The sequence below is a fragment of the Fundulus heteroclitus genome, chromosome 3 (genome assembly GCF_011125445.2).
Source record: "Fundulus heteroclitus isolate FHET01 chromosome 3, MU-UCD_Fhet_4.1, whole genome shotgun sequence".
In the NCBI taxonomy this organism is placed as follows: Eukaryota; Metazoa; Chordata; class Actinopteri; order Cyprinodontiformes; family Fundulidae; genus Fundulus; species Fundulus heteroclitus.
Genome location: NC_046363.1, coordinates 16915326 through 17059504, shown reverse-complemented (window position 1 = coordinate 17059504; position 144179 = coordinate 16915326). Strand labels below are relative to the sequence as shown.

The following is a 144179-nucleotide window of genomic DNA, read 5'->3' as shown; positions in this document are numbered from 1 at the left end:
CTTCATTTAGATTTTGGTTGTAGTTCTTTAGCCTTGCGCTTTGAGTAGTGTTTCCATATTTTTGCCTTAAGGTTTGTTCCTTAAATGATGAAAATGGCTGAGGTCCTTTTTTGACAAGTTTTAAGTCACAGTCCATTTTAAAATCAAGGTTCATAAATGTGGGCTAAACATTCATTGCCAGGGGGTCTAAATCAACAGGATCAACAATTCTTTGAGTGTTTTAACTGGTATATTTGACAATTCAAGATTTGCAAAGACAACGTGATTGAAGTTTTGATGTTCTCCTCGTCCTTCAACTTTATCTGTTTCTATAGATCTCTTTCTCATTCACCGATTGTTTCAGCAGCTGTCCGAGTGGCTGGTCTCAGACGATCTTGGAGGGGAACACGCTGGATGTGGAGGTCCTGGGCTGGTGTGGTTATATGTGGTCTGCGTTTGTGAGGCTGGTTGGATGTACTGCCAAATTCTTTGAGACGGCTTATGGTACAGAAAAGAACATTCAATACATGAGCAACAGCCATGGTTGACATTCCTGCTGTCAGCATGCCAATTGCACGCTCCCTCAAATCTTGTGACATCTGTGGCATCGTGCTGTGTGATAAAACTGTACCTTTCAGAATAGCCTTTTATTGTGGGCAGTCTAAGGTACACTTGTGCACTAATCATGATGTCTAATCAGCATCTTGATATGGCACACCTGTCAGGTGGGATGGATTATCTCAGCAAAGGAGAAGTGCACACTATCACAGATTTGGTTTGTGAACAATATTTGAGGGAAATGGTGATATTGTGTATGTGGAAAAAGTTTTAGATCTTTGAGTTCATCTCATAAAAAATGGGAGCAAAACCAAAAGTGTTGCGTTAATATTGTTGAGTGTAGATTGTTGTTCTGTAGCGTAAACCCCTGAGGTAAAACAACTAGTTTTTCTGCTCTACGTTAAAACTGAGTTCCATCTTGTTGTTCAACAGACAAATGGCCTAAAGTTTTTTGTGCCTGTTGTGTTTTCTGCATTTTATCTTGGAAGAACAAAAGCTTCAACCTTACACCAACTTACAAACATTATTATATGTTGTATTCTTGCTTATATAAATATCTGATTAATAAACAGCCATTTTGTTGTCACGATTAAACACCTATCCTGTTGGACCTGTGACATTGTCGATGTTCCCACTTAGTCACCTTCTGTAATTTAATTTGGCTTCACTGCAGTTCTGATACAGGTTTCTCAACAAAGACATTACCAGTCATTTGTTTTAATGCTGCACTGTGTTGCTTTGGACTAGCTTTTACTTCTTGGCTATTTATAGAAGAAATTAATGAAACTAGGAGGAGCAGCTGAACCATTTGCAGAGAAGTGAAAGTGAACATTGCAAAATGCAAATATGCTTAAAGCTGCTGTACACAAGTCAATTATTCTCTGACGCACAGAAACTCATCTTTACACACCCAGGAAGGTAAGGGTGAACTTTTCTCTTATGAAGGCGAATTTGAGTCTTTATGATTAATAAAACTAATGTTGGATATTTCATGAAACAACCTTTGCTGGAGTCAATTAAAAGTTCTTATCGCTACAGCTAAATGTTTTCATCGCAAATTAAACAGTGTGCCAAGAACAAGTTGTTCTACTTTTACATAATCTTTACATCTCCTGTAAAAACCATGCCAAAACAAGTTTATTTGTCTCTTGTGATGACCTTGAGGTAAAAAAAAAAAAGAGTTTAAAACAATATGTCAGTCTTTTTTGCTGACATATTTGTGGCAGATTTGAAAAGTGTTGGCTGTGACCTGGGATAAAATCTAGGCTAATAAAGAAAGCAAAATTCTGTCAACCGTAGTCAAGAGTTAGTCGGGATCTTGTGAGTCCAGCAACTTGTTTGTTTTAGTTGTACTGAAGGAATTTCTGTTTTGTTTTCTTAAAAATTATTTTGTAGCTATTATTATTGCACAGAAAAGCATTTATCTGGCAAAGACAGCTTTGACAACTCAGTAGATGGTCACAATTGATTATCTAACCTCCAACCGTCTCTCTGGTACATAAGCTTAACACATTGCTTCTACAACTTGGATGAAATTTAGCAATTTTCACATTATTATTTTTATTTTAATGTTAAGGATGACTTTAAGCACTGGTCAGAATAATGAAACAGCACATTATGATCATCTGCAAATAGAGAAATCAAATAGTAGGCAAATTGTCATGAACTGTGGATGTTGTGTGTTTTTTTTCTCACTTATTTCTGTATTTTGTTCCTTTAGGTGTTGTTTTTGTTACTATTTTTCTGTATTCACTCCTTCACTTGTTTTGAGTTTTTTTTAAGCTATTTCCTGAGGTTCTCTGATTTAATTATTGGGCTCCATACAAATACGCTTAATAATAGCTTCTAGTTCCTGTACCTTGTCCTTTCACAGGGTCAATGATAACTTTAACTTTGACGTTGTTACGTGACAGAAACACACATGGATGATACGAGTCAAATTCAGGCCTACAGCCTTCTGAAAATGAACTACTAAGTGCTCAATTTCTTTTCTCTGGACATTTTGGTTGATGTCCAGGGGCTGTGCTCATACGTTATGTCATGCAAAGGATTGTGGGATACCTAAAGACTTCTTAGCGCCGGTAAGGGACGTTGCGGGGTTCCTAGGCAAAACTAGTCATGGGAGGGAGCATACAGGCTGCTTTTCTTACCTCCTTCTTTAATGACTGCACTATTCGGACAGCACTTATCATGGCGACCGCTGATGCAGTTCTGATTTGGCTAAAGAGTTCTGACTCTGTAAAGGTATTTGGATTGAGCCCTGGTCTTTTCCCCTTTGGTATGAAGTTTCTTTTGTGATTTGGTCTTCCTATCCAGTACCTTTCACTTTGCTCTCTACTCTCCTTCAGCTGTTCAACATTTCTCTGATTTGACTTACCTGTTCTCTACATCCTCCCCCACTCCTTCTCAGAAATTAGGCTTCTTGGTTCTCATCGTTCTCTGCTGGTTTATTATTGATTCTGTCCTCTGCATTTCCACGTTCCCTTAGGTTCCTCCTTTTTGTAACTAATAATCCTTTCATTGCAATATTCTGCCGCCTGTCAGTCTACCTTTGGTTCCTCTGCTGACACCAATCATGACATATAGTATATATTTTTTGCATAAGGATTCAAGCCCAAAACATATTGTCATCTCATGCATGTCATATTCTAAGTTTATTTCTTTATTTAATATTTGGGTTTCTCACTTTTCAGGTAAACAAGACTTTGTGTGATTTGGATGCAACGTCAATGTACCCGTCTTAGTAAAAAGGCTTGATGTTATTTTAAAACCTTTAGAAATTTATTTATAATTTAAGATGTGTAAAGTGGCTTCACCCCAGGAGCTACAGAGCTTGTGTATTAACAGATGGTAAATTATTTAAAAAATCTTTCATTTAGGTATGGCCACATGCAGTTGTAGCCTGTCTGAGGATCAGTTCTGCTGCTCCATTTGTCGGGAAATCTTCACCAAGCCTGTCTCAGTGCCATGTGGACACACTTTCTGCATGGCCTGTCTGAAGGAGTTGGAACACAAGCAAGAGTATCAGTGTCCGTTGTGCAGAGAAAAGTTAAACAAAGAGCACAAACTACATGTTAACATCACAATCAGAGAGATTGTAGATCATTTTAAGAAACATCATGTGAGAGCAGAGATCGGATGCTCAATGAAATCTCAGAGGAAGCCAGGTGGTCTATGTACAGCGAACATATACAGAGCTGCAAACGGCTGGTTGGCAGGCCTAAGTCGGTCAAAGCCTTTTAGCTGGGTCCAGATGTTAAAAAGAGGACTTCAGGGTCTATCAGACCTTTTATGCTGTTTTTTTAATGGCATAAACCCAACTTACTATTGGATCTTTATTTATCCTTTGTTTGTTATGCCATAATTAAAACAAAGGCTTCATAGAGCCTTCTATGAGGCAATTTTCTGTATACTTAGTTGAACTAAAGTGGAACTGGGAATCTGTGAGAGTATATGGGCTCTTGTCTGTATGCAGAAGGTTCTGTGGTTTAGGAAACATGTTTATGTTCGTACCTTATGTAACAAGGTTTAAAGGCTTTTAAGATGCCGATGCATTGCTGCTTAAAACTGTAAGTGAATTCATATCAGGGGTGGTGTGTTTCATGTTTTATTTCTACATTAAATTAAGCTGTACAAGGGATTATCTGCCAGAGTGTATCACATTTTGAGATTGTTACTCCCCTTCCTTCATGAGATTTGTGACCTCTTATTTAAAGCTGGATGATACTTTTGCATGCTCCATGAAAAGCGCAGGCTGAGAATCATACCACTAGAGGGCGCCATGTGTCAGCGCTCCTTATTGTGATTGTGGAGCCTCTGCTGTAGTAGCACAGGGACTCTGGAACCACCTTTCTTTTTTAATTAAGTTCCCCCCTTTATTGAGGTATTTAAATTATTACTTACGACACTTTCCCCTTGTTTTTATTCAGATTATGTATTTCCTTTTAATGTAATTTAACTTTTAGTAGCATGCCTCTGTGTATTTCTTGATTCTATTTGCTTTCTTGCTTGATATCGTTACTGTACTTCACTTTGGCAAACTCTGGTTGCTATACAAGTGAGCTTTATAAGTAAAGTCGATTGATTGATATACCCTACGGTGATTGACAAAAGTAGGCAGAGAAACCTAATTAGTTTCCATGATCGATTTCAGTGTCTGGAAGGAATGATCAGTTAAAATCAGGATAAACCCAAAGCAATTACATGCAATAACTCAGTAGCTGTTTGCCTCACAAATCCAAATGTTTGTTTGACTGTTACTGAGGTCGGGTCGGTTCAAGTCACATACTTGCAGACTTCAGTTTTAATCTCCACTCACACTAACAGGTTTTTGTGGGCAAGCCCTCCCTGCCGACTCACTGCAATTAGTGCAGACTGACATAGACTTTTCCCCAAATGGGAGTAAAATCAGGCAGAAAAATGTTATGGTGTTTCCACCAGCTTTTAGAAATCAAAACCATAGAGGATTATTACATTTTTTTCTCAATATACCATGGTACAGAAATAGAATCTACAGTCATGGCCAAAAGTATTGAGAATGACACAAATATTATATTTTCACATGATCTGCTGCCCTCTGGTTTTCATGTGTGTATGTCAGAAGTCATCACATACGTACAGAAATACAATTGCAATCATATGAGTAACAAAAGCTTTTAATGACAGAATGAGTTAATGCAGCAAGTCAATATTTGCAGTGTTGACCCCTCTTCTTCAGGACCTCTGCAATTCTCCCTGGCATGCTCTCAATCAACTTCTGCATTAGACTTTGCAAATATTAACATTTGAATCATTCTCAATACTTTTGGCCATGACTGTAGTCTGATGTGTTTGTAAGTTCACAACAATGTCATAAACACAGAGCAACATGGCATTGTTTAAAAACTATTACAATCACAGAGAGATAATAAAGAAGTAAAAGCAACCTAACACACAAAAATAAATTAAAACTTTTAAACAGTATACATATAGGCGATAATGCTTTTATTTGGAGCTTTAGTTAAATAACTGACATGTCTGAATAAAATATTTTCCAATTAGAGTCTAGTTATCTATCAGAAATACTACAGTTCTGTTCATAAAATCCAGTTAAACATAATATTTTTACGAGCCACTAATGTTTAGGGTTCTGGTATTTATTTGTCATTGTTTTCTCATTATTTCAGTTTGTCATAATCAATTCATCTGTCTATGTTTAGTTTCTTATTTCTGCTGCATTTTGGTTTCTCCCTTATATTATTCTTAGCCTTTTCTCCTTTTTTGGTAGTTCCAGCCTAGTATCCTGCCCTGCCTGTAAGTTTGTGTTTTGTTATCAACAAATCTTTCAGCACCGTGCTGTTCGTGAAGTTCTCTCGGCAACTTGATCCTTCCACAATAAAATGTCATCTGTTCAAGATAGAAACACACACACACACACATATATATATATATATAGATAGATAGATAGATAGATAGATAGATAGATAGAATCTGTAGTCTGATCACTATAGCAGGTCCAAATAAACTTGTTTCAGTGTCCAAACATAAATCTACTGAAAGCAGTCTGTTAGAGTGAACTCCTTGTCTTTTTAAGGACCTCCCGGGCAGGTTAACTAGTGTTCAAAAACTAGGGTTTTTGAGGCTGATGAAAACTAATTTCCTGAAGGTTATTGACCGAATAGGCAAGGTCCAGGATTCAGCATCTTACAATAAGTAACTAAATCTGTGCAAACCGCTAAATCCTGAAATCTCACCTCTGCGCAACAAGACAAGTGTTCATAGTTTCAAGAAAGGAAAATGTCAGCATCATTAAATAAACGGTGGTTAAATGTCTAGCCACAGTGCTAACTTTCTCTGATGTCTTATTTCTTGAAGTCTCCTAATGTATTGTGTTTTTGTTTTCTGATTCTTAGATCTGATTTACAGCTTTGCTTTTATGTGGTGACGTTGAGTACCCTAAAACACACCTACAAATAAAATAAGTGTATTATTATTATTATTATTATTATTTTTATTATAAAGTTCTTCTTTCATAGTTTATGTACAAATGTGGGCAAGCATGAATATGCAAATAGGTATGTGCATGTCTGCGAGGGGTATTCTATATTTGTAATGGAACAAGGAAAAATAAAAGTGGGTAACCAATGGTTTTAATTTTTGTTTTCCTCTCATGTCTCAAATCTTTTCATCTACCAATATTAAATAAATACATTTCTCAAAAGTTTGACTATATCTTACAAATTTGATATTTATTTCAATTACATGATCATGTATGAAAAAAACAACAAGAGCAAGTATGATCAACAGCAGCAAATATAAAAAATATAGCATACATTCATAACATTGTGTATTTAATACACAATCAGTCAAACAAGCTATCACAAAAATATATGTTATGTACACATTAATAAAAATAATGAACCAGACCAAAAGGGAAAAAAAAATAAAACAAAATAAAGAAATAATCTTCTATGTTTCTGAAAAGACTATTTACTCTATGAGGGTAATATTTCAGAGAGATGTTAAAAGTGACACTAAGACGCCACAGCGACCTCTTTCATAAGACAACCCCGATCGTGGTCCATGTCAAGGTACACATTTGAGTTATTCCAAATATGTGACCTGTATATAACTTTTTTCGAAAGAAATTTCAGTAGGAAAATCATACTTCTTTTATAAGCTTTTACTTCTGAAGGTCTTTGTTATTAGTGTGAATAACAGTGTAGAACATAGACCTCCATGATCGTGTTGTCCAGGATAAACAAATAAATAATTTTACTCTTTAATGGAGATTGCTTTAAATTAATGTCTATTTACAAACATTGGAAAACTCTCTGCAGCACTTTTGAGAGCACATTTCAAGTGCTTTCATAAGAGTCAGTAATAGTTCAGAACAACTAATTTGTCCACAGGATGCAACCAGCAGTAAAAGCGCTGCGAAGGCCTGTTGAAATTCAAATTCTTCTTCATATTCTCCAGTCAAATGAATTGTCTTTTTGGAGGCCTAAACATATACGAAAACTCACTCAAGTTTGCTGGTGAATAACATTTTTTTTTAAAGTTTTAAGTGCTTTGCTTGTCCCTCAAAAATCACTTTATATACTGTTGAGACAATACTATGCCTCTCACTTACTCATTTGATTTGGCAGTATCCCAAGGACAGTGGGTAATTATTAACCCATTGGAGCTGAGAAGGAGGGCCAATTTTATTGCTTGTGCTTACAATAATACATGGAAAATTGTCTTTTACCAACTGATTAATTTCTGTAACATTGTGCATGAAATGAAAAAAGAAATATAACCAAAATTCTGGATTAAATATATAATTTAGTTATTTATAATTAATTATAACTCAATAAAACAATTAATTAGATTTATAATTTAATTCATAATTTAAAATGACAGTCATCAGTTAATTTACATCCATTCAAATTTTAAAGAATTTTGAATTCTATTAAGTTGGCCTATTATAAACCTTACGATGTGAAAGGTAGGAATATTAGGTTGAGGTTTTGATGTCGGTGGTCTGTGTCGAGCACTCTTTGGGGGCTTCTGTTGGTCTAACAGTCCCAAGTTCAATGTCTGCCATAGATTGGCTGCTTTGTTCCTTATTGGTAGCTTTAAATATTGTTCTCTACATTAGTGTCCTACTCAATGAAACTCATATTGTGGAAAAAAAGGCCCGTCTTTAATAATTTGGCGTATGCAGCTACAAGCTGGGCTTGTCATACTCTCATGCCACCGTATGAGAGCTGTGATGGCTCCCAAACAGCATCGTCTCGGGGGCAATGCGTGTGACAAACACAGGTCAGCACCGCCATGACTGGCTTTCGGCTCGTGTTTCCATTGGAACACTGGAACTCCACCAGAGTGGTCTTGGTTCTGTGGGGGGTGCAGCAGTGGCCGTCTGTGCAGGTGCCGCAGTAGCGAGGCTTGTAGGCCAGGACGCTGGTGCAGTTCTTATAGGATAGGTGAACAGCTTTGTCACTCCTTACAACTCTCTGGCATCTGCTGCCTCTCTGCTGGGGGGAGGATGACATAATGATATATTTTAACTAAAAAAATTACTTTTGTTAGAAAAATGCTCACATTGCCATGTTGGTATTCATAGCAAACATTATCTATTAAGCCAAGGTTAGTTATAATGATGAAATTAGCTAGAATGCCAGTTTTAGGTAATGAGCTACCAAAAGCATGTTGCTTTACAGTAGATTATACGCTAATTAGGGGTGTCCCGATACCAGTTTTTTCCAGACCAAGTATAAGTATGAGTAATTTAGTTTAGATACTTGCTGATTCCAAGTACCATACTGAGAACTTAATAAATTAACACTTATAGATCACGAATAACTTAAGAATATAATTGACCACTTAAAACGACTGACCATCAAGGTGGTTACAATCTGTAACCAAATGAATTTGGTTACAGATTCAGTTCTCCTTCTTTTTCTTTTGGAGGGTCAGCAAACAAGCTCTTGGTGTATAGCACCACCACCTGGTATAGAGTGGTATCGAGCCTTTGAGTTGTAGCATTGTCCAGCCCAGGAGGAAAATTGGTATCAGTTCATAGTATCAGATTGCTTTTACAAGTACGAGTACGAATACTTGACGCTGGTATCGACTAATATTGACTAAACACCACTAATGCTAATATTAGCTAAAATGTTAACATAAATACATTCGCTATTAAACGGGAACATTATCCAATTAGATAATATACCAGCATTTGCTATTATGTTAACATTAGCTGAATCTGTACTTATGTATGTTAGCTAATAATAGGCAACACTATCCAAGTATATCCAGCTGCAGTCATGGACACTGCAAAACACACCCCTGACTTCAGGGATTAGTGTTAGGCATCTTTAGCTGCTGAAGCTGCAGCTACACCCTAGTCAGACTATCTGTTGGGGTAACAGAGCACCTCATCAATAGCTAATGTTGGCTAACAAACTAACACTATCAATGTTGGCCAACTCTAGCAGGTTAGCTAACAAAATCTATAGCGGCGTCTCAATTCGAAGGACGCATTTTAAGGCCGGTTATGTCACAACGATGCGCGGAGGCTGTCCCATCTGGCAAAAATTCTGAGGATGCTTAAAATGCAGCCTTCGAATGAATAGGACCCAGCCTACACAGCCTTAGGAGGACCCAGCCTTCGGAGGATGCTCTGGAGGATCCTCAGCCATTGGTAAATGGGACAGTCTAGCCTTTGGAGCACTTCCTGGTTGCGACACGACGTCATCACGTCTACCCCAAGACCGGGAAAAACAGCGCCAGACAACAAAAAAATGGATATGGAAATTTTTATTTAATTTTTTTTATTTACTTGTTATTGGAGGAGGACAGTCGCCTTAGACGGCTTCGGCGGCAGCAAAACCGGTGACAAATTTTTCTCAGGCCTGGAAAGCACAGTAGAGAGGTAACATTTACCTGCTATTATTTTCACCCAGGGGCCTGCTAATGATCATAATATACCAGTTATTAAACAAACGCTCGTCAGCAGATTGACGAATATGTTTAAATATAAAATTTTATATTTACTTGTAAGACTTGATATAAGCTTGTGTTTGTAACTTTAGTAATTTGAATTGAATAGTTAAATGTGTACAAACCCTGTAAATAACTGACTTAAATCACTACTTTCACTATCACTAAAAAAGCGCATAAAGCACCTCTGGAAATCTTATGGCAGGCGAGGCCACTAAGGATGGTATCGGTGCATCCTCAGAATTCGGGGAAAAGGAGGACGCATTCGAAGGCTGCATTTTAAGCATCCTCAGAATTTTTGGGACAGCCTCCAAATGGGGTCTTTCAAAGGACGCAGCCTGCAAATTGAGACGCAGCTAATTTCTCTGGAACACAGGGAATCACATGCCGGCCTAATGAATTACCGGATGAAGCTTACCCGTAGTGCAACCTGAGTCATCTGTCCCTGCAGGTCCTCACAGGGTCTGATCATACACAGCCGGCTCTGCTTCACCATCTCACAGCGATCGTTCTTGTTTGTGACCCTGGTGGACACTCCCATGCCACACGTTTTAGAACAGGCCCCCCACTCGGTGGTCTGCTCTATGCAGTTCAGCCTCGGGTCCCAGCCGCCAAAGCTCACGGCTTCTTCTTGACGAAAGGCTGGATGAGCGCACAAGAATACAGGGTTAGATTGTGTTGAACAGTCCTGCTGTTGGGGAGAAGATATCCTAAAATTGAGTTTCTCAATGTTATTCTTCCATCACACTGTTGATACATATTACAAACATGATTAAACACTCATTCCTTTCCCTATTTCTTTCTTCTTTTTTTACTGTTTCCTCTACTATTATTTGATTCCTGCTTATACCTTAACCCTGGAATAAAGGAACTATGCATAACTTCTCATTGTGTGCAAAGCTGGGGTTCCAGCCCGTCATCCACTCACTCACCCGCCATGGCAAAGCCACCCAGTGCACTGGCTTCACTCTTTGGCTCACACACCCACTTCTCGCAGCATTCTCCAGGCACCTGGACCTTGCGTGGCATTGGACAGTCGGGCCCAGGGAGCATGACATCCAGATTGCAGCGAGGAATGCAGGCTATCTGACCATTCTGGCACAAACACTGGTATTTACAGCTGGGGAAGAAGAACTGTCCATGCTGATAGACTAATCCATCCAACACACACACATTACCCACGCTGACTGGAGGAAAGAGACAAAACAGCGAGTGTCATGGTTTTTTAATAAGCAAACAGCAACCGCCAGGATCGGCATGTGTGATGAACATTGCGTGGAGCCCACTCACCTGCACAGACCCCACTCCTCTTGTGAACATCCACTGAGTAATCACACTGCAGCCCTTTACGCGTGTCGCAGGGTTTCATCTCAGAGCAGACGTGGCCAATTTGACCTGCGCACACCAAACAGCAGGCACAGTCATCCAGGACCAGGGGCACCCCGGGGAGACACACGGGGACCTCCTCAGGACAGAGGCATCTGCGAGGACATATCTGAGCCCAGGCCAGGGTGAAAATCTGCGTGGGAGGTAGAATGGCTTTAGTTTAGGCTTCCAGAATCAGTCGAGAGTGATGGGGAGGTAAATAATTAAACTCCAGATAAATCTCTGAACTGTTACATCTAACTCTTAGATTTTTCCCTTGTAAAAAACATAAAACTGAAAAATAAGACGTCTTCTAAACACAAACTTACATTAGACTTGCATAGTGTTAACTTCAGAAGTAATATTAGTTCTCACCTGTGCAGTCACAATGAAAACCAAAGCAGCTTCAGCTGAAAGATTCGCCATCTTCCCTTGATGCAGAGCAAAATAAAGAAACACCTGCAGGATAAAAGGTTTAACAAGTCCCGTAGTTTTAAGGGGTTTAAGTTCCCTTCCTCGTTGCAGTAAAGCAGAGGTCTGATGTCTCCTTGTCGCCTTGGCTCAGGACTCGGGAGAGGAGGACCTTTTATAGCAGAGCTGTCCTGCCGCTAACATGACGACAGAAAGGAAGGAATGCTGAAGGGATTGCGCCGATTCGGATCAAGTTGAAAGTCACATTTTGTTGTGAGATTCTTTAAAAGGGGAGATGATCAACACAGGAGGTTTCTAACATCCTGATGTTTCAGTTTACACGTGACGTGGTCATTGTCACACAAAGTTGGAGCTACGCTGGATTATCAGCTAATTTACACATTCTTACCTAAATCCTACAGTGTGGAGACAAAGTATTAACCCCTAAATTTTCTCTCTTTTTTTTTAGTTTTCTCCAAGTTTTTAGATCATCTAAGGAATTTTAAAATCACACAAAGATAACCTGAATCAGTATGAAAAAAGCAGTTTTCAAATGAAGGCTTCAGTCATTAAGTGCTTACAATCTTTCCAGATCAAACTGGTCCTATGTGATGTTTTTTTATTAAGACAGATTTGAGCATTTCCAAGCATGAACTGCCTATGTTTAGTCACAACACAGCATCTCAAACATATTCATGTCAGAGCTATTAACCTGAGCTACTTCAAAAACTTAATTTCTGGCTACACAACCTAAATAGGCTTGAGCTTAATGACATTCTGGACATTCCGCTTTAGGATTTTCTCCTAGAGAGCCAAACTCATGGTTCAGGTAAACCCTTTCCACACTGATAGATGTGTTAAGGTTTGATAATGAGTTTGTTTCTGATTTCTTCCTCTTTTTTTCCAGATTGGGATGGATTGGGATGCATTGATTTCTGATATCTTTTATTCTTGCTTCATATTCTCAGGAGGATTCAGTTTTAAGTTATAGGGTATGGCTGTGGCTAATGAAACAGAACCAAAAAAATGTAGCTAATCACAGGTAATTCATGATTAACAACATGGGACAATTATAATCTAACCATTGTGTCAGGTGGATTTGGATAGCTTTCTTTGACCTCATAGTTGAAATTATTTGTTTAAAACTTATTTAACCACTTCATCTTTGCCTGATTTGTTTAAAGTCCAAAACATCAGTATGTGACAAAAGGGAAAATAAAAATAAAACCTTTTCACAGGTTTGCTCTGTGTTCAAGATTCACTCTCTTTGAACCAGTGCTTTATTATTATTACATGCATCCTGGCAGTTTCCTCATTTCAGAAACCTTGACCTCTACCACCTGGGAGGTCACTGTGGAAAATTATCTCATTCCCTGCAGAATTGTTTCTGCTTCTTTAAATAGCTCTACAGGGGAAATGTCTGCCAGGGGTGAATCTGGGGCTGGGAATAACATCTCTGTCGGCACATCTGGTTAAAGGAGTGTCAGGGTGCTCTCTGAGCAAACGTTTATGTGCAGGTTATGGAGTTAAAATGAGCGGAAGACTGGACTGAACTAAAAAACAGGAAAGTTGGATTAAAGTAGCTAAGTGTAGCTTTTCATCATTTTTATCCACTTTATATTCCATCGATGCAAAATCATGTTTCATAGCATGTTGTAGCTATCTTCTCTACTTCTGTCTTTATTTTTTAGATAAAGATGGAATTACAGCAAATTTGACAAGTAGTAAGTGCTTATAAAGAGCTATATTATTTGATGCTGTGCAATCGGCATCTCGTTCCCACAGTCATAAATAAATGTCCGTCTCATTCAGTATCATGTCTACTGTACAGACAAATCAGCATCAGACCTTTGCACATGTAGATAAGCTCTTAAGTCATGTGTGGAACAGCTTTGGCATTACTAAATCAAAGCATGTACTTTACAGATTTTTGGAGGAATCTAATAGTACGTACATAAACAACAACCACATTTTTCTCCATGCAGCTACAAATCGGAAAAGTGTGGCCTGCATTGTTTGTGTGTAAGACCAAGGAACCAGCAGAGACATTCAAACGCTCATGTCTTTAAATTAAATAACTTACAAAGACAAGGTGCACCTGTTCTTTTCATGAGTTGTGTGCTCACTTAATTGATAATTATTAATATCCACTACAATGGTTCAGTCAAAGACCAAACCACTGCAAAGTGCTTTCCTCTGTATTTTTTCTTGTTTAAAATTCTGTTCATGTACAGCACTTTGAATTGTCTTGTTACTGAAACGTGCTTTGGTCTCCAGACATGTAAAGCTGGTAGGACATTCCCAACATATTTGCAGCTGTAATTTCAGTGGAAGGTTTTACACAAACAGGCTGCATTCAAATGCATGCTCTAATGTTCAGACTTTAATTTGTAAGAAAGTTTAAAAGGTACGTGTCATTTTCCTCCCACTGCATAATAATGGACTACTTTGTGTTGGTGTATCAAATAAGATACAGATAAAATTCATTAATTTATCATTAAAGTTTAGGGATATTACTGGGAAAAATGTATATATATATATATATATATATATATATATATATATATATATATATATATATATATATATATATATATATATTAGTACACTGGGTATGTGAATGCCTGGGGTTAATGTTTTTATATGTCTGCTTTTATTGGATCATATTTGTTGTTTTATTGGTACCAGACTAAAGTCACATACTTTTCTTTAGTCTGACAGAGTCAAATATCTATATGTGACAAATCACCCAACTCTTGGTGCGCTATGTAACATTCACGCGTGATTCCTTTACCTTCTTCCTCAGAAAGACTTTGACTCCATGTACATCAACAAATTTGCCGTGGGCTTGCTGCCCATTCATGCACAGCGGGTTTTCTCTCGCAGTTAAAGCGAAAGGAAGTAAGCTTTCTGTAAATAATCCTGTGAACGTGAAATGGCTGCTAGCTTTGCCAGAAATCTTGATTCAGTGCTCTTTAAACAGTGGAAGTTGAAGAATGTCAAACTTCACAAGATGGCTTTGTTTGTCTAGTCTGTGTAGATTTCTGCTTCCCTACACCATCTAAGTCGCCGTTCTCCATAATATCCAGCTGTTGAAGAGTGGAACAAGTGGCCATTTGTACTAAAACAGCTGATCATATATCTTTAGAGGCTCACATATAGGTTGGAGTTGCATATGACATACATTAAAACCATTCAAACTATGTTTTTGGGAGTATCCAGCATTCCTCTCTATATTGTCTCTTTCCCTTCGCAGCTTTTCATAACTGGCACAACAGGCTGAGCGAAGTTATAATTTCCATGACCTTCAACTTCTCTGTTAGATAAGCCAGGTCACATGTTGCTTTGGGTATCTGCTTATCTTTCTGTAAACATGGCAATGGTTGACTTCAGACATTCTTCTCAAACAGCATCAAACATGTTTCTGCCACTTTCGGTAGCAAATGTGTGACCGTCATAACATTATACTCAGGCTGAAATTTAGATACATCTTGAAAAACAGGCTTCATACCGCTGCAGTATTCTGGCACAGTATGTCCAAGTGTGATATCTCGCCGGAATGTCTACATTCACCGCATATTTCACTGCATCTGTGAAATATTTGGATCCGACATAGATGAAATTGAATATGGGAGAAGGGATATAATTGAACATAGATGAGATGAAAGGAGGATAGAAAAAGTTACAAAGTATATTAAAATTTGTTGACAAGGAAGCCAAATAAAAAAAAAAAGATGCAACGAACACAATGGCAGCATTGTTCGATGGCACCCCCAGCAGACATGCCCGTGGGTTTTTCTCTGTGGTGACGTGGGCAGGAAGCCGCACCAATCCCAAACATGACCCACAAGGAGCTTGTGTAGAGATATAACAATTTTCACATAGAAACTACAGTAAGTAGCATAAAAAAGCACTTTTTGAACAATATTTGGTAATAAAAGAATAATTGCAGTATAACTGCAAAGCAGTATTTGCTGAAGTAACATGCAAATGTGGGGATACTGCAGGAAATATAAACTTGGCCCAAGCTTTGCTGCCATTGTTTAATGATCTAGTAAATTTTGATAGCATAGAAACTAAAAGGAGAAAATGCAATGGGATGAAGCTGGAGGCATTTGGGACAAAACAGGATCTGCTTTGGGACCGTAGTGGGTGGTTTACTGTGCCGGGCTCTGCAATGTGAGGTCTAGAGTATAGGGCCCAAGCTCATTTATATAGGCCTAGGTACCAGAAGAAAATGTGAGTAGCATGGGTCTGCTCAGTACGGTGGGTCCTGGTACCATCTGAGAAATATGGAGCAGAGAGGGACCCATATTGTCAGGGTTCATATCAGGTCTGGAAGAGCCTATTATGGGCAGAATCTGTTTTAACTCTGGGCCCAAATGTGTTGTTAGCACTAGCACCACACGGGGCCCATCACAGACATGTTTACTGGGTCATGCAACAGAAGCTGCTGAGACTTTCTGCTTGACATCATCTGATTATGTCCTAAGTGTATTTGATCATCCAATAGTTGGAAACATTTTTTGTCACAGTCCAAATCAAGGGCTCAAACAGCTGTTATTGGATTTAGACGACAACAGATCACATGGTCCAAATCTTTTACTATTCATGGCCTACAGGCTGTTGAAGCCTTCCCCATGTGGTCGGGCCACACAGGGGATTCCTCTGGGAAGTTTACATGGCAATATTGTGTGTAAAGTAATATGTTGATGTTTGTGGTCAACAAGGTGTGTGGCACAGTGTGGTGAGGATTCACCCCTTTGTTCCTTTTAAGTTGGATATACTTTTCACAGTTTTGCTTTATGATTTAATGTTTTGCCCCTTTGTTTTCTTTACAGGCTAGTTTTATGAGTTTTAAGTCAGAGCCTAAATTAGTTCACTCTTTAAAAGCATGTTTTGGCTTAATGGTTGGCTAGCTTGGCAAAAACCTGCGATGAACTCTATCAGGACATCACTGGATGTTGACCTGGAACAGTGTCCACCAGCTCGACAGCTGAAAGCCATATGCAACAAGTCACATGGATCCAAACATCTGGGAGGAGACCTGACGAAGGGTGCAAGGTTTGGATTCTCTGTCCCAGAATGATATAATAATAGGCGCCGTCTGTAAAACTGTGAGCTTTAGAATCACAACATGGGATGATGTGTTTCTGAATGCTGCCATAATTTGATCCAGCTTCCAGTGCATGATAAAGTAACTCTAAACACTTGCAATTTTACATATTTTTGCAACATTAGCAACACAAAATATGTTATAGGCCAACACACATTAACATGATTGTGTATGGAAAGGAAAAATACATGTTATTCTCAGATGACAATCTGAAAAGTGTGGCATGCATGTATTCAGGCCATCTTGGGTCAACATTTTGTAGAACCATCCTTTTCCACAGGGTCACAATTTAATTCAGGTCTGGACTTTGACTAGGCCATTCTAACCCATAAACAGGCTTCGATACAAACTTTTCCATTGCCCTGATCCCAAGTCTTCCATAGCCTCTAACAGTTTTTTTTTTCCCCTGGATGGTTCTGTGTTTAGCTCCGTCAGTCTTCTTATTGAGGCTGATCAACTTCCCTGTCCCTGTGGTAGAAGAGCATCCCCACATCATAATGTGGAAATATCTAAGAGTTGGGAATAGTACATTCAGGGGATCATCAGTTGTCAATTTAGGTGGACACCCATGTCTTCGTAGGTTTGAAGTTGGGTCATAGCTTTTCTTTTTTAAATGACGAGTTAAGCAGTGCTCTCTGAAATGTTCAAAGCTAAGGGTATTGTTTTACTAACTAGCTTTGTTTTAGACATCTCCCCAATGTTCTCCAGGATCTGTCTGCTGTGTTCCTTGGTCTTCCTCATGCTGTTTGTTGACTAATGTTAACAAACCCCTGAAGCCTTCACAGAACAGCTTGATTTACACTGAGATTAGATAAAACACAGATGGAGCCTCTATCCTGAAAAGGTTACCTTTGAAGGCAATCGGTGGTAATGGATTTTATTTAGGGGTGTCAGATTGAAATTAGCTTAATATACATAAATGCCACTTTTATTTCTACATTAAATTGGAAAAATTAATTGAAAATTGAATTTTCCTTTTCCTCCCTCTTCAGAATGTAATCTACTCTGTGTTGGTTTAAAATGCCAGTGAACACTATTGAAGTTTGTGGTCGTAAAAATATGATAGAGGGATTTAAGCGAGCAAGCAAAGTTCAGATTTGCTATATATATAAAAAAATCTTCCTGCAACGAGTTAGTTTACATTTTATTTAATTTTTAATTTGTGATGTAAAAAGGAGTTTGAAGTGTTTGGAAGAGGTATACCTTACAGTCCAACAGGGTTTTGCCTTTGCTTTGACCCGTCTCTTATGTCTTCCATGTCCTAAAGTGTTTGTGGTGTGTTCCCAGACATTCGTGTGTCGTGTCCTCAGAGGTCATCTATCTTTTTTTTTTCAACAAATGGCAGCCAGTCAGTGGAAATAACAGCTTGGGGGGTCCCCACAAATCTCTCACGCAGAGTTTATTTGCGCCATGCCACTGTATATGAACTGAATCACGAGAGTGAGGCGACTGTCTTTTATGGTGGGTGGCTTTGCACTAGCAAAACATATTTCATGGAAAAACCTCAGGGTGCATTTCATGGGATGGGAAAAAGGTGGCATGCTTTCTCAAAGTTATAGTCAGCACCTTCCTTCCTGGAAGGGAGAGTCTACAAAACCTTATATGACTAAAATATATATTTAATTGTGAAGTTTCTTTTGTAGTGCTGAACATTATGATATGGACGCATATGGACTTGATAACCATTTGAAATCATATCAGAAAATGTATTAATCATGATCATAACATTAACTCCTTTCATTCTTCTCAGTATGAAAGTAATTTATAACTCCTGATATGCATTTTTAAAGTGAAATATTTTAAAGTGAAATATTTTTCTGCATGACAACCTTTTCTCTTATCAGACTCTAGAGCACGCGTCAAACTCAAGGCTCGCGGGCCGAATCTGACCCATCAAGGCAACTTCTCCTGCCCTCAAGAGCCGACAAAGGCATATCATGTCATAAAGCAGAGGCAAGTGTCCTTTTAAATTGTATAAAGTGGCTAAAACTGTGCCTCCTGTGGCAAATGTTGATTTTTTTTAACTGTGTAGTAACAGCAACTTGTCACTATATGTCAGTTTTCCCACAACACATTAAAACAACCCAGAAATGTCCAAAAAGAGAAATAGTGATGCAGAATGATGAGTTTAAAGTGTAACTCTTCCCAATATCAACTTTTTTTTGGAGTTAAAATGTTTTAATTGGGCCTAAAGGTGCTACTTTTATGTTACTGTGAATCACATTTTAACATTTTTATGTGAATTGGAATGAAATTATGAAATCAAAAGGATCATCTATACAGGTTCAACCAGCCCTTTTAACAATTTCATGATGTCAAAGGAGCCCAATATAGAAATGAGTTTGACACCCCTGCTCTAGAGCATGGGTCTTCAGCCCCGATCCTAAGGACCTACTGTCCTGCCTTATGTTTTAGGTGTTTCCCTGCCTGCACACACCTAACTTAAATAAATGGGTGATTAACAGGCCTGTGCAGCCTTTGATGGCTGCTGAGGAGGTCATGCAATCATTTGATTCAGGCGTGGTGGAGTAGAGACACATCTAAAAGATGCAGGACAGTGTGTCCTCAGGACCAGGGTTGAAGACCCCTGCTGTAGAGGCATGCAGAGCAAAATGGTAGGCTTTCTATTTCCTTTGTTAGTGTCCATCTACAATAAGCAGCACATTTTTTTAACAGTACAGCAAATGGCACGTGTTGATGTTGTCATCAAGCTCGCTGGGCATAATAAATAAGGAGAAAAAAGCAGATGCAGCAAAAGGTTCTGCAGTGCAAAGGTTTTGGGATGGATAAAGGAAACAAAACACATGCAGTGTAAACTAAGAGCAGCTGTAGCATATGTTCTCCTGGAAACTCCAGCTGACAGCCCTGGAAATCAAATGATTGATTATTGAAGAAAACATACATTTCAGTCCATTTACCAAAGCTGAACCTGACTAATACACCAAGAATCTTCCCAGGAACCATATGTTTCATCTCTGCTACAGGACCAACATATAGTGCAGCCACCTTTACACGTTTCAGTACTTCTTTCCCATTTATTGTTTATGCAGATGATGGATACTGATCTAAAGCAGTGGTGAAGGTCGGGCCAGACAGAACTTCACAAAAGTAATGCACAGGGTCTGTAACACTTTCATGGAGGAGACAATCGACTGAGCAATTGCTGTCGATAACTTAATGTTATTCTTCTATAGATGATATTCCACTCTGTCTTTGTGTGTTTAAGTTTTTTGTGAGGAGGCTGGGGTCTTTTGGCATATAAGTGGAGCTCCAGGAGAGCTTTAACTCTGTGGTAGCATCATCTATCTTCTATGGTGTGGTTTGTTGAAGCAGCAGCTTATCTGTAGCTGAGAAGAAGCTAATGGGTAAGCTCATTAGGACAGCCAGCTCTGTCCTGGGATGCCCTCTGGATCCACTGCAGGTGGTGGGAGACAGAAGGACTGTAAAAAAAAGTAACACCATTGTTGGACACCCCATGCATGGAGACATTGCAGAACTGAAGAGCTCTTTCAGTGGCAGACTGCTGCTTCCCAGATGGTCTAATGAGCGCTTCCACAGATTGTCCCCTACAGCTGATGCTAGACCTTATGCATTTGTGGCCAATAGTTTTGAGAATGACACAATAATTACCTTTTCACAGGGTATGCTGCTTCAGAGTGTTTTTGTCAGATGCTTCTATGGTATAATTAAATATAATTACAAGCATTTGTACTCGCTTGACTGAGAAGCAACCCTACACATGAATGGTCTCAGGATACTTTACTGCTGGCATGAGACAGGACTGATGGCATATCAGTCCTGTCCCTGATGGTTTTTTTCTGAAGAGACACCAACAGTCTTTGCCTCACTGTGTGTGCAAATGCACTCACACCTGTCTGCTGCCATTCCTGAGCAAGCTCTGCACTGCTGGTGGCTTGGTCCTGCAGCTAAAACAACTTTAGGAGACTGTCCTGGCGCTTGCTGGACTTTTTTAAGCACCCTGGAGCCTGTTTGGCAACAACTGATCATCTCTCCTTGAAGTTCTTGATAATCCAACAGAGGTGCAACCTTACTAGTTGCTATAAACTTCCCTATTAGGCCGTTTTTGTGCCGTGCAATGATGACTGCATATGTTTCCTTGCAGGTAACCACGATTAACAGAAGGGAAACATTGATGTCAAGCAACATCCTCCTTTTGATGTGTCCCGACTATTATTTTTAACTCAATCATGGCAGATTGAGCTCCAGCCTTGTCCTCATCAACACCCACACCTGTGTTAACGGAGGAATCCTTGAAATGATGTTAGCTGGTCAATTTGTGGCTGGGCTGATATGCAGTGGAAATGGGGGGTAATTTTCATCTTCAAGGCAAATAGGGACTTTGCAATTGATTGCAGTTGAGCTGATAACTCCTCGTAACATTCTGGAGAATATGTAAACTGCCATTATAAACACTGAAGCAGCAGATCCTGTGAAAATGTAATATTTGTCAGTCAAAACTTTTGGTCACGACTGTAGTCTCTGCTGCTCACAACAGGATGTGTGTTTACAACATGCAAATCATTTGTATGGTTCTGATCTGAACATAAATCATTTATACTCTCCCTCAGAGGCTAAGGTACACTGTCTGGCACACTCCTTAGCTGCTTCAAAATGCTGTTGTACTATCCTGCATATTATCTCATATTGGCTGTAGTTTTCATATTGGCTGTAGTTTTCTTCCACTGTTTGCCCAGGGCAATAACAGGTTCAGGTCATATAATTACAATATCATGAAAAAGTGGATTTTCTTCAGTAATTCCATTCAAAAGGTGAAACTTGTATATTATAGTCATTCATTACACACAGACTGATTAATTTCAAGTGTTTATTTCTTTTAATTTTGATGATTAGAACTAATGAAAAACCAGAATCTGAGAAAATTTTAATATTGTGAAAAGGTCCAATATTGAACAGACCTGGTGCCACACTCTAATCAGCCAATTAACTCAAAACATCTGCAAAGAGAAATGGTCTCTCAGTTTAGTTCTCATATCATCAGATGGGCTTGGATAGTTTTGAAGTTATTCAGGATATCTTTGTCTGATACTACTATTTGTTTGATCATCCAAGAGAAATTAAGTGTGGGAGAAAAGCAAAAACAGAAAAAAAAATCTCCAAGAAACCTGGACAGCAGATTGACTTCTTGGAATTATTTAACCAGAGCCACTAAAAGGCCTTTTCACATGACAAGTTCTCTCATTACAATGCTTGAAAAGAGTTGAAAACTCTGCATCTATTCGTACCTAAACTCTCAGATCTCTGCATTAATTGCAATGTGAGTTTCCCTCGACCAGGGACAGAAGTTTTACATTTTTTCTCACAGCACAGAACCTGAATAAATACATTTACAACATGTTTTTTGTTTATTTTTTCATTGTTTCTATGTAATTGGTATTAAAAAAAAGTTATTGGACATTAAAATGGGAGGTAAATTTCAAAAGGGCTCACCCCGTGCTCAGCTGAATCCATGGAGATCAGTGACTGAGCATGTCCACACATCATGAATTACATTCACAACTCCATTTATTGGCCTCTTTAGCTGCATTTAGCTCTGGTATTTTAAGAGAGAGCGTCAGGCTTCACTAAGGAGAGAGACAAAAATGCAGCCTGAAGGAGATGACTTACATGGTCAGTTTACAGCATGTTTTTATGTTTGCTGAGACCCAAAGGCAGACAAAAAGAATCAGTCTTTTGTCACCGTGGGGAGCCTGGTGCCAGCCAGCCGTCGTTTTCAGTCAAAAAGCAAATGGTGCCACACAGCAAGGTGTTCTATCTGCAAGCTAGTAATGTACAATGCTGGCAGTTCACAGCCGTCAGACATAATGTGATGATAAGCTTTTCTTTTGTTTCAAGCTAATTGTTCATGCAAACATCAACAAATAATGAATGGTGGTAGCAAGCTTAAAGCTGATCTGAACCTAGTTAGCTTTAATCCATGAGGCATTGTACTTATTCGTTCATTAACATATTTCTTGATTTTCTTCTTTGTTGTACTTTTAACTTTTTTAAAAACCATTTTGTCAAGTTACAGCTGCAATTTTTAACACGTTTTACTTCACTTGGTATTTTTTGGGATGATGTTCTGAGAAAGTAGTGCATAATCATGGAGAGTAAGTGTAAAAAAAGAACATTTTAGAGTTACAAACCGCAGTTAGTTCTCATATCTGTTAATCTCTGAGTTACAGCAGCAGAGAGCAAGGCCCCTAACCTTGCATGCAAGCTAAATCCTCGCGGTATTTGTGCGTTCACAAACACAAAAGAACAAGAACAATGTGCAGCACAGAGAGTGCTACACTTCAATCTGGCTGGCCGGGTTACAAAGCCCCTCCCTAAGAGAAGACCTCTGTGACGCCTTTTCTTCTTTATCTTAATTTGTTTGAAACGTTCACTTCAAATGCTACAAGGCTGCTGTTTTGCCGCTAGGGGGCAGCATTTTACAACATGAAAACAAAAACTTACTCTTTTCCACAGTATGTATGTTTGGAAATGCTCAATACCATTTTTGTTAGATGCTTGGTATTAAAAACACCTGCTGGAAATATAAATATGGGGAATATAGATGTCTTTGCATAGCCTTTTTACTAGTTAGCATATATTGCTGAGCAAGCCCCCAGTACATTGCTGTAAATATTCTGACAGTGTGAGTTAGGTTATGAATGAGTTTAAATTATATACATTTATTCCATTACTAAGAGATATGACATGGCCTTTAATATGGTCATCCCTCCCCTCTTTTTCTGCTTTAACATTTCTGATATTCAGGTTTTTAGGTTAGGTTAAATGCCTCAGATGAAGCTCTGAGGAAGAAAGCTGAACAAATGCACTTTAGTAGATCATTACTTTAGAATGAAGGGCTTTTTTATTGGCCGACGATGCCTTTAGTATCTGAGAGTAACGCCGGTTACCAGCGGTTTCATTTTGACGCCATATTTCTCAAAGCTCCTTTCAAAGACGTGTTCGGTGGAAACTTTTGAAATCAGGCGCGCTGAAAATGAAGGCAAAAGGAAAAAGGTTGAGAAAACAAGTGAAAGCCACGTGAGCAGCACATATTACTGTAACAAATTGATTTAACAAAAAACAAAAGAATCAGACTGCTAAACTGTGTAATTCTCTCAAAAAAAATCCCCACATGTCAAAATCTTTTATTTATATTTTATTTCTAAGTTTTCACTTCAAAAAGCAAGTGAGAAAAAGAAAAAAAGAATTACTCTAGCTCTACTGATTCAGAATCCTTCAATGCTTTAACCTTGATGGTTTGTTTCATTCAAGACTTTACTGTGGCCCGTTGAAAATGTCAACACCCACTGAGTGTTTGCTTTATGGCAGCTGCCTCTATCTCAGCTCCCCCTCCCACACAAAAATAATCACAAACCAACAACAGGCTGGGACACTATACAGTCGCTGTACAGTAACAATACGTTCAAACTATTCATGCTGGTGATGCTCTGTTTATTTGAAACAGATATAAAAGAGACGGAGACCATGTCTACGGACACACACACCATGTTTGTTTTGAATCAAAGTGCACCTCAATCTGGTGGAGAAGGCTGTTAAGTCTGCTCCATTAGGTCCCTTTTAGTCATTGCAAATATATCCACCTACTTGGTTTGAACTCTCTCTAAAATTTTGAAAAGTGCATCTCCTTTAGCTGTGGCTACTTGAAAGTCACCATACATTTAAGTTTTCATGGTGCTGTGAAAAAAACCTTTACCTATTCAATGTAGTTTTTTAGGAGGGAGGGCACATATGTTTCATATCAAACTAATGCCAATATCAAATGTAACACAAATAAATACAAAGGGGAATTTTCAGTGTGAAAAAAGTAATCACACCCTAGTAATCACAAACGACTAGTTGTCCCATTTTTGTTGGAAACAACTCTAATCAAGAGTTTAGTATAACTGGAGTCCTCTACGTCACTGTGGGGTATGTTCGCTCCCTTTTCTTCACACAATTGGTTATAGTCAAAAGCATGATAACAACCATCCAAAAAGTTCCACTTTCTCTCATCAATCCCCATAATAATTTTCCCAAAAGTCGTGGGATTCATCGAGTGTTTAGAGAATGCGAGCTGGGCTTTTTGCCTTCTTTTCTGCCAGCAGTGGTTGCCTCAGAACTCTCCCAATGATACCATATTTTTCCTCCCACAGTCTCTCATTGTTGAATCATGAATGGACTCAGGAAATTTCTCTCATTATCTACTCTTTTTGTGGATAATGTTTTTTCCCCGCAGTTTACTGGAAACCCAAAGCATCAGAAATGGGTTTAAAACCCTTTCCAGATTGATGGATATCAATGAGCGTTTCTCATCTGTTAAGTTTCTGTAGATCAGAGCATTGTCCATTACGTTTTTGGGCCCTTGTAACGCCACATTTACGTAATGTTATGAATTCAAACTCTAAAATGCAATAAAACTTCACCAAAACCACATTTTGCAATATTAGCCATGAAATATAATCAAATGCATGCATTATATTTTGCGGCATTTACAGAATGAACCAGTTCCTCTAAAAAATTATGTAATAAAGTGCAGCAGCATGAAATGATCACCTCTCTTTGTGGTCATCTTTATATATTTAATAAGTCATGCAAGGATCCTAAAAATTTAAATCTTGGAAACTCAGTTCAATAAATTACAAACTTTCGGTTATCTAGGGTCTGATATTCAAAAGGTTTGTGTGTTTAAAAAGAAAAAATGTGCAAACTTGATAGCGTGAGCAAAGGTGATCTACAGACCAAGTGCAGAACATGTGCTGATCAGCAGAGCGGGCAAATTACTGGGAGTTACAGCACAAGTCAACAAAGGCAGGTCGTTATTTCAAATAGGGCCAGATTAGGTTAGCTTCATATATTAATGGGGGCAATTTTGTGATTCACTTAAAATATTAATCTCTTCCTGCAATTAACTCCATCTCAAATGTCTACCACTTTTATATCTGAATACCAGTGGCCATGTGTCTAGCTACTGAACTGGATTTGATTCCATTTCATATTGGATTAGACAATTATATGTTTAGCATAGCTCCACATGGTTACAGGTGGACCTAATAAAATGGCCCCACCAAATGCATGAAATATTTTATTTCTTCAGCATTTCCAGTGTGAAAAACATGTATATATAGATTCAATAAGGACAAAACCATTATGCCATCACATGCCAGTTTATTTTCTTGATATCCCATTAATGTAATATACACTACACAACATACCATTACATTTTATAGAGAAACATGCAAAATTATTTAACTTACATCTCTAGAAATTTTCATTTAGCAAGTTTCCACTTTAAAAGAGACATTCACTTCGTTGACCATCGTGTCAAGTAATTCCTCACAGCAAACATGTTTTATATAAGCAAACATTAACCTTTGACTATTGTCCTTAAAATCATACACAGGAAACCAGTATAAAGTCAAAGGAGACAAGGTCTAATCTGTCATTCAAGGGTTCGGTCCAATTTTGATGCATATGGATAACATTGTGATATTATCAACGGTACATAATACAGTCAGTGTTTAAGAAGAATATGCTTAAGAGTTTTAAGGCTTTGTCTTGACGCCCAGACATAGAGCCAACTCATTTTTCTGGATCTTCCCATCATTGTTGACGTCACAGTGACGCAGCAGAACCGCTCGCAGCTTGTTGAGATCAGGACCCGTTATGTTGGGCTGAAGGGGACAGAATAAAATGCAAGAAGCAGTACATTGATTAGTAAATGTGAGATGAATAGAAGAAACTGAGTGTTTAAAGTCTGCAGCATGCCAAACATTTTTTTATTCTAAAATGATCTGTGGTTGACAAATCCAGCTCCAGTTTTAGCACAAATGGTCCTTCATAGGGACTCATTCCCACAAAGGAACATTTGAGCTTAACCACTAAACACCATTTAAAATACAAATCCTCTTTCTGTTCTAGACACTTTATATACTACTTTCACCAATGCAGCACCTTCCACTTAGGACCAAGGTAATGCAAAGAAACTTGTTTTGGTAATTTTAATTTTCTTTCTTCAACAAGCCACAAGATATACATTTTGTTTCACATGGAATGTTTTCAAACAGTATTATTTCTGAATTTGTTAAACTTTAAAAAAAAATTAAACCAAAAAGTTCACACTGATATTTCTTTGGACCGCCTGATTAATAATAATAATATTTATAATTGAACTTTATTGATCTCACAATGGAGACATTCACTTCTGCTTCTTAACCCATCCCCTTGGGGAGCAGTGGGCTGCCACTGTGTGGCGCCTGAGGATCAATTGGGGGTTAAGGGTCTTGCTCAGGGACCCAGAATGGCAGCTTGTGGGAGTTGAACTCAGAACCTCTGGGACCAAAGCTCTGTGCTCTAACCACTAGGCCACTACTCCCCATGAATGTGTGATTACTGCACAAATTCACTGTGTCATTGTTTTTCGATAAGCTTCTGCAATTTCACAAGATTTATTTCCATCCAGTGTTGCATTAATCTTACACCAAGATCCTGCATTGATGATGGTAAAGTCTGCCCACTGCACAAAGCCGTCTCCAGTACATCCCAAATATTCTCAATGGGGTTAAGGTCTGGACTCTGGTGGCCAATCCATGTGTGAAAATGATGTCTCCTGCTCCCTGAACCACTCTTTCACAATTTGATCCTGGCATTGTCATCTGGAATATGCCCGTGCCATCAGTGAAGAAAACATCCATTGATGGAATAACCTGGTCATTCAGTATGTTCAGGTTGTCAGCTGGCCTCATTCTTGGAGCTCATACTGTTGCTGAACCTAAACCTGACCAACTGCAGCAACACCAGATCATAGCACTGCCCCCACAGACTGGTACAGTACACACTAGGCATGATGGGTAAATCACTTCACCTGCCTCTCTTCTTGCCCTGATGCGTCCATCACTCAGACCTTCTTCCATTGCTCCAGAGTCCAATCTTTATGCTCCCTAGCCAACTGAAGCCTTTTTTCTGATTAACCTCACTGATTAGTGGTTTTCTTAAGGCTACACAGCTGTTCAGTACGAATCCGTTGAGTTCCCTTCACATTGTGAATGTGGAAACGCTCTTACCTTCACTATTAAACTTTGCTTGGAGTTCTGTTTTTCTTTGATTTGATTTCAAACGTTTAAGTGATCGTCGATAACGATCATTCAGGATTTGTTTTTCCAGCCACATTTTTTTCCTCAAAGTGATTGGTTCCCACTATCCTTCCAGTTTTTAAAAATGCGTTGGACAGTTCTTTACCCAGTTTTGGTAGTTTCTGCATTTTCCTTAGACGTTTTCTCGTTTGATGCGTGCCAATGATTTTACCGTTAAACAGACTGACATCTTTTCCACAACCACGGGACGTGTCGTTCCACGTGGTTGTTTAAGAAATGAGGAGCAATTCATTGCACCAGTTGAGGTTAAATAAGTTGTTGCCAACAGAAACATAAATCGGACAAGCAGTAATTACCCAGTGGGAGGCTCGTACCCATTTGCTTAGTTAAAGTTAGACAAGAAGTTTATATCAAAAGGTAAGACCACCAGCAACCAAATCTTTATACAGCAGGTTTAGAAAATAAAAAGCTATATTTTTCCAAAGCTTCAGGTTGGTTTCACAGTTCTGGACAAATTAATCAGAGCAAAAGTGAAAATGGCTCTTTGGATGTTAAAGGCTGATGACCCCAGATGTAGACCACAAATTGCCAAGGAGTGTCACTGAATCACAAGACAAGATGATGTATTCAAATCTAAATCAGGAAACGTCATGTAAACTATGATTCAAATAGCACGTTTATACTAAATGAGTGTAATACTGTTTTGAATAAATTATATTCATACAGTGATACCGAGTTTACAGCTGAAAAAGCATAAATAGGACTCCTACCCTGACAAGCTCCATCATGTCTTTGACAAAGCCGTCCACCTCAGGACCCTCCAGGGCTCCGGTCTTACTCTGGAGATGGATAATCAGAGGGCGGGAGAATAAGTAGAGGAGAAAGACAAAATAAGAAACTTAACATATTACAGAAAAATAATTACATTTTTTCTAAAATCGCAGAGAGCTTCAGAGTCATTTCTGCATACAATTGTTAAAAACAAACAGAAAAAGCAAACATATGTATAACAATAAATCACTGCAATGATAAAAATTGATGGCAAAAGTGAAACCAAAGACTTAAATGTAAATACAGAAAAATCGACCTGTACTTTACATATTGTACACTTTGAAACAACTCAACATGGTACCAGCCTAAATCTTTTAACCCCTCTGAATGGCGACTATTAATGCACACAGCACTCACTAAATAAACGTTACTCTGTAACCCTCCCACTCGTGGTTTTATGAAAAAAGGTTCAAAGGTAGTTTGTCAATTAGACCAAAACCTGTAAAACTATATTTCCATATCACTAAAGTTGTATGCAGTTCTAAAGTTTGTAATTTAATCCCTCACTCATGGATGTCAGAACTAAACTTGAAAAGGGCATCTTTGAATGTTTCATACCAGCAGATTCTTTTAACACTACGCTGGTACTACTATTGTGAAATTTAGCTAAAGCCAGCAGGTTCAGTATTAGAAGTAGTGGCCTTGAAGCTTTTCTTTCACCGATTAGATTGTAAAATCAAATTTGTCTTGAACATTTTCTGCTTGTGCACAGTCAAGGACTACACTTAGAAGCTTGTTCAAGAGTCCTGATTTTACATTGTAATGAACCAGATTGTGACTTGACCACAAATTGGCCGGTTTATCCAATTGCCTTTTATTACTCAAAATTAACTAAGTGGATTCATCTGCTCTGTGCCGAGCTTACTCACACGCCACAGTATGCAAATGTGAAAATCTGACCAATTACACAGTGACAAAGATTAGAGGTGAGGATGTGAAAGGTTATTTCAGTTTGGATGCAAAGAAAGTAACAGATTGCATGTTTGTGGGCAGCAGTTCTACTGCTTCCACTTTTTTTCCTATGGGCAAAACATCATTGTAAGGCTTGAGATATTTTAAATGCAGAATCATATCCAATAGACAAACACCATGTCTTTAGCCACCATCTGACCTGTCAAAACAACACTTGGACTAATAGCAACCCAGGAAGACGTCTGGGGGGGGGGGGGGGTTGGGGGTTATGTTGTGTGAGCCTCACCTCGGACGGCTCCCTTCACCTCCTCTCCCACTTAGACATTGAGGGTTCTGGGCAGTTGCCCGGAGGGGGTGCGCTGGCACCAGCTTCCTTCCGGAGGGGGGTGGGGGGGGGGGGGGGGGGGGCTGTGCCATGCACCCCCTTCGGCGCTCCCAGTTTTTAAACGCACTTGAGAACAACATGCAACAACACAACATCTGAGCGGGCGTAGGGAGGATCGGGGTCTTCTGCACACCCCCGTTCTCCGATGGCGGCAAGGAGTCTGAGGCCTGGAGGAGGTGCGGGCCACTGTGTCCGGGGTCTTGGCGGGGGGCTGCAATGGGTAGTCAGTGGCTTGCCAAGTCTGGGGCTGACGCCTCCGCTCCCCCCAGGAGGGGCGGGGGGCAGGGGTGGCAAGGGTAAGGTGGGGGAGGGAGGGGGTTTATTAGGTATTTAGGGGGTGAGGGGGACTCTGGCTGGGTGGCTCGTACAGGTCGTGTTGGCCCGCCCTCTTTGGGGGGCCCGGTCCGGGGGCGGGGCTGGGGGTCGGGCACAGGCAGTCGTATAGTCGATTTGGGGTGACCCCCCCCCTCTGGTCAGTGTTGGATGCGAGTGTTATGTGGGAATGTGTGTACAGCGTCTTTTTTTTTTTTTTTTTAATCTGTGTGTGGTGAGTGGGGCACAAGGGAGGGATGTTGTGAATGAGTTTTCTTCCCCCCCCCCCCCAGGTATGGGTGTGGTCCGCTCCCCCTCTCCCAAGAACATCTCAAGTCTCCGCTAGGTGCGGAGCCCATCCCCCCACGTCCTGCCCTCCTCCGCTTCGTTGGCAGGCGCCTTGGCCCTCTGGCGCATTGGTTGGCTTCGGGTTTGGGGCGGGTTTCTGGGCGTGCGTCGGCCCACTCCCGGCGGCCTCTTCGCGGGGACTAGTTTTCACCTAAACTAGTGCACTCTCACATACTCCCACAGGTGCTGGGTCCCAGGTATTAAGTGTTCACTTATATACAGTAATCTTATAATTTATTTATTTATGTTCTTTCACTTTCTTTTTTCAAGTATCACATTACACATGTCAGCTTACATAATAATATATATGATTTAGCAATGGCATCTAGGTGTTATTCGATTGTATCTGTTGCTTTATGTCTGTTGGTTGTGCTGTTCTTTTTGCATCTCTCTTTCCAGGTGACGGAGCAGACGGAGAAGGTTTTATCATTCTCTCCCTTTTATCTCTTTCTTTCACCTCTACTCTTTTTTCTCTTTCACTTGTTCTTCCTTTACTCTCCCATTGTAATGTCCATATAATTTGAAATTATCCTTGCAAGAATCACAATAAAGCTATTTATAAGCATAAATCAAGTAGAGCACTATGGCGAAAGCTGTTCGCTCCACTTGTAAAAGCAAAATCTGTCGAGCTCTATCTGGCATTGAGACATCAATTCCTATTGCCACATTGCTAGACAGGACACTGGGGGAAAAAAAATTTAATAAAAAAATAGCAACCCAGAAGGTGCACTGGGTCGTTGTGCAGATGAACAGACACCTTTAACCTTCCCCTCAGACAAGCCTGTCCCCAAATACTTCAAAACGTCCAGAGACCAATAAACAAACGCATCCTCTACAACCCGAACACTGTCAACAGTCCACACTGAGAACGAACATCTCCTGCTCATTTCTCCCTCAACACTGGCTGTGCGTTTGGTCCATTGCTTTTTAGACTAAACTGAATCTGCAAGAGGAAAACAAGACAATTAAATCTGTGGGTAGTGTGGTGACCCACTGGGTCTCATTCCAGCTGCAATATGACAGACAAGGGAGCCCCGAGGGGAGCTTCCCTCAGGCAATCGTTACTGCAACAAATCAGAACCACCAGACTGCTATATAGCTCTAGGTCTCAAACCGTGATGATGATTAGCCGCTGTCATTTTAAAAATAATCTGTTTATAATCGTTTACCTTTTCCCATCATCAATCGGATAATTTTTCCACAGTAACCCATTAGAAATTGTACAGGAACTTGGTATGATTTGCTATCTGCCACAAAAAGGAACAACTTGTGTCTGACAGGAACAATGGCTAAAGACATGCTTTAAAACACGGTCTTCTCCAAACTCTCCAAGTTAACACCAGGAACTGTTGTTCATGGAGGGAGGTGGGGGGACACAATGTTCTTCTGTTTATGTATTCCAATGAGAAACTTAGAGAAACATTGACATTGAAATACCTAATTGACTTGCAGTAAGTTACATGTTGGTCAAAAACAAACAAAGGAAACCTGTGACATCACTAGCTGAAAGGTGAATTGTGAACACATGTAAAGAATAAACTGTGCAAGAAAATTAAATCTTTGGAGTTAGACAAAAAAACTCCAGCTGCAGCCTCTGTCAATTAAAAAAAAAAGGGAGAACTATGCTATAATGCTTTCAGCTCTAATGCGCCCCGACTCACATCGTTCAGCAGATCTGACACCATTGCTGGAGTGCCAGACATTGTTTCATGGGATCCAGGGAAACTCGGGTGAAAAGCTGTAATAGGCACTGATTTTTACTTTTTGTTATTTGCATAGTTGCACACCAAGGCAGACCCTTAAACTATCAAAACAGAACAGAGGGAAAAAAGCCATTTTGTTTTCCTGCATGTTTACAGTAACTTGCCGTGTCAACAGAATCACAGCCGTTTGGTTCCAACCAAGTTTTCCTCATTTTTACTAGATTTTTGTCTCTACCTACACACATTATAATCATACATACATACATACATACATACATACATACATACATACATACATACATACATACATATTATACATATTTCTCTTTAAAAGGCTAACATTGTTGCTTCCATATAATGTTTGTTGTATGGCCTGTACACATTAAAGGGATGATTTTGTAGCAGACATGTTCCTGCCAAGCTTCATGAACTTACAACATCATAATGGGCAAAAATCTTCTCAAAGTCCCGCTTCCTCTCCTCTTTGCTGCCAGCCTTTTAAAAAAAAAAAAAAAAAGGGACATGTGTCTTTTATCAGTGAAATGGTGTTTTTGATCAACACATTAGATAATTTCATTTATTCTTGTTTCACAGCAAAATACTGTACTTACATCCATCTGGAACTGGAGCAGGAAATTCTCTTCCAAAGCCAAGATCCTTCAACATAAACCCAAGTTTAACTGATCATAACCTTGCATTTGTAAGTTTTACATAACTACCAACTTTTAGCACCAAATCTTGATAAAAAAAAAGTACCTTGCTAAATCATTCAGATCCAAACGGCCGTCCTTGTTTTTGTCAAATATTTTCATCTGCAATGAAATCAGATGCATTTGTTAATTTTTTTAAAAAAGTCTGTCACAACAAATTGACCTGTGCTGTTTGGCTACAAACCAATCTGTAAGTCACTTTAGTTCTCAGTTTTTCAACATGTAAATGCATAAAAATCTGAAAAAGATCATGCTGTGGCTTGAAGGTAGAAATTGCCCCAGGACTTTAAAATGTAGACTGTATACAACATTTATATTAATCATTGCAAAAGTATAACAGGAAAGAAGTTTGATGTTTTTAGTACCCTTCTTAATATGTAAAATGCTCCATAACTGGAAAATTAAGATGTTAATCTTACAGGAGGATGTGCATTTAATTTAGGATAACAGCATTTGTGCAAAAGGGTAATTTTTAACAATGATAATCCACTCTATTTGGGGAATAATCAGATTTTGGAATAGTTCAGCAACCAAAATCACCGTTAAAACAGAAAGAAAGAAAAAAGGGGGACCCATGCCTTAAATCTTTTAAAGATAAACTGTATTATCTCATAGCTGTGAATAAAGTGTTTTCCAGACAGATTTTATATAAACATCACATTGTTGTAATATGGAGTGGATGTACCAGCCAAAGTCTTAAAGTGTGTGAGAGAGCACAGGTTGTATACCATTGCATCGGTGTATTCTTCCAGTTTTTCAGGGGATGCTTCTTTGTGGTGCTGCTGAAATAGATCTTTCAAGAAAGCCTAGGAGAAGAAAAAAATACAAAGACAGCAGAAACACATTGATTGCCTGATCACTTGTGGAAGCAATCATTACGGACAGAAAGCATTGGTTTTCCCTCGTAGATCATTGCTGCGTTTTCTCCTCCAAACAAGCAAACCAAGCCTCTGACTAAACGATTGGCAACTCTTGCCTTTTGCCCCCCATGCCGATAAATTAAAACAAATCGTAAAAAAAAAAAAAAAAAAAAAAAAAAAAAAAAAAAAAAAAAAACTTTTAGTACCTTCTAGCATCACTTTATTTTGTCTGGATTAAACCTGCATTAATTACTGCTGGGAGGTTTGGAGTCGTTTTAGACCAAGACTCATTGGAGCAATTGCCCACACAAATTATACACTATAGGGAATCATTTTAAATGAATTTATCAAACATTTAACATTGTTTCCAAAAGTGACTAAGTGTGTTAATTCAACCATTTATCTTCTATGAGGATGTTGAAAGAACTAAAAAGCCAATTCAAAATACTGGTCCAAGCATTTGGGTGAGAATTAGAAGAGATCTGGTCAAAGGTTTTAACCCCACCCCCCAAGCATTTACATTTATTCTAGCTAAACTCCATATGCCAGATTAAAAAAAACAAAAAACTACTGTTTTTGGATAGAGCCTCACCTTCAGCTCCTGGGCCGATATGTAGCCGCTGCAGTCGATGTCATACTTCCTCCATATCTGCAGTGAGACCGAACAAAAATGGGTATTCATTAAATAAATGTTAGCCAATAATGTTATTCTGAGTCTTTAAGTCAATATGTAATGCAAGTAAGTGACTGATATGGAGATGCAAAGCAGGTCATTTAGAACAGGGGTTCCAGACTTGACAAAATGTTTAAATCTAATCTTTAAATGAGGTGAAAGGTCACAAACAAACAGCTAGCAAATTCCTTCTATTGAATGTGCTTACAACCTACTAACATAATGCCCCTTTTTGTCTGCATCTGTTTATTTCTGACCAATAGCCTTAAACACAAGGATAAAGAAAATTAACTAAATTTAAAGTGCAACTAGAGGTTCCGACTTCGAAGCAGCTTTGGCAAAATAACAGCTACCCAGAAACAAGTGTAACATACAGCCTGGAATAAAAAAAAGTCTGGATTCACAAATTCAGTTTTTATCAGTTCTCATTGTTTTCAAAATTCAATGTTTTATGAAGATTCTTTAACCTACAAAACGTTTCATACCATATAAACCTAAAACCAAAATAGAAATAACCTAATAAATAGCTAAATAACCAATAATTGCTTTTAGGATGCCAGGTTTTTTGTACATGGAGACAAATATTTATGCAAATAAATAAATGTAAAAAAAAAAACACACACACACACACACACACACACACACACACACACACACACACACACACACACACACACACCAAAAATGAGGTGAGGGTAAGTCCAAACTGACTTGCCTTTGCGTACGGGTCAAAGAATTGCTCATTAGAAGCTAGATCTTCAAGTAACAGATGACCTACTGACCTCAGGGCTCAGCTTGATGGTGCAACAAATCAGACTGCATTCATACCTACAAAGCGTTTAAGGTGGACTGATGCACGCATACTTTACCTTTCCAATCAACAGGTAAGCAGCAGTATTTTCCACAGGGAAAATATTGCAACATCTGATTTAAGATATGGTACAAAGTTTTTGGACCAGACAAGATGTCAGGAATGCATGGAGGACCTGCGCAAATGTGCTTTTCTGAAGGCATTTACAGCCAAAGGGCAACAGCATGAGTCTACCAGACCAAGAAACATATATCATCAAGCTAATCATTAATGTTTATCACTGCATGTGAAATGAATGAATTTAGTAGTGTTTTTAGTTGACTCATTTCAAAATGTCCACCTTTACCTTCATAAAGTCAACGCTGTTGTCCAGAGGAGTTTCTCTTCGGAAAATCAACAAGAAGTTCTCTTCTTCAGGCAGAATCATGGTGGCTAGCTGGAAAACGGGCAACAAGCAGAGATCTCAGTCCTAAGATGCACCCAGAGTCAAGTTTTACAAAAAGCAAACGAGAGAAGTTTGCTCTATTTCAGTGTTATCTTTTAATCTTGGTAAGACAGAGGTGGGTTTAATAAAAAAAAAAAAAAACATTTGCTGCTGAAAACATCTCAAAAACTCTAGTGACATGTGAAGATATCCTAATTAACTGGTTCATTGTGATGGAAAATACCACTCCAATTAATTTAACTGAGAAAAAAGGCTGAAGCCATGTATAAAATAAATTAAAAGATTGATTTACTGAGCAGGGCACAATTAAAGATTATTCACAAACCCACCACTGCAGGGCCTCTGCGCCAGCTCCTTTGGCTCCCCTCCAGTTCTTATTGAGCCTGTCTGGCATCTCAATGTCCGCCCTACATTAGTAGATTAAACTGTCCATGACGATAACGGTAATAAAAAAGAGAGTGCAACCCATCAGAAGATGACAGATGAAGCCTTAACAAGGACAATGCACCAACAGTGTGGCTCCCTGCAGAGACCCAACTCCCTTTAAGGCCTTACCACTGGGCGTCTGAGACAAGGCTTATGAATATGCCTCAGAGTTAATAATCAAGTCGATTTTCTAAACAACTGACTGCTAAATGCACAAAATACAAACAGACAATGTTGACAGTTTGACTTGGCTTTGTTGAGCTGTTCTTCACCAAGTATGTAAGTCTTTATTCTTCAATAGTGGGGCTATAGCAGTGACATGTGGTTTATTTCAGTTCGTGTTTTAAGTGAACAGACACGGAAAGTGTACCAGCACTGCATGAAGCTTTAACAGGATCTTGTGGCTTGCAGATAAAATTGCTGACTTCCTTTTTGGCTTCTATCTGTGAAGGCATCTCAAAACATGCTTTCAAGACTATAAAACATTTTGAAAGCACGGAATAGCAACAGTAGAGAAGTAACTCACAGGATTAGGCAAAAATAAATGTATTTAAAGAAGCATTTATATATAGATAGTTTAGAAGAAAAATGTTGCACAAACATGGTATGGTAGGAAATATGACTTGCTAATGGTCTAAACATCCTGTTAACATTAACTTTTCCTATTGGGCCAAAAGACATTAATAATCTGAATGTTGTCGTCGGTACTACTTTAAAAAAAAGTTGTGGTAGTTGCTGTTGAACATTATTGGTAATTTTCTGAAGACGTCATTAGTGATACATACTGCTGTTCAAGTGTTATAACACTTTTGCTGTACACAAACAGACAGATCGTCTTACTAAAGCTATAGTGTAGCTGTGAGCCTTATGTTCACATCTGCTACATGCACTCAACACAAATTACAGTCACAGCGTGGTTTGCTTGGTAGCCAAAATGTTTCGAACGCCGCAAATGCGCATTTGCCCAAGTCATAACGGAGTTAGGACTTTTGCAGATGCAATGTGCAATCTGCTTATTAGATTGCAGGTTAAATTTTGTTTGCAGTGCATTTGCCAAGCATCTCTCCAATGGGTTAAGTCATTGTATCTTATCAAATACAAATCACCATTCAGCCATTGGACGTTTCATAACAACCCCACACCAATTTTTAGGACATTTTGGACCCACTTTCACTAATCAGAACTTTATTTATCCCTGAGGGGCAATTAGGAGGGTGACGAGTAGACATGCAAAGCAAAGAAGAAACCACAAGGTATATGGGGCTAAAGCAGCAGATTGTGTGCAAAGGAGGGCCTGCAGCCAGCAACAGTCTGAGCAGCTGCTGTGAAGACAATAACCAAGAAATGTCCCAACTATTGAAATTTATAAATGTAAATAATTTGCAGATTATATACAATCCATATTGAGTACCATTTCAACAAAGTACTTTCTGTAAAAATCAAAGATATTAATATTGACTGCATAATACATTATGGTTACAGGTTTAATGGAGGATTTAACAACTTTCTTTGATACAAAGCTGCTTATAGCCACGCTTTTACCATGTTTTCCAAATGCTTCTCAAAGCATCTTGATTTTGTGTCTTACATAAATGTAGCAGGTCAGGAATCTATTAAAAGCAACAAAAACACCTTAAGTATCTCAATTAACCATACTTCCAGTTAAAACATGTTTAGGTTTGTTGTGATAATTGAGCCTTATTTTTACAGTTACTTAACTTTCAAAAGTCTTTAAACCTAAAAATTTTTATTTATTAAAAAAAAAAAAAAACAACACTTAAAGGCAGAAATACAGAATTTGATACAGGAAGTTTCGGGAAAAACTAATCTTGTTAAAAGCGACCATGACAACAAATTTTGGGGGAGTAATATGATCTGTTGTCCACAGATGAGGCCGTGTTATTGTCTAAATTGAATACCTGCTCAGGGGCGGTCAGCTTTGTTAATTTATATTGTCCAATCAGAGCACACCATCAAGCAAACAACCTTCCCCCTCCCCTCCACCCCCCCAGCTGATGGTCTGACTTGAGAGGAGGAACTAACTTCATAGTGGTCACTAAAAAGGGTTGAGGGTTATCAAAAATGCACGAAGGTTCCACTAACTCCCAAAGGAGGAGAGAGTCACAGAAGAGTGGCTGAAGTTAATTTAGAGGGACTTTGCTGAAGACTGTTTTCTGTGGGTAATTCAAGTCGTAGTTTATGAAAGGATTAAAAAAAAATAAAAAATCTGTACCAACATGAAAGGTGGCGACCACAACGCTGTCATGACCCATAAGTTTATTTAATTTCTAAATGCTGTCAAATGTAAGGAAGGTGTGTTTGTAACTGAAAAATTAGGTTGACTGACTGAGCAGCCAAACTGCTGTCACTGTCTAGAGATTTCACTCTGCACCGCAGTCCTCCACAATCACCGTAAGCTCTCCCTCCACAGAGACTGCGGTGAAGACCTGGATCCCAGCTGCATACTCCTGTGTCGTGGGAATATGCAGCTGGATCTCGCCACCAGGTTAAAGCCTATGGTCAGCTTGGCCTTGCCTGTCTGACATCCTGTAACACAAACTTCATCAGCCGTAAAACCATAATATTGATTTCTGACGGAGTGATGCGCCCAGAAGGGAGGTGTGGATGGAGGGGGGAAGGGGTGTGTGTGTGTGTGTGTGTGTGTGTGTGTGTGTGTGTGTGGTACCAAATGCAGCAATATTAGCCATATGAAATGGTTTATACTGAGATGTCATGGCACCTTTAAGTAGATGTCTCAGAACTATGTACATTAAACACAGCTGTGGGATTAAAGCTTAAAGATGTATTAAATCTGACCCTTAGAGGTATCTAGGTGTATGAACTTTTCACATTTCATTGCAGATGAAGTTTAATATTAGTATGATCAGTGCATGTGGATTTGAAATGGAGCCTGTTCCCTGCTAAACATCTGAAACAAAACAGCACTTGTTGACGCCAATTCTTGGCAGGAGTTATAGATCCGGAATTGGTTTTTATATAAATGTCAAGCGGGTCCACCATGTTGAACTCGCTGCTCCTGCATCAACCACAGTAAATCACTGCCTGCAACAGGCCACTTATGGAAGACACTTATTGATTTCTTCTCTCAGTATTTGAAAGAGTCAAAGCCTTAAGGTCTGTGTGTGTGTGTGTGTGTTTCAAATGAGTGATGGGAATAAATCATTGCTTTCCTGAAGAATAAATTATACACTTAGGCTGCAGTCTTGTTAATCAGGACACAGTTTGATCAAAGATCACCTGCTCTGCTCTAGCCTGAGATCAGTGTGAATAAAAGCAACTTTAATCTGTGGAACTCCGTTGCAGCACATCTAACTATACAGAAAACTCAGTGTTTAAACTATTAAAAGTGCCTTTTGTACATCATAAAAAACTTGAAGGGTCCTTTTCTAGTGCTTGTACTTTAAAGCCATGTTTTTTTGAGAACACATGGTGGTTTGGATGGCGATTCTTTCATATGCCCTTCAATCTGTTAGGTTTTAATGGTTTCAAGTTTGCAGGACCAGTTTGCATGAATGTCTCATAGCAGTTGCATATTTTTTGTCTTACTTTCAGAATAAAAATAAAAAAGACTTATTTTGATGGAGGCAACAAATAAAAGGTGAAGACGCAGCGAGAACGAGGGTCGATACAAAAGGGGAAGTTAAATAAACAGGAAGCAGGCACAAGGCAAGCTATGTTAAAATGTGTCAAAAACAGCAGTAGTGTTGAAAGGAAACTGAAGTTATAGAGAAGAGGGCCAAAAGGAAATAGTGATACATTTTATGCAATGGTAGCTTTAAAATTAAATGCTTGATGAATACCGCTGTATTCTGATTTGTCAAATGCAGTGAGGCCTAAAGAGCTACTGCTTGTCTCATTGAAACAACCCTTTTGTTTCTATGTAGTTCACATGGGATTACTTTTATGGTTTTTATTATTTTAGACAGAAGTCCTCTGTTAGTCCCTGGTTTACCACCGAATTAGCAAATCTTGTGCACAGGGGAATGCAAAGAAATATGGCTTTAGTGTTTATCCGTTACATTTCCATCAGTCACAAAGCTAGTGCACTGCTGCCATTAAGAAAGCAAACACAAGTACATAATTTGTATCAGACTACAAAAAGTTTAAATTACCTAAATACATTTTGTCCAACTGTTAAGACTGTGTTGATTGAATGTCCCCAATCATCAACTAGAAACTCAAACAGTGGTATCTGATATGTCAGAGATGCTCAGTCGTTTAAACAGGCACTTCATATCATCTGAATGATTTTTTGATGAAGCCTTTGATGGGTTAGGGTCTTGATTCTGAGAAATCAGCGAGAACAACATCCTCTCCTTTACTTGTAGCAGCTGATACTATAGCTGAACCAGTCTCATATATAAACCATCATCATTCCAGGTACGTCATATGCCGCTTTTGTTTTCCCCCACAGAACGGTGGCGAGCCTGGCTTGCTAAAGAGGTATTAGCTCAAAACGTTGCATTAGCCAGAGCTTTGAAAACAATGATCAGCTTAAAGAACATTTGTGTGTAACCAACATCTTGTCCGTCTGGTTTCAGGAAACGACACAGTTACAGCCACCATAACAGCTGTAAATGACTGGAGAATCTACAGATTGATGATGGTGATGTTGTGCTTGGGAGACAAATACAGAAGCAATAACACAACATGTCCAAACAGAGTTAGAGAGAAAAAAAAAAAAAAAAAAAAAAAAAAAAAAAAAAAAAAAAAAAAACTCTGCACCTTTAACCTGAAATAATCCAACAGGAACAGGATTTATCTGTGTTTTTATTACTCATTAAAACTATTTTTTTTAAATGTCTTTTTTTGGTCTGGCTCTTAGGTTTTAGTTTCTCAATTGTTTATTTTAAACATTGTGATACTGTATTATAGTAAGTCTTTATTTTTTCTGTAATAGTTTTTAAAGATCTGCCAACAGGTCTCTTGTAAATGGCAACTTCTGTCTCAATGAGGATACCTGCATAAATAAAGATTTACTTGGCCTCCAAATTATCTACATTTCAATCTAATTAAGCATCCCTAGCATCGGATCCATGGAGGCCCCACCCTCAAAACTTAAAGGACTTAAATAATCTTTAGCTTCCACCTTTATGCCAGATACCACAGGAAAACTAGCGGTCTAGTGGAGTCCGTGCCTCAGTGGGTCAGGCAAGTTTTGACGTAGATGGTAGACCAACACTTAAAATCATGCAGGTGGCCATACGGACCATTACACTGCTTTCCTTCTTGTCATGACTGAATATCCATTTCTCCCTTTCCAGACACGAGTCAGAGACGTAACGTATTTGGACGTGAAGCATCATGAACAAACGAACGCTTAATAAGATCTGGAGCTACATGCGGTTAGACTCAATTAAAGTAGAAGTTTGCACCAGTGTTTGTTTTGCCATCGTCTCATTTAAGGCCATCATAGTTCATGTCTGCAGATCAAATCGATGCTTTTAAAGTCCAACAAGCTTTTGCCTCTGAAATGTAGAAATGTTTCTGTGATTACGCTGAATGCAAATTCATCCATCAGATGTAACAAGAAAAAAAAAAAAAAAAACACTAACACCTTTTCTTGTGTGAATGAGGCAGCCTTTTCTTAGGACTATTTTTAACTCGGCCTCTGCCTGAATGACGGCATTAACCTCTGAGAAATAATACCTCTTGAATCTGTAGTTTCCCATCAGCAGTCACATCATAGGCAGACATGAACCGCTGCTTTAGTCTTTGAACCCTGTCCTCAGTGGCTTTCTCCTGTGAACAAAAAGCAAATAAAAAAATCATTAAATTTCAGTTTTCTTTCAATCCAAATCCAAGACAGGACACAGTGTGATGTTGACTAAAGTGCTGCACAAAAACATTTTTTTGAATTAAACACTTTTAAAGCGCATCGCATAAAAAAGAAAAATTGACATCTTTGGCTTAGTCATTCTTATTTTTGGCAACGTCTCCATGGTTACCCTGATAATGCAAGAACATTTCCCTGTGAAGGTCTGCTTTCTGAACTCAAGCAATCTAACAGGGTCTGTGGTTCACTGTGCTGCACTTGACCCAACCATGGCATCCAACACTGAGAGAAGTACTTTGTTATATATCCAATAAAGCAGACATAAATTCTTCATTGAGCATTTAGCTTTCTGTAAGTCAAACTGATGGAAATCAGTCAATTAAATATGTTAATGTATATCAGTACGACCATTATCTGCAAACAAACAATAATCTTAAAAAAAAAGTCAGAGTACCTGAGAAGGGTTTGCAGATGGAAAGGTTGCAGGCTGGTGTCCTGCGACCTATAACTGCGCTGCACACCTGGATCAAATGGCTAAACTACCTCCCTGGCTCTGCTAATGAGCTCATATTGGTGTCAGGTGTGTTGATGCAGAGACGCGTCTAAAAGTTGCAGGACACCGGCCCTCGAGGACTAGAGTTTGAGACCAGATTGAGTCTGTTTCCGTGTGACCCACTGGTCCCTGGTGTTTCCCATCCCACCAATCAAGCAGCAGTGGAGTCCTAATCCCACCACAGAGGCACCAGTAGAGGTCAACACTCTCTGCCTGCACAGTTTTAGCTAAAATAAACAGGAACTAATAACACTTAGATAATTCTATCAGAATTATCTAAGTGTTTTCCTGCATGTTTCTGCTTCTTCTGTAAAACGGAGTCACAATTTAAGGTAAATAGTCTTCCAGCTGCTAAAAGTATGACTTAGCAACCAAGTTTCCTAATTGCCAGCTTCGTGTAACTATGGCAACATGTTGCTCCATGGTGCTTCAACCTGAATCATCACTTTGTGCAGAGCAAAGGACGCTGTCTGCAGACAATAAGGCACCAGAGAGTTACCGTGAATCAAGATCAAGATTCACTGCTGGATGAAAGGCACTCCATAAAAACCCAGACAAGCGTAACATCTGGCCTCTAATGGGTCTCAGATAAATAATATCCGATAAATCAGCTGAACAGCTACTGTGAGGAATTAAATGACAAAAATTATTTTTGAATACCCTGTGATGTTTTTTGTCAATAATTGCTTTGATAAATACCTGAAAGACTTAAACCAGCAACTAAAACTTCTACTTTCAGCGGTGTTTAGACCTGTCTGCAGGAAGTGACGCTCATTTAGACCAACTGCCATTTTGTTTTCTAGGCGTTTTTGTGGAAACGACCAGAGGCTGCTTACCATTAGGTTTCATAAGTTTCATACCAAGCAAGTGCTGACTGGTACTCACTATGGGTTGTTTTGTACCTGCTTTTACAACCAATGATTTTAGGTAATTTCCCATAATCTACTGATAGTCAACTGCAAAGAAATGTGTTAGTTGCTTCACAATTATTTTTGATTGCTTATTTTTCAAATGCTTAACGACAAAGAAAAATAATGTGGTGGTTTAAGTAAGTGGTTACAAAATGGTTGGTTTACAAGGATAAAATGGAAAGTAGTTGGGAGAAAATGTGATTGCTGTGGTGAAAAATGGGGGTACCAGTTGGCAATGGGTTAAACTGACCAAGAATGAATGTAACAATCTTAAAACTAATTTTCAATCCTGCAAAGGATCAAGAGGTGTTTGTTTCCTGATATTCTTCTTGATATTATTTTTTTAATTTTTTTTTACTGAGATGTAGGCTTAATTCTTAATTTTTTTTAAAACATACACAATTTTGGTAAGAAAAAGGTCTAAGTTTGCTAAGGTAAAAACATTATGACTTGAGTTTTTATATTTTAAAATTCCAATATTTTCCAGGTAAAAATAGATTTTATTTGTTTATAATTTGTTTACATCTAAGTCCAACGCTTAGCATTTTGGCTTTATCATCTCTATGTTGCATAAATCACAAACAATTCAGCACCATGATAGAACGAATAAGGAGGAAAGGAAAAAAGAAAGAAAGGCAAAACCAAAAATATTAGAGCAGTAATAAAGCTTTTTCCTGTTTATTTATTTATTAATTAATATATTTTTCATCCAAACCAAGTCCATTTCAAAATTCAGAACACAGACTTGTGAAATCAGGACTTAAGAATTGAGAAGAAGGTTTTTCTTTCCTTTTTCCTTTTAACCATGCACCCTTTTGGATGGAAATATATTGCTCAGGTAAGCATATTGCCCTTTAAGCTGACAGAATGCTAAACCCACCAAATCCAGTTTGGGTTTTACTGATAGAGTAGTATAGCAGAGTGCGCAAAAAACGATGTTGCTGCAGAGGAGGAACCAGCTGACGGACCAACAAATGGCATCAAAATGATGCACTAAAGTAAACAGGGGCAGGAGCAGATGGGATGGCTGTGGAGTGTCTTTGTTGCTTGACAGAAATCCATTGAACACCATTCCTCCTGAGGGCATTAGAGGCGGAAAGCAAACATCAGAAAGGAAAGAGTAATATAAGTGTGGTGATCTGTTTGTTTTAGCACAACCCAATTAGTATCCAAGGGAGTCTGCTCAGAACGCTGAAAAGAGCAGGCAGTAGATGTATGCTCATTGGAGTTTCCATTAAAACTGGTCAGAGAAAGGGCTCGGCCATTACTCAGCCTAACCACATTTAACTTTGCTCTGTGAACATGATGTGCCATTAGCGAACATGCTCAAGACGCTCTTTTCTCCCATCTCGTTTGGAACTGGATCAACCAAAGTCGTTCCTCCATACTTTCCAGATTTTTGTAATTGTATTTTCCAACATCATTACAGAGACTTTGCTCATTTAGAGTGCTGCTAACATCTGCTGCAGCACACACAGCAGAGACTTACATTTCACAATGCTTTAGCGTAATTTCCAAGAAATAAATGTAATCTTTAATTATCTCATACTGTGCCCCATGATATGAACCAAATCATAAAAAAATAAGGAAAAAGATGAATTGACATTATTTCAATAATTACCACTATGAAATAAAGACATAGATAGATAGATAGATAGATAGATAGATAGATAGATAGATAGATAGATAGATAGATAGATAGATAGATAGATACCAATTAATCTGACAGTCATGTGTTTGTACTGTGGGAGGAAGCTTGGGTACTCAGAGAGAAATCACACATGCAGACTCTATGCAGAAAGACCCCAGGCTGGGATTCGAACCCAGGACCTTCTAGCTGCAACAGCACAATACTCCCCAACTGTGTCCAAGTAAAGCTTCCATGTGCAGTTTATGCCACAAACTGTTGCTTGCCTTCTGTGAAAGTGTATTTAACTGCTGTGAGCATAAATTAGGAGTTATATTCCTGCAGATAAAACAATCGCTCACCTGTGGGCCCAGTCTTTTCATCATGTGCCGGAAAAAGTCATCCAGCTCTTTGCCCTCGATGTAGCCGTTATCTACCACAAGAAAAACACAAATACAAGAAGTTGGGACATGTAAATGAAAACTACTTAAATTTCACAACAGGTTTTCCTACAAAAACTGACACAAAAAAACATTTATTTTCCTACTTTTTTGGTAGGCTATATACAGTGTGACATCACAGTTACCTGCTCCACCCATGATAAAAAAAAAAAAAAAAAAAAACTAAGGTCCGACAATATCAGCACAACAAAAATGATCAAAGCTGAGGGTAACACTGCTTTATATTAAAGATTTTTGACATGAAATGTCCTCACCATCTGCATCAAAGTGTTGCCAGATTTCCAAGAAACCTGCAGCATCCAGCTTGTCAAAAGTACTGTCCATCCTGCTGAAGAAAAGGCAGCTTGAAACTTCTGCACGTAGAAACAAGGACGTCTGAAGAGATGAACTGTGCTGCTCTCCTCAGCAGCCTGCTTGGTTGACATATGCTCTTTCTTACCAACCAAAGAAACCACGCCTCTCCCCTTTCTGTGTGTCACCAAGCCTGTGTATGAGGGGGGGGGGGGCGTCTTCACAGCACAAAACACATGGGCCATCTAGTGGATGCCTTGTGCAAAGCAAACTTTAAGCTTTCTCCATGACCGTGACTGGATTTGTGCCAAAAAAAGTCAAAAGAAAAGCATATAAAATGATTTTAATCAGTATTAGAACACAAGCGTTACTAAAAACATGCCGAGCCGCGACACAAAAAGAAAGGGTTTCATTAAATTAAATGAGCAAACATGAGTCTTCTTTCAGAGTTTCTTTTCTAAAAAAAAAAAAAAAAAAAAAAAAATGCGTTCAAAGTGACCAACATTAAAACCAACAACGAACATCAGCCATTAGTTGCTTTATTTTATTTCAAATAAGTTACAAACAGATCCCTAGTGTAGTAGTGTACTTAGTACCAAAACAACAGAGGATTTCATGTTTTTTACACAGGGGTGTGACTATTTTGCATTCTGCTTGTGCTCCACATTTCTAAACACACGGGCCCGTATGTCAGAAAGCACACGATTACATCCAGAAGCCACATCATGCAGTAACACACAGACTCACACGTCTACACTGAATGCTACCGAGCACTGGCGTGTCTGTACACTCAACGTCAACGAAAAGAAACAGACGCCCATGATGCGGAGTTACTTTCAACTTGTTTTTTTCGTCTTTTATAAACAGAAGCTCTGCGGCGTTGTGCTGCTGCTGAACTGAGAAGATGGGAAAGAGTAACTTAACACAGCCACATGAGAGTGTATTTAATTTAAACAACATGCAACGTGGAAGCATCCTGTCATTTTTAGCTCCCCGGTACACTCCGGAGACAAAAAAAAAAAAAGTAAAACAAAAAAAGATGATGATTCTGTAGTCGTATACATCCAGGACAGATTGACTATATACAACAAATACAGTGTTATCTGTAAACCGTGACGAGCGACGAGGAAGGACAGTCCCACCGTAACGCCAGAGAAAGACATCAACAGACTCCACATTGTGGGAAAGGTGCACCAGTCGGAGCTCCGGGCCCCGACTTCAGTCTGGCTCTTTTTAAGGTACAAGCACGCAAAAATCCAACACTTAATGCACAGTTTTTGTTGATGTTGCATCACATAGTTAAAAAAAAAATCATCAAGCTCTCACAAAGGTTTGTAGTATGTACAGGGCCTCTACAAAAGTCTTAAAGTGTCTCAACCGCTTAGCGTCATCTCTTTCTAAATCAAAACAATGGAGACTCGTCAAAATCCAGACCAGAATATTACTGATTAAAAAGGTAATTCAAAGCAAAATTCATGATAACAAATTAGGGTCTAGATCCTGGTTCAAGTCTAGATCTGGTGTGCCATTAGCGAGTTAAATCTCGCTAATGGCACCAGTTAAAAAACCAAAATGGGAGCCAAAAATCGTTTTTTTCTCAGGGTTCTGTCTGTAAAACACAGTAAAACAATCAATGCCTTGAGCTAAAGCTTAAGTTTGTATTTGGTAAATCAAAGGTAAAGAATTGCAGATATGAATAAACCAAAGCTCCTGATGTTTTCTGAAAATTAGCATTTTGTTTTTTAGATTATGGAACAAGAAATAAACCCTGGTTAGTCAAACGTGTTCTTTGCTCAGTTTTCTTTTTTTCCCCTACTTACCCAAATTTGCAAAGATTAAATTTTTTTTTTTAACCCGATTTAAGACTCTGTAGGAGCCCTGCACAAAAGGCCGAGCACAACGGCATCCACACAGTGGCGGGATGTGGAAGTTAACAGCTGCAGATGCCAAAAATACCAGAAATCCCAGGAAATCTGCCATCATAGTTCATCAGCCTATGCTTTCACCCAGCAACACCGATGCATTTTTAGTTCTTTACTATAGTCACAGAAATTACTCCAACATGACACAGATTCTGCAGAAAATAATTAAAATAATCACAAAACAGAAAAAAAACAATCAAATACGTTGTAAACTGTTTACTGTTAATTATCAGTCATTTACATTAGTTGTGTTTTTTTTCATTCGCAAATGAAATTTCAGAATTAGCCCAACTCCGCCAGCAGTGTGAAACGGACATTTTCAGCTCTTGGCGAAGAAAAACAAAAAACAAAAGAATGTTGTCGTCACCTACCCACAGTTCACTTTCACTCCACACAGTGCATCATTATCGCTTTTTCAAACAAGCAGTGTGATTGCCGCCTTTTGCTGTGCATTTATTTCTTATTTCTTAGGCATAAGAATTAGGAAATTTTACAAGTTTCTAACGAACGACGCAAAATGAGGCAGATTAAAAAGAAACTGCTGCGGGAGTCTATGAAGGCTGGAGTTCCTTCAGTGTTTTGCTTTTTCCCCCCAAAGAACCCACTGAAACGGTCTTAAACACGATTTCTTTATACAACAGTCCTGTTTCACATTAAGTTCCTTGCCGTCACCGGACATGTCGGACACTAGCGAAATCCTAATGACCAGATTTAGTGTTTTATTTCTGGAAGCAGACAATCCGTGTCTTTTTAGGAGCGATTCAAAGTCTCAATGTTATTTGTTAGCAAAAATAACAGTAGAACAGTTCAAAACTTGCTTTAAGAAATTACACTAAAGATATGCTCCAGAAATGACCCTACATAATGCTCTATTGCACTTTTCTTTTATTTCCTAAGCTCCCCTCCCAGAGAAAGAGAAACAAATAATCCTGTTGTCCACAGTGTTTGAATATATAGAGGTGCAGTTATTTAACAGTGCTGAAGCCATACTGATTAGCCTTAAAGTCACAGTCCACCCCCAGTCCTCTCAAAGCAACAACACGTCATATGGCCACTCCAGCGTTCACACGCAGAATAACTCAGCGCTGCTCATTGTACGTCGGCCTGTAGCTGTTCCACCTAAAAAAAGGAAACCACACAACCTCTCTGATTTGTGTCTCTGCTTAAGACACTCAGCTGAAACCTGCTTGTTCCCGTAAATCTAAAAAAAAAAAAAAATTGCATAACATTTCCAGTCACATATTAACTTGCACATACTGAAAAGAGATTTGTTTAAAAAATCCATCAAAAATATATCAGAGATCCGAAACGATCCTTGTTTGCTAATGTGATTTGGCTTCAAGTACAGTGATCCTGGTATGGCGGTTATTGTTGCGTTTGGTCCCTGGGTGTCGAGCGACGGCAGCAAGCAGGAAAAAAAAAAACCAGTAGATTGTTAGTTGTAATCAAAGTCTCTCAAAGCACCTTGCTTTATTGATTTATTTATTTTTTAGAAATGTTCAAATCTTGACTTTGCTTCATGATTTATTATTTACGGTCTATGGGAGGTGGACTCATCTTCTCAGACCGTGAAGAGTTAGTAAGAAAGGTGAGGATGAGCAAGGTGGACTAACCATGTGGTGAAATCACTGTCTGGGTCAAGGAAGCTCTCGTCAGATTAAGCACAGTTTTGGTTTTTGCCTTGGAGGCACACTGCAGTCTGTCCCACATTACAAGCTTTAAACTTTCTTCTTCCGGAGCAGAACTCATGCCTGCCAAACCGATTTGTACGTTGTGGTCAAACAGGAACTGCAGGTTTGCATCTTACTGTAAAAAATAAACCATGGGCGATTTGCTTCCTTGGAGTTAGTCTTCTAAAAGGTAGCCTGAGACGTGGTGAATGGCTCATATTAATATAAAGTCCTTGTCCGCCTCTTCCCCTGAGTCTGAGGACTTCTTGCTGGTCGCCTTGCTCTTGTCTGGGTTTGGACATTTGTCCTTGGCTTTAAAGGAGCCTGGGTCGTCGGAGTTGGTGCTGTGAGGGCTGGATTTCTGAGCAGCGTCTGATGCTGACTTCACTGAAAACAACAGAAACAGAGAGACGAGACCTGAGTAGAACAAATGGAACGTAAAACAAGAGGATAGCAAATGAAACAGAAAATATAAATCTATAACATATATTTCTATGATGTATTTTCCATAGTCCTATTGACCATTTAACGTTTTTTTACTCGGTTCTTTAAAAGAAGACTAGCAGATACATGTGTATTCCTCTCCTTAGGATCCAAAGCATCTAAGTATCAAAGTATCAAATATTGTGCAAGCCACTATTTGTTTCAAACATATTTTTCTGTCATGTTTGTCTTAGTTAAAGAATTAAATAAAAAAAATGTAAATTAGTTAAGAGAAAAATCTTGTGTTCATCGGTGCTTATTTTAATAAATATGAACTATTCTGTAGACGAAATACTTCAGGGCCCTAAATAATCCACTTTATGAGGTAATATTCCGGTACTGAATTCATGTTCTACAAAGTAAATGAATTAATTCATATGAAAAGCTTCTATGTTCTTGTAGGTAAATTAAATGACAAAAGGTTCTTTAGAAAAATAGCCACATTTTTATGAGATTAAGTTATTAAATCAATACTTTTGTAAAAGCCCTTCATGATCTACCAGTATTTTTCTAACGAGAAAAGTAGCGGATGTTTACTATGAAAGTAAATGAACAGGCCAAGAACAGCAGCACGAGGACTGGAAACCCTGATAGTTCATCATTATTACAAAACATCAGTTTCAGCCTCATCATCTTTTAGAACAAGTGTCATTCTCAGCGAAACATAGATGCTCAGGCACCGGGGGGTTTAAGCCATCAGTCTGCCAGGATCAAAGTGAATTCTCCACATTTTTTAGGAGTTTTTCTCTCTTTTTTCCACTAAAATGAATGTCAGAAGATTTTTTGGGGTTGGACACGCTGACGGCTGATTGTCAATACTGCTTTATCCAGAGAAAGACACGGGGGGTCTGATTGAAGATGTATAACAGATAAAAAGGCTGTTTCAATAAGCAACGCTGATGGCCTGAATCCATCAGTCACGTCTGTCACCTGCCTGACATACAGCAGTAAAATGAGATCGCAAAGGGAGCCAAAGCGTCAGATCCTCACAGTTAAAGCTGGTCTGACCTTATTTTTTATAGCTGCTTAGATTGCTGTGTGTGTTTGTGACTCACCTTCCTGAGTGGTTTTGTTGGGGGAAACTCCTGTCTGCAGACTGGACTCCTTGTCTTTCTCTGACAACCCCCTCTTTAGGGTGGAGGGGAGGACTTTGGGGGACGCATGGCCACTGCTGGGGGAAGCTGGACTCTCATCTATGCAAAATAGACAAGCATAAAACACAACTTTGTCAAATTCAGGTGTCTTTAAAATGATTTAAATTGAATAAGAAGGATGAAGACAGCCCGCGGACTGTGACGGTAGCACACCTATGCTCCTGCTGCTGCTGCTGGTCCTCGGCTTCTGGGGGATGGTGGGCCGAGCAGCCAGGGCAGGCTTTGCCCCTTGTGGCACTGGTGGTTTAGGGTTTACTGGTCCTGCAGGGGAAGCTGAGGAAGATGTGGCTCTGAGACGAGTGGCCGGCTCAGGCTTAGCCTCTCCACGGGCTGAGGTCTTTTCTGAAGGAGCAGCGTTTGGTTTGTTAAGGGAACACGTGGGAGACTTGCCCTCAGTAGTTGTGGATGGGGACTTGGCTGGCAACACATCCAAAAAAAGGAAGACCGTAAATATTCGGAAAGTGTGGCGCCCATTTGCATTCAGCGCCCTTGAGTCGATACTTTGCACAGCAATTACAGCTGCAAGACATCTGGGAGATGTCTCCCAGCTTTGCAAACCTAGAAACTGATCCTCCCCTCCCCCATTCGTCTTTGCAGTTTTGTAAACTGGATGAAATCTGGGTGGACTCGGCCCTTCTGACAAGTAGAAGCTGTGATCTGTCGTAGCTTTGATTTGCATGTTTAGGGCTGTTATCCCACCTGAGCTACGCTGTGGATCTCTGCTGTCCCTGCAGAGCTATCAGAGGCCTTCCACCCCACAGTTTAGCAGGATGTTGTGTCACACTCATGCCTCTCTGGAACAGTGCTCTGTGGGATGTTATTTTTAACCTATTCCCATTTTAGGATTCACCAAAACCTTTTCCCTGACCCGTCTGCTGTGTTCCCAGGCAGCATATTCACTACTGCTCTCTAACAAGCCTTCATTTGACTGAGATTAAATGCTTAAATTGTTTTTAAAGCGGGATCAAAGTAAATAAAAATGCATGGCACACTTTTTAAAAGCATGTTTGTGGTAAATGTGGTAAAAACCATGCACCCTTTTCCTTCCACATCACAGTTATGCACAACTTTGTGCTGTTGTGTTTGTGTTGATCTGTTACATTAAAACCATATAAAACACATTGAGGTTGTGAAAAAGTTCAAAGTAAGAATATTTCTGCAATGTTTGTAGCTGCTTCAAAAACAGTCACAACATTAAATGTAGGGATAAACTCTTTGTCATCTTTTTAGCAAGTTTTTGATCTTAAATTTCTCCCTATATGTAGCTTACCTGCTGCATTGCTGTCTGGCCTGTCAGGGCTGGAAGACTGCAAGACATGCAAAGACAAAATATGGAATCACTGCATATTGGACATACATGTACATATTTCTCTGAAACAAATCAAATTTATTGCTCACACAGAATAAATTACTTTGATGATTAAGTGCTGTGTACACAAGCACAGAGAAACACAGGGGAGCTGTGACTAAAGATGCAGCTCATGCTCTTAATGACCTGCGTTCAGATAACAGCGTTCCCCCCGTTTTACCTGCACACACACCTGGAAACCTGCCAGAATGAGCAGCTCTACAACTACTTATATACAGTCTAAAACTGATGATGCAGCAAATACGCTGACCCTCTTACAGCACACAGACGCGTGGGAATAACTTGTTGGCAATCGACTATAAATCATGTAAAGGGAAAATGGTGGTGGCCAAATGAAGAGTCGAAATGTGTAATTACTGTAATTCTGACCACAATAAATAAGTTTTATTCAGAGTTTCTGTTTGAAATCAGGGGTGCATAAACATAAAGCAATACTGGGGCACAGTTTTCCAGATCCAGACTTTATTTTTATACTAAAAACAAACATTTAAATACAAACATTTACTCCAGATGTGTAATTTTGCTACGAAGCACATGAAAACTAGACGGCACAGAAAAATACATTGAAGGGGAAACATCACATAATAGAAAAGAGATGTTAGTTACCTACTAGATGAATGCAAAATGTAATGTTTTGGTAAAAATTACTTTCTTATTTAGAGCGCTACTGTAGCATAAAATAAGGAACTGTTACAAAAATGAAAAAAAAAATTAGAACTCAGTTTCTGAAATTGAATCCCTTAAAAAAATGAATAAAGTTGTAAAAATTGAGTGATCTGGAGAATGTGAAGCAGGTGGCAAATTTCCAGCACTATCTCCTGCTGTGAATCATAACAGGACTGACCCAAAACCCTTCCTCATGACTCATGATTGTTCAGGAGAGAACTGGAGTTAAGTCAGGATTTTTTTAAACATCTCGTCAGGCTGCAGTCAGAAAAACGCAGCATCCTTGCCCGCCAGTGTTACTAAACTCTTTATTCACTGAATAAACAAACCAGGTCTGACAGGAAGACTGAACACCTACAGCGTTTTAAACTAAAAACATTTCCTTACGTTTCTTTGCTCAAACAGGCAGCTTTAACATCTATTTAAATATTTTTATAGTCTCTTACACATAAAAAGCAGTAAAACTGAATAAAAAAAATCTATTTAAAGAACAGCGTGGATGGATGAGTGGATACGTGATCATTTCTTTTCTTATTTTCTCGACCATCACATGGTTTTTACTCCAGCTGACGTTACTCACCTTGTATGCTCTCCTCTCATGTTTAGCCTTCATCTCGGCCAGGAGGCCACTTCCCATCATCTGCACCCCAGTGTACCGCTTCCCGCCTTGAGGACTCCCCCTGCCGTCCGAACCCTCCCAGGGTTCATCCATGGAGTCCGGAGTCCTCAGCTCCTCGGACCGGTCCGAGCTGCTGCTGTAGTCTGTGGGCTGTGAGCGGGTGGACGAGTCTCTGGATAGGAGACAGGAACCATTAGAGGAGTTGGAACTGGGGTGCACGTAAGGTGTGATCGTGGTTTAGCTATACCTTGACTTTGGTTCAGGGGGTGGGCTCTTGACTGCCACCTTAGGAGAGGAGGGCTCCTCTGGGATCGCGGATGCTGCAGCAGAGGCTGCAGAGCCTGGGGATGCACCGCAGGATGTTGGAGCGGCTTGACCTTTCTCCAACTTATCTGATTTGTCAGACTTATCTGACTTATCAGATTTGGAAGATCGCTTGATGAGATTCAGAAATCCTCCTTTACTCTTTTTCTTCTCTCCGTCTTGAGATTCTGAGCTCTTTAAGGAACGTCTTACAGCAGGCAGTAGAAGAAGCACAGAATGATAGAACCATAAGACTCATGCAATGTTCAGAAAAATAAACTACTAATCAAATACAATTCAGTGTGGGAGTACATACAGTACATGTAATAAAAAATATATATTTATGTCAAGAATTATTCTCACTTTGAATCCATTTTGGTAACTTTCTTAGAAAAAAATTCATCAACTCCTTCATCCACTCGTCCCATGAGGCCATTCTGTTCGCCGCCATCTTGAGATGGAGTGTTGTTCATTTGCTGAAAGAAAGCAAGGCAAACTGATCTAACATCTTTCCTGAAACACTATACCTAACAGAAAAGCTGCTCTTTCTCTTTCCATTTCAGCACTAGCAATGCCCAACCCCTATAATGACTGACAATGGCTTCCTAATATATTAAACTTTAGATGTAACCCAAATTTAAATGGTAAAATAGGAGCAGTGCTTCACTTACAGCTACTTTACTAGAATGCATCTTTTTGTTCCTTCGAGGTCGTAGTTTGGTGAAGTGCTGCAGCTTCTTCTCTTCCTCAGATGGCAGCTCTGCGATCGCTCCAGACGGACGCTGCTCCGCCCTGTGCCCGCCTGTAGATGGCGTGGGAGGAGTCTGGGATGAAGTGGAGGCGTCTTCCATGTACATGGGAACATCCTCCAGGGCCTTGTCGAGATCAAACTCCATCTCTGCACATTTGCAATATTTGATACGATCTTTAAACACGTAAACATTCACTGTGCCATTTGCTTTAATAGTTTCACACACAAAACTTTGGAACAGTAAAACATGCCGCCACTACCTGTGAAGCAAATCTCAGAAACAGAAATACAAAAGTCTGGTGAGAGGTTTGTGTAAACTCATCAAGGACATCGATCTTTCAATTTGGGCTTTTCTTGATTTATTTAAACTGTTTTTTTCAGGAGGAAATTATCATGCAACAAAGGAATTTTGAAAATGAAATGGATTCAAGAATATAAATGCATTGTGTATCAAATCTAAAATAATTGGTAAACCAGTCTTCTTCGTAGCTGGAAAAGTTCATTTAAATGAGTTCTGCGCTACAGAACCGCAACAGTTAAGGAAAGTCCACAAGTTTCAAATTTGAATTTTTGGTGAGGTCTTGGCCAGTCTTGTAAGGTTAATTTTCTTTTGTTTTACCCAGTCCAGTTTTGTTTTGTGTTTTGGGATCAACGTCCTGTTGAAATATCCAATTGTGCCAAAATTTCAGTCATCTGACCCTAACTGTCCCTCTCCACTGAAAGTAAAAGCAGAACGATCAGGTACGGTCTAGCAACACTGTTAATTATAATTTGGACAACGGGATTCGAGTAAACCCACAATAAATTAAAACGTGTTTTTAAAAACATTAATGTAGTTAGCTATGATATCATTCCACCCTGAAAAATATCAGTCTAAAAGTATCAATGAAAGCATAACAAAATTAATTTGACATTGAAAAGTGTGATGGCTGCAGACTACATCATATTAACTTGGTTTTTTTTTCATGGAAAAGTGTCCTTGTTACATTAGAGTTAAACTTTGAAAGATTAGAAACAACTTACCAAAGGCACGAGACACAGGTCGCAGCATCCTGCTGTGGATGCTTTTCCTTTTGGATTTAGGAGTCATCTGAAGGGATAAGGAACCATTAGGGAAGTATCTCAAACATTTACACATTTCTGAAATGTATTTGTACGGTCCTTAAGTTTTATGTGACAGAATAAAAAAATAAACAGAACAATGCTATTAAAACAAATAAAGAGCGGACCATCTTCCAATAATACGGCCAAATGCTACAGAATCTGACCAGATTAAATTGTTCAAGAGGAGAGATCCAGTTGAGACCAGATGTCGACACATAAACCATATAATAAAACATTACTCTTTTTTCCCCTCACTATGTGTTGATGAATCAGACTAAACTTTCCTGTTTTAGGTCAGTTAGTATTAACATAATACCAAAATAAGAGAGAGGAGCTTCTTAGATTATTTCTTATTATCTTCTTCTAGTTTACGTACAATAATATTTCTAAGTCTTTAAATTTTTTTGGAAAGCCCAGAAAAAGATGTCAAGCTTTAGATAGATTTATTCAAACACAAGTTATTTGGAGGCATCCCTGTGGATGTGTTTTAAGAACAAAACCTCAATTTCTGGTGACATCTTTGAAAAATCCAGACAAATCAGCCAAAATATAAGGAAGAGGATTGTGGACCTCAATTTCACAAAATAGAGGGCATCACAAGGAAATAACATTATGAGCAAATAGCATCTCAGGAAATCAGATTGGTGGTTTAATAGACGGTTCTTTCAAATGAACAATGACCCCGAGTCCAAGTGGACTCCAGGACAAGAAAGGCTATATCTTGGAGTGTCCATCACACATACTTATCTACCTCAAAATGAAAATATGCAGACATAGCTGAAAAGCTGCTTGTGACCAAGGTCTCCTACACACCTGACTTCTTTTCATCAGGTCTGAGGAATGGGCTCAGATTACAGCAAAGTGTTGTCAAAAGCTTGTGGAAGTATTATACCGAAGACATCTGACCTAGGTCAGAGTTTAAAAGCCAGTTCTAACAAATAAAAAAAATCTAAAAATAAAATGACTCTGTCATTATTTTGGTATTTAAAAAAGCAATCAAAGTTTGATAATCCTAGGCGACCTAAACTAGGGGAAAATATCGTCTGATTCAATGTTAGACAGTGATCATCAAAAAAGACACATTGTCATTAAAATTCATGGCCAGCGTAGACTGTGTGGCAATGCGCTATAACATCCTGTCCTCTGTGGTTCTAAAGCTGCTTACAGGGATATTTAGTGGAGCCTAGTATAACTATCTTGTCTGCAATGCTTTCTTCCTAATATGCAAAACCAAAGACAAAGCATTTCATTGAAATACAAGGCAAACATTAAGAACAACTTGAGCAATTTTACAGCGACAAAACATAACTTCAAAAATGCCAACAAAACATAAATTCAGTGTAAATCAGAGAAGACTGTTATGTAATAACTGGGTAATTTGAATATTAAATGACTGAACTGGGATATATTTCTGGGTCATAACATGCACTCATAGTGTTCATAGTGGCTTCTCGATGCATCCCATTCTGATTCTGACCCACATCCATATAGTGACGATGACAAACAGTGCACTTCATGACGAGGAGCAGAGCAGTGTGGGAAAAAAACAACAACAACAAAAAACAAACAAAAAAACAACTAGAGTCAGCTGTAATGAAATTAGTCATTATTACCTAAATGTTAAGAAAATATCACCGTTGGGCCAACTAAAGTGCATTTTCTGTACTGATGTTTAAGCGGATGAAACAGCGCAGTTTAGTAGACACAGGGGGACTGTGCAGCAAGCAAGAACATCAAAGAGAGATAGAAAAATAGTGAGACAAAAAAGCAGATAGAGAGAGAAGAACAGAGGGACAGTCCTGTGTTACTTACGCTGGTGCAGCACAGAGTCTCCAAGGAGCAAAGGTAGAAAGGGCAGGAAGGAACAGAGGAGAGGTTTGAAGAGAAAATAACACACAGTAAGACTTGAGGAGGAAAATGGAAATCATGCAGCAAGAGGGGAGGAAGGAGGGAAAGACAGAGGGTCAAGAGCAGTGGTGAAAATACTTGTAGATACAAGTAATAAAGAGACTAAAAGACGACGGATGACAGGAGACTCTGCTGCTTGTGCAGACTGCCCTAAAACTTCCCTGGAGAATATAAACATCTCAAGCTAAAAGAAAGATGATTACCTAGAAATTACAAAATTTTGGACAAGTTTGCGTTAAAAGTCACACCATAAAATCTGAAATTTTGTCTCCATTTGTCTCATTTCTGTTAAAGCAAAGAATCTTGACATGTTTTTTAAACAGAAACAGAAATCACACAAGTTTTCAGAGTAATTGTGTTGAACCAGTTTTCACGCCTACAGACAGACTGAATAATCTGCACGCAGTTTAAAGGAAATTGCAAATGATAAAAAAACAAAACAACCAAAGGTACCAAATACCATGAACAAAAGTAGTAGATCAGATGGCTAATTTTAAAGGAATCAGAAGGTTACTGAGTCTAAAGCCAATAACGAATCCTTCACCATGTTGAGCGTTTTGTCTTTGGACTGGTTTACCCCCAAAAAACACAACGATCACCCACCATACACGTTTCCAGATCCTCTAGCCTTTCTGCCTCCAGTATCTCAGCCGACGCTCGTTTAGGAATCTTCTCCTCGGGCACGTCCGGATCCACAGACTCCTGCTGCACCAAGCGACGACCTCGCTGCACCAGGTGGTCTGCCTGATGAGATGAGTCATGAGAAATATAAGAGAGAGGCAGCATGAGAGGAGGAAGGGTTCGGCTGTCCTGAACTTAAATAATAGAAGCAAACACCAGGCATTAACTTAAGAATCTCAAGCTCTCGACATCAACTTGGATCGGGATTTGTTTGACTTTCATATGGACAGCTGGCTGAGGAGTGTAGAGGAACCCTGCTCTTATCTTACCAGTGTAAGCTGTGACGTGGAGAGAGCCACCAAGATCTCATCAACAATGCGATCAGACAGAAAGGAAGCCAGACTCAGTTTCACCTCACTGAGTGATTTTCAGAAGGCATGCAAAGATAAAGAGAGAAAGTCAAGAGTTAATAATTGAATAAAAAAGCCTAAATAACATCTCTTTAATTCATCTTTTAAAGCTAGTCAGGTAGAAATAAAGGCACATCTACATATCCGGTGCCCTCAACAGTACAGACCTGATCTTGTTGATGATATCTACCCCAGACTGCTCCAGAAGGGTTTGGGTGACAAAGCTTTTAGGGACAACCATCTTGTCTGAGCTCGCCTTCATCAACTCGGGACGAAGATTTCCCCTCTTCATCACGTGAGGACACAGAGACTCTGCATTATCCATCATGGACTCCAACAGAGTCTGAAGGGTAAACACGAAAATAAGTTCATTAGGCAGGTCCCAGAGGCTTAATGAGCCACAAACTGATGCAAACACATTACAGATATAAGCCACTGGCTACTGCTGTGGTGTTTTTTTTTTCCCCAAACACAAAATGGCCATGCTGATTTTGCTTTAGCATTGTTTATAGCGGTTATAACCTATTTTATCAGCCAAAACGTCCCACCTGCAGTTGCTGGTCCATGACGGTGGTGACCTCCCCAGCCATGGACTCCAGCTTCTCCTGGATGGGACCTGCTGGTGAACTGTTCAGCTCCTCTCTGGAGGCTGATCCAAGGTGGTAAAGGTTACGAAGCAGCTAAGAGGACACAGACAAGACAATATTCACAACGGTAACACAAATATGTTGATTCATTCCAATAACTATTAAGATAAACTATATTAACCTTATTCATTCCTGCAGTAGCAGTAGAACCACTCATTATACTATAAAATTTGATTCATTTCATTCACCCATAATATTATTGCTTGTATGAAATATATTTCATATAAGCTTATATTTTGTAACTAAAACTCAACGTTATAGTGCTTCTCACCGTTTTGGAGTTCCTTGCATCTTTGATGAGATTTTCCGCTGACCTGACATCTTCCAAGACGGCATCAGCCTCCGAGTTCTTCAGAGAGTTCAGGTGGTCTTGGACTTTGACACAAATCCGGTCTATCATCTGGAAAACAAGAACAAGACATACGTGACGGTCGTTTACTGCATGCGATGAACAGGGATGAATCCTTCACAAAACGACAAGCACAACACGGGCAGAAAAAGAGCAGAACAAGAACCGATGAAGGTTTAAAATGCTTTGAAAAACAATCTACAGCATCACTGTGGAAGAAACCAGATTACAGAGCCCGGCAGGTACCAGAGTCTCCGTCCATTTGTGTTCACCTACCTGCTGAGTGGTTGTGGTTACGATGCCCTGCTGAAGGCGATAAGCCTGCTCCTGGAGGTACTTTCTAGTTTCATGGTTCCTGTATAAATAGGTCTCAATCTGGGAGGGAACAAAAAAAAAAAAAAAAAACACAAAAGGTCTGGTTAATAAACCAGACTAACGCAAATCTAAAATAGCTGGTGTTTTTTTTTATCCTTCACTATTTGAGAAGATAAATTAGGTAACCCTTACTGTACCTTTAGCAAAGCATCCTCTGTTTTCTCAGGGCTGGCTTTCAGGGCCTGGGAGGCGTCGATGATGGGGATGGGCATGAAGCGAATGGTGAAGTTTCTAATGCACACACAGAGAGCATCAGTCCACGGTACGTTTGCAATACAGAGGAAGAGAAAAATATGCAGAGATAAACAGAAAAAAGGAAGAAATGATGTTTCCTGATGTTAAAAAAGGAGTAAATAGACTACATGTAGTACATGTAGGAGGAAAATGCTGATTGATTTAATGGACAGCTGGTTGGATGAATAAACAGATTAGGGAAGGACGAACAAAATGAACAAACAAATAAATAAAAGGATGGACAAACGGCAGAATGGACAGATGAAAACTTTTTGCTCTCTCTCTTTTTCTTCATAGTAGGTACACCTGGTCTGGCGTTCTGTTAACTGTGACATCATCCAGAGAAGACGGCTCACCCGCTACTACCATCTAATGTAGAGCAGATTACTGGATCAATGTGTGCTTCTGTGCTTGTTTGTCTCTCTTGTTGTGTCTCTGCTCTGTCTTCTGTAACCCCAGTCGGTCGAGGCAGATGACCGTTCATACTGAGCCCGGTTCTGCCGGAGGTTTTTCCTTCCCGTTAATGGGGAGTATTTCTTCCCACTGTCGCTTCATGATTGCTCAGTATGAGGGATTGCAGCAAAGCCATGGACAATGCAGACGACTCTCCCTGTGGCTCTACGCTTCCCCAGGAGTGAATGCTGCTTGTCGGGACTTTGATGCAATCAACTGGTTTCCTTATTTAAGACATTTTTGACCAATCTGTATAATCTGACCCAATCTGTATAATATGATTGAACTTGATTTTGTAAAGTGCCTTGAGGTGACATGTTTCATGATTTGGCGCTATATAAATAAAATTTAATTGAATTGAAAAAGAATAGATGGGTAAATACAATATATGGACGACAGCTCAGTGTTTAATGTCTGTTATACCGTGTTCTGGGTGAATACTCGAGTCTGATTGGCCACAGGTGTCCGTTAAAAAGTTTTATAGGACACGTAAAAAACAGTTCTGGTCAAATAGCCTGATTGCTCTAAATAATTGCGCTGGCTGGTAACGGCAAGACAGTTGATGCTGGTTACCTTGAAAACGCGTCATAACAAGAGATATTAAATTGTTTTCTGAGCCGCTTCTTGTGAAAAACTTAAGATTTTAACGGTGAAAAAAACTTAGTATTAATAATTGATTTCATATTTATTGATTTTGTAAGTGACCATGGTATAAACGGGACAATGCTTTTCGGGGAGTCTATTATCAGAAATTCACGCCTCCTCTTCCTCCATTAATTTCTGATAATGGACATTATCCCTTCCCAAACACATCCATCTCCATCCTCTAGTTTCTTTTACTATACTTGTGAAAATACTTTTGCAGACTGCAGCTGATCCCGATAAAATATGAAGCACATAATAAATAACAATTGTTTTTATTTGTTCTAACATAAATCTTAGAATCCGTGCAGTATTGAACTTTGGAAAGAAAGCTAAAATAAATGAATAGAGCAGCAGAGACACGAGAACACTGAATGAACTAAGGGAGAAAACACACACAAAGCAGCACTGCTGTACAGAATCAAGATCAGGGACAAGGAAGAAAAAAACAAAAAAGACATCACTCTTTGAATAATGCAACCCAGCAACTCAAAGGGGAAATGGGGAGACACGCTGCTGGCAGAAACCGAGCTACACAGAGAGGAAAGACGTGGCTGTTCAGATGGTTGCTTCAGAAATAAATATAGCCTCTTCAGAATATCCAACATTTAGACAGAAGTGTCAAAAGACAGCTATCTCATCTGTTTAGTCCTGATGTTTTCTTAATGTGTGTTTCTTTTTTCCCTCCCTGGGCATGTTTTCTCATCCCATATGATGATCTGTCTGTTTTTTTAAATGCTTCACTTTATCTTCTCTCCTTCCTGTCTAAAAGCTGCTCCATGTTTCTTTCTGCTCTGCATGAACATAGAAGAAATCTCTGCAGTCACAGCCGGCTCAGATGTTAATGTAGCAAACCAGGGGATTTTATACTATAGATAAGAGTTAAAAAAAAAAAAAAAAGCTGTGTGATGTTCTTCATCTTTTCAACCGCTGTGGATTTCAAAAGTAGTTTCTTAGAGACGTTTATATTCCTAATATCTAGGCACAGGCTCAGTTTAACAATGTGAAGAGATGTTGGTTCAGAAATATGTAGACCTCACTGATAACATCCCAGCATAAGTGCCAATTAAAGCTCTGATTTTAGGATCAGCTTTGCGTCAGGGAGCACGTTCCTTTTTCAGTCAGCATGTGCAAACCTGTCAGTGGAAAAGCCAAACAGTCATATATATCTGTGTGGTGCATAAAAAACACATTTACCATGCTACTTACTTCTCTAGAGCAGCTGCTACATCCTGAAGACCCTGAGGGCTGGTGTTGTTCTTATCCCAGATTACAGTCCTGGGGGAAAAAAAACACCACCATGATCCCAGGAGTGAATGGACATGTGGATTGGCTTTCAGTACATTAAATGGAAATCAATTCTAATATTTTGTTTTAATTATCTCTTTTTGTTAGCTCTGCAATGCTCTGAGGTAGATACAAATGTCATTCATGTTTTATGATTATGCTATAGAAGAAATAGCTTGATCAGTCCATAGTTGACAGACTTGTGAGATGGTCTATTGCTCCTGAACACCCAGTAGATCACCTGAGTTTGGAGTTGATTTGCAAAGCCTTGGCCAGCATCTTGGCTCCCATGTCTCCCATGGCGTTGCCGCTGATGTCCAGCCGGGTGAGGGTGGAGTTGCTGCCGACAGCGTTGAGAACGATGGTCACGTCACTTTTGAGCCTGGAGTCTGCTAAAGACAGAGACGTGAGGGGCTGGGGAGGAGGGGGAAGGAATGACAGAGGGGACAAAGTCAGCGGGATAAGAGCCCAAACATAGCAAATCGCAATACAGCATGACCGTTTGGAAAAACTTTAGTACTCTAAACTAATTCAGGTTCCGTGCAATAACCCTCTCCTCTGGATGGACCCTCACAGCCCTCTATAAACTGGAATATTCATCAATAATCTGTCCTGGTTTCCTAATATTGTGCTGCCCTTGGTCATACTAAGAGAATGAGGGAAAAAATGTGACTGTGACCACCTTTAAAGAGAGCAAGAAAGTCACACCTACCAGCTAATTCTCACTGAGGTGTGGCTCTACAGTAACTTCATTTTAACAACATCTTAGCAATGCAAAATATGTATATTTTAATCCTGTATTAAAATTATGACCAGAGGTTTTCTCGCAAGCAAAAAACTATTTAAGAAATGAACAGAAAACTCTAGAGTAGTTTATTACTTCCTGAGCACATTTATGCTTTAATGCTCATGCATTAGCTGATCAGATCTCCATTAAGAGCCATTATACATACCACTACTATCTTGTCTAATAAAAAAAAAAAAAAACTTCATATCATATCAATATATTGATATGAAATAAATGTAGATAAAAAGAAGTTCATGAGATTGAAAAGTCCTTCTTCTAGGTCTCAGCTTCAATCTAAGCAGGAAACTAAAGATTTGGGTGAGGGCGAAGAGGCCTTCCCATCTTAAAATTATACCTGGATATTTTATAAAAGAAGTTGAGACGAGGATGGGGACCCCTGCTCGAATCCGCGCTGATTTTGGAACTGAAAATGTCACGATGGCAGAAATGCAGAGGTTCCTACGTTGGAGTACTGATCGCTCCTCCATTAACTGCTTTATTTCTGGTTCCAGCAATCATAATCAGCGGATTGAAAGCTGGTGGGCTTAACAAGGCAAAACTTCTTCTTTTCTTCTTTTTAAATGAGTCTTGCGGTCAATACAGACTAAAAGCATACTAGCGCCACTATCTGGATAAGGTATCACGTTTTTACAAGATAATTTTCACGTTTTTAAAAGATAATTATCACGTTTTTACAAGATAATTATCACGTTTTTACAAGATAATTATCACGTTTTTACAAGATAATTATCACGTTTTTACAAGATAATTATCACGTTTTTACAAGATAATTATCACGTTTTTACAACATAATTATCATGTTTATACAAGATAATTATCATGTTTATACAAGATAATTATCACGTTTTTACAAGATAATTATCATGTTTATACAAGATAAGATCACGTTTATACAAGATAATTATCATGTTTATACAAGATAAGCAACAAAAAAAATATTTTGTCCAGTGGCAGCAATACGCTTCCGTACAAATATATAACTCAAAGTAATACAATAACTATGTATGCAGTAGGATGTCAACAGCATGCGTTTCCAAGAAAGGGCAAAAAGCGTGTTATCTAAACAAGCCGCCACCTAACTGTCAGGTCTGCTTTTTATCTGCTTATGCCTTACTGGAGAAATGTGCAACTTGCTCGCACAAAAATGGCAGAAATATCCCCTTTTCACCATAGCTTGAAATATTTTTTTATCAAAAAAGCCAATGTTTCTTAGCTTACCGCAGTCTGCTCACACGCAGACCATTTTTTGATTTATCATCCTCATCTACTTTCCATCTTTCCTCCCCCGATACCCATCTTATTTTCAATGTAGCCTTTGCGTTCCCTTGTCCTCTGCACAGCCAGAATACCAGCTTTTAAAAGCCAACCCCCCTCCAGTGCAAATAAAGATGCACCTGCATTCTTGCTGTACAAGCACCGAGAGGGCAATCGAACTCATTGCAGCTCAGAAGGACTATCAATCCGTGAAGGGGGTGGAGAAAGGAGGGCAGACACCGGGGTAAAACCTGTTAGAGCTCTCATTACAGTGTGCTGATAAGACACGGCAGATGGATAGAGGGGCTGTAAAAGGCCAGCCTCTCATCCGTGGTTAATTCTTAAGCTCTCCGTGGAGGGAAGGCTTCATCACACAGACCGTCCCTCCACATGACAGCTTACACACGAGTCCGTCACGCTCTGTCCTGTACTCTGCTGGCTTCGCTGCAACAGTATCGATCTGTGTGCAAGGCTGCATTTGTGACCCACGGGGAAGGTGGTGGGGGAATGAAATGCTCACCGACTCCTCCTCCTGAATCATGTGAACCAGGCCGTCCAGTACTGGAGCAAGGTTCCTAAAACAAACAAAACAGAGAGGGGAGAAAAAGGAGGAGGACATGATTTTATTTGGCAGACAGTACTTAAGTATTCAGAACAATAGAACTTCTTTCAAACATTGTGTCATGTTAAGAACACAGAAGTCTGTGTATTTTATTAGATAGACCCACATCATTTAGCACACGCTCCACCCCGACCTGCATACTTACTTTGACTTGATGTTGTTGAAGTTCTTTCCTAAGGACAGATGTTTGATGGAGCGGTTTTTAGCTAACCAGACAAGAAGAGTGGACAGCTCCGAGTCCAGGCCTAAAGAGGGAGAAAGATTCAGATTTCTTTTTTGTAACTACTGCTTTAGTTACAGCATTACAAAAGTATAGGCACTGCCGTCGCACCGTTATCTGAGAGATCCAGACTGGAAATGTTTGGGATCTCTGCAATACAACCTTCAAGGATCTGAGAACCACCCGATCGAAGCTAAAAACGAAAAGAGCACAGGGACTTAAGTGGTGTTGCTACGCGTCGTTTTAACAAGCTGGTTTTAGTCTTCACCTACATTACAGCTGGAATCAGAGACAAAGAAGTACAGCACAGAGAGTAAAGATTTGTGCAAATTTCAACAACAAAAAACAACAACAAATCACAACAATGACACTGTGCATTCCTTTCAAACAAAAACACATCAAATACGTACAAATAGACAAAGAAATGAGCTGGTGAGACCGGAAATAGTCTATTCTAAGGCTGACCGGCCCCGGCTGCTGTTAGAGGCACCATGCAGGGCTAACAACACTGCTCAGCTTCAGTGATGTGGTGAAGCATCAGGTCAGAGGTAACAAAGATGGCAGAAGCTGCATGTAAAGGTAAACAATTGTTTAGGCTGTTGTTAAGACAGAGCTGTGGGTTGGATCAATTGCAAGAGAGTGAGAGAGAGCATAACTTTAGCAGGTATTTAGGGCATATAAACATATACTACTGTTTTGGTAATGCTTGTAATGTTAGCTAATGATGTCAGCTCCTATCATTTTACCTTTGTTTTCATATCTCTATCTCTCTCTCTCTCTCTTACAGGTGCGTTTTGCGATGATGTTTGAGGCATGAGGGCTGGAAAAACGTATTCAGTTTTTCCAAAACTTATTCAGAATTTGTTTTGTTCAATTATAGTTATTAAAGAGGAATCAGAATCGGCTAAAACTGGTACGAGTTAGTCCCGGTTTTACAATATCCAGAAATGGAAAATCTGCCACAAAGTTTTGGTCTGCCTGATTTATTAATCTAATTAGATTAACTGTAATAATACATTTCCATGTAAAAATGAATTACAATCAGCAGAAGAACAAAGTCCTAGAGAAGACTTGCAAATAAAAATAAGAGCAGAATGAGACATTTATTAAAAGGGATGAGTGCACAGATACTTACACAATGGCCAAGCTTACAGAAGCGTTGGGAGGAGAAAACAGCGTGTCAAAGCCAAGCCAGCAATTACCACCAACCAAACCCACAGATGCTTAATGATCATTCTTGCATTCAAACACAAACTCATCAAAGTCAAACACGCTGGCGTGCAAAACATGCCCAGCAGGGGGGTTGCAGAACGTCTGGATTTTTCACACCGTTTTGCTCACTCAGAGCAGCTCGGGGCGGCCTCTGCTGAACGATTCATTGCCGGCTTTGAAAACGCATCATTTCATCCTGAAGCTTCAGTTGGGGAAGAGTTTTAGGAGAAGACATGCTGTATAATTTGTATTCATGAGCTTTCGTTAGCCATTATGCTCTGCAGCAATCTGTCTCTGTTCAAACAAGGGAGAGAGGAGATGGCAGCGAGCCTTGGTGCGTCCCGCCATGAGACAGAGGGAAGCTGGACCCTCTTCTCTGTTCTCCGCCGCTCCGTCACCCACTGCCTGCTGTTTGCCAACAAGTCCATTATGCAGGCTCTTGGCACTGCCACTGGCCTATCAAGTGGTTTTCAAGCACCTCCTAACACGTCCACTGATGGGAAATACTTTCATGATTAAAACTGAAATTGGAAAACTTTAGCCGATAAAAGCAATTTCAACTACGACCAAAAAGGAAGAGGAGGGTCAAAACCTGATTCACCCAATAAAGCTTACAGCAACTAATAATGAGGTTTAATCAAGCTATTATCAGCATCATTGCTATTCAGTAATCTCTAATGGATGTTAAAAGGTCTAATCATATGGATATGTCAGTGCACCCACTATTTAGATATATCCTTAACATGGTGACAGCTTGTTTCCAGGTTTTTGTTTGCACAAACTGGGCAACATCACAGCCAATAATTTGATCCAGAACCTACGAGTGGAAGTGCGCTGGGTCTTAAAAGGGTCTTACCTCACAGCAACTGAGATCCAGTGAGACGTCCTTCAAACTGAGATTACTGGCCAGGCCAAGCAGAAGTGCTCTGTTCAAATTTGACAATGCCAAAACAAAACAACTTGAATCTAGACAGTAAAAGATTCATTGAATAAAAATGCAAACAGCTTGTCTCCCACTCTGAATTCAAGCCAAATTTTAAGCATGGTGGGGTCATGATATGGGGATGTCTCTCAGTACTGAACTGCCAGCCTATATTTTTCATACCAGCAATCATAGATCATTTTAAACAGATCAAAATATTTGAAGAGGTAATGTTGTCTTATGCTGGAGTGGAAATCACCTTGAAACGAATGACAGCCACACACTGACTTCATGTGGATGAAGAAGTTCTAATAAACTTTATATTAGAGAAGTTATTGACATACAACCTAAATCTTCAAGCATTTTTGAGTTTTTAAGAAAATACAGATACAGGATTTTTTTCCTAACCTAAACATCCTAATATAATTTTCTAATAAAATAATAAATAAAATTTGCACAGTGGTAACAGATTTGATCTCGCTTCAAAAAGGCAAATCTAGCAATTTTGGTCCAAGTTTGTACAAATTAAGATTCAGCAAAAGAAAAAGGATGCATTAAAAGGACTCTGGACAATAAAGACAGACTGAGCAAAGAGGAATAGCCAAAGGTCCATTTCTCTGTACGCTCCAATCTTTTGAAACATGAAGCGGGAACACCAAGTGCTTGTAAAAAGTACTAATAGCAGGGCTACCAATAAGTGTGGAGGGCTGTGAAAGAGTTAGAAACTGACTGAGAATCATCTTATGAAAGAATTTGAGCTACTATGTAAAGAAATGAATATGAACGTGTGAATGAATTACTGTCTCACTTGAGAGCCTCTGGTGGCAGCTTGGTTCCCGACACATTGATGGAGCTGAGAGACGCGGCACTGCTGAAAAAATGCTTAAATGATGGAGGCACGTCTTTGCCTTTCCTGCACAACCCAAAAAAAAGGGGAGACAAAATGAAATCACTTCCAGCATTAATAATCTATAGTTATTTTCCTGTAAAAAAAACATCAACCTGTGACCCAGATTGTATTTTTTTTAGCCGTTAAAAACATCTCTCTGCACTCAACAAATCAAGTTATACAATGGGAATTTTAATGACAGGGAGCAACACCATACCAAGATATGGACAGAAAAGAGAGATACATGGCAGAGACCTGTGCCCGTATTCACAAAGATTCTCAGAGTCCTCTCAGGAAGCTCCTATCTTGGCCTCCTAACCTAGGAGGCTTATCTTAAGAGCGACTCTGAGTAAAGAAATTACATTTTTCTCAGTGAGGAGATGTGGTTGACGTTGGCTGCTAGGTGTAACGCTTTCTTTTAAGAGCTGTGATTGGTTGATAGTACCTGCTTGTATACAGCGGTCACATTTGGCCAATTGACATGACATATAATGGAGAAAAATGTGGAAAAACAAGGAACTGGACAGCAGCACACAGCTCACAGCTCTGGGAGGAGACTAGAGGAGAGTTAAATGGTAAAAAGCCAGGAGATGGCATCACACAAGCAACGCCACAAGGACACCACACACTGTACGAGCAAATCAGTTATAGCTACAATTTTTTTATCATTACACGTGGTGTAGCTCTGGCTTTGAAAATTGCCTGATTATTTGAAAATCCTGCCGTGTGAATCAGCCTTTAGTTTTAGGATTCTTTGTGAACAGGGGCACAGATCTACAAAAGCACAAAACACCAAACAATAAGAGTAATTTCACTTGAATGCATGAAGTAATTACACTCGGTGACCAGCAGGTGTCACACACCAACATGTGATGTGGACAAGCGCCAGACTGCAAGAGCAGAAAATTCTCAGTAGGACAGATTAAAGTTTATTTTTTCTTCTATTTATTTTACCTTTAAAATTATTTTAAAAATAATAATTCATTTCATAAATTTCATGTCTGCGTAGTAGACCAACTCAGAGAAAACACATCAGTAACAACAAAAAAAGGACGATTAAATACCTACAGTGTTATTCCAGACTCAGTTCACATCAAAACATATTCATTATACCACGTTTCTTTGCCAAACACCTTGTTGTGATCAACTCACTTTTCTTGGGATTTAAACTATACAAAAACACCTGAAAATAACAGCATTTGTTGACTTTCCATGTGCCACTTTAAACACAACCCTCGCTCTAGTATTGATTCAGTGTTTGTTGCTTTGTCAGCTATTATTTCCATTTACTTCTCTCTTATGGGTTTTGCTCATAGAATGATAAGTACCCGAAAGATCTGGAAGATGCAAATGTCCTTATCTAGTATAAGACAATAAAAAGTTGAGATTTAATTACCTGTGGGGGAAGATGCTTTTTGACACGTTGAGGACAGAGAGGTGTTGAGCTGAGCCTCGCAGCAGAGCGGAGCAAACCTGGAACACAGCGTAACCCACATGTTACAGCAACTTTGTCTCTGCAACTTTGTTTCGGGCTCAGACGTCTACCCAAAAGCAGCTCTTATGTTAACGTGTCCACATTGCCGTCTGACTGTGTAAAGACAAAAAATGATTTAGGGGCTCATCGATGAGTTCAGCCACTGTCTGACAGCTGGCTACATCTCCAACAAATCAATAAGCCGTGGTTGGCTCTCAGGCCCACATCAATACAGCACTACCATTTCATCGCGCAGTGACCTGCAACAACAAATTGAATGGGTGTGCAAAATTAGATTAAACCTGCTGCAACAAAGTAATTCATGACTAGCCCGTCATTTTCCAGTTAGCTACAACTCTAACAGCATGTTACGCTTTACAGGAGGCAACGGCTGTGAACCTCGGGAGCATGCCACGCTGAAGGCTGCGTCATCCTGACGCATGGAAACATTTCCTCAGTGCGAGCGCATTTCATTTGGCTACTTTTTGTTTGTCGTGCAGCTGCCTGGGTCCCTCACCTGATCCAGCGAGCAGTCTGTGTTGGAGAGGTCAAGCGTGGCCAGGCTGTTAGGTTGACCGAGGAAGTTGTAGAAGTGCTAAAAACAAACAAAGAAATTATACAATGAGACCAAAGAAAATGCATATGCCATGTCTGGTGGAAGATAGACATTGCCCTGAAAATGACAACACCCCCAACATGCAACATCATCCTGAGGGATGTTTTTCTTTTGTCTGCTGGCTAAAGTTGATGGGAAAATGGACGGTGCTAAATACAGAACAATGATGGAATAAAACCTGTTAGAGGCTGCAAAAAGACTTTATATATATATATATATATATATATATATATATATATATATATATATATATATATATATATATCTCATGTAATGTATGTGTGTTAATCTCAGTTATATTAATATTATATTACAGCTTACATTTATAATACAAGCTAACTGATATATAAAGTATATAAATGTCCAATTATGGTACATTATGTGAAACTGTATGTAAGGAATTGTAACGTATATCTGTGACTATATTACCTATATTGCATATGTAGATTATTTTCTTATGTATATTGCTACTACTGTAATTTGTTGTGTTGATTTGACACTGAACTTTTGTTGCCAGGCTGTAAAGGGCAGCAACTATATACTTTATATGGAATAGGAATTGGGGGTGGGGTAAATAAGTTTTTCTTCATCCCCAAGTTATTTTTTACCTCTTCTGTATTCTGTAATACATTATATGTAGATACTATTGTACTGTATTTGTTTTGTACTGGCTTGAAATAAACCCCTAAAGTAAAAATAAACCATTACGAACTAATCAGAACCACAATGGAAGGGGTCCAAATCAAAGTATATTCGTGTGTTGGAAAGGCCTAATTACAGTCTAGTCTACCAACCCTAAACCGTATTTCTACTAAAAAAATGGGGAAAATATCAGTCTCTAGATGTACAAAGCTGCAAGAGACACAACCCAAAGGCATCTGAGACGGCAGTAAAAGGATTTCCACCAAGTATTGACTCAGTTGGGTCAGAAAACTAGTGCATGCCATACCTTTTCAACTTGTATTTTTCAAGTAATATAAAGGGTGTATTATTATTTATATGATATACTTTGTACCATTCTGTTATTTCTAAATTGCCCGAGAAAGAACAGACACAGCTACAGTATTAATGCATGCCGCCGTGTGTTTTCTAACATGCTTACTATTACTAATGTATTCACTTTTTTTGTTGTTTATAAATCACAATTAATGATTGAGCTTGAGTGGAGCATTCACCTGCATGTCGTCTCCTCGGAGCAGATTTCCTGAGAGGTCCAGATGGACTAGGCTGCTGGCGATGGACGGGTTGGCACTCAGTGACTGGCAAAGGCTATTCACCCCTAAAAACACACACATGGACACACACCGAGACAGAACAGCCCTGCAGTGTCAGCTTTATCACTACGCTCAAATCTCTGATTGATGTTTTCGACAGCCTATTGGAGGAAATGACAGAGGAAATGAGCAGTGGGCGAAGGCCGGAGACAGAAAAGCCTGCTTGTACATAGCAAAAACATTCAGGATATTTACAGCTCTGAAAATGCAAGTCAATGTCCTGCTACACTCAATGATTTTCCTACATTTTATGCTCCAAAAAACGGCCGAAACGAATATGGACAGCTACTGTATGTCTGCAGACAGGAGACGTTTTAACCCTTCAGAAGTGCTCCGGTGGTTCGTGGTTTATGCATTTGAGAGGTAAAAGTGGTTTCTATGTCAGTGTGATGTTGACATGATATGTGTTGAGCCACTCATCCGTCATGTCCATCACACCACTGACATGCTGAACTGACACATTTAAACAGTCCTGACAGACTGTCTGGGCATAAATCTAGTGACTGTTCTGATTAAGTTAGACAGATGCAAAAGACTATAGCTAGTGTAGGAAAATAAAGGGTTAAATTAGAGTTTAAAAAGAGCCCTCAATTCTCAGGGGGAGCAGAATATCGATTGAGCCCTCAGCGAGAAAATCAGGCTACAGTTTAGGCAGCACAAGACCTTTCGAGCCCACAGAGTTGAAATATGATCGCTCTATTGATTGCCTGAGAGCAGAACATGTTGGCAGAGGGTCCTGACAGGCTTCGCCTGGTACTGAGAGCAGGAACGGGAAACATGAGGAATGTAATCTGCAAGTAATGTTTGACAACAGACACATTTGTTCTTTCAAATCAAGCCAAGACCGTTTAAATGTTCTCTGCTGAATCTTTTCTCCATGCTGATGAGTAAGAGGGCATCCCATTATGTAAAAAGGTGTATAGCTCAATTAACTAAAGTAAATTGCTCCGGAGAACACTCTTTGTCCTGATAGACAGACAACATTATGTTTTCAGTCTGAACACAAATCTTTCTCACCCTCACTCAGAATCTATTAGTGCAGTAATAAGTCTCAGCGGCATGTCAGCTGGAGAGGAAATCAGAGTAATGAAAGGTATGACTTGTATTGGGTAATAAGTGAACTTAGAACAGCAGCGTTTCAAATTTACATGATCACCAAACACTAATTTCTAATGCCGCTGTCAAAACATCAGCTTAATTACAAACATTGTTATCTTCTACCATTTCTACGGCTATGTGAAGAGAAAACTGCACGTACCTTTGGGTGAGAGTGAGGTTTTGGAAAAGTTTAAATGCTTGAGCCCCAAATGAAGTTTAGCAAACTGAGCACCGAGTGAAGAAACACCTGCAGCAAGAAAGAAAGATTTTATACCTGCAAGTTGGTCAAGATCCATCATTTACTGCCATCATCCACAGGCTTCATCAGCTCACACAGCTTTTTACATTTAAATAAAGTACTTAACAGGATAGTTTAGCATGAATATCATACATTTTTGAAGATGTATTTGAATTGATTTGAACTGATGTTTTTCCAGAGTGGACAGCCTGAAATCAACGGATAAGTGGCTGTAACTCTGATATTAACATGATAATGATCCCAGTCACTCGTTAAAACTGGATTTAAAAAAAGAAAAACCAGGCTAACAGCACACATCTGTAATAACCCCAACCTTCACCCTGCTGAAAATGTATGAACTTTCCCAGCCCGTTTTAAATAAGCAATAAGTGGTTTCTCTACCAAATACTAAAGAAAGGAGACATATGTATATATTTAAGCCTGTATGTATAATTCCAACAACATTCAGATAAAAATAAAAATCCTACATAAAGTTATCACACTAGTTCTTGTTCATAGCTTTAATTGAAGGTGCCTCTCATCATCACAATTACATCGCCAACAGCTAAAAAAAAAAAAAAAAGAAAATCACATAAATCACAAAAAACCCAAAATAATGACGTATTCATTCTGAAGACAAGTGTAGAATAATTTAGTGTTTTCATCTACTGTTAAAAATAATATAGTCCATCACTGGTCTCAATAACAACATTAAATTTCAAAAGAAATACAACAAGTTATGATCAGAAATGTTTAATTTTGAAAGACAAGCTAGTGAGTGATGACCAACAGAAACATAAATGGCTGAATATTTATCAGTGTTTGTTGTTAAAAAAAAAAGATTTTATAAAGGGGATAAAATATTAAGTAGGTCAAGGTGCAAAATAAAAAACCCTAAAATAGTAAAAATATAGTAAATTAGATATATGACAAAATGTTTTTTTTAGTATTTTGGATTTAAGTAACAGTATTCAGGCTTTACCTCTGTTTACCTGCATGGATATTTGTTTAAATGCAGCTTTATACATCAAGGCTTTATTTAACAGTGCTTTATGTTGTGTTGTGCCTGATTTTCTGTCAACTCACAATGTTTTCTTATTACAAACCCTAATTTTACACTTGGTTCTAGTTAAATTATTCTGGTATAGAATACCAATATAAAAACTACAGAAAAGTGAATGGAATAAAAACAAGGTCTCAGCTTTTCTTTTTAAATGTTTCCTTATCTTAAAACTGAAGCCAGAGCTAAAAGGGAACTTTGAAACATTAATGAATTGATCAGTTTGGATCAGAACATTGACCGTACCTCTGTCCTCCAGCGGGTTGTTAGAAAGATTAATGGAAGTAAGTCCTGAGCTGGCGTTGTGGGCCAGGGCAGCAGCAAGCTTCTGGGCAAAGTCTCTGCAAGTTGTGAAAGGGTTTATAGATATCATGCTTTTGGTAAACGTAAAACATCCATCCATGCATGAAAAGATTCAAACATAAAAAGATTTACTATTGGTATACATTAGAAATGTACAGAGAATCAAACAAAATGAAGACTAATTAAAATGTCTAAAACAGTATTCTGTAGGTTTATTTGTCTGATTGCAAAATAATACTGTAGCTTCAGTCACACCCAATTTCTGCTAAAATGTGCTGTTACATCACAGCCAGAGCTTAAACTTTAATTTACAGGAAATAACACTGCTTTAGATTATTTTCTGGATCCAACAACCTCCCCGGGCAGAGGGTACCTCCATCATTAACCTGAGGCAGAAATATGATTAAATGAAATGGTTCTCCTACGTTTTGAGTCCTGCATTGTCCAACACCAACTCTTCCAGTCGACTGGATCGAGAAACCACCCGAAGAATCTGCTCACACACGTCTGCAGGCTAAAGGTGCATGAGACAAAACAATTACTTTGGTAATAACATAGTTTTTTTAAAACTAGATTCCCTTTGTGTCGCCAACTGCTGTAATAGGTTCTACAATGTAAGAGGGTTGGATCAGGGTCATATAACCCTGTCATCAAGTTTTACTCCAAATTTAGTACCAACACGTTGCCATTTTGTCCATTCTGACTTCTGTTTTGTGCACTTAACACTCATTTGACCCTTGTAATACTTAATACAATCTATATAAATAACATCAAAATCCTCAAATCTCGCTTAAACGGTTATATGATTTACTTTATGCCACATTCAGAATTACACACTATTTCCGTTTATTTTTATTTTAATGCCCATTTAAGCCTGCTGACTCTTGAGAAAACATGTTTGTTTTTTTTATCCTTGATCAAAGCACAATAACTAAACACCGTCCTGTGGTGAGATTTATTGGAGTTATAAAAACAACATTTCTTTACAGTAAACTATAAATAGATTACAGAAAATGACTATAAATGATCTACTATCAAAGCAAGTATGAGACATTGAGTTTGAGGAGGCAAACTGATGTATGGGCTGAATATAACCCTTTAGTAACCAAACAAGCCGGGAATGAAATTATCAAAACTTAAAATGATACAAGCACTAAAACCAAATATAAACCATTAACCAAATATACGACAATAAAAAAAAAACCATGCAATCACTATTCAATAATAAATAAACCGATCAAAAGTCAAATGTACCACAAAAGACAGGTTTCAATTGAGATTCCAATAGTTGAGGGCAGACAGTGCAGAAATACAGTCTGAAAGTCAATAGCTATGTTTACAAGCACAAAATTTCCAGTGTGCTGTAAAAACATCAAAACTTCAGGCTGAAGTACTCAAGGTCACAAGAATAGCTTCCTGAATCCCTTAGGGTGTTTGTTTGCAAACGCCCCTCCACCAAATTGCGTGTGCCAATTAAAACTGTGCAGCAGGATGAAACAGGCGGACGAATTCTCCGTCCTCCGCCTAAAACCATTCAGGTGTGACTAAAAGACATCGGGGAGAGCAGACCCGGGAGGAAGAAGTCGACGCTCCTCTGTGCCCTCAGAACAGCAGGAGAAAGCCCCCATATTTAAACAGAATAAAAAATTCAACATCTGAAAGTCCCAGCTTCACCTAGATGTTCACTGACCCACTTCACTGTGTGCTGCGTCATGGCCAGACGTGTACTGAGTGACTCAACAGCACGCATTCAGAAAGAGGTTTTTTTTTGTTGTTGTTGTTTTTAAGAGTCAAGGCAAACAGTTTCCATTATGACGGCAGAACTTTACTGGAACGTTTTGTGTTATCATTCCTGATTAACAACACCAGCGCTACAAGGACCGCTTCTGTTCGCCTGCTTTCTTCAGCGTGGTGGAGACAGGGGGGGTATTGTCCGACGGGATCCAGCAGCGGGGAGGAGAGAAGGACGGCGGTGATAATGGAAAACGGAGACAATGACAGGACAACTCAGGAGAAGGGGACTGTTGTTCACACAGCTTTCCTAGAGAACCATCAGCAGCACAGAAGCAGGAAAATTGGACGAAAGCAAACTGAGTGGAAAAAAAAAAGATATGAGTGGCGAAATGGGGTGAAGCATGAGAAAATGGTCACACACAAAACACACAGAGAAGCCTGTATTTTCTACAGCAACGCAGTCAGTGACGCTGCCAGCATGTGTATTGTACCATCATTAAGCCCCAGCATGGTCATGATTTGCTGTCCTGACCCAACCTCTGGTGAAACTACACATGCTTCCACACACGCGCCGTCCAATCATGAGGGAACCAGAAGGCTAGTCCTCTTATCGCCGCAGTCCTCTCATCCTCCCTTCTTATCTCAATTTTGGCTCAACATCTTGATTACCCCACCAAGACTAATAGCCTGATTGAGCTGAGGATGAGCAGCATAATCCTTTGCTGTGAAAGCCTGCAGAGAGTGTGTGTGTGTGTGTGTGTGTGTGTGTGTGTGTGTGTGTGTGTTTCCTTATCTATTTGACCGAGGTGGTCAGAATGCGATTTAGGGCTTGAGGCTTTTGGATTTAGTTTTGCTCATCTTCTCAGCAACATTTTTTCCTCTCTTCATGCTCTACGGACACACGGGTTCTGTTTTATTTATTCCTTATAAAAAATATTAGATGTTCCACATCAGCTGTACTTTGGTAACCCTCCAGGGTTACTTCTCACTGGCTTTGGAGGCTTAATATCTTATGTTTGTCATGTTTCCATCTTCCGCTCATGCTTCTTTTCCAAACTCTGATCAGTTTTTCCATATGCCATCGCAACTTGTTTTCCTATTCATCTGTCATTTTCTCCCCGGCCTCACCATTTCTCTGTCTGCTGTGACATCACTGTTTCTGCCTGCCGCCAGGAATCTCTTTGTGATTTCCTGGATATATACACAAAACTCCACAAGGTAGGACATGTTTACAATCACCTGGAAATAAGATGCTAATTGTTCTGTAAAACATAATTTTAAAACGGAGCGTTTTAAGTGTTTTGATCAGATCGCTGACAAGAACAAGCTAGCTATTAAGACAGAAGTCAGAGCTTTAAGCCTTGCAAAGACTGGGCCACCACTACAGTTTCTAATAGTCACAAATTAACAGAGTTCTCAGTCTTTTTTAGACCATTTTTTGGTCTAAAGATAGAAAGGTTCAGTAAAAAGCAAAAGGCACATATATCTGCTGTGCTCAAGGTTTAAACATGTCAAGAACCAGACGGACATATGAACAACTGGATGGACTGTCGGCTAGACAGAGAGGTACGGATATGAACAGGAAGATGGACAAACGGATAGATGCATGGACAGATGGCTGAACGGATGGAGCATTTAGACAAGAGTGTAAGAAATAAATGTTGGAAATAGAAATGTTCTTCCACACTATTTTCTCCTTCTTTACTCGTCTGAACTTGGAAAATCTTTACAATAAAATCCAGATTCTTCCATGCTGTGTAGGAACGCAGTGAGCTGCGTCCCTTCTTACCCACAACAGACCTCAGCTTTCTCTATTCTTGATTACTCATCTTAATGTCAAAAACCACTTTATTAAAGTACTTTGTAAAAGTGGTTATCAAGTATTCCTTTACTCAAACCAATTAAAGCATGTTTATATCCATAAATAGACCAGGTCCTTTTCCCTATACATGCATCATCAAAGACATCTACACCCCCTTATGACTGAGACACCAAGGCGCACGCTAAATAAGTGCTACCACAAAGCCTTAGTCAAACATATGTCTGCTCCTTCCATCTTTACATGGCACGGGGAGGGAGTAGTTTTCAAATTTCAATACAAAAGGGAAATGTTTGTGACGGAGGAGTGAGGTAATCGTTTGGACAGAAGAAGCTGCGTGTGGTAATTTGTGAGGCCCGGAGAAGCTGGGAGATGCAGAGTTGGTAATGGAGTGCTGAAACGGGGGTGGGGCGTGGGGGGCAACAGCCTGAGACATTGAACCCCTTTGTCTCATTTGGATTAGGAGTCTTATCACACAAGAACATTGGACTGATCCTCAGTCAAAACACTGCAGGGGGAAATTGAAAAAAAATAAAATAATCCAAAATATTCTATAACGACAGACTGATTTAGCCCTACTTCCCCCCCACCCTCCAACCCGACAGAGTGGAGGAAGAGAGGAGCATAAATTCACACATAGAGGGTAACAGAAAATAAACATGGACTGGAAAAGGTTTAAAAAAACAAACAAAAAAACACATATATGAACAAAAGCATGAAATGGTAGAATCTATCACGATTCCTCTTAGGGTAAAAGTATGTTTTACAGTAAATTAGGAGGAAATAATGACAATGCCAGCAGCCTAAAATCTGTGTAGTAACAGTCTCACTGTACGAGTGACTTTCTAACTGAGAAAAAAAATATAGCAGATAGTTGAAAAAAAGCCTAGCCATTTCTTTTAATGATTGCCTGAGTGATATAAAAATTGGGAGGCTGATGCCAGTATTAGAGAATAAATTAACTGGATCAGGCTCTATTTGAGTAGGAGATTTGTTAAAAACATATTATTGCTGTAATGAGATGAAGTAGGCATGGGTTAGTATGAGATTCCAATGTACGGTGGAAAAAAAGCCACGTTTCATTGCATTTAAAACAAGAAACACGTGTAAATGTTTGACATAATTTAAATGCTTTGACTTAGGCCTTGTAAACACATTGCTGGGTCTGGTAGTTTGCCGTTTTTAGCAGCTCACAGCAACAGGTGGGAGAGGGGGGATCGCTACACCACCTCCATACAAGCGGAGGAAACCGGGATGCTCTACATAAAAGGACCTTGAACAGGAAAAACTACAAAAGAAAAAAAACCTGTCATATGTTTTATTTGTTTAGGACGTACTGACCAGTTTGTAATCCTTGGTGGACAGCTTGGTGAACCACTGGTTGAACTCCAGGACTGCTATTATAGCTACCAGATCCCTGATGACAGATAGCAGAGAAGAAAAATCAGAAACCAACGCTGAACATTTTTCAGTATCGACATATTCTGCTTATTTATGGGATCAATTATTAATCATACCCCTCCAAAGCATAACTATCTTGTTTAGTGAAAATTATTTATTCTTATGTAAATAACCTCAGTTTGGTTATACTAATGATATCTTTCAGTAAAATAAAATAAAAAATAAAAAAAGCAGACCTATTTTCAAGATGGCTGAAGTCCTGCAGGTTGAGCTCTCTGCTGTCTTGTGTCAAGTAGATGGTGTCAACATCCTGCAAAGCAATTATTCAATAATACATCCATCATAGTGTTGCTGCGCTCCTATTTATCAAAAGCCTGTATGTAGTTTTATGTGGCCAGCGGACGGCGGTACAGTGCAACAGCGCACAGCTCTGATGTGTAACTGTACCGGCGTGACAGTAAGCCATCCTTACCCACTGCACTTCCTCTCTGTAAGGTAGTCCTAGCCAGTCGCACACACATCTGTACAGCTGAGAGAACCCACCTACAAGCAGAGACAGAGGCCCAAACGACCATATAAGGTGGAGTGACTGACATAATCACTGCTATTTTGGCCTCGTGCGGAGGCAGCAAAACACCAGCCGTAACTTAGTGGTGATTTTACATTATGGTGCACACTCACTTGTTAGTTTTTTTTTGTTTTTTTTAAACACAGACAGCAATTAAAGTAAAGTGACAGGATCCTACCACAGGGTCCAGGTTCAGCAGGCTTGTTGTTTTCCCACAGAGTCTGCAGGGAGCTAAGCCGGTCTGGAGGCTCCATGCAAAGCTTCTTCATCACTTTACTGACAAGAGAGGTGAAAATGTTTAATCCATTACAGTGTCGCACTGGATGAAAGCCTCAGAAATGATCCTTCTTTACATGTAGATGAAGGAGGGATCACTGTACATTGATGCAAAAAAAAAAAGACATCTACTAATAGCTTGATTAGATTTCTATCTACAACAGTCTCCACATTTATCATAAAATGGCTAAAGTCAACACTAACGCATATCACATAAAGCCCACCGTAACTCAGCATTTCTTTTTTAAAGTTTGCCCTGTTTAAACCTCAGACATTTAGTTAGAGTTTAGTTGATTGCTGATGTGAGAATTTAACTCTGGGGCATTTGAAAAGAAGGTTGCAGCTTCACTTGAGTCTGTTGGGGATTTCAAGAAGTCTTTACAAAAAAAAAAAAACATCATCACGGGACCTGCAGAGGGCTCTAGATGTAAAGCCGCGTGGCTTTACCATCAGAAAGATTGTACAAGCGTGCAGAAGTTTAACCTTCACGGGTGATGTGCAAATGGAAAACCCAAATGCTGGATTGAAGATTAATCCAGCATCAGAGCAGGACTTGTGGAAAATGTTTTTTTTATTTCTTTTTTTTATTTTTTGGACAGATGAGTCTAATCTGAGATACTTGTGAGAAAAAAAAGAACGCTGATGATGCATACTGACTAAACTGACCTGGGTGGCAGGCCAGGACATATCCTCAGCAGACAGTTTCCTATATGAGCGACCACCTCGTTCACCTCCTCCGTGGAGGGCAGCTTCAACGAGAACGCGCCTCGCTCATACTCCACCAGTAGCTGAAAGCAGACATCAATAATGAACACAACAGTCGCTCATAAAGCTGACCCTAAAGGGGCTCTTTGCCTTTTATGTTTCTATTCTCTCTGCTTATTGTTGTTCGAAAGAATTAGTTTGAGAAACTTGAACAAGAACAGGATTCAGCATGGACATGTTGTTAACATGCATGCTTTTCTCTGGTCATGTGTCAGTGTACAGGCTGAGACTCCAATGATTACAGGTTTTTTTCCCATGAATTTTGCTCAGTCATGGCTAACAAATGAGCAAAATTTAAGGATTTCATAGATATAGGTAAGGACTCAATAACACAACCAAGGCTGTTAACCATTTCAGCGTTCACTGCAATTATGTAAATGTTGATATACCGACACTTCCTCTGTGGGGCGAAATTACCATAATCCTCCTGGTAGGGACACAGGAGACCCTCAGTGGAAATATTCAGAGGACTGACAGTCCAGAATGAGCCAGACCGGGGTTGAGCAGCAGGAACAGGACGGACGGTGACAAATTATTATACTCCTGGTTCTGCTGACTGGCAGCTCGCTCGCTCCAGTCGAAAAGCCTTTAGGGGCTCAGCCTAGATATGTCTGCTATTAATGAGTTTTAGGGATTATAGCGGGATTCGAATGTTGTAAGGGTACATTTCTGGATTTGATGATTTTATCTCCTCATTAAAATATGTTGTGATTTTAAGGAAGATTTCCAAAGCAGAGATGGCATATTTAAGCCCACATTTAAGGAGACTTTCAGATGAACAGACACTTCATAGGGTACTGAATTATAAAAATACTAAAAATACAGATCTACAGTATTTTCTACGCTTTTTCATCCATGAGCCAAAAGGTTACGATTTGACACAGACGAAAAAAAACACTGCAGATTTTCTCATAGCTTGTCTAAACCAGGCCAGGGGACACATTCAAACGTGATTAAGCTGCCTTTTTTACAAGAATGAAGAACATGAAGATTAAGGGAGCTCTATGTCACCCATAGGTCATCTTAACAGGTGACACACGGTGACACACGGTGCTGGGAGACACGCTGTGACATTTCTAATCTGTAGCAGCATCAATTCCCTCATCACATCATTTAAAGGAGATGCAGCTGCTGCCAACAGTACGTGTACATGTGCAGGGACTGATACATGCAGAGTTTTAATTGAGAAAAGCACAGTTGGATATGAAACCAGCACACATCAATGAGGTTTTCACTGGTAGCGTTTATCTCGCGGTCCACTGCTTCATACAGTACTGATGAGATTTGTCGATTCACAGGCTTTTCTGTCCTTACGTTTTCCCTTGGTTTTATAACACATCAAAGCATAAATCTATTAGACTTTTGACAATTTATCGTCCAGACTTATAGAAAACTAGCCAAAAGGCAGCTATCGTTGAAACAATGCCAGGAACAGGATATTTGGCCGTAAGTGTGCCACAAGCCATGCAAGATACAAAGGAGCAAAGCCGTGAAAGAAGGTGCTCTAGCCAAGACGAGAGGAAAACTGAACTTCTGACCTGAATATAAACAATATGCATTAAGGAAAACTAACACCCAAAGCACACACAGAAACCTGCTGATGGCAGAATCATGCTGTGGGAAGGCTTTGCTTCAGCAGCGACAGGGAAGCTGGTCAGAGTTGATGTTAAGACGGATGGAGCAAATAAATGGGAATCTTGGAGAGACACCTCTTAAAGAGACCTGAGTTATCTGATTTATTTATTTAAAACATGTAATCAGGCAGACAAAAATAAAAAAGGTTATGTGCAAATTCTGACATTTTAAAGCATAAAATAAATATGAGACAAAACAAATGCATCTATAAAAAAAATTAAGAAATTGAAGCTCAAGAAAAGCAAATTTCCAATACTGTTGCCTGCATATTCACTAGACCTCTGAATAACAAAGCAGATTTAGTACACAGAAGAGATCAAAGAAGCTTGTTTTCACACAGAAGTCTCACTTTAACATACAGCTGGTGTGTTTGTGTCTTTGTCTGGTTAAAACACGCTTGCTGTTCATTCGTCGAAGTACCTAGAGGTGGGTAGAGTAGCGAGAAAATGTACTCAAGATTAGAAATTCTTCAAACTAATATTTCCCTAGTAGTACAATGCAGTAAAACTGCTCAGGTCAATTTTGTTCAAAAAGTTATTCAAGTAAATGTAACTAGTTACTACCCACCTCTGGTTACCAGGCACACTACACTAGGCTTAGCATCTGGCTTTAACCTACTTAAAGAGACTAATGCACCGACTTAATAACATTAGGAAATAATAAAACATTTTTATTGGAGCTTTCTTTAATATAGTATCTTATGCTTGTGTGTAATGTGCAGTACCTGTGTCGGCTTGCTGCAAGCAATTCCCTGGATCTCCAGATAATTAAAGGAGTGCTCCACCTGAAAAATAAGAAAAAGAAAAAAAAATTGGTATAAGATCACAAAAAGCAAAGTCCAATGAAGAGATATGAAAGAGGTCTGATGTGCTTCTTAGCTTCACCAAGATTCAAACATAAATACCTGTCTGGTTCAACCACTAATTTCATTCAACACTCATTCTTGAAGCATGCATTTAATTTGCATGCATTTCCATCAAATATGCATGCAAATAAAAACATTTATTTTTATATGTCATTTTTAATTTCCACAAATCTTCTTTCTTCCACAGTTTACATTTTGTTCACCATTGCCATTTTCAAGCAAAAGAGGCTAATCCACTCTTGCACAAGCATAGTCTGAGTTTAAAGAGGTTGTTTTAGGACAAAGAAAACAACAAGGAAAGAAATACTCATGGCTCATCATCCCATGTCTAAGAAGAGGCAGAAATAAGTTATTTCATGCGAGATGGGAATCCTGCGCACATTCATAATGAGCACAGTTTTCCACTGCCTCTTCCTCTTTTAGAAAGGCAGACAGCAGAGAGCCTGAGGGCAGGCCGGGCAGCGCGGCCAGACTATTCCAGGTGGGAGCTCCGTTTCTGAGGCTTGGCTCAGAGATGAGAGGGAGGAAGTGGATAAGCAGTCTGTCTACTGTCTGAATACAGCATGGAGTGTGTTTGTGTGCATTTCCTTTAGCAATGCTTTAACCACATTCTCAATTATATGGCCAAAAAGACTCCAGTTTCCATATGGAACAAATAAATGCCCCCTCCTTGACTTTTACTCTAAGTTCTAATAATATATAATCATTTCATAAAAGGAAATTAATAAATACAAACAAAAGGGTTACAAAAATGACATTTTTAAGAAATTAACCTTAGAGACATGTTGTGATTTTAAAAAAAAAAGGGTTTGGATTTACGTTTTTATACCAGCTTGTGTGCAGTTTGAAGAGAAAAAAAAACTGGAAGAAGGCAACTTCATCACCCGTTGTAATATATGCATGCTTCTTTGTCACAGTTGGTTTCACACGAGCAGGCCTAAAGGCTGCGCAGATTAACTTTAGTGTACACGGTACAATGTAAGGTTTAAATTAGAGGCCCCAGTAGACACGAGCTAAGTGCGTGTCAGCTGTGCACTACGGGCTCCTGGTTATCGACAGATCTACATCTGTGACTGTGCTTTGACTCTGCCACGTTGGGCTGCGCCTGAATAAATGCACCGTTTGTGTTAAATTAGCACAATGTTCAAAGTTTATCAGCAAAAATTGACATGCCCTTTGGTGCAGTTTCTACCACGCCTTGTGATCTAACGCTGTAATCTACAAATTGATACATGGGACACAATATATGAAATGCTTTTCTATTTCCCACCTTAAGGCAGGGATTTTTTTAATCATTGATTAATCTACAGTTTAATCTACTTCTGCTATCTGATGGCAGGGCAGCTCTCTGGATAAACGTGAGCTAACCAGTGGCTGAGGTATCATACTGGGAGGAGCAAGAAGGAACCAAATGCTGTTCAATCAGTCGTTTACTGTCCATCTGTCAGCTTATTTGCTCATCTTCTTAGGTTTCTTTTTATTATGTTTTCATGTGCCTACCATGGTAGCATTATTGGCTAATGTAAAAACACAGATTACAACCCGTTATTGATCGCTTCAGAAAACATCCAGTTTTGTTTCTAAGCTATTACGTATATCTGTTTTGCCAGAAAACTTTCAATCTGTATCAATTAGAGTATAACAGAGTGTCTATGCTTTTCTATTTGTAAACGTCCACACTTTACCAGACAAAAATGTCAAAGATTTTCCACACAGAGTGTAAAAAAAGGTTATTTGGGTTGGGTTCTTATAACTATGTTTTATAAATCATGGGGTTTCATGGGGGTTTGTTCAGATCCCACATTTTAGCAATGGGCACCAGTTTATTGCCGTTTTAATGTATTGGCAGTTTAATTAGGATCTACCACAGACACCAAAAAATAAATGTAATATGTTAAAATCTAAATGAAAAAAGTTGGAGTGTTTATCTGTGGATTCCCTTGCTCAGTACCTCTAAGCTAAGATGTTTTAATGTAAGAAAAAATTAAGTAAATTTAATATAAATCCATGCAAGAAGCACTTTACTCTATAGATATTAATGTATTTATCTTTAAATCAAAAGTATAATGAATAAAGTCTGGAAACACAAACATGTTTCCTCCGAGTTTTCTTTCTTCCATACATTATCCAGACCTGGAAAACGCTAAAAACCAATTCCATACTTTTCCAGACGGCTTAGCAACCGTGGCATAAAAACAAAGAGGAGGGGGAAAGGCAGGAAGAAGACAAGAATGAATATGAGAGTGAGAAACAGCCTGTGTGAACGCTTCAGAGCAGTCACAGACTGTTAAGCCCTGAAGCTTTTTACAAGAGCAGCCAAATCATCAATCGAAGAGACTCGCACAGGAAAACCCGCTGAGAAGAGAATAAAAGAGCCACAGGCAGTTTTCAGCACTGAATTGCAAACTGAGTTTCCATACTGTAGCACAGTAAGTCAGTATTGAAGCTTTGTACGTTCAAGTTCCATAAATCCACAGAAAAAAAGAAAAAAAAAAGAAAAAAAAAGAGTTAAATACATTGGATAAATTTGTACTTATCTTAGTGTTTTTGAAGCTAAATGAACAATAAACGGGGTCTGTGTCTTAGTAATCAATGATGCAGACTTCATGGTAAAACTGGGAGCAGCAAAAAAAAAAAAAAATCCCAGGTTCAAATCCCGACCTGGGCTCATTCTGCATGAAGTTTGCATGTTCTCCCTGTGCATGCATGGATTCTCTCTGGGTACTCTGGCTTCCTCCCACAGTCCAAAAACATGATAATTAGATCAATTGGTCCCTATAAGTTATCTGTGGGTGTGAATGTTTAAGGACGGTTGTCTGTCCTCGTCATCTTTAATTACACCTTTGCGTAAAGTGTAAAATTTTATTGAAACATATCAAGTTCCAACTTTTGTTTGTGTCTATTTTTTTATGATTCTCAGAACTTAATCGACTTACAATGGCTTGCAAAAGTACCCCTTCAAAAATACCCCTTGAACTTTTCCATATTTTGTGACATCACAACCACAGACATACATATATTTTATTGGAGTCTCATGTGAAAGACCGACACAAAGTGAAAGTAGAAAGAAAATGATACATGATTATTAAACATTTTTTACAAATAAAAAAATGAAAAGTGCGGTGTGTAAAAATTCAGCCCCCTTTTCTCTGGTGCATCCAGTGGCCTTCAGAAGTTGCCTGATGATTGCGAAAGACTGAATAGCATCCACCTGTGTGTAATCTGATCTCAGTACAGATACAGCCGCTCTGTGACGGCCTCAGAGGTTGGTTAAGAGAATATAGGAGAGCAAACATTTTCACGAAGTCCAAGGAACACACCAGACAGGTCTGGGATAAAGTTGTGGAGAAGTCTAAAGCAGGCTTAGGCTATAAAAACATTTCCCAAGCTTTGAACATCTCACAGAGCTCTGTTCAATCCATCATCCGGCAATGGAGAGAATACGGCACAAATCTACCAAAATAAGGTTGTCCACCTAAACTTACAGGCTGGAGAGCACTGATCAGAGATGCAGCCAAGAGGCCCATGGTGACTCTGGAGGAACTGCAGAGATCAACAGCTCAGGTGGGGGAATCTGTCCAACAACTATTAGTCATGCACTGCTCAAATGTGGTCTTTATGGAAGAGTGGCAAAAAGAAAGTAATTGTTAAAAGAAAACCATAAGAAGTCCCATTTGCCCAAAGCTATGCTGGGTACACAGCAAACATGTGGAAGAAGGTGCTTTGGTCGGAAGAGACCAACATTGAACTTTTCTGGCCAAAATGCAAAATGCTATGTGTGGTGGAGAACTAACAGTCCACATCACTCTGAACACACAGTCCACACTGTAAAATATGGTGGTGGCAGCATCATGCGCTGGAGGTGCTTCTCTTCAGCAGGGACAGATACTGGAAATCTTGGATGAAAACCTGTTGGAGCTTGCAAAAGGCAGAGGTTCACCTTCCAGCAGGACAACGACCCTAAACATAGAGCCAGGGCTACGATGGAATGGTTTAAAACAAAACATATCCATGTGTTAGATTGGCCCAGTCAAAGTCCAGACCTAAACTCAATCAAGAATCTGAGGTAAGATCTGAAAACCTCTGTTCACAAACACTCTCCAACTAATCATACCGGGCTTCAAGTGTTTTGCAAAGAAGAATGGGCAAAAACTTCAGTCACTAGATGTGCAAAACTAGCAGAGATATACCCTAAAGGACTTGCATCTAGAACTGCAATGAAAAGTGGCTCCAAAAGGTATTGACTCAGAAGGGCTGAATACTTTTGCACAATGCCCTTTTCAGTGTTTTATTTTTAAAATAAATGTTTTCTTTCTATTTCACAACTCTACACCACTTTGTGTTGGTCGTTCACATAAAATTCCAATGAAAAGTATTTATGGTTGTGGTTGTATTGTGAAGGAATGTGGAGAAGTTCAAACTGTGTGAATACTTTTGCAAGCCACTGTATTCCTCTGGTGTTATCTGAAAAGAATGAGGATTCCTCTGAGCTGCCGGCGGCTTAGAGCCGGCCTGTTGTTCTTACCTTGGCTGGAATGCGTGCCGTGAGGAGGTAGGCGCGGTGAGTCGCAAGAGCCTAAGAGAGAACAGAGGGATTAATGACTAAGTTGCAGGAGATGTATATAATTAGCAGCTTTAAAGAGACACCGAGCAACAAGAGCAAGAAAATGACAAGGAACACAGAGGAATGTCCAGCTGACTCAGAGAGCTACAGACGTGTGACTCAAACATTTCTGTACAAAGCCCAAAACCAGGGAGGATGAGAAGGAGGATTTGTACTTAATGCATTAAACCAATAACTTTAGCAGCTTCCTAAAATTAAATAACCTAATAAAATCACTTAAACACCACTTCTTGGAGTGATGTAGTAAGAATATATATATATATATATATATATATATATATATATATATATATATATATATATATATATATATATATATATATATTTATTTATTTATTTATTTATTTATTTATTTATTTATTTATTTGTCCATTTAACTTAGTTAAATATGTGGGCATAGAAACTTCAACGGATGACCGTGTTCGAGCACACCGGTTTGAGATAAACCCATTTAGCTTCCAGTTATCAGCAAAACCCCAGCCTGGAGTGGCATTTTGCTGATACATGAGAGAAAGAATATATATAAAAGATGGTTTCAAAGAAAAATGTGCAAGAAGAAGAGGAGCGTCACCGGTGTATGTGTATGAACAACCCAGCAACGAGAAGAAAATTGAGTCAAAGTAAGAACATCAGGGGGTGACGGGATTTAAAAAGCCCAGAAACTGACATCATTTCTGAAAGATGTGAAAGAATGAAACAGAAGTGTGTGAGATAAGGCTAAAAAAGGATGACAGTGCTTTCTGGGCCTCTGCGGGTCAGCTCCACAGGCAGCGTTTGCACGTTTTGATGTGATGGAGGCAGACAGGCAGGCCTGTGTGGCCAAAGATAACCTCTTCTAAAGAGCAAGAGTCACGACCGGTTTGCTCAGCCCTTTCCTCTTGGTGCTCTCCGTCTCGCTCCTGCGCTGTAGGTCTCACATACTCAGTGGTTGCAGGGAGAGGGACTCTGACATAGCATTGCTAAGACCATAGCTCACACCACATTAATATGTAAACGAGTCTGGCCAATTGCCACAAAATAAGCATGTCAGTTTAGACAATAATATGCATTTATTTACGGTTTGTCTCTTGACAGCCAGCATAGGTAGCTGGCAGACCATCCCATGTTCAGTGACGGATAATTTACATCTAGCCGGAAAATATCTGCTGTAATCTTTTTAATAAGTGTTTTCCAATTGCCGATTTGAGGCCACTGGGTCTAAAATTGATACATAGCCAAAAGAAAAAAAATAGACATGAATCACCAATTTTAGTCAGAATTATCTTTTGCGAAACCTGCAAAAATAATTTATGAATGTCAACTACAATTGGTTAAAAAAGACTAGATTGCTCATATTCCTTTCCTCATTTAATATAATGTATTAAGTTCCATGGATACTTATTTTGTATCTTGGCTCTTTGCGAATATTACGTAACAATCCTAAATTTAATCTTGGGCTAATCTTCATTTGATAAAATAAACAAAATCCAGCTAGATTGTTAGAATGTTATAACATTGATAAGGCCATTAAATAGACCCTCACTGACTTTAATGCGTAGATGATAAAGAAATGTGCTGCAGGAGGATCTTTGTGACAGAGAAATTACCAATGTTTAAGCATCAAAAATCATCTGAAATAAAGTAAAGATGCTTTAAAATGGATGTTGTTGAATGATGCATTGGAGCTCTTAGCGTTTATCAATTTAAGGCAAAGCCCAAAAAACAAAGGAGATTTGATCCATCAGAGAAGGTCAATGGAAAATTGGTTGACAAGAACCCTCTTTTTTGATCAAAAGCCTCCTTGTCACTTCTGCCATGGTAGCGGCAGAAGTGACAGTGGGTCTGAGCAGGAGCGGCTCCACATCAAAGCGGCGTCTCAGAGTCGTCAGGGAGGCTGGATGACACAAACAGATCTTTGTCACGGTCGACCGGTGGAAGAGCCCTCAGGCAAGGCTCAGATCCACCTGTAACACCCTATCCTGTCCCAGAAGTCTCCACCAGTGGTTTGCTGCAGAAGAGACGTCCCCTCGTAGCAGTACCAGCGATGCAGCCTTGCAGCATATCTTGTCGGAATGCAAGACTGCATTGTCCAAAGGCTGATACAGGTGGCAACACGACTTGGGTGTTGAGGAAGCTCAACACCAAGACATATAGACAAGATGCTAACGACAGACCTAATGCTGCAAACCCCCTCACCAAAGAGTAACACCTGGCCTAGAGTGGAAGATGAGGGTTGATTTGGGGAGGCAACTACAATTCCCCAGGGAGAGATAGTGAAAACATCTCCCCGGGCAAACCTGATCGTGTGGTCAGAGCCGTGCAAAAAACATCTTGTTGGTGAAGCTCACTGTCCTGTGGGAGGAGGGTATGGAGGCTGTCAACAAGGGGAAGTTTGCCAAGTACGCAGAAATGATGAAGACTGACAAGCATGGGCCCGGAGGGGGAGGGGGGGGGGGCATTCGTTGGGTTCTCAACTGTTCGCCTCCTCAGTGACATCGGATGCACAGGAGCATGGTGTCAGAAAGCCATCAGTGAACTGGCAGGAGAGGCAGAGAAAGGCAGCTTTTGGCTGTGGTTCAGGAGGAAGGACGAGAGTGTTGGGGGGGGGGGGGGGGGGGCAGAGATCACTGCCATTGCTACACCACCTAGAGATGTACTGGGGTTAAGGGAGCAAAACATCCCTGATTGCTGGACCCCAGCTGATGACCAGTTCATGCCCAGAAAGTTGTCCGGAGGAGGGGACTTGTCCAAGGCATGGCAGAAGTGTGTCAGGCAAGAATGCTCAGCAAGCAGGTCACTGCCTGTATCTTTAAAAGCTACATGCATTTCGGAAGCATTTTTCTTGCCATTATTTTACAATGAACTCATAAATTAGTACACAATGCTGGGATATCTGAACATCAGCAGACAAGCTTTTTAAAAACCGACAGTATTAATCTAGTCTGGCAATGCAGACATTTCTGACCCATTTATAGAAACCATCACGCTGTGGGATAGGCTGCAGGCGCACTTCACTACAGGTTTAAGATGTGTGTTACTTAAAGGACGCTGAAAATAAAACTAAAGGAATACCTACAGGTGCTTGGATCTAGGTGCTTACAGATTCGCTTCTACACAAAAAAACTATTATTATTATTATCTTTAGCTGTCACTTTATACATTTCGTAGTAAATAATACTGTATATTCTTCAGTGATGGTATCAAGGTGTTGGTTGTCTGTGCCTGTAATACTTTATCTGCTGGGTTTGCTGTTCTTTTTATATCTCTCTTTGCAGGTGTAGAAGAAGACTAAGTGTATGCTATATCGCTCTCTCCCCTTCCTCTCCTCTTTCACCTTTTCTCCCTTTTTGCATTTTGTCTCGTCTCTTTTTCTCACTTTTTTCCTCTTCTACCTTCCAATTTCAGTGTCCATTGAACATGAAATAGTCCCAGCATAAAATCTAATAAAGCTTCTTGCATATATAAATCAAGAAGAGCACTATGGTGAAAGCAGTGAGGCTCCACTTGTGAAAATAAAATCTGCTGGGCTGTTTTTTGGCTTATTGTTACATTACCAGACAGGACACAAAAAAATAAAACTGTCCTCAGGTCCTTCAGTAGAAATAGGAGCTTCAAATTCAATAGAAAATGTAGGGATTTCAAGATTAAACCCAATCTACACCGGAACACACAATAACCTATCGGTTATCTGTTTCTGACAAATTTACAAACAGAACTATTAAAAAAAATAAATCTTACTTTTTGATGTATTTAATAAACATATATAAAAGTCACACTTGCCAGGTTCCATCACGAGCCGATTGATTGGTGAGTCACTATTCGCAACCGTTTGTAATTACATTTGGAGTGGACACAAGAAAGTGTCATTTATTACAGAACACTCAAAAACACCGAAAACTAACTTGTTCAAACACTTTATTTGCTTTATATGAATTTAGCATGACGTCTCAGATTTTTCTTTAGTTGGTCAACGTCCCATCATAACGTCAATGCATGACCGCCCCACTGCACTCTTCCAGCACAGCGCTCTCCCAGATGGACAGAAGCATGACACTCCGTGACCACCCACCCCCCACCCGTCCCCACCCCCCACTATCTTAAGTGGATTTAAGCCCTGAGCCTTCCCATCCGTCAGTGATTTCACAGCGACCAGCGCTGTGCCCTCAGCTACACTCACACAGCCAGATGGCAGCGGCATTGGAGCATGTGTACGTGGCTGAGGAGAGCATCTGCCATTACTCTCTCTCACTCACTGTAATACACACAATCTACCCCGCACTGGTGGCTTACATGCAGAAGTACTGCCACCAGCTGTACAGCTCCATTTGTCTCGTTGGCCTGAGACACAGCGTGCACACAAACACTGACACGGAGATGAACCGATTGCTCGGCAGGTGGCTGGAAGCAGACGATTTTTCACCTGATTGGCCTGATCAAGGACCGGCCAGTCCGCCGTTCAAAGGAGAATCATATTTAATTCCAGCCTACATTGCAACTACGCAACAAAAATAACACGTTTTTACAGTCTGAATGCCAAGTCCTAGTCATGTACAGTTCAAACTAAACATTATTTAACAAGCTTATAAATCAACATTTCTCAATAAACGGTCCACTAGATCCGGCCCGAACAGCAAATCCGTCTGAACCCAGTTCAAGGGGTGGAAAATGTGGACAGAAAGTCAGATTTATAGCAAAAAGAGGAAAACGGGGGATTGGGTAATTTGTGCATTTGATCTAAAAATCCCAGGTTTACAAAAGATATCCGTGGACCTTTGCTGTTCGTAATAAAAGAGCAGTAAAACAGACACTATTTCTCTGCTTTCCTTTTTTTCTTCCTGTGAGGTGAATGCAACGTGCAACCACACCTTCAGAGCAAAACAATTACTCTTAAAAACAGGAGAGCAACTCTTTTGGTACGTTTTGTCCGCACACAAGAACGACTGGAGCTGCAATGAAAACAGCCAAATGAACAACCAGAGCTCTTTTCATGTTTCTGTAAGCCGTGCAACGATCCTTAGCAGAGCAATGCACGCTTACTACAAGCACATTCAGCGTTCAAGGCAACTTTATTGTTCCCCGAAGCTAGAGTGATTTAGCATTCATACAAACATCTCAACACAACCAGGACAACTCGGATAAATATAATAGAGCTTAAAGCGCTCCAGGCTTCACAAATCAAATCAGGACGCAGAAAAGGGGAACAAGACTGAAAAATAGGAAATGTATATGAAAAATTTAATGAGTATAAACCATTGGGTAAAAACTATAATACCAACAATAATCTAGACTAAATATGCTAAATCCAATAAAAATAAAAGCAGTAGTATGTGCTGCGCTATATGTGCTGAGTCAGATACTCCAGGCCACATGTTTTAGGTAAAGCGATCTAGCAACCAGTGTTGTAGTACTCGAGTCCGAGACTCGAACTCGAGTCCGAGTCATTAGCTAAATTTAGAGACTCGTGACTTGACTTGGACTTGAGCACTGATGACTCGAACTTGGACTCAGGCTCCTACATTCAGATCATTCTGACTCGGAAATTGAGAAAAAGACTCGACTTTTTTTATATCATTAGGCTATAATTTTAATATGTCATTGGAATATTATTTGGTGTATGATTTTAATATCTAAATTATTAGTGCAATGTGGTGGAGTGTGGATTTTCTTTTTAGTTTAAAAACATGTAGGCTATGCTTACTTTAGTGCGGAACTTGGACTCGACTTGATCAATAGTGACTCGACTCAGACTCGACTCAGATTTTTTTTTTATGACTTGGACTTGACTCGGACTTGAACACTGGAGACTCTAACCTGGACTCGGACTCGAGGCATAGTGACTTGACTACAACACTGCTAGCAACCAGCCGACCTTCAGTTGGAGTTCCCAGAAACTTCAAGGGGCAAAATATATACAGAAAACAAACAATGAATCATCCTTAACCTCAACCAAAACCTTTAATTTTTTTGTATCACTATAAATATAAAAATGATGCCATGCATTTACTTATCCATTGAGTCTTGTAGAATCACTGTTCACTGCATTCAAAGCTACAGGAATGTTTCAGGTATTTCCTAACCAGCTTTGCACATTTAGAGACTTAACGTTTTGTCCATTCCTCTTTGAAAAATTGGTCAAGCTCAGTCAGAATGGGTGGGAAGCATCAGTGAACAGCAAGTTTTTTTTAAAACTTCTTACCGCTAATTCTCAATTTGTTCTATGATTTTGACTGAGCCATTTAAACCCATGTATTTGCTTTGATCAAAACCATTAAATTGTAGCTCAGGCTGCATGTTCAGGGTAGGTTACCTGCTGAAAGTTGGACCTCCACCCCAGTCTCAGGTCTTTTCCAGTCTACAGATATTCTTTCAAGATTGTCCGGGATTTAGCTCCATGCATGTTCCCAATAACTCTGATCAGCTTTCCTGCTCCTTCTGAAGAAACAGCTGCTACCACCAGCCAAAATATTTTGGATTTAAATATTTTTTATTAATTTCCTATTCCAGTTGATATTCAAAATAAAATAAAAAAATAGTTTTCACTCTCAGCATCAAGAATAATGAATGTTTTTCATAAAATTAATTTGCAATGACTACAGACATTTTCTGAGGGCAACATTCTTGGTCGTACATTCAACAGCACTTCACCTTAGGGAGAAACACAAACAGTGACTCATCTAAAGGTTTAAAGGTGACACAAAGCGCCTAAAAGTTCGACTCTTTCTGAGGCAGATCAGAATATCAGCTGAGAACAAATAGCAGCCACGACGGTAGTTCCTAGCTCCACAGCCGACGGGCTCTTTGTTGCATAACTATTGTCAGCATGTCCTTCAAGTGCAGGCGAATCGGACGTTAATGAGTCGTGATGTGCCGGCTACAAACATAAGCCGTCATCACAGCGTGACAGGAGTGACTATTTCTAAAGCCATTGAGAAAAGGAGGGAAACATGACAGACAAAGACCAACAACCGAGTCCAACAGAGTAACTGCCATAAAGACACAAAAGGGGCCAGGATTAAATGAAAGGGAGCCAGAGGAGGAGAACCAGTGAAATTATTAAACAGATTCATAATTCTGTTGAACCAAAACAGGGCCACTATTGAAATCTAATGAGGAGTGAGCATTTCTGTTTAGGATTTAAAAGCTCTTTTATCTTTCTAAAAACCAACGGGACTAGAAGAACGATCTGTTAAACTTTACGGTTTTCATTTAGCTCTCTCTCTCTGTGGAAACAAATTAGATTTATTCCTGTTGCACTTTCTTGGCTTTGTCATTCTCATCTACTTTTTCCATAATCTCTTATTACCCACAAGCTTGTTTGACCTCATTATCTCAATGTATTTGAAAAATAACATTACATAGCATGGATGTGTGTAATTTATGGAAACATTTTCAGGTTTCTTTTAGGCTTTTAATCTTGTAAGGTGAAATAACCAAATCATAATTTACAATGGAGGGAAAGAAATGTTCACTTTTCCTTATGGAGTCTTTGCCTCTGCCGGGTTTCTTATCTCAAATTAAATGCCATCTGGACAGCAGCAAGAAAAGATTTATAAAGTCCATACCGAACAGTCAACAAATCACAAACTAGAAACAGAAATATTCTCATTTCTTTTTTTTGGTATGTCCTCTGTGCTGCGGATAATAGAAATGGCTCAGCTGTAAGGACTTTGTGTGCTAGTTTATATAAAACACACGCAAAACAAAGCTAAATCACAAAAGCTGAATCTTGAATTCATTACATATAAATATGTTTTTACTTATGTCTAACGAAAAAGAACAGAGAGATCCGACCTAATGCTCAAACAAGGTTATTTAGCTATTGTTAACAACTTATTAAATATAATGAAAAGAAATTATGAGTATGTTATTTCACATTGCTTTACCTAGAGTTGCAGAAATTATAAAATTGTGTCTGATCGCTGTTTTTTTTCTTTCTGCAAATGTTTGATCTGCTGATACCAATTTTGGCCGATTTTTATTCAATTATAATACAATAAGAAATCTGAACGGCATTAAAAAAAATTGTATCCATCCTCCCGTCGAAAAGGAGGAAACATCTACTGTCTACAATGATTTGTAAAATTTTAAACCATCATCAGCATTCTATCCTATATTAATGTGTAACAGTAGTATGTATTTTAGGACATGTAGATCTTGATCCTTAATCTGATGTTTCCAAAAGCCTCCTAACAGAGGGTAAAAGTAAAAAACAAACAAAAAAAAAATGTTTTTTTTAAAGAACTTTATTTTAAGACATTCCGCCTTCCTGTTATTTGCTGAAAGTCCTGTTCTCTCCACCCCCCACCCTGCTTGGTTTTAATTGGCACTGATTGCTTTTCAACCCACCTAGTCCCATGTCTTGTTTGCGACATTAACACTAAACCTGCAAGTATCGGTAAAGAACTGAAAAAAAAACAAAAACACATTATAAATAAGCCATAAATAAAACAAAAAATACAAATGATGCTTGAATAATTAGATATGCAAGATTGTTTTGAATATTTTTAAGGATAAAATAATCCATCAGGATAAATATGTGGATCGCTGAGTGATCTTTGGTCAGAGAAGAGGGCACCTCCCCCCGCTGCCTTCTGCTGTCAGCAGAAGGCTGAGACAATGAGCGGGGAAAGGCAGAGCAGTGAGTACAGCAGCTCTGCCTTTCCCCGCTCACAGTGGTTTGATCAGCGGCTGGGGACACATTTTTTTAATCAGTGTTTGTAAAATGAGAAAAAGTCTTGGTAAATCTGCAGATCTGATACAGTGTGTGTGCGTATAGAAAGCTGAAGCGTCCTTTATCTTTTGTCTACTTTAGGCATGGTTAATGGTTTGTGAAAAGTAAAATCAGATTTAGGTTTAAACCACTCCATTCATAGTGGTCGTTAATATTAATGCCGTTGCTCTCCAGTTTCTCCTTTACTTCCATGGAAACGTCTCGTTACTCCTCGCCCTTGGCCAACCACTGAAAAGAAAGTGTTCACATGAAAACTCTGCTCAGGTCCACTCGGTTTGACCCTGCTCCTGAGCAGAGCCGTGAAAAAAAAAAATTGGAAAAAAAAAAAAACTGTTGCTGAATTGCTCGCAAGCAGGCGGAGGTGCGTAGAGCCCGGCCAAACTGAGCCGGTGGAAAAGGAACTCAACGGTCTGAGTAAACTGCAGATATGCCTCAACATGTTGTAGAGAAAATGTTTCTTTATAAACCATTTCATAGATCACTGTCCTTCATTTTCACACAACCTAAAAAGGTTCTGATAGTACCTTCGCTCATTCAGAGCATTCATAACCAAGAGTTTTATAGTCAGTAGTTTACATCGTTTTTTTATGCGCATTTTGAAGTATCACGTTAGAAAAGGTGGATGGAAATGGGAAGATTGAAAATAACTTCCTCAACTTTGCAAAAAAAGCTTTTACACTCGCTCGAGGTGGTTTTAAGCTTTTCTGAAAAAGCGTTGATGAGCAAAATGAAAGACGAAAACACATTTGCCCAATAAATTCTGACGTAGCACCTCACATGACAAATCAGCTGTTCCTGGATATTCCCATAACGCGCATAGAACTGCATTTCTTTCTCTATGTCTCCGAACAGCATGTAACATCGACAATACTAGCTGACATGACAGAACAATTACAACTTGCGTGATACCAACACATTCCTGAAAACATCTCTCCATTTCTTTCAGACGTGTGGTCCATGCTAGTTTGCAGCCTCTACTTCCTGTTCGTTGAAGTCATCATCAAATTCTGACAAAATTATATTTTTGCATAACCTGGTTAACTGGGTCCAAAGCAGTTGATGGAAACATGCCTGATTCACTTTTCTTTCCTCTTTTTTCTGCGACATTTTAAAAAGTTTGATCAAAATTTGCATGATAATCGGTTGGAAACATAGCTAGATGTGACAACATTAGGCCGCAGCGCATTCTCTGGTCAGAAAAAGATCTGCATTTTCAGATTCCTACTGTCCGGTCACTGCTTAGATAACGGCCGATTTCTCAGTGAATCTCTAGTTTTATCATTTAAAAAAAAAAAAAAAAAAGCTTGTAGTTTCGACCGCTAACAAGAGATTCATTTAAACAAATCTTTATTTCGTAAGAGTTTTATATCAAAGATGCCGCTTACATTTGAACACAGCTGAACTCTTGTTGAGTGAGCAAACATAGCAGGATTGTTTAAGATAATGTGCAGGGCAAAGATGATCTGCAGTTTGCGCTGCTGATTATGCATGAGATCTACATTAACTTAATCTCACTGGGGCAGTTACAGTCACACAGAAATGAGTAATAGATGCATTATATGTATGATCATTAAACGCAAGAAGGAGGAAGCATTTTATGTAATCTGTAACCATTAGTATGGATCCAGCATAATATAGCATTTATTTAGTAGCATTAGTTTGAATACCCAGCAGGAGAAAAAGGAGGTAAATTATTGAGTTACCCTCTTCTCCACTATTCAAAGATCGTCAGCAGATGTGAAATGAGCGCCAGCCCCCTCCCCCAACCTCCAAAAAAGAGAGTTGAATGCCTGAGTTTAAAAATAAATCGTAATAAATAAATTATAAAGATAATTATAGGTGAAAGACTTAAGCGGAACATGGAATACAATACTACTGTAAAAAAAATACCTAACGAATTTATATGTCATATCAAATGTCATATTCACTTTCATTTCGGGCACATTTTTCTTTTGTAAGGCAAGGCAGAGTTAACAAAAGTTCATAAACAAACCGATTCGTCACATTTCATTTTTTTCTAATACGCTTTCATTTTTTAAATAGCTGAAATTGTGTACATATACCCACTTTATGAACAGATACTTTAGTTGTTTAGAATATGTTTACTTCTAAAACATGGAATTCATACAAATAAAAAGTGGGAAAAATGTATTTAACAAAAATGTTAACAAAATGTAGGAAAAAGATTTTATAGGGTTCTAAAAGCCATAGAGATCAATCCTGTAGGCTTTAAGTCGTGGTCAAGCTGAATCTGAACTGACTCCAGTAAAAACACATTAATTCTCCCTAGCAAAGACAAGCTGCTGACAGTGCAGCTGAGGCTCCTGCTGTAATGTATGCGGACTTACTGCACCGAAACCATAGATTAACCTTTACAGGTAGTCATGGCACAATGTGCTTAAAGGTTATAGTCGAGGGGGAAAAGGAGAAGATATTTAATATCTCTCCAGCAAGAAAATGCAGATTTTACAGATCTCTCTCTATATATATATAAATATATAAAATTGTTTCTAGCATCTGTGGTTTAATAAAATACACCACGGTAAGAATGAACACCAACAGGAAGAAACAATGGGGAGCAAAAATGCTTAAAATGCAATTTTTCTAAGTGAAGCACTCTCAAATTCCCCAGATCCAAATCTGGCAGCCAGCAAGAGACCACTTTTTTCACATTATGACTGAAACTATTATCCGCTGGGCACATCCTTCTCATAAGCTCTGCTGGCAGTGACTGTAAAAAAAACAGAAAGAAGACATCAATTTTCGTTTATCACAGCCCTGCTCATCGTTATGTGTTTAGTGCTGGAGAGGGAAGCTCGGGGAAGAACAAAGGCAGCCGACAGTGGTGCTTCCTGAACAGAACTGATTGGCTGGTTTCATCAGACCACAGCTGCAGTGAGCCGAGGCATGTGGTGTCTGACTGGGTTACATTTCATGCTTTATTCTAATGCCTGTTTTTGGGGATGCGGTTGGTTCTGGTTTAATTTAGAGCGCTAACTGCCAGCGTATATGTGCTGCATCATATACAATTTCGGAGATGAAAAATACATGAGAGCAATTTGGAGACAATGAAATCCCATGTAGGAGATAAAACTAAATCTGCAGCACATCTAAAATGCCTTAGACGACCTCCTCCGCCGAAAACCCACTGGGAACAATCAGCCAAACAAAAAGGCAGGAGGAGAGATTATTTTTTCTTTCAGATTAGGATTATACTCAATGTTCTGGTTCCAGTATATATATATATATATATATATATATATATATATATATATATATATATATATATATATATATATATATATATATATATATATATATATATATATATATATATAGACCAGTGTTTTTTAAAACAAATTATGGTGGGAATGAAACTGATTGTTCTTTGTGTCAAGATGAAGAATTTGACTGGATACACGTGTGCCTGTTTAGTTAGAAGAAAAATCCTGTTCATTCATCAGTATTCCAGCTACAGACAATAGGGAGGACGTGGGTTCAGGCCATGTCTGTGCAGCAACGTGATTCTGAGTCAAGGCCTCTGGGTAAATAAGCAATCACTGCAGACCACAGGGATAAACAGGGCAGGCAGAGAAAGGCTGAGATGCAGATAGCAGTACACAAGGAGCAAACACGCTACAACGCACTTAAAAAAGATTTAAGTGGAACATGTCCCCAACCTGGAATACGCCACTGTGTTACTGACACACATGTGTATCATTAAAGAAAAAGAGAGAAACAAGGAAATAAGACAAGGCGGATAAATGTGTGGAAGAAGGAGGAGTTGAACTTGTGCCGTGTTGGCAGTATCGATGTTTTTCCTACTGAGATAGCATCGTTCTACACCAATAATACACAGAGAGAAACACAAACCCACTGCTGAGCGACCTTGACTGATCTGTTCAGAGGAAGACCCAAGATTAACCAACTACGGTGTAATAAAAGTTCAATAACAATAGGATTATATTACAAAAGCATGCATATATATGACATATATATATGACATATATAGAATATGAAGTATAGTAATATATAATATATATATGACAGATATGATAGCTATATATTATATATAGATATATGGTCATATTAGATATAAGATATGTCATATAATGATATGACATACATATACATATATATATAGATATAGTATATATGATAATATATGACTACAATACATAATATATATATATATATATATATGGACATACATATACATATATATATTAGATTAATATATATGTATATATATATATATATATATATATATATCTAGATATATATATCTATATAATATATATATATAAATATATATATATATATATATAACTGATTGAGAGCGTCGTACCTAAGAGGCCATGAGATAAGATCGTGGCTAAATTGAGAGCCTGTCAACTGACATCAGCAAAAAGATGAATGAACATATCAGTTATTTCAATAACTCACACCATCCCATCAGTAATTGTATTTGTTGATTATAGCCAATTAATGTTTATCTTAATTAAGGTTAAACATAGGAATAACTGGACTTCACCTGATTAAACTGTATTTTCACACTTCATCTTGATTTGCTGTCACACCCTTTTTATGCCTGCCGGGTTGCACCTAGACACACGATCAATGCATCGGGAGCCCTGCCATTACTTCCATAAACACTGCACTGCTGTGTGACGTCTTCTTCTGCCCAACTCCAGCAAAAAAAAGTCTGAAATGATTATCAAGACGTGCAGGGTGTACCTAGCCTAACATTATGAGCGAGATTTGACTGTCCTCGGTCTGAGGTGGATTATTTTCGAACTTGTGACTCATAACGTTCAACCAGTCAAAGAAAATGGAACTGGTCAGTGGTAAAAAATTCAAATAATCATTTTCTTTCCTGAACTGTATTTTAAGCATGAAACATATATTCAGCACTGTTGCTTTGTGATAATATGATATATGGTGCATAGTGTCATTTTCAATTCTTATTGCTTCTGTGACCTACAAACCTAATTCGATCAGACCAAGTGAGAACATCTGACACTTTACCAACCCACTGCTGTATCAGAATAGATTTCCTATAATGCTGTTAGAGCTGACATCATGAAAAGGCACTGGACCAGTTGGACTACATAGAAACCAAACTTTAAAATGTTACTTAACCAGAAGTCATCAAAACACCGAAACATACCCCTATTGCCAGAAATCAATAATGTAAAGTTATCAAAACAAATTTGTCCAGGTCAACGATCTAAAACAGGGTTAATTTCCCTACAAAGACCATGTGAGTGACAATGACCCTGACCTTTGAGATAATCAGGATCAATGCCTAGGGGCCGAGCTTAGAGCCATAAAAAAAAAGAGTTATTTTCTTTTCAGGAACACTTAGTTAGAGACTTTAAACTGGGAATCGTACTTTTAGAAGACTTCCTGCACACTGTGTGTTATACAGTTGGGGTAGATATACTGGTAGGTTACCAGTATATAAGTATACTATGGTTTCAAAAGCTTACAGTCTCAAAACCAGTAGGATTGCTGTGCTACTGTTCCTTTGGTTTAGAGTGGGAGACGTGCAAATCAATTCCCAGAGAATGGAATTGTTGATCAGTGGTTCAAATATAGCAAAAATAATTGTCATATTAAATACATTAAAACTGAGACATTGACACACCATTTTTGGCCCCTAAACACAGGAACCAAGAACAAATCCTTAATGTGATTTGTGTATCACAAAAACAAAGGAATGTTCCAATTTTTGGTGGGTTGTAATATTTGTTGTGCAGCTGGAGAGCTAAAAGGGGCATTTCTGATTGCAGGGTGGCTAACCGAGCCACACACGCTGATTAATTACCCCGTCAATATAAGACCACTGTTACTCTTTAAAACAATAAAGGAGAACTGAATACTGCAATGAGTAACAAGCCTTCCAATACTAATATTAAATTAAGTGCCAGTTCATGATTTTATTTTATTTTTGCTCAAGTCTATGTATCAAATTCAAGATAATGGATAACTTTGCTATTGATCAATGTCATATGGCTCAATAATTGTTGCTTTTGTGTTTGAAATAAAAGCAGATGGCTGGTGTTATCCATTTTATGTTGCAAGCTTTGTCTTAATATGGTGAAATTAGGGTCACTTTACTCATGATTATTATTCCATAATAATCTAAAATTGACCCATGCCTCAGAAACAAATATTTAACCCTCTCCAGTTTAAATAGGCCTACTTCTTCACAAAGACATTTTTGGTAGTATTGTCCATCCTGGCCTCTGTCAACCACAGCCACAGAGTTTTGCTTGGTACTGTAGAGGAGGAAAATGTGACCTCCCTGACATAGTTTTTCAGCCTGATTAACCCTGAGTGTCACACTAATTATGCCAATAACCCACAAAATATAATGACAGAAAACACAAAGGACCTCCAAGGAGAATGAACAATTTAAATCGGGAAAAATTTGAAAGAAAATTAATGTGGTAAAAACTGTAACTGAACTCGGAGTGAAGTTCAATTTTAAGAGGAATAAAACACTTCCTAAATTCCTGTGCACTCAATCATGAAAAAAATTTAAAAAATTATTCCCAACCTCACCAATGAACTCTAATCTAATGTTTTGGGTAGGAAATAAAGACCCCTCTCAGGTCAGGTTGTGGTTTTCCGCCAAATTTTGCTCCGAGCACTTCTGAAAATCCAGACAGCAGCTAGATGATATCAGTAGGGAACAAAAAGATCTCACCTCTCAGGATTACAACTCATGACAACTGCCCAATAGAAACAAACAGAGTGGTACCTAGAGGCATTTACTGCATAGTGAAAAAAGTAATGGCCTCTCCTAACATATTTTGTATTTGTATGTGTTTTGTATCAACACAATGAACATTTATAATAGACAAAGATAGGTTGAAAAAAAAAGCAACCAATCCAATCTGGCTCAACTTAAAAAATTTGAGTTTCCCTTTTTTTTTATTATTAACTGTAATGAACCACAATTTTAAATAAACTTTTACCAGCCCCAATTATTGCCAATCCTGTAGAATCAAGAAACAACTTAAAAAGAACCTGTCTGACAACATGTAGTAGGATAAAATAGTCTGCAAAGTAATTCATTACACTCTAAACTAAAGTAATTCAAGAACACACAAGAAACAAAGTGAGTGATATTTATCAGTCTGGAAAGGGATATAAATTAATTTTGAAGGATTTGGGACTCCAGTGAACCAATGAGACTCCATCCATCCATCCATCCATTTTCCAAACCGCTTTATCCCTCATGGGGTCGCGGGGGGTGCTGGTGCCTATCTCCAGCGTTCAATGGGCGAGAGGCAGGGTACACCCTGGACAGGTCGCCAGTCTGTCGCAGGGCCAATGAGACTCATTATTCCCAAATGGAGAAATTGCAGAGCAGCAATTAACCTTCATAGGAGTGGCCAGCCAAGCAAAACTAGGAGCGCATCACGACTTATCCAGGACCAATTATAAAAAAATATATAGATGATCCCCAAGAGCAGGAGTCGCCAACCATGGTCCTCGGGATCCACTGTCCTGTGTGTTTTAGGCGTTTCCCTGCCCCCACGCACACCTACGTAAATGGGTGATTAATAGGCCTCTGCAGCCCTTGACAGCTGCTGAGGAGCTCATGCAATCTTTTGATTCAGGTGTGCTGAAGTAGAACACATCTAAATCATGCAGATCGCGAGGAGTTGAACATCCCTGGCCAAGACTTTTGGCACAAATGTGGAGGTTTTGTGAAAGGTGTGAATCTAGGTTAAGCCAAGTATAAAAACAGAACATCATGGCAACAGTCAAACATGTTGGTGGCAGTGTGATTTTGCATGTGGGACCATGAGTTCTGCTTTCCAGCATAATATCAAGAAAGGAGAAACACCAGCCATCAGTTCACAACCTTAGGCTCAAGCACATTTTCTTTATCACTCAAAAACAAATATCAAACAGTTATTAGCTTTAAGAGGAGAATTATGTTTTAACATAGTGCCAGGTTAGTGTGGGAAACCTTTTTCCTTTAATAATAAATTATTTTTTTTAATTTGTCTTTGACATTAAAATTTGTGACCTGAAACATGCAACTGTGACCAAAAAGAGCTAAATCAAAGAAATCTGTATGAGGTTGAATACTTTTATTAATTCATGCTGTACATGTTTCCACATAACTACCCCAGGTACCTATTAAATATTCCTTAGTAATGTTCAAATTCTCCAAAATCAAAAGGCACAATTAAAACAGAATAATCAAATATACATTACAGCTATATACTAAAAATAGTTTAACTTTTTTGGGATAAAATTGAAGAAGAAAATAAACTGAAATGTGATTTACTGTTGCTCGGGCACATGTACCTCAGCTCCTCTATAAAGGACTCAAGATAACTGGTTGCTGTAAACATAACAGGTAACCATCACAAAGTGAAGAAATTGGTTACTTTTTTTTTCCAGATACCCACAAACACAGTGTGATCAAAGAAAAGGAACAGATGAGAAATACAGTGGTCTTATAGTTCAATACCTTATGTGATCTATTCCCAAACAAACTATCCACCACTGTTACACTTCATGATTATTCTCATTTCAGCGTCATCCCCCTCCATGCCCTGAGCCCTTTACAGAGTTTTTTGATGCTGCTTCTTGCTCCGTCTCCATTTATCTCTTCCCCCGGGTGTGTTTGATGAACTGATGTTATTATCACAAGCCCCTTCAACCCCTAATCTTTAAAGGAGAGCGACTACTGTATCCATCAAGATCAAGAGTGCTTAAGAGAAGCCTTAGGCCCTGTGGCGCTTCACTCCCAGCCTGTGCTAAGAGAGAAAGACTTGTGAATATTTGAAATAGGAAAATTGATTTAGAAAAAAGTCCTCATGTCTACATCCAATGAGTCGCTATCTTTATTGTAAGTTGTTACGCTTAAAGAGTGATAAACAGTTGAAATTGGAGATGGAGTGAGTAAGCGGTTGCTGAACCGAACTAGCTGAATTCCCCCTTGCTCCCTTGGTCAGAAAACTAAAACTCTTCCTGATCAGAGAACAAACCACATGCAAGTGCTACGTCCTCAACGTTATCATTTTAAGCTTTCAACCTCTGCTGTGGATCGTCTTGGGGATGTTGGCAGCATTTTGCATATCTCAACCTAAATAAAGCGTTTGCACGCTGTGGAGAAAACATTCGGAAACTGATATTTATGGCCTGTAATGCCAATAGTGCTAATTGCTAATACAAGGAGCAGTTTGAAATGTAAACTCTAGATCATTTCTCAGATACAGCGGGCCTTAATTTCTGCTTCTGATGGGGGGGATTAATTAAAGCTATAGTTGGTAATCCTGTTCAGAAACACTTTGTTATGCTGGGTGAAATCATCCTTCCTGAAAGTAGTCAATACATTATGTATTCTGTATATTAAAAAAAATAAAAATCGAACTCTGTGGGAGCTGCAGGCCTGTAAAAACTCTAACCACCAATTGGTCAGAGTTTTGGTCCTGCTCTCACATCCAAAGACCCTCAATTATCTATTGGTTGTTTATGTATACAGTTAGCTTAGCAGTTAGCTTCGATGTTAGCCGTTCATTGTAGCTCCGCTGCTCACGCCGTATACTCTGAACATGGCTGAGATTCGCAAGAAGAAAACCCCATACAAGTTTATGAGAAGAAGGGGGCAATGTGGCACAGAGGTTAGGGAGTTCGTCTTGCAATAGGGGGTTTCCAGGTGACGTCACGCTCACGTGACTACTCAGCGCGTCCGCCATATTGGGTGTCAGTCGTTTCGCTTCGTTGACCCTGCATTGTATGACGCCTTAGGCAGTATTGAAAGTGAACAATGGGGAAAACGTGTTTAATGGTTGGTTGCACGGCCCGTGGAGGTGGAGAACAACGCTCTTTCTATCACCTACCAGCCGTAATCGTGAATCAATGTGAAAAAACAAAACAGCTATCTGAACAACGCCGTCACCTATGGCTGACACGGATATCCAGGTCCGATTTGGACGGTGTTAAGATGGAATACGCCAGAGTCTGCGGTGCTCACTTTGTCACAGGTAAGTAACAGTTATGCATTTAAAACATGTAAGAATATATTAATAATAGGGCTTGGGCGTCATGTTGACTGCCTCCGCCGCCGCTACTCAGACTACTTGACTACCGCGTACTGTACTTCCTCTCAGCCGTGTTTTAATTTGATTAATTTCACCTTAACTTGATTTCAACCATGGTAAACCGTTGCTGTGTTGTGGGCTGTAACAGCGCAACACATGATCGCCATGGAAAAAACATAGAAAATGGGTTAACTTTCCACCGCTTTCCTGTCTGGAGGCGCAACCACGGAGTGGTCAGCTCGCTTGGATAGCGGCTTTAGAACGACCAAATATAACTTTCCACAGTATCCCGATGTCAATGAGAGTGTGTTCTAAACCTTTGAAACACATAGCAGCTAGTTAAAAGTACATTACATGTGTGAGTGGTTGTTAGCACTGACGGTTACTAAACTAGCAGGTGCCAGAGCCCGTCTGAGCGCAGCTTACCTTTGTACGAGTTACTGTGTTCCCACTGTTAGCTGGCTTTATGATCTGCAGCTCCTGAACCCGTCCATTCGTAAACTGCACATGAGACTCCAAGGACTTGTAGCTTCAGAACTGTTCTGAAGTATAGGCGTTCACACCACAAACAAGGTAGCCGAAGACGTCTGATATGCAAAGTTACGTCCGCGCTACTTCCGGGTTACGCCGGTAGGCTTTTGCCTACCGGCGTAAAAACGGTAAATACAACTTAATTTTGCACTGGTCATTGTTCTGCTCAAATAATTAAAGCCGCGAGCGGCGTCGATCGGTCCTGCAGCCAAGCGCCTTCGCGCACCGCCGGCCGTCAGCTACCGCAGAAGCTGTCACGCATTTGCGTCGGATTGTTTACATTTTTACCATCTTATTAAAACTCACCCGTCCATGTATGATGGCGATTTCCTTCATGTACATAACTTCTACATCTCGTACCCAACCAGATGTGAACTGGTTGTGAGCCTCTAGATCCTTGTAAGCTCTCATTTCCTCAAGACTGTGCAGAGGGTTTTCACTGAACACCAGGTAATGCACTATGTCGCCGTGCTCTACATTTGGCCAATCATCTGGATTACGGCTAAACAAGGCACCGCGGAGGGCATAGGGGTCCATATGGTCGATCACGGAACATTTCCTCAGATATACGTCCTTATCTGGTGGCTCTAGCGTGCTGGCGTACTTATCCATTCACGATATGATATGATAATATGACACCCAAGATGGCGGACCGGAAGCTGGCCAGTGACGTCACTGAAAACCCCCTATTGACGGCTTGCCGGTTCGATCCCCTGCACTGACTGTCTCTGTCGTTGTGTCCTTGGGCAAGACACTTCACCCGCATTGCCTGCTGGCGGTGGTCAGAGGGCCCGGTGGCGCCGGTGCATGGCAGCCTCGCCTCTGTCAGTCTGCCCCAGGGCAGCTGTAGCTACTAACATAGCTCACCACTGTCAGGGTGTGACTGTGTGGGTGAATGACTGAATGTAGTGTAAAGCGCTTTGGAGGTTGTCAAGACTAGTTAAAGCGCTGTACAAGTCATTTACCATTTACCAAGAAGAGGAAGGCCTCAGTAGAAAGAAGTAAGACCAGAGTGGATTTTTTTTTCACGCGATCCACCGTAGGAGTGAAAGAGAAGACGGTGTTGCGTCTGGGCAGTTATTCAAAATGGGACTTCAGGAAACTTCCAAATAAAATTGCTGACTCTACTTTAAGGCTAATTATTGGAAGGCTAGAAAAATATATCAGGAATATCTTCTGATATTATACGCCTTAAAGAAAAAAAAAATTCTTGGTGAAACGAAGGATAAATAAGAGAAATAAAAGACAAGAAAAACAAGCTAACATTGATCGCACAGGCCTGCCAACACTGTATTAATAATCTGGTATTGAAAATAACAGTTCACAAAAGAAATTGTAAAAATGTTACTAATATAGATTTATTATGTAGATGTTCTCCTAAAACTTATTTTTTCCCCTTTTTTAAATAAAATAAACTGACAGACCAACAACTCCCATTATTGCTAGTGGATGTTTAGCAACAATGCTAATTGGCTAACTGAATATGTGAATAACACAACAATAAGTCGCAACAATCATTACACTGTATCTATATAACACTATGACTCGTCTCCTGTAATAAAGCAAATATATTTGCAGCAATAACTGTCAAATTAACAGTAAGTGTCATTCAAATTTCTTAGTCATTGTGCAATTTAACTTTTTTATAATTGTCGTGAGGTTGTCAAGGTCTTTTTTTAAAGGCAGTTTGGTTATCTCCATGAGAAAGAAAAAACAAAATGACCCTTCCAAACGCTTTCCTGCATCCTGTCTGTAGACCCCTGAGAAACTCTTAAAACTGATGTTTGATCAGAACCTCTGATCTCCAAGCCATCTGGAAAAGAAGGCCCTTTCATCGTGTCTCGTTAGACCAACACTCGCAGGTTACAGCCCAATGACAAGTTTGTTTTCTCTCCAAGCGACTTCCTCCAAATTGCCTCTTCAAACTCTGCTTTTCTGCAACAACAAACAGGGCTTTATTTGTTCAGTTCAGTCAAGCGGAGCACTGATACAAACCCATGCTCTGCGTCAGGATGAAATACCACAGCCGCTCCACTGGAATTCCTCATTTCCAAGCACAGACTCCCACTCGGTTACATTTTTCCCTGAGAGTGTGCAGCCACTACTACGGCCTCTGTGTCCTGCTGCCACGTGATGACGTTGTGATGTCTCTTTCAAGTTCATTTCAAACCAAAAACTACAATGGACCTTATTGGGATATGAAAAGAAAACTGATAAAAATATTAGGGACTTTTCAATCAAATGTATAGTTTGAAAATAAAAATAAAACAAATTAAAATCACAATAGTCATTGCCTCATCAATATCAGTTTGAAGAAACAAAAACAATCCATATAAATAGTTAAACAATCATTGCTTAATTTAGATTTCAGTAGCCATGGGCTAGATATCTAGAGTCGAAGGTGTCAAAGCTAGAAATACTTTCCATCATCGGATTACTATGGGTTATGAATTCTCTTTTTTGAGATGCAGAGAAGTAGCTGAAGTGATCAGACTTTTCTTTTTCAGCTGAGTTAAACATAATACAACACTTCCACTCCCCTGCCCTTGGCTGCATAGGTACAGAAAGCTGGCTTAAGGAGGGATACTACACTTACTAGAAAGATAAAAGCAGCTGTTTGGAAGGATTTCCAGTAACCAAAAACACAGACAGCTGTGGTGTGGAAAGAAACCTGTCCCTCTTATTAATTTATCACCATTATAAAAAAAAAAAAAAAAAAAAATGTTGGCAACCTACAGGCTGGATTTCTGTTAAGTAGAGGACTGACTGTTGGCTACTGGAGCATATTGCAAAACTAATAAATGTCCCTAATATCTGCTTGTTACACCCCCAGAGTATTTCTGTAAAGAGCAGAGAAGTGTAATATTGTGTGCGCAAATGCTACTAGATTTAGCCGGTATTTTTAAAATATTTGCTTTGGTCTTTGAATCAAAAAAATTAAATCACAAAAAAATTAAACTATGACAGAAAACATTATTAGAACCATAATAATCAATGTCATTTCTCTATTCTACTCCATGAAAAATATAGACAGTTGCTGCTTAACAACCAGAGGAGCACCACGTCAGCGTTTTTAAAGTAACACTTGTCTAAAACCATAAATACTAATGGGAACTACTTGACAGCTATATCGGTTATGACTATGGTGACTTTGATGGTTTACGGTTTCACTGCAGCCATGTAATAAAACCGTGGTATTTTTGTTCATGGCAGAATCTCTTACTGGCCCCTCAGGTGGCTCAAAGTGCTTTGGTTCCCAAAATGAGTTGTTTCGTTCGACGTGTTTCAGCAACTCTTCCTATTCAAAAATAGGCCAATCTGAGCCTAAACATCTGGTTGTTTAATAGAACTAAAAAAAGGCTATAATTTCTTATAATCACAAACAATAGACCAATCCAAATCAATCAAGAAAAATCACATTGGTTTGAAAGAAGTTGGGAAGATACCAAGCTCTCTGACTTTGGTTATAACATTTTCTAAATGACTGGATTTTTTTTTATCTGTTAAAGAGGCTTTCACATAGCAAAAAGTATGCACTGCTCTCATTGCTGGATTTGGGCTCCGAGCTGGAGAGAAGGAAACTCTCCTCAAAACTGCACACAGGCTCGTCTGTGCTGGTTGTTGGGAGACCAACGGTGTTGGCTAACATTTTCAGACTGCGGTCTTAATGCAGTGAGTGTCTATCAGTTTGCCAAAGGAAAGCTCTGGCTTTAACGGGAAGAGAAACAGCAAGCAATTGGAACACAAACATTTCAGAATGTCACTTAAATTGGGTGAATTTATGTGAGGAATGATGGTTTCGGTGTTTACTTTGGACTGAGCGGTGAGTGATGCGACAGTGATATGTTTTGTTCGTCTTAAACCTAAAATGCCAGTGAAATAATAAAATAATATTGATAATAATACAGCATATAAATCTTCAGATTCACAGCTTCAGTGTGATTCACTCACAGTGGTCACACTTACATACACTTTTTTGGGCATCATTCACTCTGATTACGCTAAAGTTAAAAACTAGTCTTTGCCCCAACTTTGGTTCTGAATGAAGCCAGAATGTATTGAATCAAGTTAAATAGTTCCACTAATCATTTAACTGTGAGACTTCCAAAGATCACCAAACCAATGTTAACAATAACTAATTATTTTTGTTCAAATGTTTTTAACATAATAATTTTTGATATATTCTACTTAAAAAGTATGTTGTTATTTTGTAATGTCCCCTGATTAATGAATGTAAAAATGGCAGGAAAAGGAAGGGAAGAGTGGCAAAATGTCCCTCTCGTAGGTATGAGTTGAGGCATGGTTGCTTGGAAAGTAGACAGTAGACAGCATCACCTGGAAAAGGTCTGGTATGAACGGCTTCAACTAAAAAAGGTACAAAATGATGAATGGACCAGCATCTGTGGCGATAGCAGCATTTAGCAAATCATAAGGCTCTGTCAGTTAATTTCTGCGGGATGTGGTTAGTGTTATCGTCCATTTTTTTTTCTCATATTTGTTTATTTGTTTTTTCTTCAGGTAACAGTAACCACAATAACAATGTGAAGAATAAGCACAAACCGCTTGCACTCACACACACATACACGCAAAAAAAAATAAAAAATAATAATAATTGGATACACAAAAAGTAAATAAACGAAAGGTACAAATCAACAATGGTACAGGTAGAAGGGAGTGTAAGATTTGATTTTCTTACAGCAATTTCAGTTTAAATGACAGAATTCTATCAATAATTTCAATGACTATCAGTTCAAAGCTAAGAGAAACTGTGGGCCTCCAACAAATTCCAAAAAGGATGACCACATATCTTCAAACACATCATGTTTTCCTTTTAGTGAATAGGTGATTTTTTCCATTGGCAGAACTTGTACAGTGTTTTCAAGCCATGTTATCGTCCATTTATTATTACCCAGGTAAACTGCTCAATATATCGCAATGTTGATTTTAGGCCACATCGACCAGCCCTAGTCTGCACCACATAGAAATACAACAGATCTGTTCAACCACTTGATTTTTAAAAACATTTATAGCGTTATAGTGTCTTTCTCCAAATGAGGGTGCTTTCCAGAGCTCACTGGAGAGACTAAATGTCCCATCTGGCCTGGGAACACCTTGGGGTCCCTCAGAATGAGCTGGAGGTTGTCACTGGGGAGAGGAATGTCTGGGTTTCTCTCCTGGACCTGTTGTCCTCCAAGACCTGACTACGATAAGCAGAAGACATTAAACGGACGGAATCAAAAAGGGAATTGTACTGTATTTTCAACCTAAATAAGAAATTGTTTTAATAACTGATTTCAAATCTGATCAATATTAATCAGAATTGTAATTTTTTCCATAGTTGAGCAGGTCCATTTTCACACAGCACACACCTGAGAATGGGTTTCATGTGGTGCACTGTTCCCACTGCCTTTTATCTCAAAACCTTTCTTCGGAAACTTGTTCGGCTCTGCCGTTTCTCACCTCAGTCTTTCCCCAGACCTTTTTCCAAGTAAAGAGGATGTGAAAAAATAAGGCTAATCACTTTCACCTTTCACTGATCTTGGACCCAAGAGAACTTCCAGAGACTAATATTTAGGTTAACTAAAACATTCAGCAATGTTTAGAAAGGCAAGATGATGGCTAAGGTTTCTCAAAAGCAGAGATCCTAGCTGCATGGCTCTAGTCTCTGAGGTTCTATTTTTTCTTCCATTTCCAAACAGCTTATCCCAGCGATAAAACTAAAAGCTTCCTTTTCCACAGAGAATCGTATAACTAAAAGGCTTTTATCATTTCTACAGGCACACACACATTACAGTGAAGCTTACCTGCAGAAAAAAGTGTTCTCACTCTAGTCATCAAACTTATAGGCACTGCTCAAACAGTGATTAACCAAAGGAGCTGTTGAGTATTAACCCTCGTCCTTTTATCCCTATTCTTCTAAGAATCAAAAATGCATTTTTAAACATCAATCAGTAGTTATTCATTCAGCAATTCATGGATTTGTGTCCCTTTACGAAAAAGGTAATTGAAGCAGCCTTTGGCACCTGCTCTGAACACACACCGAGGGATGATGTTTAACACAGTTAGAGCTGTTACCGGATCAGTATCGTCAATAATTAACAACCCCCTGAGACAAGGTCATGTTCCTTGTCTCAGGGAATTGTGGAGACAATGGTGCAGGAGCTAGATGTTGTCCTGTAACCAGTGGGTTGCCAGTTTGAGCCCCCACTCGGTCTGTTTCAGTCATTGTGTCCTTGGACAAGACACTTCACCTGCTTTGCCTGCTGTTGGTGGTCAGAGGGCTCGGTGGCGCAGATTGTATGGCCGCCCCGCTGCTGTCAGTCTGCCCCAGGGCAGCTGTCTCTACAATGTAGCTCACCACCATCAGCTTGTGACCATGTGAATGACTGAATGTAGTGTGAAGTGCTTTGGAGTCCTCGGGAGTTGATAAAGCACTATACAGGAGATGAGAACAGGCCATTTAAAATTCTTAAAGAAACCTAATCTTGATACTGGTTTGATTTGTTACTTTTATCCTATATCTAAGCTCCATGTTGTTAGTAAATTATTAGAAAAAGCTGTTGAAACTCAGCTCAGATCCTGGTTCCTCAGGTTACAGATTTCTGACCCTTTTCAGTCTGGCTTTCTAAAGCAGCACTCCACTGAGATTACTTTAGTCAAGGTTCATAAGGATCTCTTAATGGCTGTGCATACTGTGAAATGCTCAGTGTTGGTCCTCCCAGATTGCTTTTGATACTGTTGATGACAGAACATTGTTAAATAGGCTCAAGGTTTTGACTGCCATTTCCTCTGACTCTGCTCTTTTGACCCGAGGGGTCCCACAAGGGTCAGTTCTGGGCCCATTATTATTTTCATTTTACATCCTTCCATTAGCATGTATTATTCTGGCTTGTTCTGATATTACTTATCAAAACCATTCAGATGACATCCAGCTGTATGCATCTTTTAAACCTCACCAGCTGGATAGGCTGTCCAGCCTCATTAAATGTTCATCTCGGGTCAGTGACAGGCTCTCCAGCAATTTTCTGGTTTTAAACACAGATAAGACCTTGATAATTGCTCCTAGCCAGATTCAATCATATAATTACTTCTTTTTGCCCAGCAACCAAATCCACTGGAAGAATTATAGGAGTTACATGAGGCTTTGATGGCCTGATGGAAACTCAAACGTCATACAAATCAATGAATGCACCACACCACAGCATTATCCAATCGAGGTAACAAGGATGTTCTTTGATGTGAATACAAGTGAGGAACACTTATTATTAGTTATTTTCAATATCAGCTGTTTAACAACTAGGTTAGATGAGGAACAAAAGTGGTAAGAAGCCACTTGAAACTGGATGCTGTCTGTTCTACATTTCAACCTATGTCTGTGGTTGTTTCAGGCTACAAGAAAGCAAGAGAGAGCAATGCTTTTAAGAAGATGATGGGAAGGCTTAACTAAGAAAATGCTAAACTGTGCAAAGTTGATCTTTTTTCATCCTTTTAAGAATTAAACCCGTCCGATACATAATATAGAAAATTGAAATTCTTGCTGCCATTTTGGAAGATAAGGATCGAAACTCTCTACTCCAGGGGTCACCAACATGGTGCCCTCAAGCCAGTTAAAAAAAGCACAACCCTCCAGTGAGCTGCATTTACAATGCTATTTTATTCAGTTGCTCTTCCTTTTTAATCATACTTGTATTTACATAGATTTAAAAGCATTAAAACATGTTCATATTAAATGAAGTTAAGGTGAACTCTGACTCTTTAGTTCAAGGTCAGTTACAGATAACCCTTTGTATGACATAGTACCAATGAAGTAGCTCTCAGTTTCAAAAAGGTCGATGACCCCTGCTCTAGTCCATACACGTGAAGACTGCTATTTTTATCATACTAATTGCTAATAAATAAAGTAGAAGACAATTTAAAATATGAAATCTGTAACTTATGTCATTCTTTTTTCAATAATCAAAAACCCTGTTGAGTGGTAAGGAAGCTCAAAAAACAATTGGTAAATGGACTGGACTTATGTGCCGCGTTTCCAGTCATACTCATACTCCATGCGCTTTACACTGGAGCCACATTCACCCAATTGCACTCACTAATGCGTGCACATTCATACATCGATACAGATACACAGAACTCCTTAACTTAAGATTCCTTTAAGAGAAATCTGAAAGAGAAATCAAAATCTTCAACAACTGACAGTGACAGGTCATAAATTTGTCAAAAATAATTTTGATATTGGCCATAAGATTCTGCTTGGTGTGTCTCTAGTTAAAAAGCCAATTACTAACTTTCTGCACTTCCGTGGTTAAATTTTAAAGTAGAGTTTCCAAAGTAAAACACTACGTCTGAGTATTAATTATCAACGTGAAAGTAATTAGCAGCTAACAGTTTTGTTAAATCTTTACAAACATGTTCAAAATCTTAACTCTCCCAGAAATAGAGACAATCATCTCATGATTGTGACATTGGAATGAAATCAATTTGCAGCATTTTCTAATTTTTTTTTATCAAATGGTCAGTGGCACTAAAACATGCCTCAACGAAGACGTTTGGTTAGTCTGACCAGATGTTAATTAGGGTTTATCTTGGAAGGTAGATACTGGAAAGAATAATCTGTATAATAATAAGAGACAATTTAGAAGGTTTAAAAAATGTAGGAAGGTTGTGTTTGCTTAAAACGAAAATCAACTTGAGAAAAGGAATAGATTATAATTGACATAATTTTACAACCTTTAATGAACGTCAACTTACAGGTTTCACAACCATTAATGACGATGGACTATAAAAGCAGTTAAATCTGACTCACCAAAACTCTGTTCTCCGTCTTGTCTCCTTTGATCTCCAGTTTGACTCTTTTCCTCAGTGACAGCTTCACTTTCCTCCCCACTGCATCCCTCACACTCTCTATATAGACAAAGAGCGAAGGCAAAAGGAGAACATGAGAAGAGATTCAAACTCATGAGGAAAATCTGTCACACGGTTTCTAAAACACCAGATGAGATGAAAAGAGTTGAGTTTTGACTTCGCTTTTATCGGCCAACACAGACCAGGATCCGATTATCACCAGGAGCAATAATTCCCCATTTCTGCTAATTAGAGGAAACTAGATCTTTAATGAAAAATTAATCAAATCCAATGTTAATATGGGATAATACCATGGGGTGGTTTTTAGTCATTTCCATTTAATTTTTCCATCAGAAATCCCCCCCTGTGGAGATATTTTTGTTGAGTCTTCAGTGTGTGTGTGGGTGGGATGTGAACATTCAAAAGAACTTTTCACACAAATACATGCATTAAAAGTTTTCCTGAAAACTAAATTTTTCATCAATAGAACCCCGTTATGTTTTATAACTAATTTACAATTCCAATATAAGATAAATGCTTAACTAGCCTCGCGACAGTTCTAAACCATGTTTAAAAACGTCATAGGATGCCTACTTCTACTACTTTGTTTATACTACAGGTTTAAACTACACAACTTTTACTACTTCCATTCCTCTTTTGAAAGTTAATAAAAAGGTGGTTTTTAAACTGGTATCATGGTTTCTCTCAAACATTCTTCATGCAAATAAGTCTCAGTGTGAAAAAGGCAAGGCCAAATATTTGCGCCCCACCACCCTTTCAATAGGCAGGCTAATGCTGCATGATACTAGAAAAACCTGTAAAAAGTCATAATGTTGGTGAAAACCATATGAATTGTGATAAACAGACGGGTAATTAAAATAAATAATAATTGCTTTGCTTGGGATTCATCCCCGATAGCAAATAGACAATACAGCTGCTTTGAAAAAGGAATAGATTTTTTCCTTCTTCTCTTTTTTCTTTTTTTGAACGTGTCCCATCTGACAGTGTAGCACTAAGAATTGCAGTTTTAATGCAAAAGAAGCCCAACAGATTTACTTTCACAAGTGGGGCATCACTGCTTTCGCTACAGTGCTCCGCTTGATGTATAAGCAAATAATTTTATTGGACATTATTTTGGGATTATTTCAAATTCAATGGACACAGAAACGGAAAGAAAGAAAGAAGAGTAAAAGATAAGGTAAAATGTTAAAAGGGGGGAGGGAAATGAGACAAAAAAAGAGCAGAGGAAAAAGAGAGTGTAAGGTAAGATCCTTGGAATGTATTATTTCCATCTAAACACTGTGCATATATATATATATATATATATATATATATATATATATATATATATTTTTTTTTTTTATGTAAATGGGTATCTTTCAATAATTCATATATGCATCAATTACATTGTGATGCTGACTATTTTAGATAATCCTAGTCTGCATGCTAATTCTAAATGTGGGATAGAGTTTCACTGCCTAAATCTCACACAAACTAAAGTGCCCAACATGTTAAAGTTCACAAAAAAATTAGGGAAGAACAAACAGAAAATAGATTTGTGGGGAAGATACAGATTTTTCAAGAGTGATTCCATCATTGCGATATTTTCTTATAGGAAACAATCAAAGAAAGACAGTCATGTTGCAAAAAAAAAAAAAAATAGGACATTGTATGAAAGAGTTTTTTCTGAGTTTCTCTAACATTTTGGAGATTCTGGTATTTAATATAACTGTTAACAATACTGAAAAATTACAGCAATATAAACTTAATCAATCTGAAAGAAATCCCTTTAAAAATGTGTAATAGAAACAGAATTTCTCCTGACAGCTGAGATTTGAGCAAGCACAGTGGTACGTTTAAAATAGTTGCCAGAAGCCTACAGAAAGAAAGATGTACTGTATCAGCTATGAGTGCGTTAAGGCACAAGGTCCCAGCCATCGGCCTGGAGCTGGGCTATGGAGCAGCTATTAGTATGCGAGGTAAGCTCGGCGGTGTTTAATGGTGAAGCGTGTTAGTGGTTTTATTTTTGAAAAAGTCTGAAGCACCTGTCTACTTCAGAAGGTGCCCTTGAGAAATATTAAGATACATAGTGAAAGTGAGGAAGGGATGCAATCGAGTTTACCACCCACTCCAAGGGTCATCCAGGAGAGCAAGTCTGGTCCATGGAGACCAAAAGATCAGTGAACCCTGCTCTGACGGATTCACAGAGGTCACAGAAGAATCTGCCTTCTCATTATATAGTAAGTTTCCAAGTCAAGGACAGTCAAAGTAACAACATACGTGCCCAGGTCTGGCTGCCTAAGTACGTTTTGTCTTGAAAACACAACAGCAGATGCTCAAGAAAGTCTCCATAACCCTAGAAGTAACATTCTTTGTTTTCTTGGTGTCCTCTCTGCTTGTTTTTGATCCCTGGAGGCAGGATGGCAGTGACCCTCTTGTTTTGCATATTCACACAAACACAGCTACTGTATGAACTCAGAATAAAGTTGCTGTGTTGCCCTGTAGTTCTCAGCATTAGAATCAACAGTTTTTTTCTGTATCCTTGTTGCTGGTTTTGTTCATTTATGTGTTGTTTTTATCAGGTTTGTCTCTTTGGAGGCGTTTGTGGTCGTCTGTCCCTGGTTTCTCCATGTTTGCCATACTAGGATGTACTTGTAGCAGTTTTAGAGACTAGTGAAATGGTTGGCATCTCACTTAATTATACCCTTTTACTTTTTGCAGTGCAGTACCAGTAGATTAACTTTGCTGTGACTCGGTGTCTAGTTTGATAAAGATCGAATTTTAACTGAACCTTTCGACAGAGCTGTCATTAGAATCTGCAAAAAAAAAAAAAGCATCAACTATTGTGCCAATTAAAAACCTACATCATAGAAACTAACTAAATTGGCAGTGAGCACAGAAAAATCCATCAGACGGACTAAAATATGACACTAAATGTGTCTTTTGATTAACAAAAAAACAAATTAGTAGTATCCATTATTTATAAATTCTTCACAGGCAGTGGCTAACAAGTTCAAGACTAATCGTTCCTCTAAGACGTCACAAGGTTTGCATCCAGCTATTTAAAGTCAGTCATGCAGACCTATGTTCCTCTTTGTACTCTGGACCTGCCATCTCTCTTTATTCAATGCTGTCTCAGTGCAGAGAGTTTTCCTTTATGGTTCACCGACTGTGAAACCAACTATCAGTGAGATGGACCACACTCTGCTTTTAAGAATAGGATAAAAACACATCTCTTCACAGAACCACTTCTCTATTCTCATAGCCAACAATCCAAATTGCTTCTCTACTCTTTCCACCTGGACTGTCATTTTGAACAGATTTAACACTTGATGTGCCTTCCAGGGTCTCTTATGTGATTCGTTATTTGTCTCTTCGGGTTCACTGCCTTAAACAGTAGTAGCAAAAATGACGGCTCATGAGTTTTAAAGTAACCACTGAAAAAAAGAATCAGTTACGTAAACATTAAAGGAGTCTGTAAGTAGGCATGGGTCTCTATAAAAGTCTCACAGTGTGGGAACACTCAGTATTTAAATCATGACTTTACAATATTACATTATTTACAGAAAATTGTAAAACAACAACAACATGTATTTTTTTTTATTAAGCACAGCTTGCAAACATGCTGAAAGCTCGTTTAGTTTTAAAACATTATTACCTTAATAACAGAGACGTGGCGGGCTCTTTAGATTCTAAAACTGCACAATATATCAAATCACAATCGTCATTTGTGACAGCACGCTTAATTAATTTTTTAATTATGCTATTTTTAACGTCTAGTGATGGTGTATTTTTGTCTTATGCTGCACATGTGCCCCTACTGCACAGTCTCCGTTTACGTTTCACCCTGATACGTGAATTTCACCACTGAGGGACAGTAAAAGTTATTTCTATTTTATTCTATATAAATAATATATTTAGTCATCTGGATGGACCCCAGCTGTCTTTAACATCCACAAGTGATGGACTGACGCCACTGATTTAATGGCAGAGATGCTAAAGCCCATTGAGAGTGACAGAGATGTTGAGTAACAGTAAAAACAGGAAAAGCATCAGGAAAATATGCGTCAATCATAATCCATATCGTCACCACAAATTTCAACAATAATACCACTGTTAAAATGTTTTACTGATATCGTGAAGCCCTTGTCCACACAATGGCTATTATTCAAAGACAGACAAGTCTTTGTTGTAAGTATTAGAAAGCATTTGCGTCCTTTATTCAGAGAGCTGACTCAGCAGTTTACAGCAACATGTGTGATAGAATGTCTTCCATACAGCCAAAAAAAGCTTTGGTCACTTTGAAACCTTAAAAAAAAAAAAAAAAAAAAAAGAATATAAATCCTATAAATATTATGGCAGTTTAGTTTAGTGGTTTAAAACCGCACCATTACTGTCCCTGGTATACGTGGAAAGCCAGCACCGATTTGTAATTTTATAAATAAGTTAAATAAAACAAAAAGACGCAGGAGGCTGTGCGTTGAACTATGTGGTTTTCTGGGTCGACCCTCCTGTCATTCACGTCTCACACACATTACAGCTGACTTACAACAAACAGCCTGTGCACGTGTTTCTGAGAGTGTACATCTGTGCTGGCATGCCAGTGTCCCCGCCTCCGCGCTTCCTCCCACCATAATCAGATCAAAGCAACACTAATAATTAGGTAGAAGGCAAGAATGGTTCATCTGCCTGCCTGAAGCTTCCCGGAATAAACATCACCAGAAATGTGTGTCCTTATCTTCAGCAAGATTTCCACCACACGGGCACAAAATAAAAGGTTAAAGGGTTAACAAGCCTGGGCCGATAGGGATCACATGACAGAGGCGTCTAACAGGCACGCGAAGAGAAAGAATTTCATATGTGGCCAATTTATACAAAATAGTATTCATTTCCAAACCAGAGGTAGTATAAAGGCCTATTCATACCCTACGTTTGGCCTACACGTCCGTATTTCTGTCCGTACGTTCTATCCGTTGACTCTTTCATACCTCCGTCCGTTGAGGTGCGCAATAACCAATATTTCCTCTAGATGGCAGTGCTGGGCGCCAATGATTCGTCATTGATCAAACATGGTCCAAGACGTGATTTTGTTGTATTTGCTCCGTAAGTAAACTTTTTGTTTGTCCCTGTGCCCCAGACACGACACATCGTAGATGTGTGGGTAGTTGCGGACAAGCTCCGCAAGTCGTTCCTCGAATCCCACCATTGTTTAAAGCCCAGAATTCTAACCTTCTTCGTGATTTTGTTGACATTTTGTACTACAAACTCAATAGCGCCCCCACCGTTTCCGGTAGTATTGCTCCGTATTGATCCGTTTCGTCCGTAATCGTAAGCTCCCAATTTTCGTGTCAAAATACGGACGAAATCGACGGTTAGAACGTATGAAACACTCCATACGTATCCGTATCCGTCTTTTACGTGAGGTATGAATGGGCCTTAAGACGAGCTCCACATTACAAAATGGTAATGAAAGACGAAACCAAAGATTATTACAAAGCCTAAATAAACCATTCAGACACTAATAATCTCACCTCTTTATTTATCAACTCAAAGCCAATCCAGATCCGTCTCTTGCTGATGTCAGATTCTACATTTTTACCAGGTCACATGTCAGCAAAGACAGACAAGTGTCTAAATTGTGCCTTTATACGTTTATTTTCATCTATTCCAACTTATAGTGTGGTTAAGAAGTTGTTGGCCTGCTAAAAATGTTTCTTCTGCTTTTTCTTGTCCCACAAATGATTGAAGATCCTTTAGCTTATTTTAATACTGGATAAAGATAACCTAAGGAAATACAACCACAGCCAGTATTAGAGTGATGATTTCAGTTTTTAAAGAGGAAATAAAAAGGTACCTGAACAGGTATCTGAACAACATTTGACATCTGGTTGTCCCACACTTGACAGCAACATCTGTCATTAAGCATTTGTCATCGCCGACAATGGATTTATTTCAACGAGTAGGAATGTTGTCCCACTCTGAATGGCCAAATTGTGACTTGGTAACTCCAAAACATTCATTTTTGTTTTTTTAGCCATTCAGGGGCCTATTACTCTGCTGCAAAACCCCACATGCATTTCAGGCTCCTCTGGTAGAGAGCTAAATCTATAGTTCTGTTAACTAGAGCAGGCAGTTCAAGAAGCAGCAAAGCCCGCCCAGATCATCACTCCGCCACCACCATGTTTGCCTGTCAGTACGGTTTTCTTTTTCTGAAAGCTGGCGGTCTTTGAACCTGAGTGTGGATAGTGAAAAGATTAATCAAAAGATTTAACAAGGCAAAAAAAGGCTATCCACACCAGCCAGGCTGGTGTGGATAGCCTTTTTCTCCTCATACATTAAATATTTTAGACTTTTTTTCTATTTAGGTTGTCTTCATTTAATATCTTTATGTGATAATAAAATGTATTTGATGTTCTGTAATATTGAGAGGGCCAAAAGACATCCATCTTGTCTCCATAATAAGCACACACTGTTTGAGCACGGCATGCGAGAATAACCCGCGCGCTGAGATAAAATTGATTCTTCATTGCTAAGACAATACAGTGTCCCCATTCTCTCTGCTGGATACAGCACTGTGCTACAAACTGCGTTAAGTTAGCCTTGCTTGTCTGATCAACTCTGAGAATTTCTTCTCTCTTTGAAAAACAGAATCCAAGACACTTTTAAAAAATATATATATTTTTTTACTTTTCACAATAGAACAGCACAACATTTTTTGACGAAAAACACACTTTCTGACTGAGAGTACTTTAATGGTCCTGAAAGCTTTTACAGAAATGTTTGTAGATTTAAAGACTAGGTATAAGAGGGGCTAAAGAGGATGTAGATGGTTCTGGTATAACCAAACTGAGATTATGGATTTAGTTCAGTCAGCAGCATTGTGAAGAATGATCAATGGGCAGGATGCTAGACGGGTTAATGAGTGTTGGAATCACGGACAGCGTGGTTGGAAACCATGAATGGCCGTAGTTCACCGCACAACACCTCCTGACTCGGAGTCATGCCTTGCTAGATGTCCTGCGGTACATGCGCAGAACTGCATTTCTTGAGCTGAAGCTGCAACTGTTAGGTGCAAAGAAGTTGATTACACAAAGCCTGGGAAGAATTTGACAGAAGGCTCATATAAAATCTTTTGAACGTCTTAAAAATAGACCCAGCAAGTCCAGGACGTCCTCCGTTTTAAGCAAATGTGACGTTTCATTTCAGAACGGCAACTGAACAACCATTATATAAGAACGACCTACATATAGGAATAAAAATACTAACCATCCACCCTTAGATCCGGTGTGTCAGTTGCTTCTTAACACAAAGAGCAAATCAGCAGCCAATCGCACGACACTCAGTCCATTAAGACTCCCACCTGTGGCAATACTCTCGCCATTTGGCTGCGATGGAGCTGATTTTCTCCTTGACCTCTTGACTTTTCTCCTTGTTTTAACTCGCCCTGTTTTACCTGCAGCTTCCTGTAAGCTTAAACATCTCCGACAGCCCATCCCAGCAGGCCAGGTTAATTACGACCACCTCCCTTGATTCTCAGTTATCAGATTTAAACGCCCTTCTGGATTCTTCTTCTCGCCTTGGCTCTCGCTTTCTGCAGGGTTCCATAAAATGCATCACGGCAGTTGTTGTTGCATAACTTTGCCTCAGCCCTCCGTTTGGTGGGAGTAAAACCAACGGCACAGATAAAACCGAGGAGGAAACAAAACCCTGATGGTATTCCACACCACCGGAGGGTTATGAAATAGGCCGAAAGTATGTCGAGGTTGTAAGGAATGGGTGAGAAACAGCTCAGGCTTACACTGAGGTGTCAGACACCGAATCACCTCTCATAAACAAAGAAACCCGGCATCTACAGCCAAGGAGCTGCAGGATTCAGAGGTCAGCCCATAATCAGGGAAAATAAGTGACAGAGCACCAGGAAGCAGGAATGATGAGGCTGCTGGGAACGCTCAAACCCCTGGGACAGAGATGGAACAGTGGCCCAGGCTCTATGAGAGAGAGAGGGGAAATGATCCTGTGAGCAATGTGCAGAGCCCAGACAGGCTGACCACTCACATCTAAACTATTTGGCTTTTCCTCCTAATATAGTCCACGTTATAGGAGAGTGAGAGCTCCACGGATAAACAGCTCCAGGCTTCACTGCAGCTGGAGCACCTTCATTACAAAGTCTGCATAAAACGCAACCTATTTCTAAATATATATATATATATATATTTAGAAATAGCTTGGCAAAGCCTACAATAAACAGACAGTTGCCCAGCAGAGGTAAACGCTGCTGGGCGCTTAGGAAGAGCATGAGAGAACTTCAAAAGATGATAATGAATAGCCACCCTCACTCTGGACCCGCATGGAGCGACCGATCAGAGCGGAATAAAAGCAGCAGCACCAGTGATTGTTTGCAGGAGCGACACATGGCTGTAAATCTTACCCAGGAGCTCCTTGGGAACATCGGACGACTCTTCGCTCATTTTGCTGCATATAAATATCCCAAAACAGTGCCGGGAACGGTGTCAACGCACGGAGAAGCCCTTCATGTGGAGGGGAATAATGAGGAGAGAGGAAGAGAAGTGTCAGGTGGTGGTGCGGCTCTCCCGGTTACATGCTCCTCTCCTCCGCTCCGGTCCGGACAATGTGTCCGCGTTTCGGTGGGCGCATCTCCTCTCGGCTACAAAATCGCGCTGGGTTCCCAGGTCGTAATAATTTATATAAAATAAATAAAATAAAATAAAAAACAGGGATTAAAAAAAAGTGAAATATTGTTAAAATCACGTCAAATCCTGGAGGTTTCGTACACATGTGCACGGACCATCTCTCTGGAACATCTTTTTCGGCCGCGGCCCTACCGGAAAGCCGTCGGTATTACAGTGAGACCCAGCGGTAATGAACGGGGCCCCTCCCCGCGCGGTGATGCCACAGCCGGGAGCCGATGCGATGCCGGGTCGTCGTGGCGTGGCAGAAAGGGGGCGGCGGCGATGGTGGCAGACTGTTATTAATGAGCCGTCTGCACACGCTCGCTCTGTAAAACAGTGACCCCTAGCGGCCACCGAGGGGTACTGGTCCCCAAAGCAGGCCTGTGCGTGTGCGCAGACATTTTGGGGGACAGGTGCCCAAGGGAAGAAAAAAAAACTAAATAAATAAATATATACATTTATCCAGAAAATAATATAAAATAAACAGTAGGATTTATGTATGATTTGTACCTTCTCTATTCTTGGCATTATGCTGCGAAATGTGTACATTCTATAAATCTATGTTGAAATAATAGTATCAGTATAGATTATTTTTTAGATTATTTTTATTTGACCTATTTTTGTGGTTTCTAACAGAGCCGAAACATCATCAATATAGCTTACCAAAGAGTTGTGTCGCTAAATAACTAGCTTTCATTTCAAATCAGAAATATACCTTGAGTATTATTGTTAATGTTAACAATACATTATTATTTCTTTGGCTTTATTGCACTAAGATGTGGGGTTACCCTGTTCCTATTGACTATGCCAAAGTCTTATAATGAATTGGGAGAGAAAATATTTAAACACACTCTTGAAATCAGCTGTATGTATAGTAAATATTTGAATTTAGTTTTTTTTTTTGACAGTTGCACATGTAATCGGACTCTTTTCAGTCTTTTGCTGTTTCATTGATAATTTATGGTGTTATAGTTTTAAGGTGTTATATTGTCATTCCTCATAGGACACTCATAAATGTCATTTTAAATCTTAATTGTCTTGCTTTTGTATACAGATTTCCAAGTGGAGCCGGATATACAGACCACCCATACACACCAGCATCCTGTCTGTGGATTTCGGCTCGGCCTTCAACACCAGACATCCTCCACCAGAAGCTCACCCAGCTAACTGTGCTGGACTCCAGAGGATCACCAGCTTCCTTATTGAACGGCAGAACCAGGAAAGGCTGGGGAGCCTCTTTTCCCATACAAGAACCATCGGCACCGGCACCACCAGGGCTGTGCTGTCTTTCCTCTTCTCGCTTTACATGAATGGCTGCACCTCAGCGGACCCATCTTTGAAACGTGTGAAATTTGCAGATGACACTACTGTCATTGATCTGATCCAGAAGAATGACAATGTATTTCCACACTGCCTCCCCTCACCCTCCTCAACAACATTTTGTTTACTGTATATCCCTTCTGGTTCCCAGAAACCACCCTTTCTCGGGACCTGAGTTGGTCCTCAAAGGTGGACACTGTTTGAAAGAAGACCCAGCAGAGCCTGTATTTCCTGCTGCAATGCAAGCTATACAACCTTTCACAGGAGGTTCTGTTCATCTTCTACACTACCATCATTCAGTCTATTATGTGCACAGCCATCTCTGTCATTTTGGTCATCTGCTAAACAGAACAGGTCCAAACTGCAGAGAGGAGCATTGAGGCTCACCTTCCCTTCATCCAGGACTTGTACAGCTCTAGGGTGAGGAAAAGTGCAGCTAACATCCCTGCAGGCACAAACTTTCCCGACTTTTCCTTTCAGGTCGGTGCTACAGTAGTCAGCTACTCTGCTGTAAAACAAAAAAAAGCATTTTAACTATCACAAAAAAACACCAGCTCTATAAAATTTCAGTTAAAAAAATTCAGCCTTAGTCTGATTCACTTAAAATTGAAATTTACCTTGTACACATTTTCCTCTACACCAACATCATTTTTTGTCTAAAATAGTACTTTTTACTCAAAGGTAAGCTGTGCAGCAATATATATATATATATATATATATATATATATATATATATATATATATATATATATATATATATATATATATATATATATATATAATGGACGAAAACACTAAGCACATCCCTCATCACTTGTGAATGTACTACAACATTTACAGTTGTAAAGAGTATTGTGATGCAGTAAAAATAAAAATAAAAATTTGACCCTTTTCTCATGACTGTATTGAAATGTAACATCTGTTATACATTGTACAGGGTTGTGTCTGAGCAGGACCAAAAAGAGTCAAGAGTAGTTACACTGTTTTCAAACTTAGTCAAACAACATTCTCAAAGAAACACAAATATTTATATGTAAAACAGTAAAATAGGGTCTATTTGCCTTTTGTTTCAAGACCCACAACATGATTTAACTACGCATATTCGTGAGAGCATTAATGTAATAATAATAAAAAAACTTAAAACAAAAAACTTTTTTTCAACAATGTAAGCAATGCTTTTATAAGCTTACTTTTTAACTTTACTTTCAACCAAATGGGACAAAGTTAGAGTTTTTCCAATGTGATATTTTTTAACAACTTAATTTACCACTGCAAAAAAAAAAAAAAAAAAAAAAAACAGAGAGAAAAACCTGTAAAATAAACTTGATTAATCTGCATTTGAAGTGCCGAAAAATCAATCAACCTGAAACTCTATTATAATAGATATGTAGTTTTTTATTATTAAACCCTAATTTGCATATTTTTTTTAACCACTGAGCAAGGGCCTGTATCGCCCCGTTGTGACCTGCGGAACAAATGTGTGTTGCACTTGGTTCCAGTCGGACCCTTTAAAGCGCTACACGCCAGAATCTCATTGCTGCGCTATCTGCGCGGGAGAAAGAAACTAGTCTACAGATTCATATCAGTCAGTAAGAGTTAGCGCTGAGATTTGAGGTAAGCAAACCTATGTTATTTGTGTAACTGTTATAAACTACAACTTCAGGTTAGCAAATGTTGATTAACTTTAGTTAATAGACGCCAGATGTAAACACAAAGGCTAAAGTTATAACAATATGAATAAGCCAGCACCTATCCTATCATATGGAATATTTATATTCTGGTTTGCTGATATGTTTTGTGTTCTTTTCCATTGTTTTGTTTTTTTGTTACAATAGTTCAAAATGAGGAGAATAAAGGACATTACGTCCTATTTCCACCCCCAAAAGAATTACGAGGCAGAAGCTGAGACAGGCAGAGATGCAGAGATGTGTCAGAATGATGAGACTGAGAGGGTCAGAGAAAGAGAGCCTGTGAACTTTGGAGTGATTTTCAGTAAGTCCACAGAGCAGGAACAAGAGAAAGATGAAGGACCTAATAGTGAGGAAGAGCCTGAGGGAGGCATGCAAGCAGAGTTTGAGACACAGACAGAGGACCCACGTACATCCACAAGCACTGGACCATCAGGTTTGTGAGGTGGTAAAAGAACAATATGTGTGTGTGTGTGTGTGTGTGTGTGGCAGAGCAGCTTTAGGAAATGTGCGCTGTAATTAAGGTTCAGAACATTTACACAATACAGAGGGAAAACCCTCTATATTCATGTGTGGATTAATATAACAAGTTTTAGCTTCATAGAATCTAAGTTTATTTAAATGTATCTGGTTTGTCTTTCTCCACAGATATCAGCAAAAGTAGAGAAGAGCCACCGATGCAGCCAAGCCTTAAGTTGTTCCCAAGGAGCTTGATGGGGGGCAGAAGGAGGCGCTTCAAGGCAGCCTGGTACCACATCTGCCCCTGGCTTGAGTTTTCACAGAACTCGGACTGGGTGTATTGTTACGCTTGCAGACATTTTAGCCCTCCAGACACGGTCTCTGACTCACCATCCGGATTCAAAAACTGGAAGAAAGCAACCTATAAAGTGGGGGGGTTTGCAATGCACGCAAGATCTGAGAGGCACAAACAAGCTATGGTCAGCTGGAGGGACTATCAGAAAGCTGCAGCAGCTAATGCAACACTGGTGAATGCCTTAAACAAGGAGCACAACAGACAGATCAGAGAAAACAGGGAATGCGTAAAAACTATAGGGGAAGTTCTGCTACTTATGGCCACGCAGAACATGTTCCAAAGAGGTCCCGATGAGTCTGCAGACTCTGACAACAAAGGTATTTTCATGGCAATTCTAGAGACAATTGCTAATCATGACAAAGCTGTTAAAAAAAGGTTAACTTCGTTTCACAAGGCAAATTGCACAAGCGAAATAATCCAGAATCAGGCCCTGGATTGTTTAGCAGACATGGTTCGGACTGAAATTGCTGAAGAAGTGAAAAGCAGTGAAATCTTCAGCGTCATGGCTGACGAAACAAAAGATGTCCAGAAACGGGAACAGATCTCTCTGGTGCTGAGGTATTACTACGATGGAGCTATCCGGGAAAGCTTTCTCCATTTTGAGTCCGCAGAGATGCTGGATGCAGCAGGTCTCAGTCAGAAAATAATCCACGTGCTAAAAAGTCACGGCCTAGAGTACAAAACGAACCTGGTAGCTCAAGCGTACGATGGGGCTTCGTTCACGAGTGGTAAGCATTCTGGGGTCCCGGAACGAATCGGAGAGGAAGCAAAATACGCCTTTTACATCCATTGCAGTGGCCACTGTCTAAATCTAGTTTTAGTAGATGCGGTCAAAGCTGTCCCAGGGGCAGAGCTGTTCTTCTGCTTGCTAGAAAAACTTTACGTGTTCACATCTGGATCAGCCGTCCATCCTAAATGGCTAGCTATACAAAGAGAGATGTATGAAGGAGCACCGAGAGAGCTTCAGCGATTAAGCGATACACGTTGGGCGTGCCGATTCCTAGCTCTGCGTGACATCATGGATCGGCTGCCCGCTCTCCAGCGACTCCTTCAAGAGATAGCCCAAGAACGTAACGGCGAAAGCTCCGTTGAGGCCCGAGGTCTGCTGGCACAGATGGATCTTGGGTTCGTGGTGCATCTTGTCACGCTCCGTAAAGTGTTTGGAGAAACAAAACGTCTCTCTGATATGCTGCAGGCCTCGTCACTGGATATTTCGAAAGCTGTAGAGGTAGCCGAAGCTTTGGTTCAGACATTAAATGACCTCAGGCAGGAGTCGAGTTTTGATAACGTTTGGGATGAAGCGCTAAACATTTCCGGGCAATGCGATGTAACACAGCCAGCTGCCAAAAGACAAAAGCCGCTAAGCTCTAAACTCGGTGAGAACCGTACAATGACTGCTGTTGGTCAGAGGGAGTCGGAACGAGATAAAGATGGATTTCGCACGACCTTTTTCTACCCTGTCATTGATCTGGTGCTCAGTGAGATTAATAGGCGTTTTTCCAGGACAAACTGGGACATAATGAATAGCATCCAGGCTCTAAATCCTAAAAAAGATGCATTTCTAAACAAGACCGCTCTGTACTCAGCTGCCCGACTGTACGATTCAAATATCGATGATTTGGGGCATGAACTGGATCACTTTAGCAGGGTTTTGGAGAGAAAGATCCAGACCGTGATGCCGAGACCCGCTAGCACAGTGGAGCTAATACAGTTCATTGAGCCGTATAAAGAAGTTTTTTTCGAGCTCCACAGACTCTGCAAAATAGCAGTTGCCATCCCAGTGAGTACTGCTTCTTGTGAGCGGAGTTTTTCCACTTTGAGACGGGTGAAAACTTACCTCAGATCCACCATGAACGATGACAGATTGAGCAATCTGGGTGTACTGAGCATTGAGTGGAGGAGGGCCAAGGCTTTAAATCTTGACTCATTTGTTGATCGCTTTGCTAGAAATCACCAAAACCGCAGAATACAGTTGCTTTAATTTGAAATCCTATGTAGGAAAGAAGACTGAGATACAGATGCCATCTAGGCTAACATTAAAAGGCTATAGTGGATGCACTCATTGGTTTAATTTGTTTTCATTGTCAGTATTGTTACAGAAATAAATACAAGTGCTATTTTATTTAAAGCCTTCAACAAACAAGGATGTTTTATTTTGTTTTCTTTTGGCAATTTCTTTGGACATTGTAAAAGATGTGCAATAAACCTTAACTGCAACTGGAATACTTTATTTTGACAGTGTGTTTATTTTAGAATTATTTAGACCAACGCAGCCAAGAAAGCAGTCGAAAAGAGTGATGGCATAACATTTTGATCTGCGTTTAACTTTACAGACTCTTTTAGCTGCATAGGAATCGGCTCACTCTGGACCAGCATGGTTTATGTTGCGTTGCTTTGCAGCCCGTGGAGAAGAGAATCACTGCCACCTCGTGTCTAAATGTTAGAACTACAGAATGGAGAGAGGCCTGTCCTGGGTTGGTCTAAACAACTTGAACTTTATTTTTGGTGCTTTAGGGGATTTGTTTAACGTTTCAAACTGTTTTTAAAGCTTTTATTCTTTGCGTAACATTTTTCAAAACGTTTCACAATAACTTATTTTTGAGTCAAGTTTATGTCAGTAACATCTTAGTCTACCACTGGAGATGTTGCATTTGCCTCGGAAATCGAAAATAGGGGCTGGGAATGGGGTAAACCAGAGTAAAAAGTGTTCCAGTTAACACAGCCGGAGAAGTCAGGATTCCAAAATAAAAAAAAAAATTCAAAAGGTTAGGATTCCAATATGGCAACAGCCAGGACAGCTGATGTTTTGTTCATAGTACCTCTTATAGACCTTTAAAGCTGTACTTTCCACATGCAAACACCACTTTTAATTTGTGCGTTACAGCGTGGCAGCCGCCTCATGTAATGTTGATTTCAGAGGCACAATTGTGTTGTAAAAGAAACATTTTGCCACAACTTATTGTTGATGCGAGGAGCTGCCATATTGAACCTGAGGCTGTGCTTATAGTGCATTCCATTTGTCCTTGGTAGCCGGTAGTCATTTATTATGTTACATTTTGGATGGTCGTATTTGGGGAAAAAATAGCACAGGTAGTCTTGTGCACAGTACAAAATGTTTAAAAGATTGTATTTTTTTGTTTCAGGCTGTAGATCGTTTTTCTTTTCCTAAATCTCGTGCATAAAACTTAGCTGCCCATGCTGCTGCAGCTGCCCTACAGTGCCAGACTGGGTCAATCTGATATTTTGATTTTAAGGGAAGATATGAACCCGAAGATACGCCATCCCAACTTGAAAAGAAGGAAAGAAACAGCAATGGGATAATTAGCAAAGATGCTAAAAAGAAAGAGGAGAGATGGGTGGAGTGGAGAAAGTCTGTGCAGGATACAGCTAGTGCTCAAACTGAACCAACCTGTTTTGGAGGGCCAAGGTCAGCGTAACTAGAGTCAACCAGAGCAGCATGACTGCAGCAGGTTAGCAAACCCACCCTACCTTGCCCTATCTTTCCATCCCAGAGTTGGCATAAAGTATGTTTGTGTTTTGGATGTGTTCAGAGCACACAGAGCAGTAAAGGCAGCCTATCAGCCATGTTACACCATACATGCATTACTAATGTGCTTCACCATACTGGCTGACAAGGAGAAGGTGCACAATGCTGTGTTCAAAGTTATAAATGATCCAAGGATCTTTTTTTCAGACAATCCAGTGAAATTATTAATTTATCACATGCAAACATGTATAATTAATATATATTTTGAATTTAGCATCAATTTCTAAAACAGCGATTATGTCTGAATATACATCTTGTTTCCTTGTTCTGTAATAAATTAGTTGAGTAACTGTTTGTGTGTGTAGCACTTTCCTTGTGTTTTCATATTTGTGTTATAACCCTATGAATTATATTTATCCACATTGTTGCTGCTATTGTTATTGTAACCCAGGTTTTCCATCTTTAAACCTGCAGCTGGTGGAAGACACCCTATGGGCTCGGAATTGTGTTACGTGCAGAAGAGGCAGTGTTGTGCAGCCACAGCTAGTCTGGCATAAAGTCCCTTAAATGAAAGTTGCGTCATGGGCGTTCCATTTTTTTCGGGTCACGTGATCTCATGCGGCCATTTTGGGTCTAAACTCAGCTAAGCTCAGTGCGTTTATAACACTGCAAGCGAACGATTTCTGATATTTTCACTCCTGATTATTTTGAGTATTTCTTTATTTCGAAAATAAGCCACCATGCCAGGGTGTTGTGCCCACGGCTGCAGCAACAGCACTGATAAAGGGACGCGGATGTTCCGTTTTCCAAGCGATGAAGAGCGGCGTTTATTGTGGATCAACGAGTCAGTCGCTTTGACCAAGAGACGAACAAAACTTGGAGACCTACAACAAACTCTCGCTTGTGTGAGGTATGTGGGCTTTTTTTTTCTGAAGTCAGGGTTTCCCGCAGCGCTAAGTTTGGCGAGGCGGCCGTCTCTCCCTGGCAGTCCGCAACCGCTAGCCGGGCATACACTATACGAGTTTTTCAGCCGGTGCGGTGCGTGAGCCGCACAGATCGTGAGCGGTGAACTTTTTAAACCCCGCGGTTTAAAAAATATATTTTTTTAAACCGCGGGCCGGGCTCGCGGGGCGGGCCGGGCAGCCGCCGGTGCGGTGCGTGAGCCGAGGCGGGCCGAAACAGGCGGCCAGCGCCGTCTTCTTGCACCTTATGTGCAAGAAGCACAATGAAGAGCAAACTGGGCGTAACATTGGCGTCATGGGCAGCAAGAGCATGGGCATGCGAATGCTTGCTGACAAAACATGAACACTGGGGGGAAAAAAAATCTTTTCTTGAAAAAAAATATAGAGCATGCCTTACTGCTTTGTAATAGCTACCTTAAAATGTTGTATAATTAAACACTTGTATACAGTAAATACTTGTATAATACACACCAACACTATTACATAAAATTTTAAAGCCAATTCTGGACTTCTTGCTTTATTTCATTGTGCTGTAGCATAATGTGTGTCTGATTTTTGTCCTATGGGATCAATTCTGGACTTCAAGACAGGAAAAGAGAAGTATACAGTTCACTTAAAAATGTCTCTCTCAAGTCTTATTAAAATGTAATATCAGCTTTTCTGGATGCCTAGTAGGTGATCATCAACACTTAGTTGTGTTTTATTCAGAACACCTGCCTGAAGGGTATTAGAAGGTGCGAAACGCGCATAACATAACAGTGTTAAAGTGCCTGCCTGTGGCAAGTTTAGACCCAAAATGGCGCCACTCGCTGAGTTGGCACAACTTTCATTTAAGGGACTTTAGTCTGGCAGAGCGGTCTCGTGTGCTCGTGACACGTCATCAGCCTCAGCCCGCTTGCCCAGAATGCACCGCGGCCGCAGCTTGATTCCAGACAGCGCAAACAGAGCTCACAGCGGTAAGTTAAAAATTCCCTTTTCTGCTGCTGTTGTTCTTCAAAAGTACGTTTTCAGATCGGCTGAGGCGAGAACATTATACTTTTAAGCTTCCCTTTGTGGCCTGTGTACAGAGTTAGTGTGTAATTTTAATAAAAAGTCCGACGTTGAGCGGAGCAGAGAGACCGCAGACCTCCGAGGGAAGCCGCAAACAGGGCTGATGTTAGACCGTCTTTAGGACAATTCTGTCGGCCAGCTAGTGTGCATAGTACCGCTGGTTCTGATTTATTTGTTTTGTGTTTATCTGACTGACGTGTGTTGCTTTATTAACTCAATACTTGCTGGAATAAATTGCATCATATAAAATTAATAAATAGGGCTGTCAATCGATTAAAAAAATAATCTAATTAATTACATACTCTGTAATTAATGAATCTAAATTAATTGCATATAATTTTTGTATATATATATATATATATATATATATATATATATATATATAGCCTGTGTTTCCACTCTGCAGCTTTAGTGTGTCCAGTTTTGCAACATGGTGCAGCCTTAGTTTATAGAAGGCAGATACAAGCAGGGAAATCAGCCAGAATACATTTCCATGCAGCACAGGAATGAGGCATCTTCTCTGATCCACGTTCACAATAGCAGATCTAAACTTTTTTCTGCCACATACAATATGGCGGTGACGTTGACGTGCGAGCCAGCGCCCTATGACGCGTCTACGTATATGATGTCTGTGGATAGCTATGCTACCAACAGGACTTTTGTCATTTATTAGTTTGTATATTGCTACGTTAGCTTTATTATATTAAGCTATTGCTATATCAGCTATTCTGTTTCGCAGCTTTTAGCCAATGAGTCACACCAGGGATATAGTTGATGTATAATGTTGAGCCTTTTCATACTTTGTTTTAGAACAGTGTCAAATGCTGTTGGCCACTTGGTCACAGTTAGAGCACGCTATCACAGGTCTATGAAGAAAAATGAGGAGCCTCATTCCCTACAGGTTTTTCTTTTTGTGTAGTATTTTACTGCGGTTGCAGACTTTGCAGTATCCCACAAAATTCCTCTGTGGATTCAGTGTTTCTCAGTCTCGTCAGTAGATTTGGAGCCTCAATTAATAAAATAATTCTGCCCATTCCTGTTAAAACTGTGATAGTTTAGGACATCAAAGACTGAGAAAGATGCTGTCAATAATGTTGCATGCACACTAATAATCAGTTAATTATAGTATTTATGGATTATGCTGCTGTCTGGGAAAACCCCTCGTGTCCTATACTGTTATTTTTCAGGAAATGACCAAAAAAACATGGATTTTAAAAAAATTGAGACATCACACTTCATATATTTTAGTTATTTATTACATAGATAGGCATTCCTCAGTTTTTTTATATTTTGAGTAAATCATGCTCGCATGAATTAGTGTTCTTGACTAATGTCAAATGGAGGATTAAGCCTGAGAGTGCCATAAAAACAACAAGACCTGGTGTCTTAACAGATTTTTATAGCTTTCAGTTCAAATAACGGTGTCCCATAGGGGTAATTTGATTCTGATAACACTGATTATTATTCTACACATGTAAATGTAGTCAGTGAGTGAAAAATAAACTTCTTTGCATCTGCTGTTTCCATCAGTCATAATTTTCATGTTGCTGCTTTGATAAATTAAACATTAGCTAAATCCATCTAAAACAGCATGTCTCTATTTCTAGTTTCATCTGGATAAGAAAGAGGACCCCGTGGCTCTGGAGTGCCTGTTGTGTTCTTGTGCTGCAGGTAAAGCTCGATGTAATCACATAGTAGCTCTGCTACTTCATAGCAGCTCTGTCCATTTTACCTTTTACCTGTCCTGTTTATCCTGCTGCCTTGCTCCAGTTCCCCTCTGCCTTACAGAAGAACCTGCTGCCGAGCTCTGGTGGCTTCTCCCCTGAACTGTCAATTCTCTGCCGAGCTGTGGACCCTGCTGCCTGTTCCTGGTTCCAAGAAGTCTCTCTCCGGGCCGTCAGGTCCTACCAACACCATCACCCTGTCCCCGTGCAGTTCTACCTCGCTGGTTACATCACCCTCCATCCCATCAAACCTTCAATAAAGACTTTCATTTAAGTCCCGTGTGTGTGGTTCTGGGTTCACCCATAGACAAATCGTGACAATTAGACTTAGACTTAGACAACTTTATTTGTTATTTTGTATGCACAAAGTGCGTACAGAACAAAATTTTGTTTGCATACAGCTTGAGAATTACAGTAAATTACAGGACAAAGTGCAGCAGTGATTTAACAGTAAACAATTGAAATGCAAACAATGCAGGAGAAAGAGAGTGTGCGATCACAGTGTACAGGTGAGTATTTTTAAAAAACATTTGTATGTGCAGAAATTAATTAATTTCTCAGATTAATTTCCTTTCATCACCAAATTGATTTTGACAGCTCTGATAAAAATTTATGTGGTGACCCACTGAAATTATCTTGGGAAAAGCTAAATAAACTTATAACTCAATTATCTTTAAGAAAGAAAGATGGAGTTTAAATAGGTAAAAAAAAAAAAAAATCACCAGGAGAGGGATGGCAGCTGTAGTCATGATAATTTTGCACTGCCTCCAGGTGGCAAAAATCTTCTGTGCTGCTCCCTGGAACAGGCATCTCATTGTCAGCTGCAAGGTGTTTTCTTGCTCGCCTTGCAGATTGCTTACCTCTTCCTACAATGAAATTTTTTATTGTTTAGATGTCATTTAAAACAAGCAATGTGATTGCCACACTTAAAACAGCAACCACTATTTTAAAAGAAAGAGCATGAACCCCTTAAGGTAAGTTCTTGAGTTCTGAGTAAAAGTTATCTAGTAGTTTATTACCTATTTAAATACTGTACTCTTACCTTTGCCCCAATCATTCCACAGGAATTTAGATGGTACTGTTCCCTTCTTTAACTTCTTTCGACCTCTTGCAGAAACGTAGGTCTCCTCGGAAGAGAAGTGCTGACTGCAGACGTAAGTGCTGCCGCGAAGGATTTTAAAATTTGGCCCCTCATCTCTTCTTATTGCTGTCACCCAATGGGCTCGAATCTCAGCATCAGCCGGGAAGTCATGAAAACATATGGAAAGTTTTTTTTGTTGTTGTTCGAGTACTGTGGGACACTGCAGTTTCTCTGTGATTGTGCCATGCTTGGTGGATATGATGCTGCTGAGAGATGGAGTACAAGGAGGACAAGGGGAGAAAAATTAGATTAATTATAATACTTTTTAAAACTTTTATTTAACCAGATAAACTCCCATTGAGATTAAGATCTCTTTTTCAAAGGTTGATCTGACTAAGAGGTCAGCAGCACATGTCATTACTAATACAGTATAATAAAACTATTTCAGGCTTCTACTTAAAATACACAGTATTTTGCACAAAAACAAAAAAAGTGCATTAATATAAGTGCAAATAATATTATGAAGAAAATTCATAATAATACACAGAAAATTCAGAAACAGAAGTACTGTCCAATAGACCCACGGTTGTTATTTTTTTTTTAGGAATGAACAAAAAGATTCAAATGGAATAAGATCTTTTTAATTCAGTGATTGCAATTATATATGACACCTCACCATAATAAAGTAAGGGGAACAATGTAGCAGATAAATGTCTCTTTTTTTCACTCAGTGAACAAGATTTATTTCTATAATAACAAAGCTACAGTAATAATTTTATAACATCTACATCAGATTAATGATAGGTAAAGTGAGCTAACAAGCTGCTGCATGTTAGCTTTGATCTTCATGTTACTGTCCCAATCAAAGCATCTATATAACGGCAATGATCGCTACAAATACTAAGGAAAATAAAGACAATCAATGCGACACGTTTAATATTGTGCTCTCAGTCTTACCTTATGAAATTGCACTGATTATCAGTGAAACACGTCTTCACCTCCCGAATTTTCTATGTAAAAGCATGTAGCCGGATGTAAAGATACCCTGCTCCGCGTCAAAACGGAAGTTGAGTGCTGTCATGTGAAAAGGGTCTATTACAGAAAACAACAAAATCGCCTTTTGGAGCATTTATGCACTGCTTTACATTATTAGCAGGGCTGAATTTCAACCCCAGCTCACCTCTGATCAGAGCAACACCATCAGCCGAAGTTACACCTGTTTGATGTCAGCTGACACTGCTGCAATTTTTTTCTGCAGCTTTGTAAATTGATGCCGTGAACTTTAAAGTCTTGATATCAGTCATTATCTTTAATACATCTATGAACAAAAAGACTACGTGAAAGCACAAAACATGGAATAAGAAAGATTTCACCTGGTAAAAATCTGTTTTTCATGCAGTGATGTGCTTTTTTTTTAGATTTTAGATAACTTCAAAACAATAATAATCATAACAGCAACAGTAATGACAATAGCAATAATAATAGTAAAGTAATAAGTGCAAGCACCCTACATATTATTTGATGGGGGGTGGCAAGGGACCTATAATGGATAGGTAGGCGCTGGCCCAGAAAACATTGACAACCACTGCTACCAGTGAACTATAATGTTATAATGTTTGATTTCTTTTTAGTGGTTTTTAAAATATTTATGTTTGCACAGCTTTCCATTGATTGTAAATAGCGATATTTTAGAGAAGAATATACAAGTCTGTAGAGGACAATGCATCTAAACATGTAGATTTAAGTGGGTCGCTCTCGAGTGTAGAAACATTGAAAATTATTCCCATCCAACCCTATTCATGGTCTTGGAGAAGTTTTAGATAAAAAAATTAAATAAATAAATTCTTGGGGCCATAAAGAACAAACAGCTTTGTCCAGTTTCTATACAATAAAACTACACATAGCAACACGAGTTTCCTGAGTGTTGTTAAAGGCTACTGACCCTGCTGGCAGTGAAACACCCTGAGTGGACCCAGCTCTTTTTACCCGTCAGGCGACCCCCACTTAAATATTACCTTGAATGTAGGACGCAGACAAGTATGCTTTTAGTAATATTTTATCTACTAAAGACAGAGAAACAGTTACAGACACATCAGCACTGATGGGCTCTTGATCGGCAAGAAGCCCCGATTGCTCATTACAGAAACATTATAAAGGAGTTTAGATTAACACCCATAAAAGGCCGTACACATCCAAATGGCGTCATCAGTAGATAAACTCCGGGACGCTATCGGACAGATGAGTCATTTCCTTGTTGTCCGGTGTTATCCAAGTGTGGCAGACAGTTCTGGGATAAACAGTTCGTTCCACTTGACCACGTTGATATCGTAACAGACCCCCTGATGATGTGTCTTAATGGCACATCACCAAAGATGATCAACCAGTGGAACGACAGCTCTCAGGCTGTCCCTCCCCAAGAACAGCTGTTGATTCTGTCCAATCCAAGCACGTCAGCTTCCGGCTTCCAGAGTCCGTCCATCTGTGATCTCCATGGCAACCAATTGTGTACCCCACTCTCTGGGGTCACACAATCTCTGCTGGTGTGCCCGAAAGGCACATAGTAAAAACAGTCCTTTCGTCCGTTAGTCCCCCCGTTGGTGTGCCCCAAAGGCACATCACAATGAAAAAAGTTCCAAGAAACGGGCCGGACAAACCTCAATGAAAATAATTTGTAATCCAGCAATAATCACTCAAGACCACAGTCTGAGCATTTTATCTACAATTTAGGATTCAACTATTTGAGCTAGGCCTGTTTTAGGTTCCTATGCGCACATTATTTTAAATTTAGACTAGGTGTTACGTCCCAGACAGGGCCAACATACAAGGACACGTAGACAGGAATGAGGGTTAACAACAATATTTTATTTTCAAAACCTCTCTTGGACTTCTTTTTCAGCTGCTTTGCTTCTCTGTAGAGGGAGAGGGGAAAAAAAGAGAGAGTTTAAATACCCTCGGTTTCTCCGTGTCCAAAAAAAAAAGGGGAGAAAAAAAATAGAAATAAACATAACACTCCAAAGTATTAACAGAAAGTTGGACCTGGTGAGCCGATCAAAAGAACAGAATACTACAGCAGAGGGCCAACCCAATACAGAGCCGTCGAAGCCTCTACTATTAGCAGACTAAAGCAAAAAAAAAAAACTATTGCAAAGTAAGAACCGAAAACAGGACAACCGGTCCCACCAGGCCAAAATCATCTGAAACAGAAAACAAAAAAGAAGCTAACAAAAATACCGCATGGCCAGAAGACGTCCGAGCACCGCAATCAGAACACATCCTTGGTAGTGGTGACGAGTGGAAGGGCGGGGCTCTCTAACATGTTGAGACCCAGCCTATTTATAGTTGGACCAATAGCACCACAACTAATGTAATCAAATTACAAACACAATAAAAATTATCCAACTCTAAACAAAACCACTCAAATAAAGTCCATACAAAACTATCTAAAAAAAAAACAACAGATAAACAAATTTGTGTGCCCAAAGCACATAACACTAGGTAAGTCCATACGGAACTATCTAAAAAAAATAAAAGGTAAGCTAAGACTGTTCAGTAATCAAGGCCAAATTCGTCTACTCTAGTTCCACCCCAAGAAACCTCCTACTTGGTCCTCCACTCTCCATTCCCATGGACAAACATCCATCACTTTCAAACCTCACAAATCCACGAGTACCAGTAGGGGGCATCACAGGGCGGGCTGGGCCTTCCCCAGAAAAATCCCACCTCATCTAAGAAATGGTAAAAAACTGATGCAGCCCAGTCAAGGGGAATCTCACTCTGGGCCAATCTGAGCGAGAAGACACCCCGTATAGGGTAGTTCACTGCTATTGTTTATATCCGGGTTTTTCGCGCATGCGCGCCAGACTGGTAGGCAAAAGGCAAACACAATGGCGGACGCAAACAGAGAAACTGACGAGTTCTCCGCGTATTTTTCTTCTTTAGATAACGTATCACAAGATCGTTTTAAGAGTAAGTTGATGGTTGATGGTATCAGATTACCAGATCCACACAGCAAACGCCTGAAGGGACGGAGCGAGTCTGTGAAATGCTGGCCAAGTGTTCCGTACCCCGATATATACAGCTGCCTTATAAACACGGCAGGCCAGTACAGACGAGAGAGCACGAAAGCCCCTGAAACCACTGGGCGGCTACAATTATTTTATATTGGGAAAAAGGCTCCAGCAACGCCTGCGACGCCATGAGGGATTAAGCGGGTCAGAAAATGGATGGATGGATGGATGTTGTTCACACGTTTGTGCAACAGCACAAAGCGGCGTCGGACATAGACAGCGCCTCAGCAGAGAGGAAGACCCGCCGGTAGGTTAAAAATAACATTGTATACTACGGAATATTTTGGTGTTTTTGTCTTGTTAAAATGGGTAAGGGTGTCGGCTACATTGCAGCGTAAACACAGAAGTGCTAGCGCCTGTGAACGGGGGCGTAATGGAGCCGCTTCTGCTCCAGACAGCGGCGGCTGCTGCAGCAGCAGCCGCTTCTCTGGCCCGTGTAGCGATCGCCACCTCCCCTCCGCCGTTATTTAAGTAGAACAATAACTAGAGCATAATTAAGTTGTATTTGCCAGAGATGAAGTGTAGACTGCAAATTCTGTCATAGTATGATGGCTCCCCCAGTCTATTGGGAGTGTCTGCCTGCGCTCTTTTCATTGAAATGATCCATTTCTTTCATCATCCTTCCTCCTTCGGTAAACGACAGAAACGTACATCCAACGATTTGTAATGCCTCTCTGTGCAACCGGAAGCACAACAAGTCGTAAGCATTGTTTAGATTCCAAAAATAACCTAACCAGAAGTACGCTCTAAATCACCCGTTTTGTCATGTAGTAGACGAGAACAGTACTGTTTTTGCCTACCCGCGGGACCCGGATGTAGCGCTGACATCACGCGTGAACTACTGTTGAAGCCGTCATGCTTCCCCAGGTTCGTTAATTCGTGTGCAGGACTTTAAAATAATAACTCAGCCATAGACGCAGAATTCCATTTCACCTTTGCAAAAGGGTAGAGATGATACACCTGCCGACTGCGGGCAACAACTCTCATCTCTCTCCCGCTCAGGCTGGTTTTTATTAAAGTTAGAACATAGATTATACAGAGTCACACAATGAATGATGCACACATCCTGTCGCTATCTTACTCCCTAATAACTATCTTCCCTTATCGTTTTCTCCAGCTGCATGTGAACCGGAGTTTCTGTTCTTTCCCACTGCCTCTGACTGGCCTTGAAAGTTCACCTGATACTCATACACAGAACCTATTCACATTCTCTTCTTCTGATAAACAGACAGGCCGCAAAGCAAATATATAGCACATTAAAAGCATGTTATACCTTCATAAATGTGTACTAAAAAATTAATCAAAGTTAATACATTCCACAATTCCCCCTTTTGAACTCTTTTAAGAGTTCACCCATAAACTATTGCAGTAGAAAACCCTAAATTTACTGGTTTGTTATGACACCTTTGGTAAATACTTGATTATATTGTAATAGTAATAAGTAATAAAAGAAAAACACCTATTTTCCCCAAAAAAAACAGTAATACTTCTGGTTAAATCTTATACATGCATCAGCTCAAACCCAGTGTCATCGTTCTCCTCCTCAGGTGCTGTGACTAACAAAGGCATCATGACTCTGGGGTTCTGTTTCAATGGTGGAGGATATGAGGCGGACTGTCAATGAGCAAATGCATTGAATGCAACAACAACTACATGTAATCAATATTGCAACAAATACTGCAAGAGAGATGAAAAGAGATGATCAGACTTCTTCACTTGCCAAACTCACCAGTCATCCACCCCTCGAACGGGTTAGAGATTCCGGAGTGCTCGTGCATGGTTTCTGAGAGCGTGCACAATCCTTCTAATGCTTTTATTACTGCCTATGGTTACCACAATAATAGTATAATCCAGATGTAGCCAATTGAATAATTTCTTAAAATGCTCTATGCTGACATCACGTATATTTACATTTTGGTGCAAAATTAATTTCTTTTAGCAGCTTCCCCTATTTCTTCTCATGCATGTTGTATTTTGCTAAGCTTATTGTATCTTAAAGGTACCTCTTTGAATCTTATTAAAACCCTTTGTGGGTTTATTAAACTTCAAAACATATCTATATATGTATTAGATGAGTTAAGTAAAAAGTAAAATCCCTCATATTAGGAGCCAAATCCCAAATGTTTTCAGACCAGAAACTCTTGTCCGAATGCGTTTGACCCTCTTATAGCTCACTAATAACAGCTCTGACATAAAACAATTAACATCCTAGGGGTTTACTAATAATCTTGATTGTTTTTAATCTGAAAGTTTTCTCCTAATCGCATCCGCCAATGTGTTTGTTTCTAATGTGTTTTTTTGTGTACAGGAAAATCTGAAGTGAAATGCAGAAGGTGTGTCTGCCAACTAATTTTTTTTTATTTGTCTGCTCCACTGTCCATAATTAATTTTACTACCGCACTTTATAATATCACAAAGGTGGACCTGAAAGGT

At 39.4% G+C, this 144179-nt stretch overlaps 4 protein-coding genes across 9 annotated transcripts; 1 reads left to right on the top strand and 3 right to left on the bottom strand.

The window, feature by feature from the left end:
• Nucleotides 1–7678: 7678 nt before the first annotated feature.
• On the bottom strand, nt 7679–11950 carry LOC105923947 (CCN family member 3). 2 transcript variants are annotated; one of them, XM_012859864.3, is made up of 5 exons: nt 11746–11950; nt 11296–11524; nt 10938–11192; nt 10424–10647; nt 7679–8534 (listed from the first exon to the last, which is right to left on the bottom strand). In XM_012859864.3, exons 1-5 carry the CDS (start codon nt 11794–11796, stop codon nt 8241–8243), a joined length of 1053 nt encoding a protein of 350 aa, XP_012715318.2. In that variant the 5' UTR covers nt 11797–11950; the 3' UTR covers nt 7679–8240. The 2 variants fall into 2 exon arrangements, with proteins under 2 accessions (XP_012715318.2, XP_012715317.2); XM_012859863.3 differs by having other exon boundaries at nt 7679–8537; nt 11746–11949.
• A 14110-nt stretch (nt 11951–26060) lies between these two features.
• On the bottom strand, nt 26061–46199 carry LOC105940366 (secretagogin). The gene is made up of 11 exons (XM_036130865.1): nt 46025–46199; nt 45672–45742; nt 42092–42184; nt 35897–35986; nt 34659–34715; nt 33935–34012; nt 33253–33308; nt 33108–33153; nt 32932–32991; nt 28776–28844; nt 26061–26586 (listed from the first exon to the last, which is right to left on the bottom strand). The coding sequence occupies exons 1-11, from the start codon at nt 46092–46094 to the stop codon at nt 26458–26460; spliced, it is 819 nt and encodes a 272-aa protein (XP_035986758.1). The 5' UTR covers nt 46095–46199; the 3' UTR covers nt 26061–26457.
• A 323-nt stretch (nt 46200–46522) lies between these two features.
• Nucleotides 46523–125760, bottom strand: LOC105940376 (F-actin-uncapping protein LRRC16A). Of its 5 annotated transcripts, XM_036130837.1 has the most exons (41): nt 125707–125731; nt 125292–125541; nt 116826–116923; nt 88607–88657; nt 83941–84000; nt 81483–81604; nt 80719–80816; nt 80445–80515; nt 80209–80282; nt 79913–79988; nt 75444–75532; nt 74962–75056; nt 73578–73664; nt 72221–72324; nt 70947–71024; nt 70352–70428; nt 68875–68979; nt 68001–68070; nt 67068–67079; nt 66044–66125; nt 65858–65957; nt 65611–65665; nt 63270–63442; nt 62951–63019; nt 60550–60643; nt 60314–60412; nt 59960–60088; nt 59590–59721; nt 59209–59384; nt 58961–59048; nt 58614–58754; nt 57915–57932; nt 56022–56088; nt 54919–55145; nt 54611–54723; nt 54192–54455; nt 53906–54116; nt 52561–52597; nt 51444–51707; nt 51192–51329; nt 49868–50040 (listed from the first exon to the last, which is right to left on the bottom strand). In XM_036130837.1, exons 2-41 carry the CDS (start codon nt 125329–125331, stop codon nt 49868–49870), a joined length of 4257 nt encoding a protein of 1418 aa, XP_035986730.1. In that variant the 5' UTR covers nt 125332–125541; nt 125707–125731. The 5 variants fall into 5 exon arrangements, with proteins under 5 accessions (XP_035986733.1, XP_035986745.1, XP_035986740.1 ...); XM_036130840.1 differs by lacking the exon at nt 125707–125731 and having other exon boundaries at nt 46523–50040; nt 125292–125331; XM_036130852.1 differs by lacking the exon at nt 57915–57932 and having other exon boundaries at nt 46523–50040; nt 125292–125760.
• A 2614-nt stretch (nt 125761–128374) lies between these two features.
• LOC110366609 (zinc finger MYM-type protein 1) lies at nt 128375–131559 on the top strand. The gene is made up of 3 exons (XM_036130833.1): nt 128375–128487; nt 128709–128997; nt 129210–131559. Exons 2-3 carry the CDS (start codon nt 128715–128717, stop codon nt 131354–131356), a joined length of 2430 nt encoding a protein of 809 aa, XP_035986726.1. The 5' UTR covers nt 128375–128487; nt 128709–128714; the 3' UTR covers nt 131357–131559.
• Nucleotides 131560–144179: the final 12620 nt, after the last annotated feature.

Excerpts from the sequence above, each read along its gene's own strand:
- LOC105940366 (XM_036130865.1), bottom strand. The coding sequence starts at position 46,094 with ATGGACAGTACTTTTGACAAGCTGGATGCTGCAGGTTTCTTGGAAATC. Across the intron at positions 42,185-45,671 it reads TGAAAAGACTGGGCCCACAG|GAGAAAGCCACTGAGGACAG; the intron begins GTGAGCGATTGT and ends TTTTGTTCACAG. Across the intron at positions 26,587-28,775 it reads ACATGATGGAGCTTGTCAGG|CCCAACATAACGGGTCCTGA; the intron begins GTAGGAGTCCTA and ends TGTCCCCTTCAG.
- LOC105923947 (XM_012859863.3), bottom strand. The coding sequence starts at position 11,796 with ATGGCGAATCTTTCAGCTGAAGCTGCTTTGGTTTTCATTGTGACTGCA. Across the intron at positions 10,648-10,937 it reads GGGTGGCTTTGCCATGGCGG|CCTTTCGTCAAGAAGAAGCC; the intron begins GTGAGTGAGTGG and ends GCGCTCATCCAG. Across the intron at positions 8,538-10,423 it reads TGACTCAGGTTGCACTACGG|CAGAGAGGCAGCAGATGCCA; the intron begins GTAAGCTTCATC and ends TCCTCCCCCCAG.
- LOC110366609 (XM_036130833.1), top strand. The coding sequence starts at position 128,715 with ATGAGGAGAATAAAGGACATTACGTCCTATTTCCACCCCCAAAAGAAT. Across the intron at positions 128,998-129,209 it reads CACAAGCACTGGACCATCAG|ATATCAGCAAAAGTAGAGAA; the intron begins GTTTGTGAGGTG and ends CTTTCTCCACAG.
- LOC105940376 (XM_036130837.1), bottom strand. The coding sequence starts at position 125,331 with ATGAGCGAAGAGTCGTCCGATGTTCCCAAGGAGCTCCTGG. Across the intron at positions 54,724-54,918 it reads TGCATTCTAGTAAAGTAGCT|CAAATGAACAACACTCCATC; the intron begins GTAAGTGAAGCA and ends GCTTTCTTTCAG. Across the intron at positions 51,708-52,560 it reads GCCAGACAGCAATGCAGCAG|CCAAGTCCCCATCCACAACT; the intron begins GTAAGCTACATA and ends ATGTGTTGCCAG.